Source organism: Emys orbicularis, chromosome 9 (genome assembly GCF_028017835.1).
Source record: "Emys orbicularis isolate rEmyOrb1 chromosome 9, rEmyOrb1.hap1, whole genome shotgun sequence".
In the NCBI taxonomy this organism is placed as follows: Eukaryota; Metazoa; Chordata; order Testudines; family Emydidae; genus Emys; species Emys orbicularis.
In genome coordinates, this window is record NC_088691.1 from 43359003 (window position 1) to 43466579 (window position 107577).

The following is a 107577-nucleotide window of genomic DNA, read 5'->3' on the forward strand; positions in this document are numbered from 1 at the left end:
CATAGTGAGACCTCTTCCCCCATCCCCTCTTCTCCCACCAGAGATCCAAACTAGCTGAGATCTCTTCCCTCCAATCATAAAGACCGGGACCAGCCAGGAACTCTCTCCCCATCCCCCTTGTATTAATTTAGATCAGTGGTTCTCAACCAGGGATATGCATTCCCCTGGGGATACACAGGGTTTTCTAGGGGGTACATCAACTCAGATAGATCAGTGGTTCTCAGCCTGGGGGTTGTGACTCCCAGGGGGGGTCGCAGGATGGGTTTAGGGATGATGCAAGTGGAGGGCTGGTGTTAGGGGGTGGCAAGTAGGGCAATTGTCCCAGGCTCCACGCAAAGCTCAATTACATGCTTCAAGCCCTGGGCAGCAAGGCTTGGGTTTCAGACTCCTGAAAGGGGTACAGTAATCAGGAAAGGTTGAGAACCCCTTAGATGGAATATATAGGCCCAGAGAGACAGAGATGTTGACATGATCTGTCATTGTCCAACATTAAGCAGTGTTAAACACGGTTTGGGGTTTGGTATACAGAGACATCAGCCTGCTTAGTGTCTGGGCAAACATGCCATTAAACAGCCTTGTAAACTTTTATTAAAGATCCAGAAAAGGAAAAACAGTTAAAGCATTTGAAATGTAAAGTATCAAGTAAGGCTTTCATTTTAACAGCATACCTTGGCCCCATCCCTTTTCCCTATAGCTGGAGAGAGTTTTTAGCAGGAATCCCCTGCCCCCCTTGTTTGACAGTCTCTTAGGGGTTTTGAAGATGACAATTACTCTCCTTTTTGGGGGAAAAAAGAAGTTAGGTAGAGATAGGCTGGGGTTGTTGATGTTGTTAAAGTTTGATCCCATTTCCTAGAAGAAAAAACATGACAAACATACAAAAGAGGAGAGAAAAGAACAGCAAAGATAGACAATGCAGCTTCTGCCTCTGGTGTTGACTCTCACTTATAACCTCATTGCTTGAAAAACACAGGCTCAGCACATGGTTTGATCAGCTACTCCAAGACCTGGCAAACCTGTAATAGCATTGGACTGTTTAAGGCATTGCTTTTAGCTTCCTCTTTCTGGTCACTGGCTCACAGTAGTGTTGTAACATATACAGTCTTGGCTTGGCCAGACTCTCATTAGACAGAAGGAAAAAAAGAGGGATAGGAAAGAAAAGAAATAAGGTAGTGAAGGAAAAGGACACATTGTGGGGCAGAAAAACAAAGTCTTACAACCCAGCCAGAGCCAGTGGATGTGGTGATGTCATCTGGGTCCTGCTGGCCTGGTCTGATCAGGACATCTTTCAGGATTGGTATAAAGGTCTGGCATCTCAGAAGATAGTGAGGGTGGCAGCTGGGCTGGTGAAGTTCACTCCAGTAGCCAATTTTTCTCCCCCAAAGTCTCTTTAAGGACGCCAGAAGGGAGTGATTGATGGAATAGCCCGTCCTTTCATTGTTTTGTCCATCAAATAGGTCTAATCTCTTGTGCAGCAGTTTTAGTGCATTGATTTTTGGTCTCTTGCAAGTTGCTGTTCTTGTTTACTAGGCATGATCTTAACACAGTCTGAGTTATAACAACAGGCTTTTTTGTTTGGATTAGTTCAGTCTTGCTGTCTGTCCTTTGCATGTTTTCCTATCAACAGTTGTTGATATATTGTGACATTTTATGAACTTATTCCCTTCTTACATTTGGACTCACAATTAGGGTGAATTTGTAGGCCCAGTTATCACACCTCCCACTGGTGAGACCCAAACCAGTTTCTCCTTCCCCTCCTCACCCCACCAAAGAAACTGGGACCAACCAGGCCCTGCCCTCCCCTCTCTGTCAGAGGGCCAGGGAAGGCTGGGACCCCTGGTTCTTCTGCCAAGTTGCCCTATCCCATACTTGCCGAGCCCAGTGTGACCATTGAAGCTGAAGGCTCCAACATCTGCTCTGCTGCTTCCCGAGCATCAAAAGTAATAGGCTAGGCTGTGGCTGACACATGCCGCTGCCTACAGCTGTATGAGTGACCGCACCAAACATCCTCTCCCTCCCTCTAAACCCAGTGCCCCCTAACTCCAAGCAAGGCTGGCTGTCGGGAACTGAAGCTGTGACAAAAGCAAACGTCTCCAGAATATTGACAGATTTATTGAAAAGTTGCAGTTTAGCAACTTGTCATAGTAAAGATTGAAAAATCTTCATGAGAACTAAAAAGTTGCTAGATTTAGTGACAAATTCGCTAAATTGGGAACGCTGCCCCAGGCCAGGCAAAGACCTGGTTTCTGTGCATGATACTGTGTTTGCCTGCTGGGGAGACCTTCCTGTGATGAATGGACATAGCAACAGGTACTGATCTCTTTCTGTGTACCCAGACAGGGGGCTTCTTGGCCCCCTTGCTCCACAGGCATCCTCTCTCTCCGAATAGCCAACCAGAGCATCAACATTCCAGGCCCCATCGCCCCAGATACCCTCTCACCACACAGCTACTTTGCTGTAGTTTCCTTGGCTTGTTGATTAGCAGCACTACAAAAACATGGCAGTGGCTGTTTACACTGGTCTACAATTTTTGAGAAGTCGTCTGCTTCAGAGATAAAATGTGCTATTTGTTATGTATTTTGATGTGCTGAATTCAAATATGACAATTAAAACAACTGATTGGCTACAGTTTCTAAGCTATTTAAGTTTTTACATTTTATGTCTATGTATATTGTATGGATAGTAGAGTTTTAATCATAAATTGTAAACCTAGGTCTTTTCATGTGTTTATGGTTGCTTTACATGATAATATTTCACCTGTCCTGTTTATGTAACACTTTAAAAATCAGCAAAAGGGTTATATAAATAAAATTTATTATGAAACAAAAGGCAAAAAACTATTCTATACATAGTTTAGTCCTATTCAGTGTCTACTTGGCGCTTCTTGGCTTGTCTCTTGTATTCATTAAATGGAGCATCTCTTGTCACTGTCCAGCAATAGTCTGCAAGCATTGATGGGCTCCATTTGCCCTGATAGCGTTTCTCCATTGTTGCAATGTCCTGGTGAAATCGCTCGCCGTGCTCGTCGCTCACTGCTCCGCAGTTCGGTGGAAAAAAATCTAGATGAGAGTGCAAAAAATGTATCTTTAGTGACATGTTGCAACCAAGGCTGTTGTATGCCTTGAGGAGGTTTTCCACCAACAACCTGTAGTTGTCTGCCTTGTTGTTTCCGAGAAAATTTATTGCCACTAACTGGAAGGCTTTCCATGCCGTCTTTTCCTTGCCACGCAGTGCATGGTCAAATGCATCATCTCGAAGAAGTTCACGAATCTGAGGACCAACAAAGACACCTTCCTTTATCTTAGCTTCACTTAACCTTGGAAATTTTCCACGGAGGTACTTGAAAGCTGCTTGTGTTTTGTCAATGGCCTTGACAAAGTTCTTCATCAGACCCAGCTTGATGTGTAAGGGTGGTAACAAAATCTTCCTTGACTCAACAAGTGGTGGATGCTGAACACTTTTCCTCCCAGGCTCCAATGACTGTCGGAGTGGCCAATCTTTCTTGATGTAGTGGGAATCTCTTGCACGACTATCCCATTCGCAGAGAAAACAGCAGTACTTTGTGTATCCAGTCTGCAGACCAAGCAAGAGAGCAACAACCTTCAAATCGCCACAAAGCTGCCACTGATGTTGGTCATAGTTTATGCACCTCAAAAGTTGTTTCATGTTGTCATAGGTTTCCTTCATATGGACTGCATGACCAACTGGAATTGATGGCAAAACATTGCCATTATGCAGTAAAACAGCTTTAAGACTCGTCTTCGATGAATCAATGAACAGTCTCCACTCATCTGGATCGTGAACGATGTTGAGGGCTGCCATCACACCATCGATGTTGTTGCAGGTTACAAGATCACCTTCCATAAAGAAGAATGGGACAAGATCCTTTTGACGGTCACGGAACGTGGAAACCCTAACATCACCTGCCAGGAGATTCCACTGCTGTAGTCTGGAGCCCAACAGCTCTGCCTTACTCTTGGGTAGTTCCAAATCCCTGACAAGGTCATTCAGTTCACCTTGTGTTATGAGGTGTGGTTCAGAGGAGGAGGATGGGAGAAAATGTGGGTCCTGTGACATTGATGGTTCAGGACCAGAAGTTTCATCCTCTTCCTCTTCCTCGTCTGACTCAAGTGAGAATGATTCTGGTGCATCAGGAACCGGCAGTCCTTCTCCGTGGGGTACTGGGCGTATAGCTGATGGAATGGTTGGATAATGCACAGTCCACTTTTTCTTCTTTGACACACCTTTCCCAACTGGAGGCACCATGCAGAAGTAACAATTGCTGGTATGATCTGTTGGCTCTCTCCAAATCATTGGCACTGCAAAAGGCATAGTTTTCCTTTTCCTTTTCAACCACTGGCGAAGATTTGTTGCACAAGTGTTGCAGCATATGTGTGGGGCCCACCTCTTGTCCTGATCTCCAATTTTGCAGCCAAAATAAAGGTGATAGGCTTTCTTAACCATAGTGGTTATACTGCGCTTTTGTGATGCAAAAGTCACTTCGCCACAAACATAGCAGAAGTTATCTGCACTGTTCACACAAGTACGAGGCATCTCTGCTCACTTTGGCTAAACAGAAATGTGTCCCTTTGCAAAATCAAACACTGACAAATAAGAGAGCACGACACTGTATGATTTCTAGAGCTGATATAGGGCAATTTGTTCAGCAGAGTGATGTAAGCTTCGTTATGATTGCATCATCCATGACTTCTAGGAATAACATGATGCAATTCATATCATGTATGACGCAATACCAGCTTCAGATTGCATCATTCATTGTTTTGCCTAAAAAGCAAGTACTGTCCAAACCCAGTCATAGATTTATTCATAGATCCAGTCAAAGATGTATTTTAGTCATTTCTGGTTTAAATTGAGATCCCTTCCCTTTATAACTCACTTATCCTCCGCCATTCCCAAGTCAAGGGTCGTATATACTGACCCAATAACATATCTTGAAAACTAGAGCCAATCAACAATTTTAAGCATCATTTTCGTTCTCAGTGACCCAGAATTAGTAAAGTTTGACTACATTTATTTCAGAAGCATTTTGGCTGTAGAGCAGTGATTAGTGAAGCCCTCCCTGTGAACCCATGTAGGCCCTATTGGTGCATTTGTCTGGTTGGTGTAGCATATCAGGATTTGGACACCCAGTTCTCATTAGATGTAATGGGATTTGGGCAGCTTTGAAAATCACCTTGAATATCTAAGGTCCCCCAGTTAATATTGAGCACTGGATTCTTAGTTGCTGACATGCCAGGAGAGGTTGTAAGATGGGGTGATGGTGATGCATTTAGATAATGGATGTAGCTGACAGCAGCTGCACTGAAAATCAGACTGAAAAAAAAAACACAACAGATTTTGAGGCCAGAGATTTATTCCACAGATTCATTATTTTTAGCAGGTGATGATCTCACCATTGCTGTGTTTGAGTCACCAAGCTGTGAGTAATGTGACTGACACCAGACCAGGGAGCTGCAGCACGGCCCCTGTGCTTGGCTCCTAGCACTGATAGCCCTAGACACTGAGGTTCTGATGCTGCTGGGATTGCTCAGTCTGCTTGTTTGCTTGATCTCCCCAGAACGCTCCTCCACAGCACAGCTGATTTAACAGCAGGGGCTAGCTCCAGGCTCAACCTGAAAGCAGCAACTTCCTTTCTACAGTGTGCAGGGCTAGGGGCTTAGGCATTTTTGGTCACTAGACTGTCCTTTTCCAGGGGGACAAGATGGGTAAGGTAATATCTTTTATTGGACCAACTTCTGTTGATGAGAGAGACAAGCTTTTGAACTACACAGAGCTCTTCCTCAGGTCCAGAGGAAGAGCTCTGTGTAATTCAAAAGTTTGTCTCTCTCTCCAACAGAAGTTGTTACAATAAAAGAGATTACCTAACCCCCCTTGTCTCTCTAATATCCTGGGACTGACACGGCTACAACACTTTTCCAGAGAAGCAGGAAATATCTTAATTCAGATTATTATAGCAACGTTCAATTGGAAAGGATGTCCCCCATATGCTTTAGAGAAAAGAATAAATCACCCTCCACAGCAACAAATGGGACACCTGGAACATGGGCAGCTGTGTAGCAGCAACAGTACAGGATAGGAAGTAAAGAAGAACCTTGTATTTATCTAAAACTGAAAGGGAACATTAGTTAAATTCATAGATTCCAAGGCCAGAAGGAACCATTGTGATTATCTAGTCTGACCACCAATGCAGGCCAGAGAACTTCCCCCACAATAATTCCTAGAGCAGATCTTTTAGAAAAACATCCAATCTGGACTTTAAATTGTCAGTGATGGAAAATCCGCCATGGCCATTGTTAAATTGTTCCAATGGTTAATTACCACTTGTGATAAAGGAAGGGGGAGGGGTAGCTCCCTTTTATGGACCCAGTTAGCTATAAAATCCCTCTTAGTAACTGTTCTCTACTTGCTTTACCTGTAAAGGGTTAAAAGCATCACTGTGATGTATAGGTAAAAGGAAGTGAGTGGGCACCTGGCCAAAAGAGCCAATGGGAAGGCTGGAACTTTTTAAAATTAAAACAAGACTCCCCTTTTGTCTGTCTGTTGTTGTTCTTGGGGAGAAGCAGACAGGGAGCAGCAATGCTGTAAGAAGCTTTGGGCCAGGTAGGAAAAATCATCAGTATCCTACTTAGAAACTACTCATCTAAAACCCCAGATATGTAAGTAGATTAGGAAATGTCTAAAAAGATCGATTAGGTTTATCCCTTTTATTTTTTATGGCTTGTGTATTACTGTGTGCTAACCCTAGGTGCTTTTGTTTTGCTTGTAACCTTTAAGCTGGACCTCAAGAGCTATTTTTAATGCTTAATTCTTGTATTTGCTCTTTTTAAATCTAGCAATAGCCTGAGTTTTCAGATGTATTTTCTTTCTTTCTTTTTTAATAAAATTTACCTTTTTCAAGAACAGGATTGGAGTTCTGTATCTTAAAAGGTTTTTTTTATCATCTGGTGGCAACAGCTGATTTTCTTTGATTTTTCTTTCTCAGCTCTTCCCCGGGGGGCGGAGGTGTGTGAAAGGGCTTGAGGGTACTCCACAGGAAGGAATTTCCAAGTGCGCCTTCCTGGGTCCTCAAAGGGTTTTTGCACTTGGGTGGTGGCAGCATCTACCCATCCAAGGTCAGAGAAAAGCTGTAATCTTGGGAGTTTAATAGAAGCCTGGAGTGGCCAGTATTAATTTTTAGAGTCCTTGTGGGCTCCCACCTTCTGCACTTGAAGTGCCAGAGTGGGGAATCAGCCTTACCATCACTGTTAAAAAGTTATGCCTTATTCCAGTCTGAATGTCTAGTTTTAACTTCCAGCCATTGGATCATGTTATACCTTTTTCTGCTAGACTGAAGAGCCCATTATTAAAGATTTGTTCCCCATGTAGGTATTAATAGACAGTAATCCAGTCACCCTTTAACTGTCTCTTTGTTAGTTTCAAAGAGCTCAATCTATTTAATTTATCACTATAAGGCATGTTTTCTAATCCTTTAATCATTCTTGTAGCTCTTCTCTGAACCCTCTGCAATTTATCAACATCCTTCTTGAATTGTGGATGCCAGAAATGGACACAGTATTCCAGCAGCTGTAACACCAGTCCCAAAGACAGAGGTAAAATAACTTCTCTACCCATACTCAAGATTATCCTGTTTATGCATCCAAGAATTGCATTAGCCCTTTTGATCACAGCATCACACTGGGAGCTCATGTTCAGATGATTATCTACTCCCCCAAAAACCCTTTTTCAGAGTCACTGCTTTCCAGGATAGAGTCCCCCATTCTGTAAATATAGCCTACATTTTTTGTTCCTACATGTATAAGTTTACATTTAGCTGTATTAAAATGCAAATTGTTTGCTTGTGCCCATTTACCCAGAAATCTAGATCAGTGACCTGTCCTCTTCATTATTTACCACTCCCATAATTTTTATGTCATCTTCAAACTTTATCAATGATGATTTTTTTTTTTGTTCTAGGTCACTGATTATATCAAATAGGATAGGGCCAAGAACAGATTCCTGCAGGACCCCTTTAGAAACATACCCACTGGATGATTCCCTATTTCCAGTTTCCATTTTGAAACCTGCCACGTTATTTTTATATCTGTGATGGTCTGGTCAGTGAGGGGTATAATCCATACCAGTGAGGGGCTGTGTCACCACCTGTCCTGTAACACTGGGTTCCTCACTGCTTTGCTGCTGTAGCTCCCAACCTGGGATGCCCCCACCCAGCCTACAACCATGCAGATCACACCCCGAGTGTCTGTGTGTAGCTTTAGCCTTGGTCCAGCAGCAACACATCAATCAATCACACTCTGAGTTCTACCAGCTTTGTTTACAACTAGCAAAATGACCCCAACACACTCCCAGTCCTGAATTTCTCAAAAACTGTGTGCACTGAAGTGTCCAGCCCTCTCCTGGACAGCTCAGAGAAATAATGAGGTTCATTGCTCCTGTAAAGAGAGAGAACCACATCACAGCTTACTATCTTAACTGGGAGTAAATACACCCTTCCCTTTAAACACAGGGCTGAGTTGGTTTATGGTAAGAATGAAATACCTAGGATTAAGTGAGTTCATATACAAGGAATTAAGATAGAGTTACAAGTAAAACAAAACCTAATTCTGAGAGTCCAAAACAATCTAGCAAGGTACAATCTTTGCCTAAGTAGGTTTCTCACCTTTATTCAATTCCCAGAGATTTTACCCTCTCCCCTTAGTTAAAGGACACATCTTTCTCATCTCACAAGAGCTCTGTTTCCATATGTCTGTCTAGTGATGATTGCCAAAGGTGGCTTCTGAGTTGCTTATATTTTTCAGTGATGTTTCAGGAAGCAGGATGACCTCATGCTGTTCTTTCCTTTCTGTGGGCTTCCTATGCCCCTGTATGTAAATAGGGCTTCCACTATGCTTGATTTACATAGAATACTGGTAAATAGTTGTGACATTTCCTCCTGTCTGGGCAAACTGTACAGCCTAATATAAATGAGTATCCATAATTCCTTAGTGTTAATATGTACAATTTACAATATTAATCACTGGTGTGTCAGCTTTCAGAAAATACTTCTCTATACACATTTATAATATAGTAATATTGTATACAATCAGTTGCTTATCACTTGAGGTTCAGCCCTCCTGTCTTCATAGACCAGTAAGCCTTTGCAATGTAGTCTTTGAAAAGTAAAACCCAGACCAAGCTTCTCTCCTCTGATGGGTGTAGATGCCAGGCTCTCTTCTCCCCTGCTTGTTATGTGTGAGGTTTGCCTCCACCCCTTGTTAGCTTGATGACTGTTTATGTGATATGTAACTATGTTCTCATTAAAAGAACAGGAGTACTTGTGGCACCTTAGAGACTAACAAATTTATTAGAGCATAAGCTTTCGTGGGCTACAGCCCACTTCTTCGAATGCATATAGAATGGAACATATATTGAGGAGATATATATACACACACATACAGAGAGCATGAACAGGTGGGAGTTGTCTTACCAACTCTGAGAGGCCAATTAAGTAAGTGAAAAAAACTTCTGAAGTGATAATCAAGATAGCCCAGTACAGACAGTTTGATAAGAAGTGTGAGAATACTTACAAGGGGAGGTATGTTCTCATTATCTTTCAAAGTGTTTTGGAAATAAATATCCAATGGAGAACCACATTCCTTTGTTTAGGGTAACTCCTCTTTGACTAGCAAACACATTTGAAGAACTATAATTTCAGTTTATGTCCATAATTTTGCATCAGTTGCTTGCACCTACACTACACTATTAACCAGTGAGTTATGAGCTATCCAAATGACAATCTGTATCTAAAAGGTGTCCTGTAGTAACAATAATGAGTTGGGGTACACTGGGCTGGTCAGGCCAACTAAAACTGACTGCTAGAGAGCAGAATGCCACTTTCCCTCTGCCCTAGGGCTGTTCTTAATGTCACAATATCATTCTAGATTGTTTTTTTTAAATCAATGTCATGCAGAACCAGAAAGAAGCTGAAGATTTTATCCTGACAGGAATCCTAGGCAGAGCAATACGTGCAAGTCAGCCCGTCCTGCACAGAGAGGGCAGTCAGCTGTTGTAGAACAGCTACAAGGATCCCTCTCACCACAGCATCAAGGAATCAAGTCTCAGGGCATGACAGCAACATGCCCTTTAAACTTTACCTATGATTAATCTTTTACACAGTGAGATGAACAGCCAGCCAGCCTGAGGCTTTGCTGAGAGCCAAGACCCCATTTCTACAAGCATATAATTACTCTGAATCCCCTGTTGATAGGCAAAGAAAGACTCAAAGCAGACATCAGTGATACAAATTTTATTTTGTTAACATTAATTTATAGTGAAACAAGCAGGTGTCAGTCTTATACAGGCACAAAACCCTCCCCCCACAATATTAACCTAGAATGCACAGCCTCTGTTCAGCAGGGGCAGGAATTTTTATTGTTAGCATCTTGTGTGAACTCCAGTTTCTGCACTTTTCCCTGCTGCCTCTCCATATCCCGATAGAGCAGGGACTTCTGGGCCTTCAACCTGCAGGCCAGGCACATGAAAATCGACTCCACATTCTGACTCTCTTTGGGGTCCTTGGCTGACGTTTCAAACAAAAGCATGTTGTGAGCATCAGCGAATTTCAGGGCCACGCTGGATGGCACCTGAATTTGTTCTCGTAAGTCACACTTGTTCCCAACAAGCACCTTGGGGACGAAAGGGGGCACAGCATGCCCATTGCATTCCTCAATCCACATCTTAAGATTGGTGAAGGAAGCCATCTTAGTGACATCATAGACAAAGATGACGGCATGCACATTGCGGTAATAGTGTTCTACCATGCTCTTCCGGAACCGCTCCTGGCCAGCTGTGTCCCAGACCTGCACCTAGAAAACAAAGCACAGTGTGCCTGAGGCAGCCAAGATGTAGTCCACCCCCACGCAGGCCTTGGGTCCCAGGAACAGGCAGTTTCTTGTTGGGAGAGGCTGGGGGCACAGAGACTTAAGGCATTTCCTCCTAGTCTATATCATTCTCAATATGTACATAACCCTTGTTCAGCTTGATTAGTGAGGCTAGACAACTGCAGAGCTCCACATAGCTAATTCCCCTTCACCTCAACTGACACTGCTGAGTCCAGCACATTTTGAGAGAAGTCCCTCCCTGGGCAGCCCTTTGCTTTACCTGCAAATGGTCCCTGTACTCTGGCCTAGAAGCCTTGGATTCCTTTGTCCTTGTACTGAGCATGGTTTGCTCCAGGCAAAGTGGTTGTCTGGGATTCAATCACTCTTGCTCAGCACCTATCTGGCAGGTCCTGTGAGCTGCTTTTTAAGAGAGTTTCCTCTTCTAACCATATTTCATTGCCATCTTCACCATAGCAATAATGTGCATAAAACACCTGGCACTTCAGAGGCATTTCAACACCAGACCAGGCATTACTCCACCTCCACCAGCCAGAGCCATCCCTTGGGTAGGGCGAATTGGGGCAACCACCCCAGGCCCCATGCTTTGAGGGGCCCCGTGCTTCAATAAAATCGGGACTGTCCCAATATTTAGCCCTTTGTCCCACGTCCCGACAGATTTATGCCATTTGTCCCGATATTCAGGTGAAGCGAGTGGGGTAAGAAGGTGAACGGGGAGGCGAAGGGCGGATAAGGAGGAGAGCGGCGGATGGGGGGGGGGGGCATGCACCAGATGGACGGCGAGGAGACTAGCGGGGATGCAAGTGGTGAGCGAGGAGGCGGGGGGGAGGAGGCAGGCGGATGGTGAGGAGGAGAGCGATGGATGGGGGCGCACCCTGGACACATGGCGAGGAGACAGCAAGGACAAGAGCGACAGGCGGGATGTGTGTCTGAGGGGGCGGGCGCACAGCGAGGAGACTAGCAGGGACGCTGATTTGTCCCAGGCCCCACACCCCCCTAGGGACAGCCCTGCCGCCAGCATCCCATTGCAGAAGAAGTGAAGAACCCTGTAATGCACCCAGACAATTGTACAGTGGTGAATCTGGAGGGGGAAAAAATAGTAGAATTCCTTCCCGACCCCTGTAGGTGCACCCTGAAGCCTGGGATTTGATTATTTCTTTTTTAAAGCTGCAATAGCTGCAGACTGATGCTGAAACCATCCAGCTGCCTTGTCAACCCAGTGCCAATATCTGCAGCAGGGGAGTCTCAAGCTGGGCAAACGCTGGCAGAAAGCAAGCATGTTTGTTCCTCATTTCTCTGCCATTCAGTTTCCCCTTGCACTCGAATCACAGGGACAGCATGAAAAGGAGGGGCTGCTCTGGGCTCATTGTCCTTCAGACCCTCCTGTCCCCACCCTCTCACACCCCCTCTTTTCAGGCTACTTAAGCCTCACTTTTCCCCTCTGACAGGAGGTTAGCCTGGGCTACTAACCCATCTCCCCTCACTGCTCAAGTGTAAGCAGCTAGGGGAGAACAGCAGGCTGGACACTTCCCAGGCCTGGAGCAGCAACACTGGCTTCAGGCCAACATGGGGTGTAAGTTGCACTAGCAAGAACACAGGGCTCAGGAACAAAGCTGACTGCAAACATTTTGACCAAGCTTTTTCCTGTCAAAAGATGCCGTTTTATCACCACTGAAATGGTTCCCTGGGCCAGGATGGACCAGTCAAACTGAGATGCAGAGCAGCCAGGAACAGCCCACAGTCCGGTGGGCAGAGCACTCCCCCAGGGAGATGGGAGGCCCAGGTTCAAATGTCTGCTGTGCCCAATTAGAAGCAGAGACCTGGGTCTCCCACATCTCAGGCTGGCGTCCTGACCACTGGGCTGTAGAGTGTCTCCTGTTGGAGTGTTTCACTTTGTATAACTAATTAAATACTCATTAGGCCAGAGAGAGGGACACAACAGCTCAGTGGTTATGACTCTCGCTTGGTTTCTGAGCCTTTCAGAGTTGGCTGCACTGCTGTTCCCCCTTCAGAAGCCCTCAGACTGCTCAGCCTCCAGGGGTCACTCCCGCTGCAGCATGCCAAGCCTACCAATCTTCCCTTGCTCTCTGTTACCTTACCCATCAAATCAAAGTTTACCAGCCTTAACCATCGAGCTTGGATTACCAGTGTCAACCCCCTGGGCAGGCAGCCAGATCCAGTCCATGTACTGTATGGATGTGGACTCGAGACGAGTTAACATTTTGCAGAATCTCAGCTTTCATTTAAAAAGGTAGTTTCTAGCCCACACATTTGCAAAGGAAAGTCTGAAAACACCTGAGTGCAACCTAAAGGCTCAGAAACCAGGAGTCAAAAAAACAAAAACAAAAAAAAAGCATTCCAAGATTTTAAATTCTCATGATTTGGGGGCCTGGCTTGTGATTTTGGAATATTTGGGGTTGTGATAGTGGAATGGTCATCTCCTATGGAGAAAGTTTGGTGCAAGCTGCAAGAAAAGGGGATTGGCACCCACACAGCCAGCTGCTCGAGGCCTGTTCCCAGCGTAGCCATTAAAGACAGACACAGCAAGGAGCATCCCACTGGGCTGCCAGTCGCATGCACAAGCTGCAGCAACTAACCCTGCCCTAGGCCTCGAGACACAGTCACAGCAAGTGGCTGGGTCCACAGCTCTGCTCTGCAAACTGCCCTTTCCTGGGCCTACACCCCAGCTCCACAAAGCCCCACCTTCCTCAGTGGCAGGGTCTGGAGCATCTACCAGCTCCTTCCTACAAGTACTCACTATCACTCCCCCACCCAGCTCCCTTGATCCAAATCTGGGCATACTGGACCTTTCCACAGCATTCTCGCCACCACCTCCTCCTTCTCCACAGACCTTGGAACCTCCCAGGGGGCTGGTACATGGCCCCCACTTTCCCAATGCCCTCATACCTCAGCACATCCAGTACTCTCTGCCCCTCCCCACCTACCAGCATGCTCCCTCCCTACCAAACCCTCATACATCTCCTGCCCTCCTGTACCTCTCCCCTCCGCAGCCCCCCCATGTCTTCATAGTTCCCCCTCCCTCAACCGCTCTCATCCACTTGTACCTCCCTGCCCGCTCATACCTCCCTGCCCCCATGCCCCTTCCCTCATACTCCCATCCCCTTATACCACCCTCCCCTCCCCCCCCCCCCCCAGAATGCTTCACCAATGGCTTCAGACCTCCCAATCCCCTGGATGACCTCGTAGCTCCCTCCAATGACCTCGTATCCCCCCGCACCCTCCAGTGCCCTCCTACACCTCTCCCCTCACCTGCTCTCATACCTCCCCGCCCCCTCCTCCCCTCCAGTGTCCTCATACCCCCTCCCCTGCCCACCAGTGCCCTCGTACCTCCCCGCGCCCCTCCTGCCCTCATATCCCCCCTCCAGTGCTCTCGTACCCCCCTCCTGCCCTCCAGTGCCCTCATACCTCCCCGCCCCCTCCTGCCCTTCAGTGCCCTCGTACCAACCTCCACTCCCCTGCCCACCAGTGCTCTCGTACCTCCCCGCCCCCTCCTGCCCACCAGTGCTCGCGTACCTCCCCGACCCCTCCTGCCCTCCAGTGCCCTTGTAGCCCCCACCCCTATAACTTGCTGCTCCACTCGCTGCTCTCCCACACGCCCTTGCCACCCCAATGCCTTTGCACCTTACTGCCCCTGCTCTAACTCCCCACCTCTGTCCCCCTCTCCACTCATGACCTCCTATCTCACTGCCCCCCCCCCCAGTAGATACCCTCATCCCGGTGACACTTTCATAGCTTGACACCCCCACATACCTCATCAACCTCCACTACCCCCATACCTCTCTGACCACCTAGCTCCCCGCTCCATTTCTCCCACACACACCCCAGCCAACCTCCAGCCCTCTCGCCACACACCTCCACCCTTCTGCCCCTTCCTATACCCACGCCTGCTCTTTGGCCTATGCACACCATGGATGTCTCACACCTGTAGTGCCCCCCTATCACTCTCTTTGTTCCCCTTCTCTCCCTCTGCTGCCGGTGCTGTGCCCCCATTTCCTTGTACCTCACCAACCCCACCTGTTCTCCAGCATCCCCCTCTCTCTGCCCCATGTCTTCCTGTGTCACCAACCTCCTGCTTGTTCTCTACCTGTTCCCCCACATCCTTAACAATCCCCTCACTCCCCATCCCTCACCGCCCCCCATCCCCTCCTCCCTCACTGCCCCTGCTCCTCCATTCCCCCCAATCCCCATCTGCCACTGCTCCCCGCTCCCCCATTCCCCCCTGCTCCCATCCGCCACTACGCTCTGCTCCCCATCCCCCACTACCCTAACCCCCAATTCCCTCCTCCTTCGCTGCCCCTGCTTCTCCATTCTCCCACTCCCCATTTGCCACCACCCCCTGCTCCCTCATTCCCCACTCTCCATCCCTCACTGCCCCCATCCCCTCCTCCTCCATTCCCCCCAATGCCCTCTGCTCCCCCATCCCGTCTGACTCCATCTCTTACCACCACACCACCCCCACAGTTCCATCCTCCCTCAATGCCCCCTGCTTCCCCCATTTCCCCACTCCCCATCTACGACCACGCCCTGCTCCCCCATTCCCCAACTCCCATCCGCCGCCACCCCCCCTTCCCTCATTCCCATCCCCCACTGCCCCCTGCTTCTCCTCTCACCACCCCAACCCGCCAATTCCCTCCTTCCTCACTGCCCCTGCTCCCCATTCCCCGCCTCCCCCACTGCTCTGTTCCCCCAATTCCCTCCTTTACTGCCCCTGCTGCTCCCCCATCACTCTCCCCTTCCACTCCTCATCCCCCTCCCCATTCCTCCCCGCTTCTCCCGCGACCTTGATTTTCTCTCCCTCGATCTCCACCGTCTTCTCCCTGAAGTCCACGCCGATGGTGGCCTCGGTGCTGGCGGGGAAGTCGCCCCCGCAGAAGCGGAAGGTCAGGCAGGTTTTGCCCACGTTGGAGTCGCCGATGACGATGATTTTGAAGATGCGGACCCGCAGGTACTGCTCCAGCGAGGCGTCCAGCTCGGCGGCGGCCGGCCCGGAGGGCTGCATGCCGGGCGCTGCGCGGAGCCGGGCGGCGGCCCGCACACAAAGGCAGGAGGCAGCTGCCGAGCGCGGCGGATCAGGTGGCTGATGCATATTCAGCGCGGCGGAGACCCTCCCCCTGGCCGGCCGGCGGGTGGGGCCGGCCGCGGGGCTCGCCTGACCCACGCGCTCCCGCAGCGCCTGCCTGCGGGCCAGCAGCAGGGCGCCCGGGGCGCAGGGACACCGGGCCCTGGCTGCTCGCCAGCGGAGCAAGGGGCGGCCCCTGGCACGGACTGCCACGCCCCCGCCTGCGCCTTCCCAGGGCCAGGGCCTCTGTCTGCGGGAGCCCAGCCCAGCAAAGGGCCGCCGCGGGCGCTCGGATGCTGTGGGCCGGGCCCTGTGCACACATATTGCAATCAAAGGACCAGGTGGGAGAAAAACTCTTTTGCTGACCGGCTAGAAGAGCTCCCACCCAGGGCCCCGCTCTGGCTCTCCCAGCCCAGCCCACCAGCAAAGCCCAGGCAGGCCTGATTATACTGGCGGGGAAACAAGCAGCCCAAATGGGGCACACAGAGAACCTTCCCTTCCAGATCTCTCCAAAGCCCCGCAGGAAGCAGGAAAGGGCAGCATTCCGGGGCTGGTCAAGGATATTTTGCGCCCTAGGTGAAACTTTCACCTTGCTCCCCCCGCCCCCCAACCTCCGAAAACTAGTAAACTTTGCATTATAAACAGCCTGTTAGAACGGGTAACGGCTGTTGTAATGTTTCTTTTTTACCTTTAAGGCGTTTCAGTTGTTTGCCACTGCCTCTGATGGTGTCCTATTCAAAGTCTTACTATTGTGCAAAGCTAAACAATTCAGCCTTGCATTGCATCACCAGCCAGGTTAGGCAGGGTGACAAATCCCCCTTGCCCCAAAGGGCTATTATCCCCTGGTGACTAATTTCTACTCCAAGTCTATAAAGCAGACTTTTAAGGTAAATACATTATTCCTTCAATTTTCAGATATTACCCATGCACACATCTCACAAAGATTCTCACTGCCCTGCCGCGCCGCACAAAGGACGGCTGTAGGTGGGAAACAGCAGCAGCAGTGCGGCTTCTCCTGCCCCATGGTGAGCTACACTCCCTGCCTGGCCCTGCTGCCGTGGAGGCTGCTGTCGCCCTGGGCTCGGGCCGCCCGGCTCCCCCCGAGCGGTGCCCGGTTCCTGCTGCTCTTGGCCGGCAGGTGCGGGGCCCCAGCCGAGCCCAGCCCTTTGCGTCCCCCCGGGTGGCCGCAGCCGGGGAGCCCGAGAGGAGTAGCGACCCCCGGCCAAGCGGGGGAGACTCCGAGGTGAAGAGGCTGCTGGCATGGGCCGAGCGCTGGAGACTGACAGGTACCTGCCCCTAAGCAATAGTGAGGGGAAAAAAAATTGGGCACCGCTTTTTGGCACCCCCAAATCTTGGCGCCCCAGGCAGCCACCTAGTTCGCCTAGTGGTTACACCGGCCCTGAGCATTCCCCTCCACCTTCTCTGCAGGCTGCTGTGGGACCAGTCAGGCTGGAGCGAGGTGAACAGAGCCACATTTGCACAGCGTTCTTGACCACAGCAGCATGGCATCTAGCCAGCAGTGGGCTGGCACCATCAGCACATACCAGTTGGCACCCCTACCTGCTCTTCTAGGCCCAGTCTCTCCCGCTCAAGTGAAGCAGAAGCAGGGTAGGCAAGATAAGAGGCGGTCTGTGGCCGGGGGAAGGCTGACCTGGATCACGAAGCTTAGGGGGCCCCAACTCCCTGGGTTACATGCAGGACAGAGAGCGAAGTGACATTTATAGCAGACCAAAGTACAGACATGACTGTGTGCATCCAATACAGGAATTCATTCTGGGCACTGCCAACACCTGTGACAGACACACAACACCCATGTGCTAGAGGGACCATCGGCACATGCCTGGGATAGGTGTCATGGAGCCACAGGGTCTAGTCCAGACGTGGGCAAACTATGGCCCACGGGACCATCCTGCCCAGCCCCTGAGCTCCCGGCTGAGGACCTAGTCCCTAGCCCCTCCCTTGCTGTCCCCCCTCCCCCGCAGCCACAAGGGCCGCACTCTGGCCTGCTGCTCCTGCTGGGCAGTGTGGGGAGTGCAGCTGGCTCTGTCCGGGTGTCGCGGCTGCAAGCTGCTGCTGCTGGTAAGGGGGCGGGGGGGTTGGGTAAGGGAGCAGGAGGTCCTGGGGGGCAGTCAGGGAGGAGGGGGCAGTTGGATGGGGTGGAGGTTCTGGGGGGGCGGTCAGGGGACGAGGAGCAGAGGGTGGTTGGATAGGAGGTGGGAGTCCCAAGGGGGCTGTCAGGGGGCGGGGGTGTGGATAGGGGTCGGGAGGGCAGTCGGGGGACAGGGAGCAGGAGGGGTTGGATAAGGGGGTGGGATCCCAGGGGGCAGTTAGGGGCAGGGGTTCCGGGAGGAGGCGGTCAGGGGACAAGGAGCAGGGGGGGTTGGATGGGTTGGGGGTTCTGAGGGGGGCAGTCAGGAGGTGGGAAGTGGGAGGGGGCAGATAGGAAGCAGGGGCCAGGCTGTTTGGGGAGGCACAGCCTTCCCTACCCGGCCCTCCATACAGTTGCGCAATCCCGATGTGGCCCTCGGGCCAAAAAGTTTGCCCACCCCTGGTCTAGTCTATGCCCCAGCCTGTAACCAGTCCTTTGAGAGTGACCCCTTCAATTTGCTGGGCCTCAAGGACCCACATTTCCACAGGGGCAGGCCTATGGCCTCCAAGACTTAGAAACTAGGCCTTCAGGCACCAGCAATCCCTGTCTCTCTCCATGACTCCAGCCAAGCCAGACTCTTGCAGAAGGCTTGTACTGCTCTCCCCCTCACTCTGTTTCACACGATTAATTTATTCTTTCTTCCCTCCCTTCCTTGGCCTTGCCTACGCTGGGGATCTACTTCACTTACAGCCAGTGCCGGCGTATCTTCACCAGTGCAAACTGCCATTGCAGACACGGTGAAGCTGATTCCTAGGGGCCTTGCTGCCTGCACCACTGGCTGGCACCGAGACAAAGCTGAGCGCAGATAAGACCTTTGATTTCATCCTCCATTGCCCTCTTTTTTATCCTGGGGTCTTCCTTAGTGCCCAGGAGTCTCTGCAGTGCTCCCTTCACTCCTCAATCTCCTGTTCCTTTCTCTTTGCCTGCCTTTCCCTCCACAGCATCTCTGGGGGACACAGCAGCTGCTCTCTATTAGCACTGGTGAAGCTAAGTGGTGACTGCTGCCCGTAGGGGCCTATCATGACTTCCTGGAGCAGTGCACGCAGGCTGCACTGCAAACTGTGCTAGCCAGATAGTGCTGCAGCCCTTCCCCCTCAACCCTGTGGCTTTGTGAATGGCTCTAACACCCTTCACTGTAGTCAAGGAAACCATGCTAGAACCCCGCTAGTAGTCATGGCTGTAGCTAGGAGGGGGATTCTCCTGGCCAGGACTGTAAATGCATACAGGAGCAGGCTGTCGAAAGGCACTCCGCTGCTGAAGGGATGTACACCCCAGAAAATGCTGGTGAAAAAGACAGTGCAGCTAAGAAGGGGATGGGCGAAAATGCTTTAAGGCATTCTTTGTTTGCAGGGACAGTGAGGAATTTAGAAGTTTCCAGTCCCTCCCTGTAGTGTAGACATACCCTTGGAGAATATCTGAGTACTCTGGTGACCCATGCATTAGAAACACACCCAAAGGATTCTAACCGCCCCAGGGGAGTTTGATGCAGACTTTGACTGCAGGCTGCAGTGGGAGAGCTGAGGGTACATCTCCACTATAAGAGACCCACAGCATGGCCTCAGCTGGCCCAGGTCAGCTGACCAAGCTTGTAGGGCTCAGGTTGCAGGGCTAAAAATTGCAGTGTAGATGTTTGGGCTCTGGATAGAGCCCAGGCTCTGAAACCCAGGGTGTGTGTGAGGGGTCTCACGGCCTGGGCTCCAGCCCGAGCCCAATCATCTACACACCAATTTTTAGCCTCGCAGCCCAAGCCCCGCAAGCCCAAGTCAATAGACCCAAGCACTGAGATTCATTGCTATAGACTTTTATTGCAGTATAGTCATACCCTGAGAGCCAAAGGAGTCACAAACCAGCAGGAACAAGAAGGGTCTAAGTTATATAACGAGCCCAGATGAGGCTTGGACAGGGCAGCGGCTGGAGCACTTCCATATGCTTCTGGGACGGCTTGTGGTGTGCAGTCACAGCTGTGAGCTAAAAAGAACAGGAGTACTTGTGGCACCTTAGAGACTAACAAATTTATTTGAGCATAAGCTTTTGTGGGAATGGCTGAGCCATTACAAACATTGAATCTATCTCCCCATGTAAGTATTCTCACACTTCTTATCAAACTGTCTGTACTGGGCTATCTTGATTATCACTTCAAAAGTTTTTTTTTCTCTTACTTAATTGGCCTCTCAGAGTTGGTAAGACAACTCCCACCTTTTCATGCTCTCTGTATGTGTATATATATCTCCTCAATATATGTTCCATTCTATGCATCCGAAGAAGTGGGCTGTAGCCCACGAAAGCTTATGCTCAAATAAATTTGTTAGTCTCTAAGGTGCCACAAGTACTCCTGTTCTTTTTGCGGATACAGACTAACACGGCTGCTACTCTGAAAGCTGTGAGGTAGATGCTTCATTGGACAAGTCCCCATCTGCACTTTTGGGCTGCACATGCAGAGGTCTCACCTCACACTACAACTCTGATGAGTCAACAATATGCTATATTGGCTTCAAGAAGTAGGGGGAATCTAACAATTCTGGAAAGATGCTGACAGACTGTAAGGAAATTGAGAGAAGAGCAACATGAAGGATCTTGAGGGAGCAATTTGTGATGAGATATTAAAAGAGCTAGATCTGTAGAGCTAGGGAACAGTTCCCTAAAGGTATCGGATATAAGCCAGCCAGATTCTGCCAACTCTCACAATTTGATCATAAATCTCATGATATTTAGTGTTTTTCTTAAATCCCCAGATCCTGGAGTCAGGCAATTACGGAATAATCTGTTCTCACTTTTATAGTCCTTGTTTTGAAGAAAAGTTTTTAAACAAGATCCCACAGGCTCAGACACCAAAGGCAAAGAAACAGAACCCCACCTTTGGGTTTGTTTCCTGGGTAAGCACAAACCTTATGAGTTGTAAGCCAACCTCACAACTGCTGAGCACAGGGATAGGCAATACTGGGACTGCTTAGTGTAAGGCAAGGGAGTAGAATTAGGAGGAAAGGGGGGGCGGGGATGATGAAAGGGAAAATACAAGCTGAAATCAGAAGACACCTTCCTACTGGTAGGCTGCAGAGACGGAAGCCCTAGCATGAAAACGTGTTCCTGCCAGGTCACTGTGAGGAGTCATTTCAATTGGTGAATATTCTACAGGACATGGCCCTACTCTGACCTGGGGAACGGGCTGGGCCCAGCACTTAATTTATGCCAGGGCTTAGCCCTGGCACCTCTAGGCTTGTGAGTTCATAGCTCCAGGTGCCCTCTGGGCTTGCCACATCAGTTATGAAAGTAAAAAAATTGCTTGACCCCAGCACCTCTTTCATTACAAATTAAGCACTGGCTGGGCTCCTCTGGATTTCTCCCCACCATGTTTTTCTGATCTCCCATGCAGTACTGCCAACCCCCAGCCCTCAAGAACCATGAATCAGACCTCACACAGTCATAAGTTTGGCTTAACAATCATGAGATTTTAAAAACTAATAAAGCTGTGGTCCTGTTGATTTGCCTCTGTGTTTCAGCCATTAGAGGTCACATTTTTAAACTTCCCTGCATTGAGGAGGGCTAGAGACTTACTTTTTGTTTTAAAATGAAAGCTGAGATTCAGCAAATCCAGCCACATGCCCAGCCAGGTCCCCAACACTTCTACCATAATAGGTGAGTAGAAAAACCTTTGGGGAGGATGTCCCTTCTGGCATCTTCCCACCTCAGCAAGAAGCAGAACAGTGTTCTTTCAGGAGGATCCCATTAGCCAGTGATGGTCCTAGACCAGGTCTGGATTTAGGAGATACACAGGAATCTCCAATCATTATCAAGGGTTGACTGGCTTACCCCTGCACTGAAAGTGGAGAACCTCAGCAGTGCACAGGACTCAGCACAGGACAGCTGCACTCGCCCTTCACCTGTGGAAAGAGCCACAAGTGAAATGAGTCTGGAAGGTCTCATTCAAATTCCAATTTGTGCACCTTCTTAAATCACTGCATTGTGCAAGAGGCAAGCCCAGGAGCAAACTAGGGATGGATTGTGCCCCTCATGACTGGGGTACATTAGCAGAGCTGCCTGGGGTCCCAGCCCTGAAACAGCAGGGGGCACGTTGTTCAGGACTGAGAGGCACGAGCAGTGCGGGAATGAGGTAGTCATATGCACACATTGATACCCCACCTGCATGGCAGCCTGCTCCCTGCCACAGGGTCCTCTTCCCTCAGACACCCTTTGCAAACTGAACTGCAACCCTGTCAGCAGGGCCCCTTCCTATCCTTATAGAACATCAGGACTTTGCTCTTTGCTAGCTTGTCCACACATGGAGTCTCAGGTTCTCACTGCCCTGTGTGGGAGGGTCCTGGCAGGACCTCTGGGAGACCTGCTTGCCAATACAAGGCTGAACCCTGAATGGTAGCTCTCCCCACAGCGCAGGGGGAAGAAATGCTGGGACAGTCAAAGAAGGAAAAAATGGCTCGTGCTTAATATTGGTATGTAAATGGTCCAAGTTAAGCACTGCACTCACCCCTTCCTGGAATGAGAAGAGGTCTGGCTTTGCTGAGGAAGCTTCCTGACAGGCTGGGTTAAGGGACAGCAGCACAATGGTTTGCATGAGACAAGGCCTTTAAATGAAAGCTGGAGATGGGAAAGGCAGCAAAGGTGGAGGGCCCAGGGAGCACCCTCCCAGCCAGGATCTCTTCTTGCACTCAGGGGAAGGGGATGGTTGTTTCTGGAGGATTTTGCTGTGTTACAAGGCAATCTTCTCAAGAGAAAGTGTGTTCTTGCCAGGCCAATGGCCCACGGGGAGCAGCTACCACCCATTGTGGCTCTAGAGGGTAGAGTGGGACTAACCCTGCCCCTGCTCAGACTCCCCCTGCCCCGCTCAGGAGAGTAGCGGCAGGCCCCTCCCTCTTTGGGTGGAAGGATGGAGCAGCCATGTCTCTATCAATCCCTGGCTCAGAGTGCGGCCACCAACTCTTGCTGGTGGCCGCACTGACACTTTTTCCTAAAATACTTAATTAACTTTAGGAAAACAAATAAATATAAACGCCCAAATCATTGTAATTTATTGATGTAGGATTTGTTTGTTTTTTGCAAACGCGATAAAAAGAATGATGTGAAAAAGTGATATTTGTATGTTCGTTAGTATCACTTTTCACAGCACATTTAGTAGCTAGCTGGGAAGCTGCTGTAAGTGATATTAACAAACATACAAGTATCATCACTGCCTCCCAACTAGCTAGTAAGTCTGCTGTGAGAAGTGATACTTGCATGTTTGTTAATATCACTTTTCTCAGCGAACACCAGGACAAATTAAGCCCTGGGTGGGGAGATGGATGCGGGGCTGGGAAAGGCAGTGGGGGCGATGGGGGTGGTGGTGCAGGGCAGCACATCCATGAGCAACAGGGAGGGAGGGGAAGAGGCCAATTACAACTGCAGCCTGGCCAAGGCTACAGAGCATGACAACAGACACTGGAAACTAGGCTTCATCCAATCCTCCTAGCAGCCCCAGGTCCAGACTGAACAGCAGCAGTGACAGACTAACATCCTGCCTGCACATGGCCTCTGGACAGACGAGCAATTGCCCCAGAGTACAATTTCATTAGCTGTACGATGGTGGTACCTTCCTGCATCCCTCCCACAGCATAACATCCCACAGCTCTGCAGGGCAATTGGTCAGACTCAGCAGAAAATCTACACTGCATGCGCTCCAACCCATCTGCAACCCCCAACGCAGGAGGATGAAGCTACTAAACACATGTAGGGGCCATTGTATCTCGAGGACAAAAGAAACTAACATTCTACAGCCATCAACAGAGCGCTCTTGCAGCTATCACTGCTGCCATTGATGCCAGCAGGCAAAGGCACCAGCCTCGGCACTGAGCCCAGCACAGGGGTGAAGGGATAGCTCAGTAGTTTGAGCATTGGCCTGCTAAACCCAAGGTTGCGAGTTCAATCCTTGAGGGGGCCATTTAGGGAACTGGGATAACAAATCTGTCTAGGGATTGGTCCTGCTTTGAGCAGGGGGTTGTACTAGATGACCTCCTGAGGTCCCTTCCAACCCTGATAGTCTATGATTTAAGCCTCAGCATCCAAAGTTCTGTGCAGAACAGCTGGCTACAGGGTTTGGCACCAACCCCAGTTCCCTTCACTACCCAGTCATCAGCCCTTGCCCTTCTCACTTCAACTCTCTCTCACACCCCTGACCTGCTAAGTCAGCCAGCAGGTCTGAGTGCCCCCGAGGGCTCTGGGTCCTCTCTGCATAGAGGTGTTAGCAGGGAGGGATCTCACCCCAGAAGAGGAGAGGCCACTCAGGGGGACAGGCTGCTGTGCTCTTGCCCAGATGTCATTAGTAGAATGACCACCCAACTCCTCACATTAATGAGAGAGGCAGACAGGGATGGAAAAGGAAACTAACTGGGTAAGAAGTGGGGGTGGGGTTAACTTTTCAGACCCCAAATATTATTTAGAAAGGGCCGGCAGCAAAGATCTACCCTTTTAAAAAGGAGTCCGGCATTATCCTAATCCCTTTTCATGTCCCACCCACACAGCAGAGCAAACAGCAGCAACATTCCAGCTCTGTGCTGCAATTCCAGTTCACCCTCCCCATGCTGACTGAATCAAAGAGCAGCTGAGGATGTTTACCAGCGACACCATCATAGAACACTCCACTCAAAACCCCACAAAAGACAACAGGCCTGGCTCACGCTCCTGGGGTTCTATCACAATGAGGTATTCGGGCCTCCCGCTCTGGCAAGGGCATCCCAGCCAGGAGGAGGCTGCATGAGACCCACCCAGCTGATGTCTGATCCAAGGAGCTGCTAACATTTTTTTAAAACATACTTAAACAGAGACAGATGTTCTGGGTGTCCCTGGAGGTTTTATTCACAGCAGTTATTTATCAAGGTCTAAGGCCTTTGATTTCCAGCTGACGCCTTCTTGGTGTTTCCAGCCTAGGAAATAAGGCCCCTGTGTCAGGGCCAAGTCTTCTTCCTTCAAAGGGACATGGCTTTCCATGGTAGCGAGGCAGAAAGGTCAAGTCTGTGAAAGCCCTTTCCTCAGGCTTAATACCCAGCCTGGAAAGTAACTTGTCCGCAGTGGCTGGAATCACTGGCTGCAGCAGAATCCCATAAATCCGCAGACATTCCAGAGTCACATGAAGGACTGTGTCAAGCCAGCACTTCTCTGCAGGGTTGTCTCGGCACAGTTTCCAGGGCGCGTGTCTCTGGAAGAAGCCATTGGTCTGCCTCACACACGCAACAACAGATTCTAAAGCCTTGTATATTTGGAAGTGTTCAAAATAATCAGTCACCTGGAGAGGCAAGCAATCAACTGATGCTACCAGCTCGTAGTCCTCAGCCAAAGCCCTACCTGAGGCTTCCACATCCATGTGGTCAGAGCCCTTTCGAAAGCACGACTCTGAGAAATGCGGGTAAATCCCACTGGGGTTGATGCTAGGGGCTGTACAGCGGTTGAGAAGCCCCCCAAGCGCATCCGCCAGCTCAGAATTCACCAGCTTAATAACTTTCTCCTCATAATAGTCACAGTCTCGCTCAGGGACACCTTGCCTTAGCAGGAAGTACCTAAAGCCATCCACCGTGTACTGCTTGAAACATGCCACTGGATCCACCACATTGCCCAGGCTTTTCGACATCTTTTGCCCATGGACTGTCCAGTGGGAGTGCACATAGATCTGCTCTGGGGGATCAAGCCCCACAGCCATGAGTAATGCTGGCCAGTAGATGGCATGGAACTTGAGGATGTCCTTGCCAACAACATGGTGAGCAGCCGGCCACCAGGCATGGTGTGCATCAGGGTAACCCGCTACAGTCAGATAGTTCACCAAGGCATCTACCCACACATAAATGGTTTGTGTTGAATCACCAGGGACAGGGATACCCCACTGTAATCGGCTTCTCTCACGGGAGACAGACAGGTCTGGCAAGTCCTCTTCCAGCCATCGGAGCACCACCTGGTAGAAGGGCTCAGGGGAGATGACATGCTGATTCCCCTGGAGCCACTTCCGTAACGGCTCTTGAAATTCAGACAGCTTGAACATGTAATTCTCCTCTTTGGTCCAGTGCACCTGAGAGTGAAAGAGAAAAATGAATTACAACCAATACCCTTCATTACGTTCTACAAGAGACACCCATAGCTTTGTTAACATGGAGTTATGGTTGTAGACATCCAACAGTGCTTGGTGCCCTTTAGGCCCTCCCACTGCACAAGAGCTTAATTCTCAAAATTCGAACCTTGGAAAACCAGGAACTGCAGAGCCATGGTCAGGGGCGGCTCTATGTTTTTTGCGCCCCAAGCACGGCAGTCAGGCAGCCTTTGGCAGCACGCCTGCGGGCGGTCCATGGATTTGGCGGCGTTTCTGCGGGTGATCTGCCGGTCCTGCGGCTTCAGCGTACCCGCCGACGAATTGCCGCCAAAATCGCGGGACTGGCGGACCTCCTGCAGACACGCTGCGCTGGTGCCTGGAGCCGCCCCTGGCCATGGTCCCCATACATTTCTACTACAAGGACTGCACCTCTCCCTCTGCTGTCTGCTTCTTATTTATATCACCTGTAAGTGAGAACAGATGTTCACCTGGCACTGTTGTAGCTGGCATTGGCAAGGTATTTATGTGCCAAATATGTTAAACATTCGTGTGCCCCTTCATGCTTCGACTTGTAGACTCTATAATTCTACATTTGTAAGTTGCATTTTCACAATAAAGAGATTGCACTACAATACTTGTATGAGGTGAATTGAAAAAAACCTATTTTTTGTTTACATAATGTAAATATCTGTAATAAAAATAATATAAAGTGAGCACTGTACACTTTGTATTCTGTGTTGTGCTTGAAAGAAATACATTTGAAAATGTAGAAAAAATTCAAAAATATTTATAACGGTAATAGAATACCAATTTAAATTTAACAGTGTGATCAAAACTGAGATTAAGCATGACTATTTTTTTAATTTAGTGATTAATTACAATTTTTTTAAATTGTTTGACAGCCCTAATTTTTACATACAGGAGGCTTTTCTTGGTGCTGAATGCTAGCTCTCAATACCTACAGTGAAGTGACGTGATTTATGTGGTTATTGCCCTCTGTTTTGTCCCCATTTGTGCCCAGAGATTGGTATAAGAAGGTTGAGGTTTTAAAACCGTCTCCTTTTAGAGTATTCTACATCTCCAAAAAATCCTTTGACTAAATGAGTGCGTATTTAGACAGCTAACTCTGCTCCAGCCCATGAACAGACACACCAAATTTCAAGCTGATTTAATTATACAAGAAAATTCTAGAGAGATTTGAAACTTCAGCTTCTCTCTTGCTACATTAACTATGGAACTGCTATTGTTTCTCTTAAACAGGCGGTCTGCTGAGCATCCGTAAGGGGAGCACAGGGTGGGAAAGAAGAAGAGAAAGCACCTGCACACCTGCTCTGGCCAGCGAGGCAGGGAAGCATCGGGCCATGCCAAGAGGAGGGCAGGGAGGAAGGCAGCGCAGCTCAGTGTTGTACCTGATGGCCGCTCTCCAGCGAGACCTTGCAGGGGCGGCCCTGGGCATCGGGGCGCTCGGTGATCTGGCCCTGGGTCAGGAAGCACTCGTCCGGGGTGCAGTACCAGCCCTCGTAAAAGTCCTTGTAGAGTAGCCCGCGGCCCTGCAGCGCCGCCCAGAAGCACTGCACCGCCCGGCGGTGGCGCGGCTCTGTGGTGCGGATGAAGTCGGTGAAGGAGACGGCAGCCCGGGAGAAAAGGTCGCGGAACAGGCCGGACACGTGCGCGCAGAGCTCAGAGGGAGACGTCCCGGCCGCTGCTGCCGCCTGCTGGATCTTCAGCCCGTGCTCGTCCGTCCCTGGAACAGCCAAGCGAGGCAGCTGGGTGCTGGGCCAGGGGGGCTGCAGGGCAGGGGTATCCGCCTCCCGTGGGCACTGCCCAGCGAGCACGGCACCGCCTGCCCGGTGGGGATGGAGTTGCCAAGTCCCGCACCCGCTGCCGCCGCAGGGATCCGCTCCCGGCCCGCCCCTAACCCGCCCCCGCGCTCCCTCCGCTCACCGCCCCCGGCTCCCTCCCGCTCACCAGTGGCGAGGCGGCCCGGGCCCGGCCCCAGCAGGCCCCGATGTCGGTGCAGCGCGTCGGCCAGCAGCGCCGAGTAGAGGTGCCCGATGTGCGGCGGCCCGTTCACATAGAAGATCGGGGTGGACAGAAGCCAGCGGCGGCCGGGCCTGGAGCTTCCCCGCCGGGAAGGGGCCGGGAGCGGACGCCGCGGCGGACGGAGAAGGCAGCGCGCCGGTAACGACAGCATGGTCAGATCGGCGGCCGCACCATAGAGACGGGGGGCAAGAGCGACACTTCGCAGCCCGGCCCGCTCGCGAGAGGTGAGTGACGCGACGCGAGACGTCTCCCCTCGCGGACCATAGCGCTCTGCGCGTGCGTGGAGGGATCTCCCAATCGGGGCGCGGCGTTGCGGGCGGCGCATGCGCCGAGGGCAGGCCGGGGTCCGTGCAGAACGGAGTGGAGGCTGGGGCACGCTGCAGCCATGTTCCGCTGCCGAGTGGCTGCCGTGGTGGAGAAGCTGGCGCGGAGCCTGCGCTCCCTGACCCCGAGGCCGCGGGGCCGGGCGGCGGCAGGTGGGTCGGGGTGAACGATCCCCGTTCCCGGCTGCCCAGACACCGGCCTATCCGAGCATGGTCGCGATCCTCGCGGGGAGCCCCTGGGCCAGATCCCGCCCCACAGCGGCTCCGGGGCGAATCCCCGCTGCTTGCGGGAGCAGGGCGCTGCCAGTCCCTCGAGCCCCCGCGCCCTGGGGAGTCGAGCGGGGCCGAGCCCCGCCCCTGCCTGGTCTGAGGCCGGTGCTGAGAAGTACAGCCCGGCGCTATGCCGGGAGCCAGGGCCTCGGGAGCTGCCTGGGGCCTCCGGGGACGTGGGTGTGTGAAAGCCGGACGGCGGGTGGGGAGGAGCCAGTGTCCTCCTGGATATTGCTACTAGCTGAACAAGGCGGCTGCGGGGCACCAAGGCAGAATGAGTTAAGCAGAGGCAGCCAAGGGAGTAGATCAGTTCATGGAGGGTGGGTCCATCAGTGGCTAGTAGCCAGGATGGTCAGGGATGCAACCCGTGCTCCAGACACCCGAACTCCTGATTGTCAGAAGCTGGGAGGGGAAGTGGGGTTGGATCAATCCAACTGCCTTGTTCTGTACACTCCCTTTGAACTTCTGGTACTGGCCACTGTCTGAGACCAGATACTGGGCTAGATAGACCACTGGTTTGACTGAATGGCAGTTCTTGTATTCTTACCCCTTCCTGGAACCCGATCTCATTGCTGTCAGCCAGCAGGGCTGAGGATGGTGACTAGAAGGAGTTGGGCCTCCAAAGAAATATTTTAGGTGTGAAAGTGACAGTCTGCTAGAGCTCCTTGCAGCATTGCCTGCTGAATGGCTTTCGAGTTGAGTACCTCCTAGTGGAAGAGAGACAGGATGTGAGTGAGTCCTCAAACAGTTATTTAAGTGTGGTGTGAGTCCTAGACACTTTGAGTCTAGAACAGAAATAAAACCAATGGGGTTTAATGGTAAAAGTTAGAGGTTCTTAGCTGTGTTGCTTTTTACCCACTTCTGTGATCTTTTGCATCAGAATGTGGGTAGTGAAAAATAGCTTCCATGGCACCATTGGATTCTTAGCACTACTGTGTTTATCACTGTTTATTGTCCTTGAGGTTGTGACATCTCGGTGTGAGGGCTGTTTAAGGATGTAATTTTGAGCTTTCAGAGCATGAGATCAGTGAATGAAGTCCCTTGTGCAACTTCCCATTCCATTAATCTAATTCTGTGTTGTAGGAAGGCCATCTTAATCTCCAGGATTGAGAGGTGAGATTGCTATTTCCTTACGAATGAACTATGAAGCAACACACACAGTGTGCATTTGCTTTCTACTCCTCCTTTGATAGAAGGACTTGAAGAGGATCTCAGACTTTGTTCTGCTTGTCTGTCCTTCATATTGGGAATATCAATATCTGCTCCTTATTTCCTTCTTTGTTAGCAGTTTCTGGCAAGCTCCTTGGAGGAGGATGTTACTGATGTCACACAAGGCTATAACTTCAGCTTCAGCTCCCCATGCTCCAAAATGAGGTGGGGAAGGAATGCTGATTCTCAGACTGGAAACTGACAGCCTAAGACTACTGTTTGTGGTCTAAGAATCAGCATTCTCTCTTGTCTTCCCACCCCTGCTCTATGTCAATAATCTGGTCCTCCAATGATCTTTCCAGAGCCCTTTAAGAAAGAAGGGAGAATCTGATGTTTCAAATATGGAAACTGTTCTAGGGTGGGGGGAGAGGGCTTGCATCTGTCTTTGAACATAATAAAGGAGACTTTAGGCTTCATAGTTCACCTTTAAGCGATGCCCAGGCCTTTGGACCTTGGTGCTTAGAGATCTCTTGGCTTGAATTCATCTTCTCTTGGTTTTGTTTTTGGGGACTTTTAAAGTATTCAGAGAGGTCTGCATGAGCAGTGAAATGAAAATGCCAGCAAAAATTTTTATGGCAGATCCTTGCATGGAAGCAGGTTATTCTACACTATCTGTCCTTGTGTTCTCCATTTACTTTTAACAACAGATGTTAACCTTTAAGGAAGTGGCATATTCTTTCTCTTCCAGCATAACTTTTAGTAGAAGAGATTTGCCCTGCGCCTCTCAGGTCACCGATTAAGATGAGTGGCCTATTGTAGTAGTTCCTGAGCATTGCCAAATTAATAGCCCGAATCTTGTTAATTATCTTTTCATTGAAGAGTGGACATGTTTTCTAACAGCTACTGAAATAATAAATCTATAATTCTTTTAGAATCTTGTTGCCTTTTTTTCCCATTCCTCCTCTAAAGGGTGACAGATTTGAACTTTCAGCTTTCTTTATTCCCCCCCCCCTTCCTTCCTGAGGTGCATGACATGAGATAAGAACTATGCAATGTTGCCTTCTCACTTTCCCCGTCTTGAAGTTTGACTCTTACTGCAAGCATGTAAACTGGAGAACTCTAAGTGGAAAAGGTGCAGCAGAGGTTTCAAGACTAGCCTTACAGTGCAAAGGATGTGAAGTTTGCTTTGATGATAATGAAGGGAAATGGACACAAATATAGTCAGCTGGCCATAGTCCTGCTTTCCATGCGCTGCAGCCAATCCACTTCTGATATTCTGCTGCTGCCAGTAGCCTGGTAAACTCGAGTTTTCCTATTTAAAATATCTTTTATATGTATGTTGTGTCGTTGTTCCATAGAAAGGAGCTACAGTTTTTATTTAAACTTTGAAACTGCAAGATGCAGATTCCGTCATTTAGCGTAAGTGATCTTGCCTAACAAGACTGTTAGTGCTCTTTGTGGATGCTTCAGACTAGATAAAAATCTTTAGTATTCCTGAGTGTGTGAAATACTGCCAGGGAGGGAGAGCAGGGCTTTAGTTTCAATTGAGTGAGTTCAAGGGCAGTGAGGATGAAAATCAGCAGAATTTACTTTGACAAATGAAAGAATATGTCGTGGAAAGCTGGGGGAGAGTCTCTGAGGAGAAGAAGAATGATGTTCTCTTCTTATTTCTCAGCTCAACAATGAAACAGCCTCAGGAAGGTCTTGGGCCCATAGTCAGACTTGGAACCAAGGATGAACTGGGAAACTGACTCTTGCTTCTGCAGTTTCTTGTAGGAGACTTGTGTGTGTTTCCCCTGACTGAAGCAAATGATCCTGGTTTGCTGTTTTGCTTTAAGTCTGATGATGCTGAATCCCACGCAATGGGCCAGGCTGGGAAATCCCTGTGTACTGACTGCAGGATGCAGGAGTTGGGGGATTCTTCTTTGTTTTTCCTCTTTTTTTCCTGTGACCCACAGTCACAACCTGGGCCATATTCATATAGAACTGTAAACTGGCTTGCAGCTGATTCCAGGCTGTGCTATTGCAGCTGCTGGCTTGAGCCAGAGGTGAGGGGTATGGAGTGGGGCGAATGGGTATGGCACTAATGGCAAATGCAGAGGGGCAGTGTTCAGGAGGAGCTGACAGGGAACCAAGGTAGTCATGGTTAGGAGGTGTGGGGCAAATCAGAGGAAAAGCACTGTGCCTAGCTTCTTGGAATGAGGGGCTGGGAGGTGGCTCTGTAGGAGAAAGCAGACTGGTGCTTGGAAAGGACAGAGAGAGGCCAAGTGTTCTTTTATCCACACTGAATTTTCTGGACATAAAAATTAGTGTTTCCCGTGTGCACAAAAGCTTGTTCCTCCTCCATTGTTCGCTATCCTATGTATCCCTCATGCAGGAGAGGAAACCCTGTTTTGAGTTGCTATGATCTATGAGAGGAGGGGGCGTGGGGTCCTTCCTCTGGGCTTTATATGCCAACCCAACTTAAACTTGGCACTCATTTAAAATCAGGGAAATTCCCAAACAAAGCTTGTTTTAATAAGTTAATGTTGAAAGTGTGTTCCAGTGGACTCCTCCCAAAATAAATCTTGACCAAAATTTGACAGTTAGAAAAACCAGAAAATTAAAAATTCTGGAACTTAACTGATTCACGCCTCACTCTCACACTGCCCGTTTTACACCACCCAACCATCTTTAACTGTCCCTCTAAAACTAGTGAAGTTTGTGCAAAGGTCAAAATGACAAATGACTAGGAGTTCATAAAATCCTGTTTCTTATTCAGACTCCATTTCTATGGTAGTATAGCAGAGACACAGTGCAACACTACTCGCTACAAAACTTGCATTTGTTAGTTGCTACACATTATTGTTAATGGAGTTAAAAATACAAACTTGCAAGCTATACCCACAATTATATAACCCTTCAACACCATAGAGTCAGCCTATCTTATGACGCCACAGATCAGTCGTGTTTCCACTCTGTTCCACCAATACATCACACTGAGAAAATGTACGGAACTTGGATGTAACAATGTACCTGAGACTCTACACTTTGAAATATTTACTATCCATTGAATAAACAACATAAACCTAGCAGCCGAAGAAAACAACTTACATTTATTGGTGTAAATCAGGTAAGATAGTAAGTGATGACAGAACGATGGAGAAGATATGACAGTGGATCCCTTAAATGTTAACTTCCCAGACTGTTCAAAGGTGTAGGGTTTTTATAAAGAGGGTGTAATTTTTGGGTAGTAGCTGGACTCTAAAGCACATTTTCAACTTTAACTCCTTTGTTGGAAAAAATCCCCCCAAACCTTATTTGGGAGTAAATATTACGAGGTAACTTTTGGTCTCAAGCCCTGCCTAAATTTTGCAAATGCTTTCCATGATTGCCAGCACTGGTTCAGGTCCTCCCCTCTGCAGTCCTGAGAGCTCTTGTGTAAATGGACTGCTGCCAGTGTTTTCAGCACAGTGTTGTTAGACCTGCTGTGAACAAGATCAGGTGATGGTTTACAAACTCTGGTGATCTGTTAACAAAGTTGGGAGCCCCAGTGTAAACTGTTGTGGAGATGAACTGATGGTAGCTACAGCAAGACATTTTGGAAAATTTCTCTAGTATAGACACAGCTTGTGTGTGACTTTGAATTGGCTGGCCAGGTAGGAACCGGTCACCTTAGGATGCTTTCCAAATTTCTTGCATCATGGATAAATGCAGACTGTGGAGGGAAGCGCCTACATAGGACTTGCTAGACTGCGTCAGATCCATGGTCCATCTAGTCTAGTATCATGTCTCGAACAGTCACCAGCACCATGTACTTCAAAGGAAGGTGCAAGAAACCATGCAGTAGGTAGGTGTGGGATAATATGTTCCCCTTGAATGTCCATCCTAAACCCTAATAATTAGAAACTGGTTTAAATCCCAAAGCAGGAGGTTTGATATCAATTCCCACACTTTTTCTTTTTTACTGTTGTTCTCAGATGATATCTTTATAAATGTCCAGTCCTTTTTTGAGTCTTGATAAGCTTTTGTCTTCAACAGTATCCTGGGACAGTGGGTTCCACAGTAGATGTGTGAAAAGATAGTTTCTGTTGTCCATTTTGAGTTTGGCACCTTTCAATTTGTTTGAATGTTCCCTTGCTCTAGTGTTGAGAGCTTCTTGGTTAGGAAGCTTGGTCTCCCTGTGAATGTAATGGAAACAGTGGAGCAGGGAGCTCTGAAATGGATTTCTTCATTAGTTGGAGGGCAGGAGCTACAAGGAAGAGCCATGTGCTCTGGTATTAGACACCTAGTGTGGGTAGTGGTGGGGGTCCCTCTGATATCTGTAGTGATGAATTTTGACTGTTCTAACCCTAGTTTTTCCTCTTCTGGCAGAGGCAGAGTCTCACTTGTGGATGTTCTTGGCATGGCAGCTTTTTGGGAAATCTGAATTAGTGTGCTCATAGCAAGTCTTGAGGCACATCAGACATGCTGAGGTCTTCTAGGTCTTGTACACATTACAGATTGTTGCTGTGTTTGAATGTGGTGGTGAAGAATTGAGTTAGCTGACACATTTTTCCTGGACTATCCTGTCAGCTAATTTAATTCTTCAAAGCCCTATTCAGACAATCACTGTGTGTCATGTAGACAGGGTTCTATAGGTGGCCAAGTAAAAGGAATTCCAAAGGATCAGTGCCTTGCTTTCAGCAGGAGTGTAGCAATGACCTTGGAAGGCCATTGGAGAATCTAGCAGCACACGTCCTTGAAAGTTGCTAATGTTTTATACTGGTCACTGTTACGCAAAAGTTTCCCTTCTACTCCCCTATTTTTCATGCTTACAAATTTAGGAAAATTCTTATTGTGTTCCTAAATTTTGCATGTTGATCTCTACCTAAAAGTGGCCTTTTCATAAATTGGAGCAAAATTATTTCAGTTGAGCTTGAAAAATTCCTTTTTCCTGTATTAAGAAAATCTAGCCACTTTTTAAAAGAGAGCTATATGAAAAATGGCTGAAGATTTAAACTTGGCATAGGGACAGTCCTCCTTAAGAAGTAGTGCCTGTACTACACATAAAATACCTTGGTTTTGATTGAATAAAATAGATAGTTTGAAAATTGCCTGCTAAGCCTTCACAAGAGAAAATTAAATTTCCATATGCACACTCAGGAGACATGGATTGTTCGCAAGTTCACAGCTAGTTAGGTACATGCACAGATTGGTTCAAGACGCTTATGGTGCGGCTTGTGAAGTCTGCACAGATTGGAAATTTTGCTAGTCTAGTAGCTCTTATTAAAAGAATTTACAAGCTCTGTAAGTTTAAAATTAAAGGGAAAGAAGTGTGTTAATGCAACATTAACAATACATAATTGACTGCTGCATTCACTGATGTGATCCGAATATTCCAACATTACTCGGCTGTGTTGCATTTAAGTACTATTTTCTCTTTCTCTCTTGTGAAATATCTAGGTTCCTAGAAGTACAGACGATGAAAACATACTGTATGTGTAATGTGGCCAAGTTAACTTTTGAATTTCCTGATGTTTTATTATCTTAACTGTGGTATAGTGTGAATACCATTTTTTGTAATTTCAAATTCAATATAAAACATAATAGATATGTGCTTGATTCACAGAACTGTTGGTTGACCCTCCCAAGCACCCTCTTCTGTGTCCTTTTCTCTCTTGTCTCCATTCACCTCTGTTGCATTTAGGCCTTTCCAGATGCAGCCAAATTTTCCAAAAGTGGCCACTGATTTTAGGGGTCTCAGTTGTTGCAAGTCCAGTGTCAGGTACCTGAGGCCAGATTTTCAGGGGTGCTTAGCACCTGTAGCTCCCATTGATTTCAATTGAAATATTGTGCTAGAACAGCATATTATGGGACACATAAACCGAAAACCAGACAGGTGAAGGGGATCACCATACAGGCTTTGTCCACCATGCTGAATAATTGCATTCCGATGGCCTCTCTTTGAAGTTGAGAGAGTTGATTGAGTTAATCAAGTTGGTCTCTCCCCTCACCCCCATGCACCAACAGCAAACTTCCTGAGTTAGCAGGAACTGCTCTGTCAGGGAGACAAATGCCTTGTTCCCTCTGCTGTACACTGCTCCTCTGAGATTAAGACAGTTCCTGCTGACACCTTACATGGGACTGTAGCTGTTTGGATCACCAGAATGAGGGCCATTGCCATTTAGTCCGAGTAACAATCCCCCTTCACTCTAGACAATATCTTCTTTGTCTTCTGTTTGGAATTGGTTTTCATGTGGAGATAATCTGGGGTAATATACAGCATCTGGCATTAATGTTTGTAGGAAGCATGTCAGAGTTCTCATTTGTAATGATTTTCACTTGCAGTATGCAAGTCTACTGTAGGGAAGGCATGAGACTCTGTCCAGCCTGCTGTAGCAAGCTGTAACTGTTTAATCACCATCATTTGTTTCTACACTGGGGGGAAGTTTGTGAAAATTTCTCACCATTGCTACCACCAATGGTAGCAACATTGGGAGCTAGGGTAAGCAGGGCTCCGAGGCCCATTGCATTAAGTGCAGCATTCAGAGCAGATTAGCATGACAATACTTAAAATGCCAGTGACTGTTGGTGCACGGTTTGCATGAGCATGCTTATTGATATCACTGATCTGACTCCACTCGGGGTATCAGTGGTAGGACCCTATAGGAAAGTGTTCTGGTGTAGACAAGGCCCTTTTTGCTGGTTGGGTTCTAGTAACTTCTCCTTGACTTGGGTCTCAGACACCAATCCCTGTCTCAGAACATGTCTACACTACAAACTGTCGTTGACCCAAAGTACACCTCTACCCCGATATAACACGACCTGATATAACACAAATTTGGATATAACGTGGTAAAGCAGTGCTCCGGGGGGGCGGGGCTGCGCTGCGCACTCCGGCGGATCAAAGCAAGTTCGATATAACACGGTTTCACCTATAACGCGGTAAGATTTTTTGGCTCCAGAGGACAGCGTTATATCGGGGTAGAGGTGTACATTCTTGTACAATGACCACAGTTTGTGTATTGCTCGTGCGAATGCATGCTTGGCTGCTTGCATCTGCACTGTATATACTCACCAGGAGTCTTATGTTGCATGTCGCCGTCTGGGGTGTAATGCCTTTTGGGAACTTTTTGCAATGTGTATGGGGTAGCAATGAGTCGCGTAAGACCTTTGGGAGCTAGGAGTCAAGTTACCAGCATGCAACTTTCTCCATCGCATAATGCCATTCATAGCCTATAGTTGTGCCTTTTTAAAAAAAATCCTACCAACCCGCATGGCACTTTCGGTGTCTGCCCTCTCTGACAGAAGCATGGAGCCCACAGAGCTCTGTGCTATTCTCATGAATGTTGCAAATACAGGAGGCACAATTCTCCTGTAGTTACAGACCCACAGGAAGTACTGCAGCAACGGGGGACATGAGGATTTCTTCAAGGACCGTTTGCTAAGGGATGTAGCGAATAACAGTTCAGGATTGTTGGTGGGGTTCAAAGAGCAGCTGCAGACAGCTGAGCACCACTTCTGGGCCCAAGAAATGAGCACTGATGGGTGGGATCGCATCATAATACGGGTTTGGGAAGACGAGCAGCGGCTGCAGAATTTTTGGATGCAAAAGGCCACAGTGCTGGATCTGTGTGCTGAGCTGTCCCCAGACCCCCAGCACAGAGACACCAAAATGAGAGCTGCATTGACAGTGGAGAAGAGTGGTGATTTCACTCTGGAAACTTGCAATGCTGAACTGCTACCAGTGAGTGGGAAATCATTTTGAAGTTGGAAAATCCACAGTGGGGACCATTGTCAGTTAAGAGTGTAGGGCCATTAATCGTCTCCTGCTACTCAGGACTGTGACTTTTCGCAATGTGTGGGACATGGTGGATGGCTAGGCAGTGAGGGGTTCCCAAACTGTGGTGGGGCAAAAGACCACACGTGTCCCTATTTTAGCACAAGTCCACCTTGCAACAGAGACGTCAACAGAAACGGTTCCTTTTCTGTGGTTAAGCAAGCATTGGTCAGTCACCGGGAACGCCTCACCAATGCCAGTGTAGGCTGGTCTGTGAAGGTGCATGATGCTTGCAACTTTAAGAACACAGGACTGCTCAGAAAGCTGCCAGCAGGGCCTTTCTTTCCCGACTGGCAGCTTACCATTGGCAATTTTGAAATGCCAGTAGTGATTCTGCGGGACCCAGCCTGCTCTTTGCTCCCCTGGCTCATGAAGCTTACGCTGACCACCTCAAGACCACTAAGGAAAGACTCAGCAGGTGCAGAATGACTGTTGAATATGCTTGTGGTGGATTGAAGGGACGCTGGTGGTGTTTACTCACTAGATTAGATCTCACTGAGAAAAATATCTCAATGGTTATAGTTGGCTGTTGTGTCTTGCATAAGATCTGTGAGGCAAAGGGGAGGGGAAGCTGTCATGAGTGGCTGTCTGCTGACTTTGAACAGCCAGACATAGGGGCCATCACAAGAGCTGGGCATGGAGCTAGTGAGGGTTGCTTTGAAAGTGCTGCAGTAGGGTGCTATTCTGGAGTGTTCTCTAGCCTCGAGCTGTGGGTGCTGCTAGGAATTGGATGGTGCCTGCTGTCTATTTATAAATAGGACTGGCTGTTTGCCAGGATGTGCGTGCACTGTGATCCTGTACATTTACAAGTACTGTGTGCTTTGCGTGTGTGGTGTGAAGTAATAAAGATAATCTCATTCTCAAAAAACAGAAATTTATTGAATTGCACCAACAGCACAGGAAAAATCAATGTGCAAAAAGCATGTGCGGCAATACAAACGTTAATTGTAAATTAATGGAATGGAACTTGAAGATTGGAAAGGCAGCAAACATTTCTGCGCATTTGAATGCACAAATGTAGTCGATTGTGACTACATATACACCAGGCGTGGGTCTCTCCGGTTAGAGTATCTGAAGTTGTGGTTTCCCTTGCTGTCCCCTGGCATGGAGTAGCAGGGATAAGGATGTGGCCCAGGATTCCATATAGTATGTAGGGAGCTGGAGCTGGAGTTGTGGGATTTTTGGACTGGTAGCTCACCAGGATCTGCAGCATTTGGGTTTGCTGCCTGAGAAGACGGATTACACTGGTCTACAATTTTTGAGAAGTCGTCTGCTTCAGAGATAAAATGTGCTATTTATTATGTATTTTGATTTGCTGAATTCAAATACGACAATTAAAACAACTGATTGGCTACTGTTTCTAAGATATTTAAGTTTTTACATTTTATGTCTATGTATATTGTGTAGATAGTTTTAATCATAAATTGTAAACCTAGGTCTTTTCGTGTGTTTATGGTTGCTTTACATGATAATATTTCACCTGTCCTGTTTATGTAACACTTTAAAAATCAGCAAAAGGGTTATATAAATAAAATTTATTATGAAACAAAAGGCAAAAAACTATTCTGTACATAGTTTAGTCCTATTCAGTGTCTACTCGGCGCTTCTTGGCTTGTCTCTTGTATTCATTAAATGGAGCATCTCTTGTCACTGTCCAGCAATAGTCTGCAAGCATTGATGGGCTCCATTTGCCCTGATAGCATTTCTCCATTGTTGCAATGTCCTGGTGAAATCGCTCGCCGTGCTCGTCGCTCACTGCTCCGCAGTTCGGTGGAAAAAAATCTAGATGAGAGTGCAAAAAAATGTATCTTTAGTGACATGTTGCAACCAAGGCTTTTGTATGCCTTGAGGAGGTTTTCCACCAACAACCTGTAGTTGTCTACCTTGTTGTTTCCGAGAAAATTTATTGCCACTAACTGGAAGGCTTTCCATGCCGTCTTTTCCTTGCCACGCAGTGCATGGTCAAATGCATCAGCTCGAAGAAGTTCATGAATCTAAGGACCAACAAAGACACCTTCCTTTATCTTAGCTTCACTTAACCTTGGAAATTTTCCACAGAGGTACTTGAAAGCTGCTTGTGTTTTGTCAATGGCCTTGACAAAGTTCTTCATCAGACCCAGCTTGATGTGTAAGGGTGGTAACAAAATCTTCCTTGACTCAACAAGTGGTGGATGCTGAACACTTTTCCTCCCAGGCTCCAATGACTGTCGGAGTGGCCAATCTTTCTTGATGTAGTGGGAATCTCTTGCACGACTATCCCATTCGCAGAGAAAACAGCAGTACTTTGTGTATCCAGTCTGCAGACCAAGCAAGAGAGCAACAACCTTCAAATCACCACAAAGCTGCCACTGATGTTGGTCATAGTTTATGCACCTCAAAAGTTGTTTCATGTTGTCATAGGTTTCCTTCATATGGACTGCATGACCAACTGGAATTGATGGCAAAACATTGCCATTATGCAGTAAAACAGCTTTAAGACTCGTCTTCGATGAATCAATGAACAGTCTCCACTCATCTGGATCGTGAACGATGTTGAGGGCTGCCATCACACCATCGATGTTGTTGCAGGCTACAAGATCACCTTCCATGAAGAAGAATGGGACAAGATCCTTTTGACGGTCACGGAACATGGAAACCCTAACATCACCTGCCAGGAGATTCCACTGCTGTAGTCTGGAGCCCAACAGCTCTGCCTTACTCTTGGGTAGTTCCAAATCCCTGACAAGGTCATTCAGTTCACCTTGTGTTATGAGGTGTGGTTCAGAGGAGGAGGATGGGAGAAAATGTGGGTCCTGTGACATTGATGGTTCAGGACCAGAAGTTTCATCCTCTTCCTCTTCCTCGTCTGACTCAAGTGAGAATGATTCTGGTGCATCAGGAACCGGCAGTCCTTCTCCGTGGGGTACTGGGCGTATAGCTGATGGAATGGTTGGATAATGCACAGTCCACTTTTTCTTCTTTGACACACCTTTCCCAACTGGAGGCGCCATGCAGAAGTAACAATTGCTGGTATGATCTGTTGGCTCTCTCCAAATCATTGGGACTGCAAAAGGCATAAATTTCCTTTTCGTGTTCAACCACTGGCGAAGATTTGTTGCACAAGTGTTGCAGCATATGTGTGGGGCCCACCTCTTGTCCTGATCTCCAATTTTGCAGCCAAAATAAAGGTGATAGGCTTTCTTAACCATAGTGGTTATACTGCGCTTTTGTGATGCAAAAGTCACTTCACCACAAACATAGCAGAAGTTATCTGCACTGTTCACACAAGTACGAGGCATCTCTGCTCACTTTGGCTAAACAGAAATGTGTCCCTTTGCAAAATCAAACACTGACAAATAAGAGAGCACGACACTATATGATTTCTAGAGCTGATATAGGGCAATTTGTTCAGCAGAGTGATGTAAGCTTCGTTATGATTGCATCATCCATGACTTCTAGGAATAACATGATGCAATTCATATCATGTATGACGCAATACCAGCTTCAGATTGCATCATTCATTGTTTTGCCTAAAAAGCAAGTACTGTCCAAACCCAGTCATAGATTTATTCATAGATCCAGTCAAAGATGTATTTTAGTCATTTCTGGTTTAAATTGAGATCCCTTCCCTTTATAACTCACTTATCCTCCGCCATTGCCAAGTCAAGGGTCGTATATACTGACCCAATAGCATATCTTGAAAACTAGAGCCAATCAACAATTTTAAGCATCATTTTCATTCTCAGTGACCCAGAATTAGTAAAGTTTGACTACATTTATTTCAGAAGCATTTTGGCTGTAGAGCAGTGTTACACCTTCGTGCATTTCCCTCTCCTTTTCCTGCTGGGACTCTCGGGCCTTTCTCCTGTCCACTCTTCCTGTCTGCCACGTTGGCCCTCCAGGCCCTTTTTATCACAATCTGATGCAGCACTGGCTTGCAGGATCTTGCTGGACATGTCCTTCCTGGTCCTCTTCTTTCTCCTCCTTGTCAGGGGCAGGCGTTCTGTGGGAGTGGAGGGGGCAGCCCTCAAAGCCTCCATGCCAGAATCTGCTGATAACAATAGTCAGATGTGCCATAGGATTTAGAGCCACTACGGGAAGAGAGAGATTCAAAACTCCCTTCCCTTATTCCCATAAACACTTTTAATAAGACATGCTTATTGACACTTCAGCTATAGAGTGCCTGGGCACAGCTCCACTCTCCAGCCCTAGGCATGGTGAGTATGGCCCATCCGGGGCAAGATGGCAGGTCGGGGGGGAAGGAATTTCAGTTGCATGAAACAATAAAATTTCAGTCCTTATTCTAAGGGTGGGAGCATGGAGCAGTGGCACTGAGTACTGGTCCTGTTTTCCACAAGCAGTGGAGGTTTTAGCTGGTATCTCACTGCAGAGCGTAACAGAGGGAGCGGCTGCTACTGGCATCCTGAAGCCACCTGGGTCTGTATGCTATTAGCCAGTTTACTGCAATGGTGCCAGCTGAACTCATCACAGAGTGGTGCGGGAAAGCATCCTACCACAGAGGAAGAAATAAGGCAGACATCCCTAGAAACCTTCGGCAGAGGACTGCAGAGCATCTCTGTGAAAGTTTTATTGAGGGACATCCCTATGTATATAAAACCAAACTGCCCTGCCTGGCTCACCCTACCCCCCCCCCCCCCCAGCCCAACAGAGGAATGAAAAGCAGATGCCACTTCTACCTGTTTGTTTGTTTGTTGTGCCACTAACTCTTCTTGTCTGAGTAGAACAATGAAAAGTTGATACCTTTGTCTTGACTTGGGGATGGGCCGGGCGCCATCTTTAAATTTAAACATTGTAAGGAAAAATACATCCCCATGCTTACCTGAGGTTCCTTCCCCTTCAGCAGGCTCATCCATGTTTGGCTGGCAGGACTGGCTAGACTGGGGTGGAGTCTCAGGCAGGTCCTGGCTCATGACATGGCTAGGCTCCTCCTCAGCTGCATCTCCCCTGACTCCTCTCTTCCTCCTTGCTGTTCATGACAGGGGGCTCTGTCTTGGGCTCCTCTGAGGTATCCATTGTGGTCTGTGGCGCACTACTGGGGCCTCTGCCAAGTATGGCATGCAGCTCATTGCAGAAGCGGCAGGTCTGTGGCTCAGCAGCAGATCAATTGTTGGCCTCCCTGGCCTTGTGGTGCACCTGGCAAAGTTCCTTTGCTTTCACACAGCACTGCTGCCAGCTCCTGCCATACCCCTTTGCCTGCAAACCCCTGTGCCTCTCTTTGCAGGTATCCACAGTTCTGTGTCTGGTCCATAGCTGTGCTTGCACAGCCTCTTCTCCCCATAGGTGCAGGAGTTGCAATGCCTCCCGTGTACTCCAGTCAGGAGTGGCTCTGGCGCATGGAGCCAGCATGGTTGGTTGGGCAGTTGCATAGAGCAAGGGGAGCTGCTAGGTGTACTTGCCAAGGTGGGCTATCAGGAAAAGGCATTTCAGAAATATGCAGGGGGCTTTAAGGGTGGTGGCTTTCGGTCTCTGACCCCTGGTCAGTGGAGTTTACAATTGTGACCAGGGTGATCACTGTTGCAGGGAATGGGGAATTGTGGGATAGCTGATGGAGGACTGTTAGGGTCAACATAGTTCATGCAGTGTCATCAACCTCAGTAGTTCAACCATGGCTCAACACCGGGAGGTGGTCTTACTGTGTCACTGTAACGGGGTGCTGATGTCAGCTGGAGACTAATTTAAAGGTAGACACATGCACAAATAAGTTGACACAAGGTGACTTGCATCAACCTAACTTTGGCATGTAGACCAGGCCTTAGAATCATCTATAAGTTGTTAGAGAGCTCAGGGGGAAGCTTGACTTCTCACAGAAATACTCACCGGTTGCAGGGGAACCCTGCTGACCCCCAGCATGTGCAAACACAGTTGCAGCTAAGAGTTTGATCCCAGTATGGACAGGGTCTAAACTGTGCTGGAAATTCCTCTCCTGTGAACAAGCTATTTGGGCAGTACTGTATTCAATAACTGGGGGCTGTGAGGGGAGTTTGAATACAAATTCCAAAGACTGAGTACAGTAGCAGTTCCATTTTCTGCTGTTGAAGGAGGGGAGGTGGGATCTCAAACTTAGTGTAGTGGTCTCCCTTTAGCACAAAGTAATTCACTAGGGTCAGTCAAATGTGGCATTGGGCTCTTCAGACAAGTAGCTGATTTACTTGGCTTTATAATACAGTTAATTACTATATCTTAAAATATTACTATGTATTGACAATACTTTGTGTTTTGTTTAAAAACATTGTGTTCCTTAGGCAACTTGTTGCAGCGATGGAATGTTCCCTTAAAACTACAGATGAGCAGACAAATGGCTAGCTCTGGTGCACCTGGGGGCAAAGGCGATAGTTCTGTTTTTGTCCTTATTGTGGGCTTATCAACGTTAGGAGCAGGTGCATATGTAAGTAGAAAGGCGGTTCATGAAAGAAGCTGCAACACAGCTCCTGTTAAATGATTACTTTCTCTTGCCTCCTTTGCCTCTTACCTCTGCTGTTCTTTCCTGCTTTGGAAAACTTCCTAGGAATCTAATGTCCAAACTGGAACTGGCTGCAAATTAACCAGTATTTTCTCTTGTCATTTCAGTTACCTTTTATCTTTACTAGAAAAACATTATTTTCTATATTCTGTGATTAACCACAGCTCTGTCTGTTATCTTGTATGTGATAATTAGAACATAGTTCTGATGGTTTATCCTTTGAGCAACAAACTTAATAAGGCCATTGCTTGCCAAATTTCTTTTTTCATTTCTAAGTTTAAGTTCTGCATTTGTCCCAGTCTGATATTTATAGACCTCTTTTAACCTCCCTTTATGTAATGGGAAAAGAGCAAAATGATTCAGCCAGGCTGAGGTGGTAAATCAGGTTCTAAGGCAGAGTGAATTCAAGACACAAATAGCATTTGGTAATGGAGAAGTTCCATTTTAAGGAATATGAATCTACCCTTTTGAAGTTCTGTTTCTTACAGAGAAGCATTGTGTATGTTTTTATCTACAGTTGATAGTCTTGATTTAAAACATCAAACACAAGTATTCCAAATACTTAGTGTGGCTATTGCCCTGATTTTACCTTAATGAAACTCTTCACATAGATGGGGAGCCTGGGAAATATAACTTTTGTTTGTTTGTTAAATTTGGGGGAGAAATGTGGTTTACCTATTCCTTTGGCTCTCAGGTGTGCTCTGCCACCCTCCTTCCCAATTCAGAGATGCCAGCTCCAACTGCCTGGCAAATGTGATCTGACCTCTGTCATGGATCTGCAGCCAGGAAGTAGAACACCTAAGTGGGGAAAGGTCAGAAATAATTCTCCCCTTCAGATTTTAGAATAAATAAGTCTGCCACTCAGGAGCTTCCTGAATGTGAAAAGCTTCCTTGGGGAGCAGAACCACATGTTAAATTGTGTGCTCCTCTAGGAGGACTTATTTAGCAAGGAAATACTGTGGAAAAGTTGTTAGAACAAAGGGCTGGGAACAGTAAGACCCATGTTCTAATGTGGAAAAAACCATGGACAAGCGTGTGGCCTGGGGGGTAAGCTGCTTGCCTGCCTAGTCTCCTTTCCTGCTGGAAAACTTCAGTAAAAATCAGAATCCAACTATAAAGTGAGCCCGGCGTGTGAACTCATCTTCCTTGAGAGATACACATGCCCATCTCCTTCCCCAGCTGCACACAGGAAAGCAGACATTGCATCAGAGCGGAGCCTTTTTGGTTAGAAGATGTTATGTCCACTTTGAAATGAATATGCCCATAAGAAAGGGAAGAGGCTTTCATAGTATTTAAGTCCTGAAATGATAAATATGTATTAGCCACACTTCTTTTGACCAACAAGGTAACTGAAAACGAATCCTGCTTTGCCAAGAGCTGTGTGATGAAGTGTCCTCATTAATATTCAGTACTCTTTCCTTCTCTTTTCTTTCATTGCCTGTCTTCACCTACAGTTTTGCAGTGTCATCATCTAAGACCCCCATCTAGATCTCTAACGTCTACAGGTGTTCCTGGGAAAGATGGCAACAACCTAGTGTACTACTTAATTGTAGGAGGAACAGTCACTGGGGCAGGAGCTTATGTAAGATGCTTGAACTAAATGCATTTTAGTGGGCGGGTGGGTGGGGGATACCATGGCATGATTTAAATCTTTGTGCCTGTCATATTTCTAATATCAAGTTAGTCATATAATAACTTAACTAAATCCTATGATAAGTGTCCTCTCTGGGGTTTTATTTAAAGGGACATTGTCAAATAGTATACAACTCCAAATTTGATCTGTCCACACAATTCAAGTCTCTGATGGGGAAACTTCCTGCTGAGTTTAATTTTTTGACACTGAATATCTAAAGTCAAAATAGCCAGAGCTTGTGTAGGACTGACTGTGTCTTTTGCTTTTCTTCATAGCCAGCAGGGAAGCAAAGTTAATTAACAAGTCACATTACCAGATTTATGCTGACATCATTGAGCTGGTGTACAAATAAATAGGCTTAGCAAAATTTGATTTTCATTTTTTATAATTTTGACCAATAATATACATTTTTATTTTTAAGTATTTTCCCCCCAATTTTTGTCATTTCAGATTTTCAGTTGTGCAAAATTATGGGGTGCCCAGACAATATTTTTCTTAATGATAGATATTGATATTCAAAAATTAAAACTTTATATATGTTAAAACACAAGTTGTCAACATTACATCAAAGTATACAAAGTAAATATCCTTAAATCAGACTCATAGTTCTCAAGCAGCATTTGTCTTTGCCTATCTGTATATTTCAGTTATCTATGGAAATACTTTTTCTTTGGTTGCATGTATGGTGAAATTGACGTTTACCAACATTTACTGATGATCTAATCCTTCCAAGCTTACAAATAAGGAAGTAACCCACTAACTTCAAGCTCCATTAGAAAAAGGGGGGCAATTCATTTACCTACCTTTGTAATTATGCTACAGAAGGAACATTAAATAAAGCACTTCTGTCAAATAGCTAAGAGAGTAGCTTTGTTTTTTTATTAGAAGTACTTAGCAGTGTCCCTTTGGAAAACCTATCCAGAGGTAGTGCCTGAAGTGGTTCGATCTAATATGTGCACCTATATGTATCTGCTTTCCTAAATGGTCAGATTTTGATTTGTTTGCTTCCTTTTTAACTCATTTCTCAACTTCACACTATTCTACCTCTCTCTAAAACACAGAGGTAGGTTTACAAACCTTGGGTTTGTACAATTGATTACAAGTAACAGTTTGAAATGTTTTATGCTAATTCTTCTTAAACAGTATTTCTATTATGCTTGAAGTTTTGCTTCTATCCCAGAGATATGCTTTTGTCTGCCTCTGCTTTTTATTCATGTTCTGCATTAAGGTTGAAATAATTTGGATTTCATTTGAGACTTTACCTTACTTTGCTTCACTATGCAAAGCTTAATCTTGGAGATAAGTAAAGTTTGAACTGTCTAGGCAGTAGGAGAGATGCCAAAACATCAAGAGGATTGTTAACTTCAGTTTAAACAGAGTTTGGATCACATAATATTTTGCTAATAAACTGTTAAATGTCTTCAGTGTCATTTGTTTTTTGCCGTTGCAGCTTTAGTTGCCCTGATAGGCACATTGCACGTTGAAAAGATCCAAGTTTGTATGCAATTTTAATGCCCTCTGAGAAGGGTCCAAACCGTGGTGTCTAATTATTGTATGTTTAAATTTTAGCAATTGCTTTTCCTTAGAGCATTACGAGAGATGCAGTGCATGTGGGATTTACGTAATCACACAAGGCTAGGCAATACCTTCAGACAGTTAATTTGCTTCCCTTTTATTTATTAGCTATCTGGTGGGGAGTGGGTGGGTGTGGGGGGAATACCTTGCTATGATCCACTTCCAGAATGTCCCTTTCTCTTCCACTCCCCATGCACATGAGAGTTTTTGAAAACTGGTTTTGGAATATATCCTCCATATATGTTCTCTGAATAAAAGTCTCCCAGAATACAGTCTGTGCTCACCTATCCTTTTACTCAGGTCTCCACATATTCCAGGCTGCCTTCTCAGGAAATCCCTGTGGGGAAAGGTGTTCAGCTGAAAGAGGTTCCAGGTGTTTAGTATCAAGTTCCTGACAAAAATCCATGTTCCCTTGCATGGATGTGCTGACACTGACATCTTAGCAGCAGACCCTGGAAGTGTCTGAGAGACATTTAAAAGATCTTATGTGGATTCTTTTCTAAGCCAAGACAGTTAAGTTATTTCAGAGCCTCCAAGGCCTTTGTCTAGACTAGGATTTAAACTTGCTAACCTCATGCCTTTAAGTGCTAGCCTACACAAGGCTCAGTTCCCTACAAGTTTTCCTTGTCTTGGGACTCAAGTAGTTCCTTGGATCTCTGCTTTTTCTGGAAGATTTTGTCTTTCCTCCAAGAACTATAAAAATACTTTTCTCCCTCCTTGAGACTCACAATGACTCCCAAGTGCTAACTGACAGGGACCATTGCACATTCCAAGCCAGTCATGCTGCCAGGTCTTCACCCAATGTTTTCTCCTAAATGAGACATACTCTATTTTTGCCTTGTTAAGACCATGAATCAAGGATTTAGCTCTGTCGAAGTTGGGCATCTTTGCTGCTTCAACCAGTATTCTTTAATCACAGTATCATTCCTGTTGTAGAAGATCAAACTCTCAGTACCTATGCTTTTTTGTGGTGCTGATTTTTACAGGTAGTAAGCCACTAGACGGATTTAGATGACTTGGGTCTCTAGCGTTAAATGTGTAGGCGTTACAGTATTTGGGGACGGCGTGAATATTTCACTCCTCCTCTGAAGACAGTGAATTTTTTTGTTTCATTGTGTTCTTCCATCTCTAACTGAGCAGTGTCTCTCCACAAGCAAGGAAAAAACCATCGTCACCTTGTTGTCCTCTTCCTTCACCCCACTGGCCTAGTGTACATGTTGCAGTTCTCCAGCCAGAGTTTCTCCTCTTTCTCTTTCCAAATAGAGAACAAAAATGAGGGGGTTACAAGGCAGTTGTCTCCTGGCATCTCCCAACTCTGTTCCATGCTCAAGGGTCTTCTCCATCATAGATATGAATGGTCCTACTCAGCAGTCGTTGCCATCTTCCCCAGTTAGACTCTGGCTTGCTGCTTTAGAGCCCTATCCAGCTAGTCCAGGCTCTGCTGTGCTCTTCTGCTGTGCACTTGGGAGCTGCTTTGCTTTCTGTCTGCTTTTTCTTGCTGCAGCTTTGTGTACATCCTGTCTTCCTTCTCTGCTCCAGAATAGCTTTCTGCAGACCCAGTCACTTGTCCTGCCATGGCCTACCCTTGCAAAGAGCCTAGAGGTAGTCTGTATTGATGTCAAGAATTATAACGTTCAAAAACCAGTCGGAGAACACTTCAACCTCGCTGGTCACTCAATTACAGATCTCAAAGTCGCAATACTCCAACAAAAAAAAATTCAAAACAGACTCCAATGAGAAACTGCAGAATTGGAATTAATTTGCAAACTAGACACCATTAAATTAGGCTTGAATAAAGACTGGGAGTGGATGGGTCATTATACAAAGTAAAACTGTTTTCCCATGCTATTTTTTTCCTCCCTACTGTTACTTGCACCTTCTTGTCAATGGTTGGAAATGGGCCATACTGATTATCACTACAAAAGTTTTTTTTCTTCTGCTGATAATAGGTCACCTAACAGCTCACCTTAATTAATTACCCTTGTTACAGTTGGTATGGCAACACCCATTTTTTCATGTTCTCTGTGTATATATATTTTCCTACTGTATCTTCCACTGCATGCATCTGATGAAGTGGGTTTTAGCCCACGAAAGCTTATGCTCAAATAAATTTGCTAGTCTCTAAGGTGCCACAAGTACTCCTCGTTCTTTTTGTATTGGTTGTGTTGCCTTTGTGGCAAGGCCCATACAATACAGTCCATCTTGGAACAAATCTTCAGCCCGACTCCCAGACATCTGCAGAAATCCTCAGTCCATGATCAGGAATGTACCCAGACAGTGGAGATGCTTCATCTCATGAATAGAACAGTGGAAAAATCTGAGATTCCTCAGCTACATGCATTATTTTGTAGACTTACCGACACACGCATGTGTTCTCTTTTAACAATGAGCTGCATTTTGCTTCATTTGTTTAATTGATGGCTCTTCTGAGTGAGCAGAGTGGACAAAAGCCTATCAATGAGTTGAAGCACAATGTTAAATTGATGCAGTGATATGCACATGGTAGATGCGTAACTGCCATCCACTTTTCTCCTCTCCAGGTGTACAAGACGCTGAAAGAAGACAAAGAGAGATTCAATGACCGCATCGAAGCAATGGCTATGAAATCCCAAGACGTGAAGTCCACCTCTGGTGGGTAATAGCCTATCATAGCTACGAGCTATATCCCAGTTTTTAGAGTCTCAGAAGAAAGGGTTTTTCTTAAAAGTGATCATGATCACTTGGGACATCTAAAACTAGACTGGACAAAACACTCTTCAAAGCCCAAGGTAGCACTACGCTAGGGCAGGAGAGCACTTGTCACCCGTTGGTGTGTAAGCCTTTGGTACACTCAGCCTTGTGCCTTCAAGCATGCACAGTGGCGCTAGCCGTCCAAATGGCTCTCTGTAAAAGGGCAAGAGGAAAGCATAGGGAAGTTTCTAAACACCTTTTCTTGGCCATCTGGTAGCACTGTTTAAAAAAAAAAAAAAGCTTAACCATATTTCAAGTTTCCTGGAATTTGTAGATCATCCCTTTCCATCACTTTGTGAACCCAGCAGCACTTTGTGGTCCAAGAGCCACTTCCAACTCACTTTCCATTTCAGAAACTATATTTGCACAGTTACATTTCCCAGTTTAATTTTTATACTGTCAAGTGTCTCAAACTGCTGCTGAAATGGCAGCTTGACACAAAGGCCCCTGCACATCTTTTAGAGCATCACTTCTCAAAACTGTGGTCCATAGACTTCTTCTGGGCCAAAGAATGAAACCTCTTGAGAACTGGCCAATGGGGACTGTGGGTCCTGGGCAGTGAGAGGTAGGTTCATGAGAGGTGCTCTCTTATGAAGCCAATAGGAAGAAAAAGTTGAAGATTCACTGCGTTTTGGAGGATTTGTAGATTAAAGCCAGAAGATACCATTAGATCATCTAGTCACACAGGTCAGCGAATTTCACCAGTTACCCTGGTATTGAGACCAATAACTTGGACCACAGCAGATCTAAGCCAGAGCTGGGGTTGGGGGAGAGAACTCTCTAGGTTAAATGTTGGAACAGCTTTCTAATGACAGAGGTTGTTACTAGAAGCTCTACCACCTTCATTGAGGGGAGCTTGCTGATCCTGAGGAATCCAGAGATTAACTCTGAATTGTGGCTTCCCAAGTGCATTCTTGTTAGTTTGCAGCTTGCTGAATTAAGTCTAGTATCTTGTCTCTTCCAGAAGTGGGTGCTGCCTCCCAGGCCACAACAGGTGAGAAGGAATCCAGGAATCGCCCTGGTAACTCTGAACTCGGTTTTATTTCTGTATGCAGGATAGTCAAATGTTCCTTAAAACAGGGTTTGAATGTGTGTAGGAGAAACACATTCCTATGAGCTGGTCTCCATCTCAATATATGAGTAAAAGAAAACATCCCCCAGGATTTTTTCCTGGTGGTTTCAAGTATTCCATGTATTTGGATTACTTGCAAGCTGTGCACTAAATGCAAGAGCGAAATTTTGATCCTGCCTTTAAGTGATTCTGGTTTTAAAATGTAAAGATTTCCTACATCAGAGATTTAAACAAAGCAGCCACTTGGAATTTGGCATTTTTCAAACATGTCTCTATGTTAAGTGCTAGGATATTACCAGGATCAAGTGCTGCTTTAGTGGCCTCATCTCCCTGGTGTTTGAGCATTTTGCAGGCTGTGTGACTTACACAGATGTTGCAGTACTTCACTTGCCCAGCATTAACCAGTTGTTTGATCCTGTGGGGTTCAAAGACATTGAATCTTTGATGCTTTGTCTGGAATAAACTACTATCCTGAGCTATAAGGAGAATGTCTCAGTCTTACCTGAAGCTTTTAAAGTTGCATGTTGAGTGCCAACAATAAGCTTTGTGGGTTCTTGAATATGCTGCAGCCACTTCACCCAGCTATGTGAATTTAAGCAGAGCTTTTTTTAATGGAGGTGTTATAAATATAACAGGAGCCTTGATGAACATTTGAATAGCAGTCTGCAGCTAAGTGCAGTAGCAATGCTCAAATGAGTAAGCAACTCCATTTGATGCCTAGTAACAGGATGTCCCAATGGGGTTATAGTTCAGCCTCATTATGCAGGTTCCTTTAACTAACTCTCTTTTTTTTTTTAAAGCAGCAGAACAGGGGTTGACAACAGCTGAGCAGGGAGGTGAGTGAGCACAAGCCCGACAATAGAAGCTATCTTATTGGATTCTTTTGTTCTGTCCAGAATCCCCTGCTGTGCCTTAGATGTGTTGGCTCTGCAGGGTAACGGGGGTAAAAACTTGATTTAGTCACTAAACTTAGCAGGCCTGACTGGCACGTACAGGGAGCTAGGTATGCGGAGTTAAGAAGCAGTTTTTCCATAGTATCTCTTCTGATGCTAACTACACATCGAGTCCTTCATTGTTTCAGGCTGTTCCTTGGTGAGGGTAGCGTCTCCCAGAATGTCATGTGGGATTTGAGAAGCAGCCCTCTGGGTAAGGAGATGGGAAAGAGCAGCCTTTAGTGAATATCTAAGGTACAGCAGCCCACCAAAGAGAGTTACCAGTATTTGAAATGCAAAAGGATGTCATGATTCTTTCAAGGGTGAATGTTATCCCTTTGCTGTTTGGGGGCAGACAGTGTTCCTGGTGGAGCTTTGTTGCTGTATTCACAGCAGGCTGTCTGATCTGTTGCTTTGCAGCTCCAGAGACAGATCCGAGTGCTCGCCCTGAATGTCCATCCCATGCTCCTTTTCTGCTAATTGGTGGAGGCACTGCTGCTTTTGCTGCTGCTCGATCCATTCGGGCTCGTGATCCTGGGGCTAGGGTAAGGGATGTGCACAGCTCTGCTCTAGAGTGGGGCATGTCTAAAGCCAGATGACATGCTCCCTTTAGAGCTTGTACATTTCATTCTGCCATTCTCAACTTGTAAACATAGTTGAGGTTGTTAATGATTTCCCACGTTAAAGGTGCTGATTGTTTCTGAAGATCCTGACTTGCCATATATGCGTCCTCCTCTTTCCAAAGAACTGTGGTTTTCAGAGGATCCGAATGTCACAGAGACTCTGCGATTCAAACAGTGGAATGGCAAAGAGAGAAGGTATGTGCCATCTGCATGAAGTGATTAATGGGAATTGAATTAATTGCTTAATGTCATTTTGAGTGACCAAACTATGCTCACCTGGGAGTCACTGGCAGCCTGCTTAGGTGCGTGAAGACCTCCGGGCTTAAAATTGAGCAGATTTCCATGCACTTATCTTCACTATGGATGGACAGCCTATTGAGAATACATATCCCACCATGCATTGTGGCTAGACTGCTCAAGGAGCACTGTATGCTGGTACACGTAGTTTCCAAGAGTTACATCTTCGTACTGAAGATAACAGCTGCAAGCTGCACTGTTGAGCTGCTTAGTTCACTATGTACACTGACTGCATCGAGTCCCTGGCTTTAAATGCTGAGATTGTGCACAGACTTGTCAATTGGAAGCACCAAGCAACAAACTATAAACCTAGGATGTTGCTGGAGACCATTATGGTTACGTGCCTGTGCAGCGCATGAGTGTGTCTTACTGTTGCCCTACAGCCTGTATCTTTCTCTGTCTTCAGGGAAAATACTGAACACTTTGGAGCTGGACTGTATAACCTCCAAGAAATGAACATAAAGAACTTGATGCAGTTATGTGGTGCAAAGCTAACCTCCGTGCAATTTTGACTAGACCTGTATGGCTTCCTCCATTGCAGAGCATTGCTGTACTAGTGCTTGGTTTTGAACAGTATAGACATCCTAGTTTTATGAAACAAAATCCTTTCTGGAATTTGCAGGGGAAGCGTGTTAACATATCAGAGGTTGTTTTTCTCTTTGTAAAATCCTGTATGCGTTTCGATGTGTGGGTGCTCTTCCAGTCATTGAGTAGCTGCTAATGTGGGAAAACCAGCGATACTGTATACATTGGAACACTTTTTTCTCTACAGTATATATTTTCAGCCGCCTTCTTTCTACGTTCCTGCTCGTGATCTGCCTTATATAGAGAATGGTGGAGTGGCCGTCCTCAGCGGCAAGAAGGTTGGTACAGCATTAATCAGTGTTACAACACCATACATTTACACAGTGCTTTACAAACAGCAGAGCTTACAGCCTAAGAGTCTGTCTACACTGCATTTTAAAACCCGCAGCAGCAAGTCTGAGCCCAGGTTGACAGGTGCAGGCTCGTGGTACGCACTAAAAACAGCTGTGCAGACATTTGGGCTGGAGCTCCAGTTCTGAAGCATGGCAGTGGGGTGTTACTGAGGCTGCCAAGCACCACCTGACCCTGAGCTGGTGTGCGTAGTTAGCTTTAGGAGCCTCCTTGCAAGTCTCGTGGTTGGAGTGAGTAGGGAGCCTGGCCTCTTCCTGTGAACCTGGCTGGCCATTCCTTCCCCCGTACACCTGGTAGCTGAGCCCAGACGGCCTTTGGTTTCAGTGAGCCTGTCTGTCCCTGGAATCATAGCAGTTGCCTGATCTGCATTCCCCTGAGAGTCACCAATCATGGAGAGGAACAAGCCTAGGGAAGGTTCAGTCTGAGCTTCGAGCTACGGCCAAGTTAAAATCTCTTGTTAGTTCTGAAGCCGTGCTCCCTCCCTGGCTCCCTTTCTCCAGAAAAGGGAGCGTCTACAGGGAAACCTTGTTCATGCTAAGGTATCTTCTGTGGCTGCTTCTCTGCCTGGTAAACCTATGCCCACTGATCAGAGTGCCTACTGGACATGTAAACCTGAGCTGCTCTCTGCATTGTGCCTTGCAGGTGGTACATATGGATGTTCGAGGCAATGTGGTGAAACTTGATGATGGAACCCAGATATCCTATGATAAATGTTTAATTGCCACAGGTAAGTTCCATGGTGTGTCATCTTCCCCTGACATGTTAATTCTTGGGCTGCCAGTAATGTCACACACCATGTTGGGGAGGTTCTTTGTTCTCTGGGACGGTAATACAGAACCCTTCAGCTGATGGGGACTTGAACCGAGCAACCTTGTCTAGGACAGTTACATGGACAAGGATGTGCCTGATGGGAATCTGTCTGGTCCAGTGCAGTCCAGCTCATCCCATGGAAACCATGGGATGTCTCCGTTCTCTGCTGACTGTGCCACAGGACAGCAGGGGAGGCATGCTAAGCCATGCCCAGCAAGCTGAGAAGAGACTCTCGAGAAGATATGGGGAAGGAGGTTCTTGTTTGAAATCTGACATAAGGCTGAGTGCCAAGCAAGGCTCAAGGTCCTGCCTGCCTGAGGAGTGAGGGGGAGGATCTAACTCCGATCCCCTCTGTAGTGTAGTGGGGCATTGCTGCTATAGCCTGTGATTCTTAGTCCAGGCTGCCAAACTCATCTGATGGAGAGGGCTGGATTCCCTTTTTAATCATGGTCAGTGGGCCAGGGTGTGACATTAGGACACAGTTCATGGCAGATCACCCATGATTGTGCAACCCCCCACCCCTCATGGTAAGTGTAGAATACTGACCTTAAGGTGGTAACTAAACTGTTTGTTGTTACCTTACCTATTATTTGTTCAGTACCTTGCCATCTTTAGTGTTACTTAGTGGGAAAATCATCTGTTTGCCCTGTGTTCTCTTCTTTCCCAATCCTCCTTCCTGAGTTTCTCTACCTCTTTCCTGGTTTTCCTTCTTTTTTCTCCCCGTTCAATTTCCTCCCTGAAGCTGTTCCACTCCCTTCCGCTAAAATGGGTAGCACTGAAATGGCTAAACGTTGACATTCAGGGTGCCATTGTAAGGGTTTAGAGTTAGATAGCCCCATCTACACATGATGTATGTATTATATTGGTTACTTAAGAATTCTCAGTTATCACTCTGAGGTTGGACAGGTTCTTGTCCCAAAATCAGCCCCAGTATTATTAAAATTACTGTTCAGGGGGGAGCCCCGATGTGCACAGCTCCAACACTCACACTTTAGGAGCCCCTCTATATTTACAGTAGTTTAATACATTTAGCAAAGTCCCAAACTCTCTAACCCAGCAAGGTAGGTAGAGATAATACAGAATGTCCATCTGAACATCCACAGACTCACACCTTCCCTTGCAGAACAACCTAAAATGTTAGCCATTATCTTCCTTATCACCGTCACCTTCCTCACCATCTCCAGTGGCCATCATCCTGGCACCTCCCATCTCTTTCTCACCCCGCACATAGGATGGGCTACAACTTGTATAATATGGTATGCTGATGTCACTCTGTGTAATGCATATTCAGTAGGGGTTTCTCCCCTCTTCCTTGTTTGTATTTCCTCACCCTACTAATGTTGGGGTGCCCTTCTCCTATAGGTTAGTATATTAATGATCTCATTATCATATATGTCAGTTCGTTGTCATGGCACTCTTGTGGTCAGACATCTGCAGATGTTCCCATCCTCTACAGCTGGTGTTAGCTCATGTTCCTGTGGTTGGCTGGTGTCATTATGGACAAACTTCCCCCTGACACACTCTGTTCCCAGTTCCCCAAAACTTAGGGGTGACCATTAGGCCATTGACCTGTGCCAAACTTCATAGGCCTCAAGCCTTACGCTAACTGCTGAAGCCGATGTTTTACAGGGGACAGGTCTGTAGGTTCCTTGTGTTACTGCTGAATAAAATAAATACCACAGCTAGCTCTTTGGCAGAGGTCCCCAAACTTTTTACCTCACACCACCCCTTACCTGTGTCCACCCCCCACCCTGTGGTGACGTGGCTCCGGGACGGAGGAATACATACAGGGGTAAGAGGGTCGAGGCTGGGGCTACATCTGGGGGCAGGGACGGGGCCAGGAGTGGAGCTCTGGATGTGGGGCTAGGGTCAGGAGCGGAGCCGGTGGGTGGCACTTCCTCCATGCCCCCCCCAGGTGGTGTGCCCCACAGTTTGGGGACCTCTGCTCTATGGGCTACAGTTAACATCCCAATGAGATTAATGGAGGGCAAGGGAGTCCATCCCTCTGAATGCTTGTTTCAGGCTGTCTGCAGACTCAGGCAGACATCCCTGTATTGGTTACACTTGAGGCACATTTAGAAAAGTTTCTTCACAAACAGAAGGGCTGAAAACTTATGACCCCCCCCCCCCCCCAAGATTCTGCATGTTCTGAATGTCCTGAAGGCTGTGTAAATACATCAAATGGGTTGTATTTGGCCACGTTTGACACTTAACAGAGCACAGTATTTTGAGCTCTTTAGTGTTTTTCATACCCGCTGATGAGTTTGTCAATTGTCCTTGTCCCATTTGACAATATTGATTTCTTCTGAACCCTGTTTTTTGAACAGAGCTGAGATGTACACGAGTGTGTCTGTGTCTGGTGGGAGGGAGGAGCAGGGGGTGGAATAAGTTCTGCGGCCGTAGGAGCCCAAGCCCAGATTCTGCAGCTTTGCCTGGAAGGCTAGTGCTCTCATCTGAGTGTTGTGTTGCTAGTTGTGTCTCTTCCTGTTATCAGGTGGTTCCCCAAGGAATCTTCCTGCAATCGAGAGAGCAGGGAAAGATGTGCAACAAAGGCTGACGCTGTTCCGCAAGGTAATTCCAAGGGGCTTTTTTCTTTGTGTGCTCTCCAAAGCCTGTTATGATGGGGTTTGTAAAAAGCAACAGAGTCCTGTGGCACCTTAAAGACTAACAGATGTATTGGAACATAAGCTTTCGTGGGTGAATGCCCACTTGGTCAGACGCATGATGGGGTTTGTTACCCTCAGCCTGTGCTAACTCTGCGCTAACTCGGATTCTTAACAGATCTTGCCCATCAGGGACTGGCCTCAGTCAGTAACTAGAAGGTCCCTCATACGGCTTTGCTGGCCACAAGCGAGCTGACAGGGTAGCTGTGTTAGCATCCCAGCACCTTGTCCCCAGGAAATTAGAGCCCTTGCTTCAGGATTTTAAAGAGATAAATTAGGGTTGCAGTAGCAAGTAATTATACACTTCCTTTGCATAGGACTTTCTCGTATCTCCCAAGCATTTCACAAGCAATAACGAATTGAGCACCCTCCAACCCCCAGGAGGGGAAGGGTGGGGTTATCCTTAGATTAGATTGGAACTACAAATTAGGCACAATAAGCGTAAATTATTTTCCCACAGCGATATTGGTTGATTCCCAGTCCAGTGCAGTAAGCACAAAAGCATTCTGCCCCTGTCTTCTCTGGCCCAGATGGATTAGAGCAGAGGATTTAAAAGTCTAGGAAGATTCCACTAACCATGTGACCAGCTATCTTTGGTAGACAGTCGCAAGTGCACAGAAATTTCAGTTTCAATAGTGACTAAATGTGGGTGGGGGATGGAACGTTACCTCCTTGGCTCTTGCTTCCCTCTCCTTAGCCCCAGTATGGTGTATGTCTCCTGGGTAGTATCCCATCCCTGCTTGCAGAGGCCTTTCCTATATACAGTTCTGTTCTTCCTTGATTAAGGGCAGCATGATTAATAAGTAGGGCCCTATCAAATTCACAGTCATGAAAAACATGTCACAGACTGTGAAATCTGGTCTCCCACCATGATGTCTGATCTTTTGTGTGCTTTTACCCTATACTATGCAGATTTCATGGGGGAGACCAGCATTTCTCAAATTGGAGTTGCGGTATTGCCACCCTTACTTCTGCACTGCCTTCAGAGCTGAGCGGCCAGAGAGCAGCGGCTGTTGGCCAGGTGCCCAGCTCTGAAGGCCGCACCGCCAGCAGCAGTGCGGAAGTACGAGTGGCAATACCATACCATGTCATCCTTACTTCTGCGCTGCTGCTGGCGGCGGCTCTGCCTTCAGAGCTAGCATTCTGGCTAGCAGCTGCCGCTCTCCAGCTACCCAGATCTGAAGGCAGTGTCGCCACCAACAGCAGCACAGAAGTAAGGGTAGCACTACCGCAACCCCCCTACAATAACCTTGTCCCCCCCCCCCTCCCAAAAACTCCTTTTTGGGGTCAGGATTCCTACAATTACAACACCCTGAAATTTCAGATTTAAATAGCTGAAATCATGAAATTTACGATTTTTAAAATCCTATGGCCATGAAATTGACCAAAATGGACCATGAATTTGGTAGAGCCCTATTGTCAGAACAGAAATTTCTTTAGATTGACCCCCTACAATAACGGAAGGTACTATAATGCAAGTATATAAACTGATGCACCCCCATCCCTCAACCTGGAATGCTGTCCAGTTCTGGACACCCCAGCTCGTTGGAGACTGTAGAGATGGGAAAAGCAATGAAGATGATCAGAACCATGGAGAGATTTCCTCAAGAGGAGAGATCAAAAAGTTCAGAGAGGATACTAATAAAAGGATAGGATGGAGCAAGGAATTAAACCTGTAGGTTTAATGACAGGCTGATGAAAGTGCCTGAGTGTTGTCTATAACAGCACTTTACCTTGTTAGTAGTATGGGTGCTGTTGCACCATTGCTAGCGAACAGGTACAAAATTTCCTTGTGTAGACACAAGGAAATTATTGGCATCTGGTACTAGTCAAGTCAAGATGTTGGACATTTGGATTGATCCCGTATGCAATTCCAGTGTTCTTGTGCTCTGTGAAATTACAGCTAGGCATAGACTGAAAGGGCCGTCAGTCTGTGGTTCAGTGGAGAGTTGACAGTACAAAAGTAATACCCATGTTTGTTTGCAGTCCCTCCTCTTCCTGCTACTGGAATGGTGGAGGACGAAAGGCTGGGCTCAGTGGACTGCTGGTCTCGCTGGTTTAGGTGCATTGTGTCTGCAGTGTTGGTGTTGTTTTGAAATCTAAATGGGAGGAAGTTGGGGCTCTGTTCTAGTTCAGTCACTGAACCAGTGATAAGGAGCTGTGCTGTGTGCTACCAATTGGCAGACCAGCTTTTAGTCCTGAACTCTTGCTGAGCGCCTGGAGGGGATGGCATGCTCAGCTGGGGATGGGGGAACGTGAGCAACATGGTTCTTGGTTGCTTTAGGGTGATATGTGGAGGCCCATTTGGAGCACCGTTAATTGGGATTAGGCTTCTTGGCTGGAGGGGAATTGTTATGAGGAGATGGTTCACCCCGGGATTGGGAAAGATCTCTGTGCTCTGGATTGCTGCAGGTGGGTCAAATCAGACTGCAGTGGAAATTCAAGAGTTACTGCTGAAAGTACAGAAGGGGAAATATGTACAGCTGACTCTTAGCCCAGAGAGTGTTTCCTGTAATTAGAGTGTGGGACCGATTTCTTCCTGTTCACAAATCATTTGGAGGGAGGACCTAGAGCAAAATGCTATCTGCTGTTGTCACTGAGTGGGGCATCTGAAATGGAAATAAATCTTCTTACAGATTGAGGACTTCAGAGCTCTAGAAAAAATTTCAAGAGAAGTCAAGTCCATCACCATTATTGGCGGCGGCTTCTTGGGTAGTGAGCTGGCCTGTGCTCTGGGAAGAAAGGGTGAGTGGATTGCACCAGGCCACTTGCTTCAGTCTCTTGCACGAGGCAGCACATGTGAGCCTGACACGTGAGACTGCCATATGTCAAGAAACCCCTGAGAGACCCAAGCTAGAAAAATCCGAGGGCTTGTCTATTCGAATGCTAAGTTTGCAGCAAGCTAGGGTGTGACTCTACCCCTTGCTAGCCTGCCTCTCTGTGTGGACCCTGCTGACGCGAATTAACGCTTCCTCAGTGCACTTTGGCCTACTTGTGTTTCAAAGTAAGGTAGGTGAAAGTGGACTAGGGAACTTTTAGTGCATGGCAGCAGGGTTCACATAGACCAGGGGTGGCCAACCTGAGCCTGAGAAGGAGCCAGAATTTACCAATGTACATTGCCAAAGAGCCACAGTAATACATCAGCGGCCCCCATCAGTCCCCCCCCACCACCATCCCCAGCACCTCCTGCCTGTCAGCAGCCCTACCAATCAGCACCTCCCCTTCCCTCCCCATCTCTCCTGCCTGCCGCAAGCAGCTGTTTTGCAGTGTACAGGAGCCTCTGGGATGGAGGGGGGGAAGCAAGGGTGCAACAGGCTTAGGGGAGGGGGCGGGAAGGGCTGGGGGCCTTGGGGTAAGGGGTGGAGTGGGGCGTGGCCTGGGGTTGAGCAGTGGAAAGTTGGCACCTGTAGCTCCAGCCCTGGAGTCAGCACCTATGCAAGGAGCCGCATATTAACTTCTGAAGAGCCACATGCAGCTCCGGAGCCACAGGTTGGCCACCCCTGACATAGACGCTCATTGTGCGACAGGCTAGTGCGGGGTAGATTTACACCCCAGCTTGCTGTGAACTACGTATTTGTCTGAACAAGCCCTCAGATTATATCCTTCCCTCTTCTCCCCCCACTTCTGGTCTTATTTTGGGAAGGGAAGGCGGGGGCTCGGGTTCCCTGCCAGTCAAGGCAGTTGGCCAGTGGAACAGATGTCTGATGTCTGCCTGCAGTGGTCCGGTGCATTATCACATGAACTCTTGGCTGGCTGGGTAGACTTGTCAGGCTCTCCATTGCCCCACACACATCTCCTTAGCTAATGGTCCAGTAGTCCAGGGCCCCAGAGTATTTTGAAGTGCTTCCCAGTTCTTTGAGCCTGGCTCTCGTGGGCTTGCTGTCTGGAATAGCAGGCGGGTTTGAGTACATTTGGAGATCAGTGCTCCTTGTGGAAAGGTCAAGTTTGCCTTGTAAATGAAGCCCCGCTCCAGTAATTCTCCCAAAGACCTGTGAGCACAAGCCCAACACTGCTGGTTTGGGTTTTCACTAGCAAGTTCTTGAATACGTTCTTGAATATCTTCCTCACCTAACTTCTGCAGGTCTCCTAAGGAATAGGCCTCTCTGTGTGGATGTAATTCGCCCTTGGGGCAGTTAAATGGACACCGCTAAGACTGTTTTAGGCAAACACAATCTTGTCTCTGTGTGTAAATCCAGTGTCTGATCCCACAGAGTGCGCTGGTGCCAGTCAGGGATCCAGACAGTGTCTGACTCCAAAGGCCAGAGACAGTCCCTTTGTTACTCACCTGTGAAGCGAACTCTGGAAGCCAGGACACAGGGCTAGAGTGACTTGTGTCTAGGAAATTGCAGTAATAAAGGACTTGAACTCCTTTTGTCTAAGCAGTGTAAACTATCATGAAACAAGCATAGAAACAGTTTTGCCTAGCTCCTCGTTATCCATGTGGTATAAAGGGGCTGCTCTCTGGGTCTCTTCACAGTACAAGCCACAGGGCTGGAGGTGATTCAGATGTTCCCAGAGAACGGCAACATGGGCAAGGTCCTGCCTGAGTATCTGAGCAACTGGACAACAGACAAAGTCAAAAGAGGTAAAGCTGTTCTTTAACCCCTTCCTTTCTTCAGAGCTCCTTCTCCTACAAGGTAGCCTGTGGGAGCAGTAGAGTAGATCCATCCTCACCAGTATTACTCTTGTAAAGTATATGACAGCAGCCCTCCTGGTGGTAGAGCACTGCCGTCTCATAGCTCGTCCCCAGCGAAGAGCCTCTACCTTTTTGTCAGTGAACTCTTAGCCAGACATCTCCTTCCATGGGAATTGATGTTCTCACTGACACCTTTGGTAGTGTCACTGATTCCATCTTTCATGCGTGTGCTGTAGAATCTCTAATCTGATTAGGTTTTAGGCTTAGCTGGTTCTTCTCACTTGGACCTCATAGACTCATAGACTCATAGACTTTAAGGTCAGAAGGGACCAATATGGTCATCTAGTCTGACCTCCCGCATGATGCAGGCCACAAAAGCTGACTCACCCACAACAGAATCTTCCAGCCTGCGACCCCTGCCCTATGCTGCGGAGGAAGGCGAAAAACCTCCAGGGCCTCTGCCAATCTACCCTGGAGGAAAATTCCTTCCCGACCCCAAATATGGCGATCAGCAGAACCCCGAGCATACAGGCAAGATTCTACAGCCGGACTCTCATTTTACCCGCTATGGCCCGTTAATGCCTATTTGACTAAAATCACATTATCCCATCAAACCATTCCCTCCATAAACTTATCAAGCCTAATCTTGAAGCCAGAGAGGTCCTTTGCATGCAGCTCTGGAGCTATGGCTGGACTTTTGACCCTCTCTGTGTCCCCTCTGAGGAATGTCCCTTCCCTCCAGAGGAGGGGGTCCTGCTTGAGCATTTGCCTAATGCTGAGAGGGGATTTCTGGTGCAGAAGAGGCACAGGTTTGCTGCCAGGCAACCCATGAGCAGAACAGGACATGTTTTGTCTAGAACAACTGGTCTGTTTAGGTGGCACAAAACAGCCCTAAAGCTGGCTTACCTGGCTGCTTGAGGATTCCCTGGGTAGCACAGAGCCGGCATGGTGGGTCCTATGGCACCCGTCCTCCCAACCATTTGTGCAGGGGGCATGGCCGGGGTACCCTGTCCATGGCGATCTCTGTAATTACCCTGAGGCTGTTCTAATTTGTGGCAGGAACAATACTAGCAGCCAGGTCGCCCCAGCATTCTGGGAGCAAAGTGTGGCTTCAAGACTTGACATCCTACCCCTCTCCTGAGCTGTATCGAACACAACGTCCACAGCCTGGGATTCTGCCTCTCGTTTTGTGCCTCAGCCATCTAGCCTGGAGTAAAACTTGTGGAAGAGGGAACACATCTTGCACAGCCTCCCATCTTGAGCAAACAAGGCCCCGTTTGTCCCTACTTGACGGGATTAGCAGGCCGAGCTGATAGGGTCTGAAGTACCTTTTTCTTCTTTGTCATTTTCCATTGAGAATAAGTTCTTGTTCTCTCGAGGGTTGGGATGGAGGAAGGAAGTGGACTGATCACCCAACCCGCTAGGGAGGCAGAATAGAGCTAATGGGCTTTTGGGCGTGGGGCTTAGCCACAGGGCATAGTGACTGACAGGGCTGGTCTGCTTCTCTTCCACTGGTCCTGGAAGATCTCTTGTACAGTCTGTGGACCTGGCTGGAATGGAGCAATATCTAACCTATGTATCCATTATAGTGCCTGAGGACTGGAAAACAGAGGACCCAATCCCTACATGTTTCTGTGCATGTAATTTGCATCTCCTTACAGACAGTCACTTGTTGCTGTAGTTCCTGTGTTTCTAAACAATCCTCTTCAGACTCGTTATAGTGGAACCTCAGCATTACAAACACCTTGGGAATGGAGGTGGTTTGTAACTCTGAACAACTTGTTGTGGTTGTTCTTTCAAAAGTTTACAACTGAACATTGTCTTAATACAGCTTTGAAACTTTACTATGCAGAAGAAAAATGCTGCTTTTAACCATCTTAATTTAAATTAAACAAGCACAAACATTTTTATTACCTTGACAAATGTTTTTTAACTTTCCCTTTATTTTTTTTTAGTAGTGTACGTTTAACACTGTACTGTATTTGCCTTTTTTTTTTTTTTTTTTTTTTTTGTCTCTGCTGCTGCCTGATTGTGTACTTCCAGTTCCAAATGAGGTGTGTGGTTGACCGGTCAGTTCGTAACTCTGAGGCTCTACTGTAGTTGGTTTCCTTTCTGTTCACACTTTTACTCTGGACTCTGTGGATCCTGTGTACAACAAAGAGAAGCCAGTGTCCCTTAGCTGCTGAGCCATTTGCAATTCTGCCTGGTACAATCAAGAAGTGGTACATTGCTTGCGTGTCTGCACCACACAGTTTGGCTTCTACTGAAATCTCTGCTCTTCTCCCCGGCCTCCAGTTGAGTGTTCTATGTTTTCTTTCCAGAGGGTGTTAATGTCATGCCCAATGCTGTGGTGAAGTCCATCTGTGTCTGTGGGAACCGGCTGATAATTAAACTGAAGGATGGAAGAAAGGTAAATGCCAGGAGCAGGTAGCGAGCCAGACACTTGGCAATGTGGAGAAGGAACCAGTAATGTAACCAGTCTGAATTTCTCTCTCCATCAGGTGGAGACTGATCACATGGTGGCAGCAGTGGGCCTGGAGCCCAATGTGGAGTTAGCAAAGTCTGCTGGCCTGGAGGTGGACTCTGATTTTGGAGGGTTCAGGGTGAATGCAGAGCTGCAGGCACGCTCCAACATCTGGGTTGTAAGTGTGTGCAGGTGGAAGATTCTTCTTTATCTGCTGTTTATGTTGCAGTGAATAAGCATGTACGTAGAACTGTGATTACAAACCCAGTTTAGGTGAATTGGTGAATTGTGGGCTGACAATACAAGTAAGATGTAGAGAGCAGCAGCGTCTCAGCCATGAAGCTGTCTGGGGCCTTACCGGCAATCTTAGATAGCTCATTAATGCACAGTCGCTGGCACACCTTGTTCCTGTAGTCAGAACTGTGTGCAAACTTCTACTTGACAAGTATGAGCACTGTATGCATGAGGAGTTGGCATATCCCAGTAACCCCTCACCTCTTTGTCTAATGCCAGAGGAGTCCTGTGTTGACACTCAAAGGTCCCTTTGGCAGGGAATCCAAACCTCCTTGAAGTGTGATCAGCATGACCACAAAACTATCTTAGTTTTCCCGGTTCTGGCAGAAGTGCTGAAGCCATGGAGACCTGCTAAATCGGAGGCCGTCCTGCAACCCTTTGTTTTCTTTCCCTTTATGGTTGGGCAACATCTCCCATCATTCTTTTTCTCTTTAACTTGCCTTTTCTCTTGTCCATTTTTTATTGTGTGCATCTCTCTTTAAGGCAGGAGATGCCGCCTGCTTCTACGATATCAAGCTAGGCAGAAGACGCGTGGAGCATCATGATCATGCTGTTGTGAGTGGAAGATTAGCTGGAGAAAACATGACAGGAGCTGCTAAGCCTTATTGGCATCAGTCAATGTTCTGGTAGTTTTACTCCCTCTTTCTATATACCTTTGGTCACACTGTCCGGAGTGGCTTACAAGTATGAGTGTCAGCCTCAGGGCAGACTGTCACAGAGCAGGGCACGAGCCCCAGATTGGTTGTATGTTCTTTAATTAGATTTCCAGTAACAAGTGTGAACTCCCAACATACTAGTCTTACCATGAAGTCTCAGACAGTCCCCTTGGGCACGCCAGTCTAAAGCTTGCCTTTGGGATAGATAGTCCCTTACACCAAAAATCACAATAATATTCAGTTTACTCCCAGTCCCAAAGGACTTACCCAGGTCAGTTGCACCCAGATCTCTCACCAAAGACCACCCTTGTAGCTAATACTGTAATGAACTAACTAAAGATTTATTAACTAAGAAAAAGAAATGTTATTTACAAGGTTAAAGCAGGTAATATACACACACACAAGTTAGTCTTCCATTCCAAATGATAATAGAAACTTCTGTAATTAAAAACTTGAGATGTCCTTTAGGGCTCACCCAAGCTCAGCTGTTGGGGACTCCTTGCCTAGGCTAAGAAACTCGCCCCTCAGAGTTCAAGCAGCAAAGGAATAATCAGTTCTCCTTAACAAGCCTCTTTATTCCCTTCCCCCAGCATTCAAGCTGCGATGGGATGAGGGCTTGGGCATGTCCCCTCCTCAGAGCTGTGGGGGAAACAATCAACAAAGTCCTTATTCCACAATGACACATTTGGACACAAAAATCCTTCCTGATGGGCAAGGGATAACACCTCTTGTGGTGAATGAGTAATTCACACTGGGCAATGCTTCTCCCCTGCCTGGGAGGATTTACAGACTGAGCAAATGTTTAAACATTATCTTGTACCATGGGAGCAGCTGTTCTAAGTAGGATTAATACATGCAGCATCCTACAAGCATTCTATTTTAACTGTACTAACCCACGGGCGAGCCAGACTGTGTCTTGCTCGGCATTTGTCAGTGTGTGGTGGCTAAAAGTTACTCTCCAGTCCCTTGCTGTGTTGCCAGACCAGGTACCATGGCGTACCATGGCATAGCGCTCACTGTGTAGATCCTGTTTATTTGACCATCCAGAAGCACATTTGATTGCTGAGCAGCTCTGTGGGGGATGGTGCATTGCAATATTTCACTGTGAAGTAACAGGCAAGTTTGCTAGGTCATCTCCCCCTCCCCTGTTGGGTTAGATCTACACTTGTCCATTGAGAGCTGTGCAGCCAGAGCACCCCGCAGGTGCTGGCTGGCACCTCTAGTATTCTGCCCACCAGGTAACCCATCTCGGCACAAAGCTGTTCTGGAGAAATTGAGTGTTCTGTGGCCTCATGTTTCTTTTAAATCAATCAGATTGTTAAATGGCTAGTTAAGGTTTCAAACTGGGACACTGCAACAGTCTGTTTCTGTTTATTGGTAGGAGTGACCTGGGCCCTGACGTCGGATATGAAGCCATTGGCCTTGTAGACAGTAGCTTGCCCACTGTAGGAGTTTTTGCGAAAGCAACTGCAAAAGACACACCGAAGTCTGCAACGGAGCAGTCAGGTAGGGGAGCGGTGTTGCTGGAGGTTGTACAGCTGCCTGTAGAGTGGTAATACGTGGAAGGATGTCATGTATTGAAGGCAGTCACTCCACTCCCCTGTGGCAGGGGTTTCAGAACTGTGCAGGGTGGCTGAGCATCAGGAGACACCTGCCCTTTGAACTTGGCTCGCCTTGAGAGTGCTTCTGGCCACACCACTCTGGAGAGGGGAGCAGCACCCTTGTGGGTGAGTTCTAGGCAATGTTGGTGCTTCTCTGGTCAGGTTGAGATCAGTGATCTGTGCATCTGGGGACGGCATTCTCAGTCTAAACAAAGAATAGAGAGCTTCAGCTTGAATCTCCTCTGCCTCATGCAGGAAGCAGTGTCCAACCTTCGTCCACCACAAGGCAGGTCATTTTGCTGCAGGGGATGAGCTCCGACCAAAGGTTTTGGGGGTGGAGGGGAGATGTAGGAATGCAGTTTAGTGGCTCACCTTGGTATAAAAATTGTTGGATAGCAATACTGGGGATGCTGCTGTGACGGCTCTCGGGATACCCAGGACTGAGAACCACCTTGTTACCCCTGCCTCCAATGTCAAGGAGCCTTGCTTGTGCTTGGCTGGGTGCCAGCTCCCTGCTAGCCATCCAAGCACTTTTCTCTGGGCTCTGCCAGCCCTTTAGCTTGCAGGGTAACAATAGGTGCATCTGAGTCCCTTTTGAAGCGTTCCCCTGTGATAGCCAGCCCCTGACTCTGGCTGTTCACAGAATTACCAGGTCTGCTGTTCCCAAAGGAACACGGTACACCCCAGTGTGCATGATTCCACTCAGGATCAGCCCTTTGCTTAACATCACAGCACTTTGAAAACAAGAATAAGTTTATCACTAAAGACTAAAAATTCCAGAGATAGTGAGTAAGGGTCTCGGAAACAAATGGTTACATATCAAACAAAATCGTATGGCACTTTCTAGAGACTACACTTAATGAACAAGTGACTCTCTTGTGTAAAGAAGCTTATTTCACCCAGGACATGTCTCCTCTTCACAGTGGTGCATTGTATTTTGCAACATTGCAGCTATTGGCATGGTCTGGATAGGCAATTCAGAGCTCTTATAGCAGGCTTTGCCTTGCAGACTAAAAGCTGCACTCTTGCATGACATTTCCAGTGTGTGATTCTCCCCTAGGTTTTTTTTTTTTTTTTTTTTTTGCTGTAGGGACTGGCATCCGCTCAGAAAGTGAAACAGAAGCAGAAGCCTCTGAGATTACAATCTCTGCCAGCTCTCCCTCAACACCTCAAGTTCCAAAGCAAGGAGAAGACTATGGCAAAGGGGTCATCTTCTACATCAGGGATAAAGTGGTGGTGGGAATTGTCTTATGGAACATCTTCAACAGGATGCCAATTGCTCGAAAGGTCAGATGTTTCCTCTCTATTGATGAGTGGTTGGGGCACTTGAGTTCACCAAGTGTCATGTATGCAGCATGTGTCGGCAGCAACTGTACATATCAGAGCAGCAGAATACATTTTCATGGTAGGAAATTGTGGCTAAGTACTAGAATCTAATGTACCTTCACCTGCGATGTCTTGTCCTGTCTTTAAAGCCAGCTGGGAAATAGGTAGACAGGCTATTTTTGTAGGGAGAGTAACCCTATCTTTATCCCTTGCCAGACATTCTTTCTTGCCAGGGGACTGTCTTTTTGAATGGATCATAGGAATTGCCACAGCAGACCAGACCATTGGTCCATCTAACCTAGTTATAGTGTTTCCAGCAGTGGCCAGTAAGAGGTGGTTCAGAGGAAGTGTAGGAAACCCCCTATTGGCAACTAGAAATGTGGACTCCACATACATAGCGTGTGCAGCCCTCAACGCCCTCTTCTGTCTCCTCAGATCATTAAAGATGGAGAGGAGCATGCTGACCTCAATGAAGTAGCGAAGCTCTTCAACATCCATGAAGATTGAGCCCCTGCTCCAAGACCCGTCTGGCTGGGATGCATCGGTGTAAGTGGGGACGCACATGCTGCAGACTGAGAGCTCGCCCCGCCTCGGAGCGCTGACTCTGTGTTCCGAGTACTTTGTGAATATTTCCAGTAATCTAGAACTCTAACATTTGCACCAGTAAATAAAACCAGATTCTTCTAAATTCAAGGCCTTTTTCCTAAAGATGTGAGTTGTTGTGGAAAAATTAGTCACTTGTTGTTTGCTCCACTAGGGTGAAGGCAGTGTTGTTGTCTGCTCCCCTAACGTTCACATTCTAGCAGCCTGCAGAGCTACCACCTGGGATTGAGTGTACACGTTCACACAGTATTACCCTGGGTGCTTGGCACTTCCATCCTTCGCTTGCTTTAGGAGGGCAGTTCTTCAATTCTTGTGTTTCTAGAACTCCAGGCTACCATCCTGAGATGCTGGCTAAACTACTGCAAATTCAGATGGAGGAATTTATGCAGTAAGAGAGGGGGAGAAGAATCTCAAATGTGTACTTAAAAATCACAACATAGAGTTCTGATCATGTAACTGTACCCATTATCAAATATGTGCTCCCCAGGCAAGTACTTCTAGGCTGGGAACAAGTCATCCTTTAACCTCTTTTAAGCTAAATAGATTGAGCTCCTTGCATCTTTCACACTAATGCATGTTTTCCATTAATCATTCTCATGGTTCTTCTCGGAACCCTCTCCAGTTTATCAACATCCTCCTTGAATTGTGGACACCAGAACTGGACATAGTATTCCTGCAGCAGTCATACCCGTGCCAAATACAGAGTAAAATAACCTCTCTACTACTTGAGATTTCGCTGTTTATGCATCCAAGAACCACATTAGCCCTTTTGGATTGCACTAGTAGCTCATGTTCAGCTGATTTGGGCCATGATGGATAATCTTCTTTGGAGTCACTGCTTCCCAGGATAGAGTCCACCATCCTGTAAGTATGGCCTACATTCTTCTTGGAGTAATTGCACATGTCCATTCCACTGTAGGTATGTACGCCCCTCATGCACAGTTACTGGAGAACTTTTTTCCCTCAGTGGTACTTGTTGGGGCAGCTCAAGTGCCCTCTGCCATTCTGCACCACTGTTTGCAGGTATAAGAGGACAGAGCCACCCTCTCCTCTCCTTCAGTTCCTTCTGACCACCAGTGATGGTTGTTGGAGCACTTCTGGTCTTGCTATTGCGAGTTTTTCCCTCACCCTTTGTATATTGTTTTTGTTCTCTTAGTAGTTAGCTAGGTAAAGAGCACAGTTAGTGCTTGTGATAGGTTTTAATTTTAGGTCCAATTTGGACCAAATTAGAATCTTGGTACCAGGATCAGTACTGGAGCCATGCTTCACTTTCTGGGGGGGTTAAATTCTGCCAGCTTTGTGCTAAGCCAGTGCTGGTCAGCGACCCCCACCCCAGCTGCCTAAAATGTTTGGAGAAGTCCCACATCTGTGACAAAAGTCCCACATCTCTCTAAAAAAAGAGAGAACAGCAAGATTTAAGTGTCTCCTTATGGAGGTGGCATTCTGCTCTCCATCAGAGCTGTCAGGTTCAGAACATACTCCAAATGCTGCACCTTTGGTACAGCACCTCGTTCTGTGTCTCTGGTACTGAAGAAAAGACACATCATCCCAGGACTCAGTACCCCATTCAGCAAAATCAATGGTACCAAGGCCATCTAGAAACACAGACTCTGGAAGAGACTGAGGGGAAGCATTCCTCATCTAGAAAGGGGATAGTAGATGCTGGAACATGTGCCAGGTCCGTCAAGGCCGACCCCTGAAGTTCCTATGCAAGATATCAAACCCAAGACCCAATTCCAGTACTGACTATGGCAGAGGTGTATGTAGCAGCTAAGAGAACTACTCAACCTTTCAGTACCAGTGTTTCTGGGCACTGGAGTGTCTCCCTCCCTGCTAGGACCTCCACTCACCCATATCAATTGACTTACTTGAGGGTGCACCGATATCATCAGCTCTGCAGACAGCATTCTCCGATGACCAGGACCAGGACTGAGCAGCTGGAATTTACTCAGACAGCTCCTCCACCACAAGAGGCAGATCAGACATTGCCTCAGCATCATGATGTGTCGTCTTCATCGCCAGATGAGGTTATGGAAATGGTGAGTGATTCACCACCACTAGAGGATTGCATGGCTCACCAAGAACTGCTTAAAAGGTTGGCCTTATTGTTAGACATTCACTCGGAAGAGGTCTGCAAGAAATCCCACAAGCTAGTGGACGTATTAACTTTGATGGGGCTCTCCAGAGCGGCACTCCCGATTAACAGAGCAATTCTGGAGCTGATCAAAACACTCTGAAAGACCCCTTCTTCCCTCCCTCCAATGGCAAAATGGGCAGAGAGGAGATACTATGTCCCTTCTAAGGATTTCAAATACCTCTACTCTCACCCTCCCACAGGTTCTTTAGTGGTGGCGGCAGCTAATGAATGGGAGAGGCAGGGGCATCGAGCATCGACATCAAAGGGGAAGGAGTTGAAGAGACTGGACTTGCTTGATCGTAAACTTTTTATTTGATGGGGGCTGCAACTTAGAATTGCCAGCCAGCAAGCTCTTCTACATCACTGTGACTTCACTCTGTGGGAAAACATCATGAAGTTTAAAGACAGGCTACTGGAGGACTCCACGCAGGAGTTCAGTGTGATGGTGGAGGAGGGCAAGCTGGTGGCCAGGGCAGCTTGGATGCGACGGACTCAGCAGCTCAATCTATGGCATCTACCATATTTCTGAGTAGATGTTCATGGCTGCGATCTTCTGGTCTCCCTCCTGAAGTACAGCAGACCATCCAAGATCATCTGCCCTTTGAAAGTGAGAGGCTACATAGCATAAAGGATTCCAGGGTAACTCTGAAATCTCTTGGAATCTGTACATGGGCAACAGAGGAAGCAGTTCTGGCCCCAGCAGGCTCTCAGATATCAGAGTTTTATACCTTGGCCCCAAGACCTGCCAAGAAAAAGGTGCAGGAATTACAGGAGGCGATGACCTCCCCTCTCCTCGGCTACAGCAGGTTCCTCTCGACCACCGGCCCAGTCTAAACACATATTTTGACAGTTTGTTGAGGGCAACATACCAGCTGTTACAGACCAATTGTCTATTCCACTTCCTCCATACTTGGACTCTCACCAGACAGGAGTACAGTGGGTCCTAAGCATGGTGGATCTGAGATGCTCCTTTCCTTTCTATCCCCCGTTCCCGCCCTATCCCTCGTGAGGGGCCACACTCCCGAGACCATTCTTCAGCAGGAGTCCAATCTCTCCTTCTAGCAGGGGCCATAGAGCAAGTTCCTATGTTCCTCAGTGGGAGGGTTTTATTACCTCTATTTCCTTATTCCCAAAGCAAAAGGCTGTCTTAGGCCTATCTTAGATCTAAGAGAGTTTAACAAGCATCTGAAGAAAATTAAGTTCTGTATGGTTACCCTAGCTTCCATCCTTCCTTCCTTGGAACACGGGGACTGGTATGCTGCCCTCGACTTAAGATGTTTATTTGCATATAGTGATCTGTCCAGGCACCAGCAGTTTCTCAAGTTCATAGAGCCCACTACCAATTCACACTGCTGCCGTTCAGCCCATCAGGAGCCCCTCATGTTTTCACAAAATGCATGGTGGTAGTAGCTGCGTACCTTTGGGATGTTGGGGAATCACGTAGTCTCCTATCTGGACGACTGGTTCAGGAGAGGCTAGTTTGAGTCTCAAGTAGTGTCTAGCATGACCATCATCCAATCCACCTTCGATTGCTCAGTCTGGACAAATCAATTCTGGAACCTGTGCAAAAAATTAGAATTTATCAGAGGTCTCCCGGGTTCTACGAAAGCCAAAGCATTTCTGCCTCAGTCAAGGTTCCAAGCGCTCCATAGCCTGGGCATGGAACTAAAAGCACAGTCCGTTACCACAGTGCACACTTGCCTCAGACTCCTGGGGCAGCTGGCAGCATGTACCTACGTAGTACAGCACCCCAGACTACGCCTCAGGAGGCTTCAGGAATGGCTAGCATTGGTGTATGGTCCCAATCAACATTATCTAGGCAGACATCATCCAGTTTTGTCCTCCCTGGATTGGCAGACTTGGAAAGTTTGTACGGGAGTTCCCTTCCTTTCCGTGCAACCATGGGAACTCAGCAAACTCAAGGTTTGTGGTCTTCACAGGGTCTGAGGACTCTCATAAACATCAGGAAGCTACATGCTGTCCATCTAGCCTGCTCGGCTTTCCGTCCACCTATTGTGAGAGAGAAGCTGCTAGTGTTAACGGACAACACAGCAACTATGTTCTATGTAAACAGTCAAGGAGGGGCGCGTTCATCGCAACTGTGCCAGGAGGCAATTCTACTGTGGGAGTTCTGCATCACCAGCTCTATTCACCTCAAAGCTGCTTACACCTCCCAGGAGAGCAGAACACGGCAGATCACCTGAGCAGGTCCTTCTCCACTCAGCTGGAATAATCACTATGTCCAGATGTGGCTAGCCCCTTCTAGCTGCGGGGGACTCCCCAAATGGAGCTGTTTGCAACAAAGGCCAAAAGAAAATGCCATCAGTTCTGCTGTCATGGGGCAGGGGACACAGCCTGGGTCGTGGGCAGAAACTTTCCTGCTACCATAGAAGAACTCCCTGCTGCATGCCTTTCCTCCATTACCATCACTGTACAGAGTCTTGTTCAAGACCAAACAGGACCATAATTACCTCATACTAATAGCACCAGCGTGGCCTTGGCAACCCTACTAGTGTTGTCAGTGAGAGCTCCGCTGCCTCTCCTGTTGGCTCCAAATGTGATTCTCAGAACCATGGCCATCTGCTCCACCCCACCCTGCAAGCCCTTCACTTGATAGTGTGAATGCTTCACAGCTAACCCAATTAGAAAGGGATTGCTCAAAAGCCGTTAAGAAATGCTTCTGAGTAGCATAAAGCTTTCAGCTAGGCATACGTACCTGGCCAAAGGGAAACATTTTTCTGTCTGGTCTCTCCAGTGCAAGCTTCCATCACCCACATTTTGGGCTGTCTGTTGCACCTAAAACATCAAGGTCTGACACTTCTATTAAAGTACAGTTAGCAGCTATTTCAGCTTTCCACCCTTCAGTAGGTAATAGACTGCTTTTTTCCAACCCCATAGCTATCAGATTTCTAAAAGGGTTAGACACGTTATACCTACAGGTGCAAGAACCTGTTCCCCCATTGGATCTCCACCTGGTGCTAGCAAAATTAACGGGACCTTGGAAACTCTTGCGTTTTGCTCCCTACTCCATTTCTCTGTGAAAGTACCATTTCTGCTTGCAATAACCTCAGCAAGGAGAGTGAGTGAGTATAAAGACCCTTTTCTCAAATCCTCCTTATACAGTTCTCCATAAGGATAAAGTTTACCTCTGCCCTCACTCAAAATTCCTGACAACTATGGTTTCCTTTTCCCACAATAACGGGGCAGTTTATTTGCAAACTTTCTTCCCAAAGCCTCACACACAGAGATGAGGAGAAACTTTATTTGTTGGATGTGAGAAGAGCTTTAGCCTTCTACTTGGACTGCACCAGGTCCTTTAGATTCTCAACACAGTTATTGCAGTTGCAGACAGAGTGAAAGGCCAACTGGTTTCCATTCGGAGGATTTCCTCCTAGATTTCTTCTTGCATTTGTATGTGTTACTAATTAACGTCGCACCATCTGCTAGGGTCATCTGACTAGATTGGAAGCAGCTTCGGCAGCTTTCCTGGTGCACGTACCTATTTGAGACATTGGCAAAACGGTGACTTGGTCATTAGTGTATCCTTTTGCTGCTCATTATGCCATTTCCCATCAGTCCAGCAACACCACCAGTTTCAGGCGGCATTTCAGAGAGCAACAATTGCTGTTCAGGTAGACTCTAAGCCTGCCTCCATGTGTAGCTGCTCATGTGTCAGCTACACATGGAGTTTAATGGACATATGCAATCACGCAAACTAAAAGTGGCTACCTTCCTTTCCATAACTGTTGTTCTTTGAGATGTGTTGCAAGTGTCCATTCCACAACCCACCCTCCTTCCCTTCTCTATTGAATCTATCCTGTAAGAAGGAACTGAGGGGAGTTGGGGTGGCTCTATCCTCTTATATCTGCGCCAAGCCACCCTGACAGCTGCCGCTGAGGGGAAAAGTTCTCTAACTCTGCATGAGGCACGTGTACACTTACAGTGGATTGGACCTGGGTATCACATCTGGAAGAACAACAATCACAGAAAGGTAGGTAACAATTTTTTCTTTGTTCCTAGATATATACATCTACATTTAGCCATATTGTTTGCTTTCCCAGATTACTAAGCGACCTATCCTCATAATTTACCACTCCCCCACTCTTTGTGTTGTCTGCAAACTACTTCAGTTGTGATTGTGTTTTCTTCCAGGTCGTTGACACAGATGTTAAATAGCGTAGGACCAAGACCCGACCCCTGTAAGACTGCACTAGAAACATGCCCACTCAATGATGATTCCCCATTCACAATTACATTTTGAGACCTATCAGTTAGTCGGCTTTTAATCCATTTAATATGTGCCTTGTTAACTTTATATTCTAATTTTTTAATCAAAATGTTGTGGTACCAAGTCAAATGCCTTACAGAAGTCCAAGTAAATGACAAAAACCCTATTACCTTTATCAACCAAATTTGTAATCTCATAAAAAAAAAAAAAAAAATCAAGTTAGTTTGACAGGATCTATTTTCAATAAACCCATGATGATTGGCAGTAATTATATTACCCTCAAATTCTTTATTAATCAAGCCCTGTATCAGCCATGTCATTATCTTGCCAGCTATTGATGTCAGACAGACAAGACTATAATTACCCAGGTCATCCTGTTTACCCTTTTACCCAGTTGCTCCATTAGCTCAGTGGCTCTCAACCTTTCTAGACTACTGTACCCCTTTCGGGAGTCCGATTTGTCTTGCGTACCCCCAAGTTTTACCTCACTTAAAACTACTTGCTTACAAAATCAGACATAAAAGGACAAAAGTGTCATGGTATGGTGCTACTGAAAAATTGCTGACTTTCTCATTTTTACCATATAATTATAAACTAAATCAATTGGAATATAAATCTTGTACTTACATTTCAGTGTATAGTATATAGAGCAGTATAAACAAGTCATTGTCTGTATGAAATTTTAGTTTGCACTGACTTCGCTAGTGCTTTTTCCGTAGCCTGTTGTAAAACTAGGCAAATATCTAGATGAGTTGACGTACCCCCTAGCAGACCTCTGCGTACCCCCCCAGGGGTTATGCCTACCCCTGGTGAGAACCACTGCTTTAGCTCACATGTCAATGTGGTGGATCTAAAGGTTCCAACCCTGTTGAAGGAATTTATTTTTTCAGTTTGCTTTTTAAAAACCTAGGAATTTCCCCACACAAGCCAAACAAAAGCTCTAAATTAAAAGAACATTCAGGTTGCAAATTCAAGCACCTGCAAGGTAGGAAATGCTGGAATTAAGGCTGCCTGTTTAACCTTCATTTGCCCCCTTTTGAATGTCTGTGTTGCTATACAGGAGCTTGAGCTGGAATCCCTTTGCTCTGCTGGCAGGGCCCTCGCTGCCAGGGACCCTCAATTTACCAATTCACTTCCCTGCCTGGTCTACGACACCCAAAGTCTCAGCCTGTTCTCGCTGTACCCAGTTGCTGGGGGAGGCTGGGGTGTAATTAGGGCTGAGGAGCTGTAGCTTCAGTTTAATCTCCTCTCTGGTTGGTGATTTTTCTGGTTTTAGACTGAAGGGAACCTGCAGATTTTGTCACTGTCATTGTCATTAATGACCCAGGACAGCTGAGCTATTGAACTCTTCGGCATACTTTTCCACAGCAAGCTGGACAAGCAACATAACCAGCTTGGTAAGGAAGGGAGATGCTATGTTAGTGAGAGAGAGCAGGTACTGGGTACCTGGGAAGGAGGAATGTCAGACAGGAGCGTGTCTGGTTCACAAGGTGTGATGGGTTGGGTCACAGAAACCACCTTGGGACTGCCACCTGATGTGCTGAGACTACCTCTGAGCCCGTTTTCCCTGCCAGCTTGGGACTTCAGTACCCTATCTTGTTGAGCCAGAAACACTAGCCTGCTGCAAACACAGACCCAGGTCTGAACCACATCCCCCAAAAGCTTCAGCCTTAACAGAAAACATCTTAAGAAGTGCTTCTGTCTCTAGCACCCAGACACCCAGCTCCCAGTGGGATCCAAACCCCAAATAAATCCATTTTACTTTGTATAAAGCTTATACAGGGTAAACTCATAAATTGTTTGCCCTCTATACCACTGATAGATATGCACAGCTGTTCGCTCCCCCAGGAATTAATTACTTGCTCTGGGTTAATTAATAAGTAAAAAGTGATTTTATTAAATACAGAAAGTAGGATTTAAGTGGTTCCAAGTAAAAACAGACAGAGTAAAGTAAATTACCAAGCAAAATAAAACAAAAACACACAGGCAATACAGTAAGAAACTGGTTATAGATGAAACCTCACCCTCAGAGATGTTCAAATAAGCTTCTTTTACAGACTAGACTCCTTTCTACTCTGGACCCAATCCTTTCCCAGGTACAGTCCTTGTTCCAGCTCAGGTGGGAGCTAGGGGATTTCTCATGACTGCTGCCCCCTTTGTTCTGTTCCGCCCCCTTGTATATCTTTTGCGCAAGGCGGGAATCCTTTGTCCCTCTCTGGGTTCCCACCTCTCCTTCTTAATGGAAAAGCACCAGGTTAAAGATGGATTCCAGTTCAGGTGACATGATCCCATGTCACTGTAAGACTTCATTGCCCACTTGCCAGCACACAGGTATATGGGAAGACTTACAAGTAAACAGACTATTTACAATCAATTGTCCTGGTTAATGGGAGCCATCAAGATTCAAAGCCACCATTAATGGCCCACACTTCGCATAATTACAATAAGACCTCAGAGTTATACTTCATATTTCTAGTTTCAGATACAAGAACGATACATTTATACAAATAGGATGACCAAGCTCAGTAGATTATAAGCTTTGTAATGATACCTTACAAGAGACATTTTGCATGAAGAATATTCCAGTTACATTATATTCACACTCATAAGCATATTTCTATAAAGCATTATGGGGTGCAACATCACACAGGGATGTTTGGTCATGGAGGGAATTAGCTGCCAAATTCTTAGAACCGCTCTGTGAAAGCTCCTGAGCCAGAGGGGAGGTGGCAGCTAACTAGAGGAAAGCAGCTGTTCTGATTCTCAGAAAGGGGAAGCAGTGTGATCCTGGCTAGAGCCGGCTGGCAGCTAGCCCTAGAAACTGACAGAACTGTGGAGTGGGGACATAGACTGCAGAGCTACGGGCCCTCCTGGTTTAAGGTCCAACCACTTTTTGTCTTGCCAGGTGCAACGTACTGAGTTGTTTTTCACTTTACGTGTAAAAGAATCTGCCATGCTGCAACTGGCACGGGTTCTGCGTGCACCATGCCCAGGGGCACCAGCAGGCAGGCAGCAAAGTGCTGCTACAGCCAGAGGCCACTCAAGACAGTCTGCCACCCCAGGCCTGTAGCTAGAGCAGGGGTTCTCAGGACAAATTTTTTGGTAGCCTCAGAGTGAGGCCACCAACTCTTGCTGGTAGCCACTCTCACGCTCTCACACTTTTTCCTAAAATACTTAATTAGCTTTAGGAGAAACAAATAAATGTACACATATACATGTCCAAATCATAGTAATTTATTTATTACTAGCCCAGCCCCAGCAGCCAACACCAAGGAAGTGCATCCAGGAACAACAGGGAAGGGGTGGGGCCGCTGCTTTGCCCTCCCCCCTGTCACAGCCCAGGAGGCTGTGGCTGCAAGAAAAGGCTCTGGTGGCTGCATTTGAGAAATGCTGAGCTAGAGTGACCCCTGCTGGAGCAGCCTGGCATGTTGTCTTCCCATTGCCCTAGGCAAGAGGGGTGGGTGGATGGCTTTGCCCACCCCACCTCCCCTTAAACTTTGGGGTGATTGCGCAGCTAAGTTCCCCCTTACCCCTGGCCCGGCTGTGGGAGGCAGGAGCTGCTGGTGAGGTAGATGGAGTGGAATGCAGACAGGATAGTGGAGTCCTCTGCCCCGAGCAGTGTTACAAACTAAACCAGGGAAATTAACCAGGGCTTGGAGGAGGGGAGAGCGGGAGCAGCGATACTGTCCCCAACCTCACCCCATGACAGCCCAGAAGGAGATGCTCCTCACAGTAGATTGTGCAGATGCTCAAATGCGACTGTGTGTGCTTTGCAGGGCTCATTGGGTTGTTGCTCTTGGGTGTATTTTTCCAGGGACTCTCCAGCTGCAGGTCACTGCATTTTCAGTTTGCTGCTGTGCTGTAATTTAGGGAGGATCCCTAAGTGCTGTTAGTCCAAAATTGTGAAATCTCTGGCCCCTAAGTCAATCAGCTGTGAAAAGCCCCAGCTTGCAGCAGAGGGGCTGTCTTGTGACCCAATCTACAGATTATGTATTAATTCTATTGATTACTTAAGAATTCCCCATTTTATCGCTCTGAGGTTTGACAGGTTCTTGGCCCAACATCAGGCTGAGTATTCTTTAACTCAATGTTCAGTGGGGAGTCCTGCTGTGCATAGCTCCAGCACTCACAGAGGGGAGTCCCTCTATATTTACAGTAGTTTAATACATTTAGCAAAGTCCCAAACTCTCTAACCCAGCAAGGTAGGTAGAGATAATACAGAATGTCCATCTGAACATCCACAGACTCACACCTTCCCTTGCAGAACAACCTGAAACGCTAGCCATTATCTTCCTCATCACCATCACCAGTGGCCATCGTCCTGGCACCTCCCATCTCTCTGTCACCCCGCACATAGGATGGGCTACAACTTGTATAATATGTTATGCTGATGCCACTCTATGTAATGCATATTCAGTAGGGGTTTCTCCCCTCTTCCTTGTTTGTATTTCCTCACCCTACTAATGTTGGGGTGCCCTTCTCCTATAGGTTAGTATATTAATGATCTCATTATATATGTCAGTTTGTTGCCATGGCACTCTTGTGGTCAAACATCTGCAGATGTTCCCATTCTAAAATATCTAAAAGCTGGTGTTGGCTCATGTGCCTGTGGTTGGCTGGTGTCGTTATGGACAAACTTCCCCCTTACACACACTGTTTCCAGTTCCCCAAAACTTAGGGGTGACCGTTAGGCCATTTACCTGTGCCAGACTTCATGGGCCTCAAGCCTTATGCTAACTGCTGAAGTCAGTGTCTTACAGAGTACAGGCCTGTAAGTTCCTTGTGTTACTGCTAAATAAAATAAATACCACACCTAGCTCTATGGGCTACAGTTTGCAACTCAAGTTTGCCTATGAGGAAGCCTGGGGTTGGACAGGAGCTGCTAACCTAAATGAAAAGCTAACTGCTATTTTAACCCAAGTGAAGAACACCACTTTGCTTGCAATGTAGACACAGCTGGAGTGCTGGCTGTATGCTGTGCAGCCCAGCAAAGAGGGGCTTTGTAGCCACAGGCTTGTCCAATAGAGCTGCCATGTGTGACTCAGCTGCTCTGTATGGTGTGTACCATCCCCAGTCAGAGCAAGAGGAGGGTGAGGTCCTAGAGTGACGCAGGAGTGCGGAGCTCAGCCATGCCTGCAGCAGCTTTGATGAGTCTAAGGGGACTTCATTTGTCAAGTTCAGGACAACACCACAGGGGGTGTTGGTCAGGAAGCCACTTGGCCATATGCCCCTGGAGCTGGGATCTGCTTCCAAAGCTGGTAGAGCCGAGGCTGCAGAAAAGCAAAGATGATGTTGGGTGAGCTTCCCCCTGGCACTTGCCACCCCAAATTATTCTCAAGGGGCCCTGAACTCATAGGTGCTGGAGACAAGGGAGGAGGGGCCCTGCCCTCCCACTTTTAAAAACCTGCACTTCAGACCCTGAGTCCTTAACACGCCCGGGCGGGGGAGTGCATTGTGACCAGGAGCCAGGACCTGCTCTGTGGTAGGCCGTGTACCATGGCAGTGGTTGCTCCTCAGCACCGGGGACCGGGCGGGGAAGCTGGATGGACCCATCAACTGAGGGCCTTGGCTGGCCAGCAGGGAGCGTAAGGGGAGTGCCTAGGGTGGTGGGAGGGGCCCCAAAATACCCAGCTCCCCCCCACTAATGGGACCCCATAATGCCCCATGGCCCGGGAAGCAGTGCAAATATAATGAGCCCGCATGCCCAGGAGCTGTATGCCCGCAGCTCCGGGGAATGAACCAGACTGTCCTGTGGCTGGAGCAGGGCCTCAGGCTGGGTTTCCCTGGGGCGGTGCTGTCATGAGGGGTGCCGCGTTTCACCTCTAGGTGGGACACTTCACTCACTAGCCGAGTCGGCTACCCATTGAGAGGCCCCCCAGCTGCAGGTTCTGTTGGCACAGCCCCAGCTCTCTAGCACACCAGCCAGCAGCACAAGGGGAACCAAGGCCTTAGCCGTGAGGGCAAAGCATTCTCTCCAGAGGGGAGCCGGCTCTGGAGCCAACCTCCAGAGGGAAACAGGCGTCTTGGCACTCGGGGAACACTGCAAGGCCTCCCTCTTTGATAGAGCCTTGGCAGCAGTAGCCGGAGGTTTCACCCCTCACCCAGCACAGGCTGACCCCACCCGCTCCAGCCCCAGCCTCCAGGAAGCCCACGCAGGCCTTCCCTGTTGTCGCTCTATGTTCCAGGAAGGTGCTCAGATCCTGTGGCTGGTGAGGCAGATCCTAAGGTAGATGGGCTCCTGCAGGGACCAGAGGCAGCAGCAGCAGCGGAAACCCTGAAAACAGCATTGGCTTGGCACTTTATTAGGCTCCCATAATCCAGCTCACCTGGGCAGTCCCCACTTCCAGCCAGCCCACACCAGTAAACCCACTTCCCCTCATTGCAGCAGCTCCATGGGCTTGGACAGCCATGAACAGGGGCTGGGGGCTAAGTAGGAATGTGGACCTGTAAGGGAAGGGGGGGACAGGTGGGAGCCACACTCCAGTGTGTGGTTTGTTCGACCCTGACACTTCTTTCTGTGGTGTTCCGGTATGGCCAAGGTCGTGTTTCCCCTGCCACACACGCAAGGCCTGGCCCAGTGCAAACAGCATGGACAGAGCCTGCTACCTGCTGTCTTCCTGCCCTGCCTGGGACTCTCCCCTCTGTGGCCCCACAGAGAGCATCTCTCTGATATGCCTGCACAGAATCTGTCAGCTACTCATGCCAGTGCCTGCTCCACATAGGAGCCCAGACTGTGGATTTGCTCCAGCTCCCTTTGCCCATTAATGCTCTTGGTGACATTCATGCCCTTCTCGCTGAGGTTACTTTCTCCGGCCCCCTTGCTGCCCTGGTTCGTGTCTGCTCCCCCCTCGCAATCGCCCTCTAGGTGCTCTGGCTGCCCGTGTTGCTCACATGCTGCTACCCTTTGCAATAGCCTTTGCTGGTCAGAGTGGGGAATTGGGTGGGGTGCAGGAGGGGGGAAGAAAGGCACGTGGCTTAAAGGCCTTGGCTCTCAGCAGTGAAGAGGGCAGGAGTGGGCTGACAGGATCCAGTGCTACTGCATTGAACAGAGCAATACTTGATGTGGGCTCCCGTGTGCTGGTAGTCAGGTATGAGTGTGCATTCTGCCCCTACAGCTGGCCAGGCGCTGCTACTGATACGTCTCAGAGAGTTGGTAGCTGGGCACTGGGTTGCTTCAAATCTAGCATCCAAACAACCCCTGGGGATCAAGCTGGGCAGTGGCTGTAGGGCTCTCACTGGTGGGGTCCAACAAGGCTGTCTCCTTTGCCCCAGCCACATTAGCATCTCCCTGCAACCTCCATGGGGCCCGTGAGACGTCATGGCCCCTACTACAGCAGCATGGACGCCTCCAAGAACTAGTCAGAGTCACACTGGGATGGAGTTGAACCCAGCCAGGTGGAGATGTTAGTGATGTGAAGAGAGGGTCTGCCCTCTAATCACACCCTAGGGGCACACCTGGGCACATTCCTGCTTCAAGAGGACAGGGCCCTGCAGTGTGTGCAGGACGTAGCTCAGAGTTCTGGCCTCCGGCTCTGACTTGGCTGGAGCTCTGCTTTAGCCCTGGGTTTTGTGCTGCTGTGTGCAGAGATTCTGTGAGGAGGCCGGGTGCATTGTGCACATTCTGCCCTCTCACTCACTGTGCATGCTGAGTCCCCCACCCCTCTGTTTTGCACACTTGGTCCCCCTCACTCAGTTTGCAGCTTAAGGGCACTAGCTCTTGGGCATGATGACAGCTGCAGCTGGGTGACTAGGGCTGCTTCCCCATTGCACTCTCCTTCCCTCGCTGTGGATTACAGTCATCCGGCTCACCTGGTATTTGCATGTCTGCAGCGCTTGTCATTGGCGAGGGGAGCCGGAGGCGGGCGCCGGGGACACGCCCGGCTCGCTGACTCACTTGCACAAGCCCAAGTTGTACTTCTCCTTTTTGAATGTCACCACTTCCCCATCCTGCTCGGACAGGATTGCTCAGGGAAGCCCTCGCTTCCTGCACAGCTTCTGGGGCTCCAGGGACTGCGCACAGGAGCATGGCCGCGTGCCCTCAGGTACATGGCTGGGAGACAGCGCTAGGCGGGCGGGATTTGCTCCACTGAGACCTTGCTGGGTGTGAAGGGTGCCATGGGGGCAGGTGCTGAGGTGGGGACAGGCTGGGAGCGTGGGCGGCCAGCAGGGCTTTCTTGGGGGCACTTGGCCAAGTATAGCAAATGTGGCTGGGATCCTTTGCTCATGTGCCCTGCCTGGGGCAGAGCCTGCTATTAACCAGGAAGTGACACAACCCACCCTGCAGCCTCTGGCACTCAGAACATTAGCATGTGGGTCCTCACCCATCTCCAGCCCTGAGGAAACTCACCTCAGAGCAGGCCACTTCCCCCCAGGACAGCCACACACCTGGGTTCACTGTCCTAGTCTCACTCCCTATACCCAGGGGTACGGGCATGCTCCCTCCTCACCCCCCAGGCACCTGCCAGCCTTGCTCCCCCACCCCTATGCTCACCTGCGCTCCCTACCACACATGCTGCAGCCTCACTAGCTGGCCTGTATGTTCACAGGGACACTGCTTGGCTGGAGCACCCAGCCTGCCCCTCCTGTGGGTTAATGTTTGACAATACATTGAGTCAGTCACTGTAATCAGCGCCCCAGGCGGGAGGGCCGTTCACCTTGTATTTGGGAGCTCGGGAGTCCCTTCCCCATGCAGTGAGCCGGCTCTGGAGCGGGGTAGAGGATGAACGAGTCTGGCCGAGGCCTGCCTCAGCCTCTCCTCCTCGTGCAGTTGTATGGGAACCGAGTGCCGTGTTTCTGCCCCTCAGAGCCCAGCGAGGGCTGTATGCACTCAGTTGTTTGGGCCCAGCAGGGCTTGGGCTGGGGCTGCCCGGGCAGGGCCCTGCCATTGTTGTCTAAGGGAGTGGCTTGTTGCAGCTGTTCTTGGCATTGCTAGGGTCCCTTGTTTGTTTGAGGGGCTGCTGAGCACCCTCCCAGCGAACATGGCCGGAGCCTTCACTGACCAACTGCACAGCAGCCCAGCCCAGCACCAGCTGTTCCGGTCCCGGGCACTGGACGCAACTGCTTTCAGAGCTGAGTTTGGGGCTGCACCTAGGGCGACCAGATAGCAAATGTGAAAAATTGGGACAGGGGGTGGGGGGGGTAATAGGAGTCTATATAAGAAAAAGACCCAAAAATCGGGACTGCCCTATAAAATCGGGACATCTGGTCACCCTAGCTGCACCGGGCCTAGGTTTGAGCCCAGCCTGGAGCTCGTGAGCAGCTGGGAGGGTAGGAGCCGTCACTCAAGGGCAGAGTGGCTCTGGCTCCAGAGCCTTCTTAGCCAGAAATCCTTGGATGGGAGCAGCAACAGCAGTTCTGCTGCACACGAGCCTTCTCCTCCATCTGATAGCAAGAAGGACTCCCTCCAGCCAGCCCCTGGAAAGGCCCGAACATAACAAAGGCAGGTACCTCCTAGTAATGGCTTCCAGGCAGTGTCAACATCTTGCAGCCAGCCCCCTACAGCAGCTAGCATCACTCATGCCTTGCTGTGGTTTGAGCAGGGAGGTGCTGACAGCAGCCTACTGCTGCCAGCACCGATAGGAGCCCTAGCGTAGATGGCTCCCCTCCACCCCCATTAACACTGTGTCCCATGCAGCTCCCCATCCCCCCACCATGATTAACACTCTGCCCCGTTCAGCCCCCCACCCCCACTCTGCCTTGTGCAGCCCCCCACTCCCATGGCATTATATAGTGGCATTATGATATTTTCTGTATTATTATCTATCTCTTTCCTAATGATTCCCAACATTCTGTTCGCTTTTTTGACTGCTGCTGCACATTGAGTAGATGTTTTCAGAGAACTACCCACAATAACTCCAAGCTCTTTCTTGAGTGGAAACAGCTAATTTAGACCCCATCATTTTAGATGTATAGTTGGGATTGTGTTTTTCAATGGGCATTACTTTGCATTTATCAACACTGAATTTCACCTGCCATTTGGTTGCCCAGTCACCCAGTTCTGTGAGATCGTTTTGTAGCTCTTCACAGCCTGCTTTGGACTGAACTATCCCAATGCTGTCCTGCTCCGGGGGCTGATTCCCAGCACCTGCCTGCTGGGCTCTTCTCTAAACAGGGCTGGCTGCTCCCCAGCCCGCTCCTTCACTCTCACTCTGTGACCCTCTCCCCAGGGGGAGGCGCTGTCTGTAACGACTCCACATTCCCGGCAGAGCACAATGGGAACACCCTCCCAGCCAGGCACGGTGTGCTCTTCACACTCAGGGCCGGCTCTAGGCACCAGCAAAACAAGCTGGTGCTTGGGGCGGCACATTTTTAGGGGCGGCATGGCCGGCACCAGAATGCCGCCCCTAAAAATGTGCCCCGGCCGCCCTAGCTCACCACCGCTGCTGCTCGCGCGCCGCTACTCGCCCTCCCTCCCAGGCTCTCAGGGAGGGGGAGAAGCAGCGCCCGCGCCGCGGCCACTCGGAGTCTCCCCCTCCCTCCCAGGCTCTCAAACCTGGGAGGGAGGGGGAGATCCCGAGCGGCCGCGGCGCGCGAAACAGTTGTTTCGCGCGCCGCTGCTCCCCCTCCCTCCCAGGCTTGAGAGCCTGGGGGGAGGAGGCAGGGCTGGGGATTTGGGGAAGGGGCGGAGTTGAGGCGGGGCCGGGGGTGGGGGTAATTAAAAAACGGGGTGGGTGGCCAAAATTGTTTTTGCTTTGGGCGGCAAAAATCCTAGAGCCGGCCCTGTTCACACTCCTCGGCCTTAGGCGCTGTCTCAGCCGCCGCCCGCTGCTAACACACAGCAAATGCCTGGAGTGTCCCCATCACAGTCGCAGGGTCACCACTATCCTGCTTCCTCCACTCCCCTAATGCTGGCTGTGGAGGGCAGAACACAGGGCCAGTCCCTGCTCACTCCTCGCCATCCGTCCAGGAGCTGGGCTCTGAACTCCTGGCTCTAGGATGGAGACATTGGCTTGGCTCTGCTGTTTGGAGGCAGCGGAGCTGCTGCCCGATTGGAATCGTTCCTTTTCCTGTGTGGTCGAGTCCAGCCCATGTGAGGCAGTGCTGGCGGCGCTGAGTGCGTGATCAATTCCTCCTTCGTTAGCACTGTCTGTCTGAAATCCCACAGCTGTGACGTGAGGCAACGGTCCTGCAGCAGCAAACTCCCAGCTCAACACTGCTCCGAGCCCCGGTGCAGCAGCTAAGGGGAGGAGTGGGAGGAGCCCTCGCTTGTGCTCCGCAAAGTAGCTGAGAGCTCATTGCCCTGGGTCTCAGAGCCGCCCCTGCAGGTATAGCAGTGTGCTGCGTCCACAGTGCCATACCAAGTGTACAGCTATTCCAAATCCCCCACCAAACATGGCCACTAGCACCAGCGTCTTGGCTGAGCTTGCTCACTTTGACTGCATGGGGCAGGAGCTTTCTCACAGCCCGGCTCCGAGGTTTGCTGTTGTCCTCGGCGCAGACCACAATATGCAGTCGCTCCCCTCTGCGCATGGACCTTTGCAGATGGTATGGCCTAAGCTGTCCATGAGCCCAGCCATCCACATCAGCTGCCAATCTAGGCACTCAGCTCTTATGGCAGGGGCCCAGTTCCCAGGTGCACTCCGGCAGCACAAAGCAGCTGGAACGCCAGCAGGTCCGTCCCACTCAGGATTTCCCCTGTGTTGTATGTGAGGTGGCTGCTCCTGTCCACACACACTCACCGTCACCATAACTTGGCCGCAAGAGGAGCCAGTCTCTGCTGTTAGGTTGGCCTGCAGCTCCCTGGAGATCTGAGAGTCTGTTACTCTGAGAGCATCTCCCCTTCTAGGCCGTCTCACAAGCCGCTCTGTGGGAACACAGTATCCCTCAGAATGGGGCTCCCAGGCCTAGCAGCCTTTCCATGGGGTCCCAGCTCTTAGCCATGCACCTCTGCTCAAACCCCAGCCCTCCCTCCTAGGGGGGCAGTGGTAGCCCTGGGAACAAGCACCACCCTTAACAATAGCACCACCCTTTTATCTAACTCAGGCCACGCCAGGAGCAGAGCCAGGTCAGGATCTCTAGAAAGGTTACACAGACTCCCTCGCCCCCAGCTAGACACACATGGACTCTCTGCCCCGCACCAATGCAAATGCCTCCCGTCCCGGGTCAGTCCAAGCCAGGTGCTGCTGGGTGGGCTGAGTTCAGGATGGTGGGTCGGTTACATTCCCTCATCTCCAGGATGAGTTTATGAAAGTCCCCATTTGCCAGCCGCTCCCTTCCTGCCCTTGCTCAGGGCGCCAGCTTCTTTCCCTCCTGTTCCTGTGTCTCCTCTTTCAACCCTTCCCCGTCCCGCCCAGTCTGCTCCTCGGCGCCACCCCCCACGGGTCAGAGTTAATTCTGCGGGGTTGGCTGGCACTGCCCTCACAGCCGATCAGGTTTGTGCAGAGTAGCAGGGAGGGGGAAAAGAGGGAGGGCAAGGAGCTCCACACTGTGCTGATGTTAAATGCCACCAGGAGGCGCTCTCCACTCTGCTCAAACGCACTGGGCAGCTGGAGCAGTGATAGGTCAGGAGCAATGGAAGGCAATGCTGCCTGCACGTCCATAGAGTGAGCTGGGAATCCCCATGTGCCACATGCAGCCCCTGAGCCGGTCCTTCTGCAGGCTCCTTGGCTGCCCAAGCCACCTTTGGGCTGCCTCTGTTCTTGGGCAGCCAAAGCTTGCTCAGCCTCCGAGCGGCTCTACCTTGTGCTCAGTCTGGTCCGCGGTTCCTGGGAGTAGAAGGGGGCAGTGTAGAGACCAGCTGCCAGTCAAGTGCTCGCTGAGGAGTCCCTTATGCCTGGGCTCTCCTGAGTGGGAGGGCGAGACCTGCTACCTCAAAGGCCCCGTTATGGTGCCAGAGCAGGCAGGGGCTTTAGGGTAGCAGGGTAGCAGACTCACTGAATAGTCTCTTGTGCACCCCTTGTAATTCTTCTGGAACCCTAATTGGAATTCTGTTAATCAGTGGTTGCTGGGCCCTCTGCCCCCTGGATATTCTCTGGGGTGTGTGAGGGAGTCACAGAGCACATGCCCAGACTGCCTGCATACGGTGCATTTACTAACACCTTGACATGCCCCTGCCCCATATGGCCATGCACCAGCGTCCAGACACTCTCAAACCTGCCACCGCGGACGCATCCCTCCCTCTGGCTGCTGTGAAACTTGCCGCCTCTGGGGTTGCAGCCAGGCAGGCGAAGCCCCCAAGGTGGAGCCTGAGAGCAATAGAAATAGCTGGGCTGCTGATTTTCAGCGACAGCAGTGCACACAGCTCTGTGTTTAGGGGAAAATATCTCCCTTTGTGGGGCTTGCAGCCCAGATGCCGCAGCATTGTGCTAGGCCAGAAAGTCCCAAGGCAGAAGAGCTCAGCACCCGTGGGCAGCCAAGCTGAGCTCTTGTGAAAGTCTGGCTCCAAGTGACCATAAAGAGAAATGAAACCAACCATGCTCCTCTTCTACCACAAAATGCAAACCCGAAACCAGCCCCATCGGTGAGGAAAAACACGTGGCTGCCTGCCCTTCTGTAAATAGCCTAGCTAGAACTGTGCTTAGAGCAAGGTTCTTCTGACAGCACACACTGGCTGCCCTCCTCTCCCCTGTCCCTTAGAGCTGGTCCTCCTCTACCTCTGTGCTGTCATTCACATCTTGGCTAAGGTGACCACATTTTGCAGATCAAAAACAGGGCAACCTTAAGAATCCCCACAACCCTCACCTCAGCACCTTTCCTGCCAAAGGTGAACTGCTCTGCTGGGCTCTGGCATTGGGTAATATAAACACATAGCACAGGCAGGAACACGCAATGTTTTTTTTAAAGTCCCAGCTCCTGGGTTCAGGTGAAACTAAAAATCTCAGCTTGCATTAGAAAGTCAGTTTCTAGTCCTGGTGATTGCAGAGAAAAGCTGGAAACCGTGACCCAAGAGCAGCCTGAAGCTCACATACCAGAAGGCAAAGAGAAATACGCAACATTTATTATTTTAAAGACAGGCTCATGAGTTTTTGGGGCCTAATTCTTGATGTTTGATCACTTGGGATTGGCGACATGGCACAGAGTACACAGAATATATTAACCTCTGCCCCCAACTTCTCCTTGAAGAGAACCACACATGGCAGATGCCAGTCATGGGATGCAATGCACTCTTGGCTGGTGCTCAGAGAGATGGAGTGTCTGTACTGAATAGAACAGAGCAGAGCCCCTAAGTTCCCAAGGTTTGTCTACGCTGGCCTTTTCTACCTCTGGTTAAGCATTTGCCAGTTAAGTTGAGGCAGGTAACATGTTGGTAAAGGCTAGTGTGGACACTCTGTTGATGTCTGCATGTTTCCCTAGGGCTCAGTCCTGGGACTGGAGACTGGATTCTTCCTTCTGAAACCTAAGAAATCAAATGCAAAGAACTGTGTTAAGGCAATATATATATATTGGATCTTTGAAAAGAGCCAGTTTTCAAATGCTGGAAGCAAAATTGAGTGTGAGAGGAAAAACATTTTCTATTAACTTTTTATTCAATTTTTTAAAATATATATATATATAAAAAAACCTCAAAGGTAAACTATACAGAAATGTCTCATAATATATTAACCATTTGCTAACTAACCTTAGCTATATTTGAAACAGTTAATTATATCTGTAATATGAAAGGTTAAAATATAAATCAGTTATTTGTATTGCACGTGCACAAAATTTGTTTATAAAAATCCAGCTAATTAAAGAAAAATTATTAAATTAAGATAAAAAATAGAAGCAACATTCAGAAGGAGATAGAACCGAGGAGGAAAGGAAGTGGACAGAGAGGAGGGTGAAGCGAGGGGGATGGCATGCATTTAATAGGGTCATTCAGATACTTCCAAGGAAGCATCCCATGTCTCTGAGAATTTTTCTTGGGTATTTCTGTTACGGTATATGATGCTTTCCATGGCGGCCCATCTTAGGCCTATGATCCAGTCCTCAATTGTTGGTTGCTTTTTGGATTTCTATTTTTGTAGTACTAGTCCTTAAGCAATTTTTAGCCAAAGTTTTTCAGATTTATTCAGCTTCCCATTAACATCCATTAGATTTAAAATAACAAGTTTAGCTTATAAGGCAATTTTATTTGATAGGAAAAAATTAACTGCAATTAATTTCTGCCCAAAACATACAGATGCAGGAGCATTCCCAGAACATATGGGATACGTTAGCACCTGCTGAACCAGCGCCAACATTTGCCTGGCTTAGTGGCGCCGGTTTTGAACAGTCAGAGATGGGTGCAATGCAGCCTCTATATGATTTTGTGCTGGATTAAGCTTAAACAGAGATCCAAGGAATAGGTCAGAGCATGGGCTAAAATTTGTTTCCATTGATTAGGAAAGAACAATTGGCCTCATTGCTCCTCCCATTTCTTTTTTAGAGAATCTGTGTTTAACTCAGATTTGCTGGCCAAGTTTATACATAGTGTTACCATAGGACAGGGGTCGGCAACCTTTCAGAAGTGGTGTGCCGAGTCTTCATTTATTCACTCTGATTTAAGGTTTCGCGTGCCAGTAATACATTTAAACGTTTTTAGAAGGTCTCTTTCTATAAGTCTATAATATATAACTAAACTATTGTTGTATGTAAAGTAAATAAGGTTTTTAAAATGTTTAAGAAGCTTCATTTAAAATTAAATTAAATTAAAATGCAGAGCCCCCCAGACTGGTGGCCAGGACCCGGGCAGTGTGAGTGCCACTGAAAATCAGCTCGTGTGCCGCCTTTGGCACGTGTGCCATAGGTTGCCTACCCCTGCCATAGGACTTGGCAATATGGACAATATTTGGAGAAATGAAAGCCATTCAGGTGGCTCAGGGGTAGCGTAGGGATGGGGGCCAAACAAATGGGAGATTGCATGGATGTATTGCCATTCATATTGTCAAAGGGAGGGAGGGAGGTATCATTTTCTATAAATTGGCTGATGGTCAAAATCCCTTTCCTAATCCAATCTGGTTGAATGATGGGGTTGCCTGCTAGGCAGAGTTTTGAGTTACCCCTGATAGAGGCCTTGGTGTGTAGAAGAGGGTGATCTTTAACTTCAGCAGACATCATACACCAAGTGTTTCTGGCTGCTGTAATCTGGTTGGTAATAGTTGCTCTTTAGGGAATCGGTCATAATCCTAGTGCAGTGCACTGGAAAGGGGTTAAGGAGTGACCAATTCAACTTCCAGCTGGAGCCCATCGGGGGCTCCACAGCACGAGGGAATGAGGTGCTGTGCTGCTTGGATAAGAATTATTGCCTGATGGTGAAGTGTAAAGTTGGGAAATCTGAACCCACCTGTATTGACAGGGAACTGTAATCTGTGTAAGGAAATTCTGGGCTTGTTGCCAGCACCCCATAAAGAAGGGCCTGGACCTGGTGTGGATTTTGGTAAAATAAAAGGAAGGAATATGGCTATGGAGGGAGGTCAGAATCACAAGGATCCTGGGCAGGCCATTCATTGTAATGATGTTGGTTTGTCCCCAAAAGGGGAGATTCAGTACCTGCCACCTGCTGAAATCATTTGCTAACTGCATGATTAATGGGGCTAGATTAACCTGGACTATGTTTTTAATTTCCTTAGGGAACAGATGCCAATATAGCTGATGTTTGTCTGTTGCCACCTAAATGTCCCTATAGGAGATCCACTTCCAACTAAATCCAATGAGATCTTCATTACTTTCAACTTATCCCAAGTGATCTGGTAGCCAGAGAATTTTCCAAAGTTATCTATTGTTTTTAGGATATTTGGAATAGATTGATCCAGATGTCGTCTGCATATAGAAGGATTTTTGTCTCCTGAGACCCTTATTTGATCCCTTGGCATTCCCTAATTAGTACTGCAAGTGATTCTAATGCTAAATTGAAAAGGAGGGGAAGAGGGGGCATCCATATCTGGTTCCCTGAAACAGATCAAGGCGGCGGCGGGGGGGCGGGGGCGCTATGCTATTTGTTTGAGTACAAGAGTTGGGATTGGAATATAACAGCTTTATCCAGGAAATAAAGAATTTCCCCAACCCAAATTTATCCAGGTTAAGCAACAGGTATTGCCACTTCACTCTGTCAAAGGCTTTCTCTGCATGGAGTTAAATGATTGGGTGGGAATTTCTAGAATGCCGGTGGAATGCCATAACGTTAATCAACTGATGTTTGTTACCTAAACCAGGCCTTTTTAAAATAAATCCCACTTGATTGGGGTGAACCACATCATTCATTACTTTCTCAAGTCTCTTAGCCAATACAGGTATTTGTGAAAGCATTTTTGTAAAGGTACTGATTAGAGAGATGGATCTGTAGCTATTACACTTTCCCACATTGTTACTCTCTTTAAGTAGTGCTAATTAGGGCTTCCCTCACAGAAGGCAGCACCATACCTTTCTTTTTACGCATCTTTGACCATATAGAATAGCTTAGGAGCCAGCATTTCTTTGAGACTTTGATAGAATTCTGTTGGTAGGACACGAGGGCTGAGGGTCTTGCTCAGACTCATTAACTCCATGGCCTTAATTATTTCCTCTGATTGCAAGGGAGAGGCTAGTCTGGCCTACTCCTCTTCTGAGGTTTGTGGGAGTATAACAGTTTTAACACAAGTATTCAGTTCTTCTGGGTCAGGTGGTGAATCATTACAGTAAAGAGCCTGGTAGAATTTCAAAAACTGATCACTGATCTTTTTTTGATTAGTAGTAACCTGCCCTGGTGCTGATTTTGAGTCATACTATTTGTGACCTTTGACCTCTCACTTGTAATCTGTATATGAGAAAGCTCCCTGCTCTCTCCCCGGACTCCCAGTATGTTTGTGTGAGTCTAACAAGAGCAAATTCGGCTTGTGCTGAAGTCGATCTATTTCCTTGCTGCCGAAGGTGAATTGTTTAAGATTTCCTTGGGTGGGGCAGTTTGCACATTCTAAAACCAGAGCTGGAGTTGTTTGGTTAGCCTGGTTGGCTAGCCCTCTTCCTGTCAGCTGAGTAGGCAGCGGTCCTGCCCCTAATAAAAGCTGTTAGTGGGTGTGACAATCCAGATTAAGGAATAGCTGTGTCACCCCTGCCCTCTAACCTGGAGTGCCATTTACCATGCCTTGCTGCTGAAGCCTCCAACCTGGACTGCTCACAAACAGTCTCCAGCATGTAAGTCACTCCCAGCCATGTCTGTGTGTGTGCGGCAGCCAGACAGCCAAACCTTGGCTCTTATCAGCCTGGGTTATGCTGCAGGGTGACCCCAACACATCCCCAGTCCCAGATCTTCCCCCCATAAATGTATGTCCTGTACTGCCCAGTCCTCTCCTGGACAGTACAAACAGGTTAAGTCCATTATTCCTTTAAGGGAATAATATGCACACAACTTGTTACCCCAAATGGAGTTACCCAGTCACTTCAGCTTGAACACACTGGATTAGACAAAACAGTAAAACAAATTTATTAACTACAAAGAGAGAGATTTCAAGTGAGTACAAGTAATGAGACATAAAAGCCAAAAATAAATCCATGATACACCTATAAATCCATGGTACACCCAGATCTTGAAGACTGCATGCAGATGTGGTTGCCCCATCTCATAAAAAATATACTGGAATTGGAAAAGGTTCAGAAAAAGGCAACAAAAATTATTAGGGGTATGGAACGGCTTTCGTATGAGGAGAGATTAATAAAACTGGGACTGTTCAGCTTGGAAAAGAGATGAGTAAGGGGGGATATGATTGAGGTCTACAAAATCATGACTAGCCTGGAGAAAGTAAATAAGGAAGTGTTATTTACTCCTTCTCATAACACAAGAAATACGGGTCACCAAATGAAATTAATAGGCAGCAAGTTTAAAACAAACAAAAGGAAGTATTTCTTCACACAACGCACAGTCAACCTGTGGAACTCTTTGCCAGGAGATGTTGTGAAAGCGAAGACTATAACAGGGTTCAAAGAAGAACTAGATAAATTCACGGAGGATAGGTCCATCAATGGCTATTAGCCAGGATGGGCAGGGATGGTGTCCCTAGGCTCTGTTTGCCAGAAGTTGGGAATGAGCAACAGGGAATGGATCACTTGATGATTACCTGTTCTGTTCATTCCCTCTGGGGCACCTGGCATTGGCCACTGTCGGAAGACAGGATACTGAGCTAGATGGACCTTTGGGCTGACCCAGTATGGTTGTTCTTATGTTCTTAAATGATTACAAGAAAAATAAAGATAAAACACTCATGCCTAACTTAACAAACTACATGAAATTCAAAGCAAAGGTTTCTCACCACATGCTTTCAACAGTCTTACTGACCAAACTCTGTAGGTCAGGACCCTTCCCCCAGAGTCCAACAGCTGCTTCCTTTGTCTCTTGAGGTGCAGGGAATGCAATAGGTGGGGAGAGAAAGAGGGGTGCCTTGGGGTGTTTGTCCCTCCTTTTTATAGTTTCAGTCCCCCTCTTGAAAAACATTTCCAGATGAGATCCCGGAGACAAAGAATGTATGTGGAAGGATGTTCCCTGCTGTTTCTTCTTCACCTGTTTGAGCTGCCTTTGTCTTCCCTTCCTGCTTGAAGTCTCTGCTTACTGCATAAATGCAAATTAAGGCAAGCACACCTTCCTTTCTTTAGGGCAGACCTGTTTGCTGACTTGTGTTTGGGCAGGGCTGTGGGGTTTGAATCATAGAATATCAGGGTTGGAAGGGACCTCAGGAGGTCTTCTAGTCCAACCCCCTGCTCAAAGCAGGACCAATCCCCAGACAGATTTTTACCCCAGTTCCCTAAATGGCCCCCTCAAGGATTGAACTCACAACCCTGGGTTTAGCAGGCCAATGCTCAAACCACTGAGCTATCCCCCCCCAACACATGTGGAACATGTGTTAATAACATCATGCAGGGGAATCCTATAACTTCACATACAACGTTGCCACATATGTTTTACCAGGACAATACATCCAGCAAATTATCAGTTTTCAAATGATACCTTACAAGGCATACTTTGTACAAAGATTATTACAGTAGTGAGGAGGATGTGAATACAGGGGTGTTCCATCACACACAAATGTTTATCTTTCAAAAGAAAGGAGTTCAGTCTCCAGCTTTTACAAGTCCAATTTGTCTTGGCAGTGGAAAAATTTAGTATAATTGTTGCATGATAAATGAATGAAATGGAGATATCCCATCTCCTAGAACTGGAAGGGACCTTGCAAGGTCATTGAGTCTAGCCTGCTGCCTTCACTAGCAGGACCAAGTACTGATTTTGCCCCAGATCCCTAAGTGGCCCCCTCAAGGATTGAACTCACAACCCTGGGTTTAGCAGGCCAGTGCTCAAACCACTGAGCTATCCCTCCCCCCCCAAGTGTATCATGATCAGAAACCATGATACACTTGATTTCATTATTAAGTACTGAGTCCACCAGATTCATAGAAATCTATTAATGAATATGTGGAATGTAGGAAGGAAAACCAGTAAAAGTCTTTGTTGCAGGGTTCTGCAACAGCTAGATGTTTTTAAACCCTAATTATTGCATAATGTATCTTGTATGTTTCTAGCATGGGATTGTGTATGCTAGAGTCTGCCTCACTTATCTAAAAAATGGTCCAACATCTTATTAAAATCTCCTGCTATGATGAGTGATTCTAGTGGGATATTAATTAATTTGGCAAAAACTTGTTTTAAAAAATTTGGATCCTCTTTATTGGGTCCTTCTATATTAATCAGGGTATACACAGAGTCAGAGATCTTAGCTCTCATCAGCAAAAATCTACCTTCTTCATCTTTATTTACATATAGAATTTGTACAGTGAGTCTTTTGTGAAACGATATTGCCACAACTTTGGCTGCAGAGGAGAAATTGTTAAACACTGCTACCCCCCATCCACCCGTTCTTAAATTTCTCTGCCTCCCAGTCATTAAAGTGGATTTCTTGGAGGATGATCATATCTGCTTTCAGTGTCTTTAGGTGGGTGATCATTCTTTTTCTTTTTATCAGGTGATTCACCCCTTAGATAGTCCACGAAACACAATTTATAATATTAGCCAGAAGGAGTGATTAGGTCAAATATTTCTTTCTCAAGTGCCTGAATTGTGTCCTTGCTTGGGCCATTGTTAGCTCCATGTCTAGGCATGGTATATCTGGGTTCCCTCTCTCCATCCCAGGGACATGAGGGAGAGGGGAAAAGGGCGAGGTAGGGAAGACCAGGAAAGGTAAAAGATTAGGTGTGATGTGGGAAACAGATAGGAAAAAGAAACAAAGTGGTCAAAACTGACCAAGGATCACTTAAAAATACATGATTCATATCAAAATGTAAATAGGACCTAAGTCTAGGAGGTTTACTAAGGTTGGCCTTGTCACTCAAATGTGAGGGAAAAAATTAGACAAAACAATATGAATTATAATTAGGAATTGTATAAAACAATTTTTAGATGCCCAAAAAGATCACAATTCTGCTATCACATAAAGCCTCTTCCATTAAAAAAAGTCCTCATTAAGAAAGAACGTGAAAGCAACAATAACAAATACAAATAAAATACAACAAATGGAAAAATGAGGACTCCGATAGCAATGAGTACAAATCAGCAGTTAGGAAATGCAGACAATTGACAAAGAACACCAAAGGAATCAATGAAAAATCTACAGCCAGTGGGTTGAAGGACAATAAGAAAGAATTTCTGGAATCCATCAGGAACAAAAGAAACCTAAGAAATGCTATAGAACTGTTACTGGACAAGGCCATTAAAATTGTCACTAATGGTGCAGAAAAGGCAGAAGAGTTCAATAAATAGTTCTGTCTATAGAAAGAAGCAAGATGATGTACACCTTACAGTGACAATGAAATACTTTCCATTCCAATTGCAACTAGGCAGGATGTTAAACAGCAACTACTGAACTTAAAACATTTTTAAATCTGCAGGATCAGATAACTTACACTCAAGAGTTTTAAAAGAATTGGCAAAGGAGCATCTGAGACATCGATAGTGATATTTAACAATTCTTGGAATATTGGTAAGTGCCAGAGGACTGGAAAAATGTTAATGTCATGCCTGTATGTAAACAGGGTAAATGGGATGATCTGGGTAACTACAGACAAGTTAGCCTGACATTGATCCTGATCCATAAGTATCTAAATATGGAGGAGATCTCTGAGGGCAGAGGACTCTTCAATGTAGCAGACAAAGGCAGAATAAGATCCAGTGGCTGCAAACTGAAGCTAGTCAGATTCAGACTAGAATGGGGCATAGCAAATGTTTAACAATAAGAGTAATCAACCACTGGAACAACTCATCTAAAGATGTGGTAGAGCTTCCATCACTTGAAGTCTTGTCATCAAGCCTGAGTGTCTCTTTCTGAAAGCTCTGCTCTAGTTCAACCCAACGTGAGGGGCTTGTTGCGGGAATCCCTTGGTGTACTTCTCTAGCCTGTGATAGACAAGTCTGACTAGATGATCATAATGGGCCCTTCTGGCCTTAAAATCTCTAGGTGAATTCCTGACCTTTTGGAAATCCATGGGGGGTTTCCATTGACTTCAATGAGGCCAGGATCTCACACTATGAGATTTAAGGCTGTACAACTGGGTACTCAGAAATCAGGAAATAGCAAAGTTAAGGTTGAACACACAACCTTACTCTGTGTACGCAGTATAGTACAGTCTGTAATTACAGGGGCACAGATTATTTTAGATGCACGCTTTTCTACTGCCTTAGATGCACATCTCACATGTCTCAGGTACAGACAGTGGCAAAGTTAATTTGGGGTTGGTCAATGTATGCTCTGAGATGGGAGGTTTCTCCCAGGCTGGGGAGAGGGTTTGACCCCCAGGCTGGAAGAGCTGTTCCCAAAGCAGGGAGGATTCTTGGGGTGCGAGGATGCCCCATGCAGAGATCTCACTGCTGTGTTACATCCAAGACTCAGTGGATGGAAGAGCCACATGTTTCTGTGAGAAACAGCCACGTGTCGTCCCCCCCCCAGCCCATCTACCACTGACAATCTGTAAAGTTACCATGGCCCTACGCATGCCGCATGTTCTGGGGTGAGATCTGCTGGGAGTTCTCCCAGCTGAGAGACAGTCTGGCCCCCCAAATGGGGATTTCATTGCACAGGCCCTCCTCTCCTACACAAGAAGTGGAGCTTGCACGGCACAGGCTGTGCAGGAGGAAAGGGCTGTGGCTGAGCCTCTTCCTGCCTGGTCTGCACAGCCCTGTCTGAAGGCTCCCCAACAGGAACACAGCGCATCATCGTAAGGAGTTTGCCATCGTGTGTGTGGTCAGCAGGGGAGACGTCCCGCAGCTGAGGCATAGGTGAGTGCTGTGAGCTGGAGGCTTGGCACAGAACTTCACACATGGTCATGCCCGCCGCTGACAGAAGCAATGGGTTGGCTTGGTGCTTGGATGCCTTAGGGCTGCACTGCCCCTGGGACCCCCTCTGCAGCAGCGATGTAATGTCCTGCCAGGCACTTTGCACCCTGCCCCCCAAGGATGAGTTCAGTCCCACAGGTGGTCGGTCAGGGCAAGCCCCCAGAATCAAAATTAGAGCTGGAAAAGCCCTTGTCTAGGGAGACATCCAGCCCATTCTCCAGTGGCCACGGCAGCATTGCTCTTCACGGTACATTTTCTAGTGTCTCTCATGTAAACCCTCTTTTAAACCCAGCCATGGAGCTTCCAGCCCTTCCCTCCATTAATTTTTTTTTTTTAAATGGAGATATCTTATCTCCTAGAACTGGAAGGGACCTTGCAAGGTCATCGAGTCCAGCCCCCTGCCTTCACTAGCAGGACCAAGTACTGATTTTGCCCCAGATCCCTAGGTGGCCCCCTCAAGGATTGAACTCACAACCCTGGGTTTAGCAGGCCAATGCTCAAACCACTGAGCTATCCCTCCCCCCTCCCCCAATGCATGTCCCTGACATGAGAGATGGCTGGGGGCATGGATCTCCTGCATATAACAATGGTACATGTGGGGTTGTCTTGAAGGAGCTGCAAAGGACAATGGTCAGAGGTAGAGCCCTTCACAGGATGGGAGAATAGCCCCCTGCACCAGCCTAGGTCCCTAAATCAGGCCCCTGAATGGCTGACCTAGAGGTGAAAGGCTCTTACCCCATCTCTGAGCTGCCCCTGAGCCAGGCTGAGTTGAACTGGCCCTGTGGAGGTGAAAGGCCCAGCCCTCATCTCTTGCAGCACCCACTCCTCACAACATGTGTTTTAAATGCTTGATCCTAGACAAATGCAACTTGTTACCATCCGCCTGGGAGAAAAGTAACCCGAGACCCAGCTATTCAGACTTGTCTAGGGCAGAAAAGGGGGGAACAGGAGTGGCAGGAGAGCTGGACACAAATCCATGGTGTGAGTGTGGGTGCTAAGGTAGATCACTGTGGTTCTAGGCTGCATGCTGAACACAGAGACTGCCTACTGTGGAGCAGGGTGGCCAGAGTCCCAGCTGGGGTGTCACTGCCCCTCTCAGAACCAGAAACCAACCCATGCGAATTAGTGGGAATGCGAGGGTGACGAACTCCTAGTTTCTCTGATCTGTGCAGAGAGACTAAGCGAATTCAACCTGGCTACCCAAAGGCTATCAATGCGGAAAAGGAAGCAATACAAGGCAGTTGGGCAGTAGTGTTTCTAATGGACCCATCACTACAGTAAGTAGGTGCCAGAATTAGGAGCAAGGAGACGAAATCAAGAAAATGAACATGCCGCTGAATCTCAAGGGGAGGCTTCCTGCTTGGGAGAGTGGGATAGAAGCCCCACTGTTTTGGCTTTTTAAAACTGGAAACTATTCAGAGACAAATACTGTCAGTTAGGCGGGACAATCTATTTCCCTCAGAAAAAATCGCAACCCAACCCAAACAGTCTATCTAGGAAACCATTAGATTGTTGAAGTTAAAGTTCCTATATCAGCCTTAACTCTGCCCCTCATCCCAACCACCGAGGAGCTAGGTATTCCGATGACGTGATCCTCACTCACACAAAAGAATTGTTGTTCCTGTGGTGTGGCCTAGCCACATCTTTATTACAGCAGTGTCCCAAAGCAGTGCTCACTGATAATTTTTTCAGTTTGATTCTCTGATGGAAAAGACTCTTTGTAACACTCTGGCTAAATGCACGGCGGGGAACATCTGCAAGCCTCTCTCCTGGTCTCACACCACTGTTCTGCCACCAAGGCTAGATCCACAAAAGGATTTAGGGGCCTAATTGCCATGTTAGGCTCCCTAAGTCCAAAATGTAGATCCTCACAACCCCTGCTCAGCTGCTGCTTTGCCCTAGAGGTGTGTAAATTCCCATGGCACCTACGTTTCTGTTGGTGGCATGCACAAAGCTACCTAAATTCTGCTGCCACTGAGCTGCCCAGTGTTTAAGCCCTGGTGGGATCCTCAAACTAGAGGTTCCTCTGCCTAGCTGGCTTGCAGAGCCCCAGCCAGTAGCAAGGAGGCTTCCTTGGGGCACACCTACAGAATCAGCCCCTGCACCAAGCCCCTCTGCAAGCCATGCTGGGATGTGGGAGACCCAGGTTCAAATTCCCAGTCTGCCTGAGTCAGAGTGGGGACAGTAACTTAGGTCTCCTGTCTCCTAGGTGAGCCCCTTGCCCAATAGGGCACTCGGGGGCAGGTCTCTCCCTGTTGAAGCTGTTCCATGGGGTATAGCACAGAGCAAGTTTCACTCCTGCGTTTCTAACCGCACCCATGAGCTCTGATTGGCACAGCTCCTGAGGTGTGGGTCATGGAAAACTGCCACCCCCTACTGGTGCTTTCTAAAGAACATCAAGAAATGTCACTGAGCGGTCTGAGGAATGGCCCTGCCATAGAAATGAGCTGCAGCCAGGTGCTGCACATGGGTCACGTGAGGTTTGGAAGAGACGATGGTTTTCACATGGACAGGACCAGTGGCTCCAGAAGTGCTGAGTGAGGCCCCTGCAGGGTCAGTGAAGTTTGTTCCCAGCCATTTCCAGGCCTTGTGGTAGAGCCGTTCCCAGAAAGAGACGCTGCCATTTTTTAAGCTCTAGAACTCAAACCCCAGCTTGTCAGTGAATGGCAGCTTTCCCAAGGGACCCCCAGGAGCTGCAGTCCCTGAAGTGTCCCAGGAGACCCGGCGAGAGCAGGCTTAGAATGGAAGTGTGGTAGAACCTGACCTGTGCAGTCCCTGCTCCCTGCTCTGGGCCCAGAGAGCTTTGATTTCTATTAAATGGTGCCAAACGCCAAGCTTGGGCCCTACCAGCATGGCTGAGGCCTGTCTGGCAGGTCCTGCCGTTGTCTCTCGGGTCTGCGTGTTGGGTGCCCTGGTGATATCTGGTGCACGGGGTGCAGGCAGCAGAGTGCTGGGGGCAGTTGCCTTAAACACTCCTACAGCACAGACTTGGGAACTGCACTTACATTTCCAACAGGAGAGGAACCCTACAATGCCAGCCTGCACTGCACAATGTCAGCTCTCCTCCCGGGCTCCTCTCAGCCATAGTGTTGGAGCTGTGGGGCACAGATCCTGCAAGGAAAAGCGAGCCGGAAAATCAGGAATCTATTAAAAATAGAGAAAAATATCAATGGGCAGTGGTGTGTGCAGGAGGCTCAGGGCGTGTGCACCACAAGGGCATGTGCACCACCAGGGCTGAGGGCTGAGCAGGGGCCTCAGGGCGCGTGCACCATGAGGGCTGAGCAGGGGCCTCAGGGCGCATGCACCATGAGGGCTGAGCAGGGGGCTCAGGGCACGTGCACCACGAGGGCTGTGCAGGGGGCTCAGGGCGCATGCGCCACGAGGGCTGAGCAGGGGGCTCAGGGCGCGTGCACCATGAGGGCTGAGCAGGGGGCAGTAGCGGTGTTTTTATGTAATACTGGTGTATAATGTGCAACAGGTGTGTGTGCAAGAGACTCCTAAGAGAAGCATGCGGGCATCATAGGGGGTGAGAGCTCCAGACAGCTGGGCCTGGGGCTCTTTAGGCTTTGTGACTTTCCCAAGGGGACAAAGCTCAGCATGTCACAGCTGAAGGCCTCTGGAGGGAGCATGCTGTGAGTACTGGCTTACCTGCTTACACAGGTGTGCTTGGTGTCATGATGTGGACTGGTTACAGACATTCCACCCCAGAGAGAGAAATAAAGACGTGTTCTCTTTAAGAAACTTGAATGGACTGCCTACTCTGGCTGTTCTCTGCTCAGATAACATATATGACACACAGCGCCACAGTTAAACATTCCCTTCCATCTTCCCCTTTAAGTTCTACATCCCCACCATTTTCAAAATTTACACTCTCTCGCTGGCTTTGAAGTTCAGGAGGTATCAGTCTAAGTGTCTCTGAATCGTAAGGGTTTTCTAATGACAAGACCTGAATGAATAACAACTTGGTCCTCTGTCTGTCCATTAGTTGTAACGACTGGCTCTGGTCGATTTGGAATCTTTGAGTCTTCTTTTTCTTGTTCTGTACCCGCCATTGGTAGCGTTTGCTCTGTTGATGGTTCTTTAGGAGGAACAAACTGTAGATGTCAGCGGTTTCTGTTGAACTCTTCACTGTTTGTCTCAATCACACATAATCTGAGTGATTATTTTTCTTTATGACAGCTGGACTTGTCCATCCTTTTTCTCCTTCTAGTTTGACATGAACATGGTCACCAGGTTCTAGACTTGGCAGGTTGCTGAGTGACGTGTTATTAAAGTGTTCAGAAACTCTTGTTGCCCTTTTAGCTGATGCGGCTACTCTCTTCATGTCTGGGCACTTTGCAGCTAGGTCTTTTTCCGAAGTCAGTGCCGTAGTTCTGAGTTGTCTCCCCATTAGGAGTTGTGCTGGACTATATCCAGTAGCTGGTATCAGAAGAGCAAGGAATGGATCGTCCTGCAGTAGGATTTTCTTGGCAGTCTGTACAGCTCTCTCAGCCGCTCCATTCACTTGCGGGTAATGTGGGCTGCTAGTAATACAATCAAAATGACATTTCATTTGGAATGACAAATTCTGCTGCAGTGAATTGTGCTCCATTGACTGTCACTAGTTGTTCTGGAATACTGAAGTGAGTAAAAGTGCGCTTCAGTTTTTTGATACCATTGCAACATATTTTGTATTTCATGTACATTATTTCTACATACCTGGAAAAATAGTCCACTCTATGGTTCAGCATTGTCTACTAAGATTATTTGTACTGGATCTAATTTCAAAAGTCCAATATCATCAAATATTGAAGAACTCCGTTGAGTTCTTCATCCTGGTTGCCATGCTGTGGCTGAGAAGGTTGTTGGTCTTTGATCCTTTGATCACATGCATTCTGAATGTAAAGCTTTTATCTTGTAAGGTGTTTCTGTGGTGAACTGGCCCATGCAGTTCAGAATATCTCCAGGGCTAGTCAGAGCTGTGTCAGGTGACTTCAGCTCTGGGAGGGGTTGAAGGTGATTGGAAGTCCGTTCTGAGATGACTGTGACATGTGCTCCTGAGTCAATTTTAAAGTCAATAGTCTTGCCATGAATATTTAGTTTCACTCTCCAGGTAGGCTCTGTGTCATCACACATGATAGAGCCCGGGAACAATATCTTCCTGACTACCTTAGTATGGGGAACAGCTGCAAAATGTCCATATTTTATGCATTTATGACATTTTGCACCTTTGGCTAGACATACATCTCTTGGGCTATGAATTTTCTCACACTTTGTGCATTTAGTCTGAAAGTCTTTGTAGTTAGCCTGGAATTTCTCCCTCCTTGCCTCAGGGGTTTTATGATAATGACTTCTAGCACTTCTAGCTGCTTGTTTGCTGCTTCTAAGCTAGTTTCTGGTTTATCTAGTTTGTCAAGTTTGTTTTGCTGCCACAAGTTCATAGTTTGCTTTGCTATTTGAATAGCTGTGTGTCTGTTTTTAATTGTAATGTCTGTTATGTCTGTTTTTAATTGTAACTGCTGTGACCGACTATCATTTGTAAAGCCAATAACTAATCTATCTTTAATATTGTCATATTTTACAGGCCTCAAATCACAGTTTTCAGCCAATGCACGTGAAGCTCTGATAAAAGATTCAACAGATTCCCCAGTTGTGGAATTCTGTGGTGAAAACGTGTCCCTTTATAAACCACATTTCTCTGAGGCGCAAGGTGTGCATCAAACATAACCAGAACCCTTTCCCAGTCATCTTTGTGACTGTCTTTGGTAAAGGTAAATGCTCTGCCAGCTCCCTCATAACATACTTTACGGAGCATACCTGGATGTCTCCAGTGTTCTTGTGGAGTTTGGTTTCAACGTGAAATCTTGCAAAATATTGCTTCCAGTCTGTCCATTGTGAAGGTCTGTCAAAGCTGAAGTTTCCTGAAGTTGAAGTTCTCTGGCATGTTGGTGAGAGCGATCCTGCAGCCTTTGTTGCTGCTTTCGTTCTGTTTCTGTTCTCTGGCACTGACTAGGCTGCCTTTACCTTTGATGCATATCATGTATCAGATAGTGACTGGTTACAGAGCTTCCACCCCAGAGAGATACTTGAAGATGTACCCTCTTTAAGAGACTTTAATGCACTGCCAGCTAGAGCGGTTCTGTGCTCAGATAAGGTATACGATACACTCCCAGGTGTCCAAATAGTCTGGGGGACACTGATTTTATTTGGCTAATCGGGAGTTCTGCTAATCAAGACAGTAGGAGCCACTCAGCCATAGGGTGGCCTTTCCCGCAGTCCTGGCTAGGAGTCTCTGCTCTACCCTGCTCATTCATTCCTGTGACAGCAGGACTGCAGAGGACTCCCTCCCTGCAGAGCCAGTGGCACCTGATCCCTGCCAGCTCAAGGTGAAAGAGGAAGTTGTGCTTCTGGTGCGGCAGAGGAAAGACCCCTGGCCAGGACTCTGCTCTGCCCATCAGGACTGCAGGCTTCCCTGCACCTTGTACCTGCAGGGATCTGGTGTCATCCATCCTGCAGCAGCACAGGAAACCTCTGCAGCTCTACTGTTACACAGTTCTGCTCACTCACTCTCATAACAGCAGGGCTGCAGAGGGCTCCCTGTGCTGCTGGAGGAGCCATTCAGCAGCAGGGTGGTCTCCCCCTGGCTGGTGGCTTGTCCTTCTCCTCCTCCTTGCAGTCCTGGCTGGGGTCTCTCCTCTGTTACCTGAACCTCTGCATTAGCCAAATCCCTTCCTTGCTCCCTCTCCACCATGAAATGCATGCTGCAGAGGGCATGTATCATGTGTCTCCCTTCCTTGCCCCCCCATGAGATCCACACTGCAGATATGGCTGCCAACTTTCTCATTGCACAAAACTTGCCCCATCCTCTGCCCTGCCCCTTCTGAGGCCCCACCCCCACTCACTCCAGGCCCCTCCCTCTGTCACTCACTCTCTCCCACCCTCACTCACTTTCACTGGGCTGGGGTAGGGGGTTGGAGTGTGGGAGGGGGTGAGGGCTCCAGCTGGGAGTGTGGGCTCTGGGATGGGGCCAGAAATGAGGGGTTCAGGGTGCAGGAGGGGATGAGGGCCCCGGGCTGGGGCTCGGTTTGAAGGGTTGGGGGTGCAGAAGGGGGCTCTGGGCTAGGACCAAGGGGTTTGGAGTGGGAGAGTGGGTTCAGGACTGGGGCAGGGGGTTGGCGTGTGGGAGGGGGTGTGGGGTGCAGGCTCTGGGAGGGAGTTTGGGTGCGGGAGGGGACTCAGGGCTGGGGCAGGGGGTTGGGGTGCAGGAGGGGTGTGGGGTGTGGGCTCAGGGAGGGAGTTAGGGTGCAGGAGGGTGTTCCGACCTGGGGCAGGGGGTTGGTATGCGGATCGGCATGTGGCGTCTGGGAGGGAGTTAGGGTGTGGGAGGCAGGGCCGCCCAGAGGGGGGGGCAAGTGGGGCAATTTGCCCCAGGCCCCACAGGGGCCCCACGAGCCCTGGCCCGGCGGCAGTCCGGGTCTTCGGTGGCATTTCGGTGGCAGGGGGCCCTTCAGTTGCTCCAGGTCTTCGGCGGCATTTTGGCGGCGGGTCCTTCAGTGCTGCCAAAGACGCAGAGCGACTGAAGGGCCCCCCGCCGCCAAAATGCTGCCGAAGACCCGGACCGCCGCCGGGTGAATACAAGCGCCGCAGCTCCCCCGCTTTGCCCCAGGCCCCCTGAATCCTCTGGGCGGCCCTGGTGGGAGGGGGTTCTGACCTGGGGCAGGCGGGTCGGGGTGCAGGTTGGAGTGTGGGGTCTGCGAGGGAGTTAGGGTGCAGGAGGGGGTTCCAACATGGGGCAGGGGATTCGGGGTGCAGACTCCGGCCAGGAAGCACTTACCTCAGGCGGCTCCCAGTCAATGGCCCAGCAGGGCTAAGGCAGGCTGCCTGCCTGCCCTGGCTCCGCACTGCTCCCGGAAGTGGCCGGCATGTCCGGCCCCTAAGTGGAGGCACCGCCCCTGCAGCTCCCATTGGCCACGATTCCCGGACATGCCAGCTGCTGCTGGGAGCCGCCTCAGCCTCACTGCGCCGCCAACCAGACTTTTAGCAGTTCGGTTAGTGGTGCTGACTGGATCCGCCAGGGTCCCTTTTCGACCGGGCATTCTGATTGAAAACCGGACACCTGGCAACCCTAGCTGCAGAGGGTATGCTTTGCATGTCTCCCTTCCTTGCACCTCTCCCCTAGGCTTGCCAACTTTCTAATCGCACAAAACCGAACACCCCTGCCCCGCAGCCCTGCCCCGCCCCTTCTCTGAGGCCCTGCGCCCTCTCGCTCCATCCCCCTCCCTCTCGGAAGAGGGCTGGTGTGCGGGAGGGGGGGTGAGGGCTCTGGCTGGGGGTGTGGACTCTGGGGTGGGGCCAGGTATGAGGGGTTTGGAGTGAAGGAGGGGGCATCGGGCTGAGGCAGGGGGTTGGAGTGCGGGGGGGGGAGGGCTCTGGCTGGGGGGGTGGGCTCTGGGGTGGAGCTGGTTATGAGGGGTTTGGGGCGTAGGAGGGGGCGAGAGAGGGGATTGGGGTGTGAGAGAGGATTCGGGGTGCAGGGTCCAGGGGCACTTACCACATCTCCTGGGAAGCAGCCGCCAGGTCCCTGCAGCCCCTGAAGCATGGGTGGCCAGGGAGGCTCCGCACGCTGCCCCCACCCCAAGGGCTGGCTCCGCAGCTCCCATTGGCTGGGAACGGCAACCAATGGGAGCTGTGAGGGTGGCCAGGGAGGCTCCGCGCACTGCCCTTGCACCCGCAGGCGCTGCCCCCGCAGCTCCCATTGGTCGTGGTTCCCGGCCAATGGGAGCTGTGGACCCAGCCCTCAGGGCGGGGGCAGCACACAGGGCCACCCTGGCTGACCATGCATCTAGGGGCTGCAGGGGGCACGTATTGCTGTCTCACATGCCTCACATGCCGCAGGACAGAAGGGATTTGG

At 48.2% G+C, this 107577-nt stretch overlaps 3 protein-coding genes across 3 annotated transcripts; 1 reads left to right on the forward strand and 2 right to left on the reverse strand.

The window, feature by feature from the left end:
• Positions 1-10351: 10351 nt before the first annotated feature.
• Positions 10352-15999, reverse strand: RAB33A (RAB33A, member RAS oncogene family). Its single transcript, XM_065411034.1, has 2 exons — positions 15694-15999; positions 10352-10859 (listed from the first exon to the last, which is right to left on the reverse strand). Exons 1-2 carry the CDS (start codon positions 15997-15999, stop codon positions 10404-10406), a joined length of 762 nt encoding a protein of 253 aa, XP_065267106.1. The 3' UTR covers positions 10352-10403.
• A 5976-nt stretch (positions 16000-21975) lies between these two features.
• Positions 21976-28548, reverse strand: MARS2 (methionyl-tRNA synthetase 2, mitochondrial). Its single transcript, XM_065410951.1, has 4 exons — positions 28149-28548; positions 27590-27924; positions 24920-26162; positions 21976-21999 (listed from the first exon to the last, which is right to left on the reverse strand). The coding sequence occupies exons 1-3, from the start codon at positions 28546-28548 to the stop codon at positions 24978-24980; spliced, it is 1920 nt and encodes a 639-aa protein (XP_065267023.1). The 3' UTR covers positions 21976-21999; positions 24920-24977.
• A 15544-nt stretch (positions 28549-44092) lies between these two features.
• Positions 44093-69758, forward strand: AIFM1 (apoptosis inducing factor mitochondria associated 1). The gene is made up of 17 exons (XM_065410504.1): positions 44093-44151; positions 49975-50065; positions 51129-51158; positions 52037-52072; positions 52589-52713; positions 52856-52986; positions 53861-53951; positions 54667-54751; positions 57329-57405; positions 60134-60242; positions 61975-62082; positions 64455-64543; positions 64635-64775; positions 65375-65517; positions 66929-67053; positions 68239-68435; positions 68910-69758. The coding sequence occupies exons 2-17, from the start codon at positions 50029-50031 to the stop codon at positions 68979-68981; spliced, it is 1596 nt and encodes a 531-aa protein (XP_065266576.1). The 5' UTR covers positions 44093-44151; positions 49975-50028; the 3' UTR covers positions 68982-69758.
• The last annotated feature ends 37819 nt before the right edge of the window (positions 69759-107577 follow it).

What these genes read in the sequence shown, in the direction of transcription:
- MARS2 (XM_065410951.1), bottom strand. Translation starts at nt 28,548, where the DNA reads ATGCGCCGCCCGCAACGCCGCGCCCCGATTGGGAGATCCCTCCACGCA. An exon ending in CCCGGGCCGCCTCGCCACTG is followed by an intron (nt 27,925 to 28,148) that starts GTGAGCGGGAGG and finishes TGGCTGTTCCAG; the next exon opens with GGACGGACGAGCACGGGCTG. An exon ending in CGCTGGAGAGCGGCCATCAG is followed by an intron (nt 26,163 to 27,589) that starts GTACAACACTGA and finishes TTTCACTCTCAG; the next exon opens with GTGCACTGGACCAAAGAGGA.
- RAB33A (XM_065411034.1), bottom strand. Translation starts at nt 15,999, where the DNA reads ATGCATCAGCCACCTGATCCGCCGCGCTCGGCAGCTGCCTCCTGCCTT. An exon ending in TCGAGGGAGAGAAAATCAAG is followed by an intron (nt 10,860 to 15,693) that starts GTCGCGGGAGAA and finishes TTTGTTTTCTAG; the next exon opens with GTGCAGGTCTGGGACACAGC.
- AIFM1 (XM_065410504.1), top strand. Translation starts at nt 50,029, where the DNA reads ATGGCTATGAAATCCCAAGACGTGAAGTCCACCTCTG. An exon ending in AGACGTGAAGTCCACCTCTG is followed by an intron (nt 50,066 to 51,128) that starts GTGGGTAATAGC and finishes TGTCTCTTCCAG; the next exon opens with AAGTGGGTGCTGCCTCCCAG. An exon ending in CTGTGCTCTGGGAAGAAAGG is followed by an intron (nt 60,243 to 61,974) that starts GTGAGTGGATTG and finishes GTCTCTTCACAG; the next exon opens with TACAAGCCACAGGGCTGGAG.